Consider the following 144179-nt stretch of genomic DNA (forward strand, 5'->3'; position numbering starts at 1 on the left):
AAAAATCAGTCCTTCATCATATTTGCCTCACTTGAGGTGCTCAGTAGCCACATGTAACTACTGTATGGGACAATGCAGATAGGTAACATTTACATTATTACAGAAAGTTCATTGGATTATTTGAGTATTCTGTTCTAGAATACTCATCCCCCATTTTTCCCAGTCCTCCAGGCCTTTGTCAAACAGAGCCTCACCTCACAGCTTTCCTTGATCCCTCTCCTCCCACTGCCACCATATAATCTTAATCACATCTTCCAATGTTCCCTTGGAACTTGGTATTACCTCTTGGTACTCTTGATACTACCTTTATTTTAACATTTACTGTATTGTGTCTTGACTATGTATTTGCACATGTGACCCGATGATGAGGCACCCCCAAAAGAATAAATTTTTCTTGCTCATCATCACATTTCTAGCAGCAGAATCAGTCATGTGGCAAATGCTTAACAAATTCTAAATCCAGAGATGAATGAATGCTTGAACTTCATGTAAATAATCAAACACATGGGTTAAGAACTCAGGATGTCAAAAAAAAAAAAGGGGGGTGCCTGGGTGGCTCAGTCGGTTAAGCGTCCAACTTCGGCTCAGGTCATGATCTCTCAGTCCGTGAGTTCGAGCCCCGCATCGGGCTCTGTGCTGACAGCTCAGAGCCTGGAGCCTGTTTCAGATTCTGTGTCTCCCTCTCTCTCTCTCTCACCCTCCCCTGTTCATGCTCTGTCTCTCTCTGTCTCAAAAATAAATTAAAAAAAAAAAAAAAAAAAGAACTCAGGATGTCATGCACAACCTTCTCCCTGGGGTTCTGAAAGATGCATCACACACACATGGAAGTAGAAAAAAAAAACAGGCAATTAATACAGAGTACAGTTTTATCAATCTGGGCACATATCTGGTAGCCCCAAAGCAGAGCTATGGTAAAAGATACTTCGTGAACTCAGTAGGGCCTCCTTCTTTATATATATTCTTTCCCCCTATATATTACTATTTCACCCCCAAGCTCTTGGTGGATCTTACCACTAGACTATGAAATCAAGCAAACCAACAAGCCAAAAGTACTATCCTAAATTCCAGAGATAAAGGATTCGACAAATAGCAATAAGAAGTATGTGTGTCCCAATATACAGTGACCCACTCATCTAAGATGCTTGCCCCTAAGATGGCACCAGCTGCTGGGTCAACAGCCATCGTTATGGTTTCTCTCATACAAAGATTCTCCCCAAAGTGTCCTGGGTCTCCACCAAGAAAGAAAACATTTTTTTTTCTTGACAGATCACCCCTAATCCATGGTAGATGGAGAGATCTCTAGGTCCTCTTCTACAATTTTATATTTTTATATTATAAAATAAGTGCTGGGGCGCCTGGGTGGCTCGGTCGGTTAAGCATCCGACTTCAGCTCAGGTCATGATCTCGCCATCCGTGAGTTTGGGCCCCACTTCGGGCTCTGTGCTGACAGCTAAGAGCCTGGAGCCTGTTTTGGATTCTGAGTCTCCCTCTCTCTCTGCCCCTCCCCCACTCATGCTCTGTCTCTCTGTCTCTGAAAAATGAATAAACCTTTAAAAAAAATTAAAAAAATAAGTGCTTTTTCTAGATGAAATAATGTTTATTACAATATCAACTCACTTGCACAGACATACAACTAATAACTTAGAAGTCAACATGTTAGTAAAACCTAATACAGCAATCCCTTTAAAGCCACTGGGCCCATAACTCCCAGGATACAATATGCCCATCTCTTGTGAAGCCTGGGCTGCTCTATCACCCTGACTATCTCGCTACAATCAACAACACGTCTGTGACTAGCTGGATGACAGGATGTAGAAAGCCTCACTTTCCCCCCTGTTATTTCTAGACTAGACTCTAGGAGGTGCCTGCAACAGAAACAGTTAATTCCTGAAACCATAACTTCAGCCCACTGAAGCTCCATACACTAAATGATCTCCAAGTTGCATGTAACACATTATTCCTGTAGTAGTGTCTCCCCTTTGAATTCACATAACATCATAATAGCTTTCAGAGATATTCATAATAAAATACCTACAGTTTGGGGAGGAGCATCTTATTTAGGTGTTGGCCATGACTCTCTCTTCATACAATTCAGTTCAAGGAGAGGAAGGAATGAAGGGAGGGTGAAAGGGAGGAGGGGAAGGAGGGAGGGAGGGAGGGAGGGAGGGAGGAAGGAAGGAAGGAAGGAAGGAAGGAAGGAAGGAAGGAAGGAGGGAGGAAGGAAAGAAGGAAGGGATGGAGGAAGAGAGAAGGGATGGGGAGGAGAGGGGAGGGGAAGGGAATGGAAAGGAATAATAGAGAGAGAGGAAGAATGGAAGGGAGGAAGAAAGGAAAGAAAGAAGAGAGGAAGGGAGGGAAGAAGCAAAGAAGGAAGGGAGGGAGAAAGGAAGAAAAAAGAAGGAAATAGAGAGAGGAAAGAGGGAGAGAAGTATTCTTTACCCTATCTTTTTATGAGGAAGCTACAGTCCTCTGTGTCCTCATTAATAATGGCAAATGGCAGCTCACCAGGCAAAACCTCCAGACTTACCAAATTTGAGGTCCCATTCTAGGCTTACAAAATGCATTCATTATTTTATTCATTTATTGACACATTTATTGACACATTTATTCATGTATCCACTCCTTCATTATCATTTTTTATCTTTACCATATGCTGTGGCAAAAATAAATGAGATACAGCTCCCTCCCTCACGGATCTCCCATTGTAGCTGAGCTAGTTGACCTACATGAAAAGCATATGTTGAGGTATATTCCTTTAAAAGAAGAATGCAAAGTACTGTGACAGTATTTTAGAGGGAAAGTTTATTTCTACTGGGGAAAGGAAAATGGAAGGAATGTAAATTATTGAAGTTTCATTGAAGAAAGACTAGAGTAAGTTTTGAATAATGAGAATGTAGGTTTGAAGGACATTCAGGACTGAAGGAAAAACATGAGGAACGACAAGGAAGTTTGAAAATGTCTGATGTCATTGGAGACTACCAGCAAATTTGCTGAATATCTTGTCCAAAGCTTGTGGATGAGTCAACATGGGTTACCTCTGAAGGTCACTTGCTTCTCCAAAACTATCCTACTTGGTCTCTTAGGATCTTCTGGCTCTAAATTGTTATATTTCCTTAAGGTAAAACTGAGCAGATAGCAGACATTTAAACATATACCATTTCCAGTTCCTTTCTTCCCCACACACCAAGGTTATCACATTTGGAAAAACAAAATGAGCAGAAGCTATAAGGGACCCACCATGATGTTTGTTCGTTCTGAGCCAATCTTCCCTAAGGCAAGGCACTACTGGAAGCATGTAACATTCCTTGATAGATGTTCCTTTAAGATTCTCTTTATTGTTGCTGAGTGAGAGATTCTATTTTGTTTGAAAAATGTAGTTTAACTAATTTTCTCTTGAAATTCATTTAGACAAATTAATAAAAAGGAATCTGCAAATGTCCTGCAATCCATTTCATCAAATGCCTTCAAGAAAAATGTGCAGGAGTTTTCCAAAACCCTAAACAAGCAAGGTTTTCCCTTCCTGCTATTAATAGAGAAATATCTTATTACAGTTCTATAAACAGAGCCAAATTGAAAAAATTGCATTTAAATGATGTTAGGGTTTCCAAAGAAAACCACAAAACAAACTCCAAGTTAAGGCGATAATGCATCCCTGTTGTACCTTGGCACAGGAGCAAGCATTTTGCAGTGACCATCTGGGATATGTAACATCATAATAAGGGCAAGGGCACCAACTCATAGAGAAGCCAAGAGGCAACACTTTTTTTCCTGCCAACTGTGATATATTCTAGTATGAAGGTTTTTCCAGGAAACCAACATTTCAACTTTTACAAGACATTTGAAGACACCAAAAGTTTTTTCACTGCTATACCCCAAATATTTAATGCCAAGCAAATAGAAGATGCTCAATAAATATTTATTGATTAAATAAAAATTGAGAGTGCAAAACTTTTTCTATGATAATAAAAATTTCATGATGCTTTGGGATCCTTTAACCTTACCCTTAAGACCCTGAAGGATGTAGGGGTTCCTGGGTGGCTCAGTCGGCTAAGCATTAAGACTTTTGGTTTCGGCTGAGGTCATGATTTCATGGTTTGTGAGTTTAAGCCCCACATCAAGCTCTGTGCTGACAGTGTGGAGCCTGCTTTGGATAATCTCTCTCTCTCCCTCTCTCTGAATAAGTAAGTTTTTAAAAAAGACACTGAAGGATATATCATTATCTACCTAAGAACATTCCAGGTGTGTTGGGAGGAGGTGTAATTTAGCAAATACTATTAAATTTCTAAACCCAAAAATCACTTTAAAATGCTACTACTACTATTTCTACTAACAATGTGAAAAGGAAAATTTTAAAAGTTCATTAAAATGTTTTGGCCCTCACACTAAAAGCACAAGCAACAAAAGAAATAAATAGGTAAATTGGATCTCTTCAAAATTAAAACCTTTTGCAATGCAAAGGACATCATATGTAAAGCTAAAAGACAAAAAGACAGCCCATGGAATGGGAGAAAAATATTTGTAAATCATAGATCTGATGACTCTAAAATCTAGAATATATGAAGAACTCCTATACCTCAACAGTTAAAAGACAACCCAATTAAAAAGGAGTAAAGGATCTAAATAGGCATTTCTCTAAAGAAGATACACAAATGGCCAATAAAGCACAGGAAAAGATATTCAGCATCATCAGTCATCAGGGAAATGCAAGTCAAAACCACAATGAGATACTACTTCACACCCAGATGGTTATAATCAAAAAGACTGATAATAACAACTGTTAGTAAGGATATGGAGAAATTGGAACCCACACACATTGCTCGTAAGAATGTAAAATGGTGCAACCACTTTGGAAAACAATCTGGAAGTTCTATGAAACATTACAGCAGGACCCAGCAATTTCATTCTTAGGCATATACCCAAAAGAAAGGAAAACATATGCCCACATAAACACTTGCACACAAATGTTTTAGCAGCATTATTCCTAACAGCCAAAAAATGGAAACAAGCCAATGTCCATCAGATGAATGATAAATATAATGTGAAAAATACCTACAATGAAATACCGTTTAGCAATTTAAGATATTTAAATATTAATCCATGCTACAACACAAATGAACTTTGCAAACATTGTAAGTGAAACAAGTCTGTCACAAAGAACCATATATTGTATGTGGTCCATCCATTCACATTAGATGTCCAGAACAAGCAAATCTATAGATAGAAAAATAGCTTAGTGGTTGCCTAGGACTTTGGGGTAAAGAAGGGGTAGAGGGAAAGGTGGGGTGATTGTTAATTGGCACAGAGATTTTCGCAGGGTGATGAAAATGTTCTAAAATTGATTGTGGCAATGGTTGCACAACTCTGAATATACTAAAAACCACTGAATTTCTCACTTTAAATAAGTGAATTGTATGGCTTGTGAATTGTGGCTCAACAAAGCTGTTATTCAGAAAAATATTTCGCCCTTATTAAGTTATTCTAGGACCTGATCACTATAATGTAAAATGTGGACACAGGATGTGTATGAAGATCCAGCCTTGTATAAATTCAATGAATTAGAGAATAATCAACTGTTTTATATTATTGTATGTGAGTCTCAGCATGAATCAAACCCTTCAAAAAGACACATTCAAGTGTTTTCTGGATGATGATTTAAATTTATTTTGAATGTACTTGAAATGATCTCTAGATATTTTACTACTTATTCCAAATTGAAATAATTTTATGCCATTCAATAAGAGCATCATGAAAAAGAAATTTTATTAACATCTTTTTCTGTTCACTGTAAAGTAGCAAATACCTTAAGTTCAGATTCTTCCAAATACTAAAACATTAAAGTATGCCCTACATATTATAACTAACAAAGGATAGTTCCATTTAAAAGGTAAATTCTAAGTAATCCAATAAATTTAAAGTAATCCTGCCAGGGGCGCCTGGATGGCTGAGCGTCCGACTTCGACTCAGGTCATGATCTCGCGGTCTGTTGAGTTCAAGCCCCACGTCAGGCTCTGTGCTGACAGCTCAGAGCCTGGAACCTGTTTTGAATTCTGTGTCTCCCTCTCTCTCTGACCCTCGCCCGTTCATGCTCTGTCTCTCTGTCTCAAAAATAAATAAACGTTAAAAAATAAATAAAATAAATAAAATAAAATAAAATAATCCTGGTTATGGTATGTTCTTTGTAAAAATAGATATACACAAATATGTATTTTTTCCAAAAGACCTATATAAAGATATATTTTTATAAAACTATTATCCTATTATACAGCTGAATGTTTTCTATAAACTGTCATATGAATTTAAAACTGAAAGGAACAGTAAAGTTCCTCATTTCGGCTACCCCTCACACACAAAAAAAAACTGAGATCTGAGGTGATGAAGTTTTTGTTCAAAATCATGATTGGGAAGTCCATGGTTTGAAACCAAGCTCCCTAATTCCCAAGGAATGATGTTCTCACCATATCAAAATTCTAAAAAAAAAGAAAATTTATTATTTGAAAGTCTATCAGCATGTAGAAGGACACTATGTTTATATATGTCTTGGATGTTTTTATGCTTGAATATCTATTATTTGCTCATTTCCATCACTAATGTTTTTAAGCTTTGAGCTCTTAGAAGGTTGCATTCATGTATGTCTACCTAACTGTTCACATAGTCAACCTTACTCTCAACTCAGCATGTATTTTTTAAGTTTATTTTGAGAAAGAGAGAGAGAGAGAGAGAGAGAGCACACAGGGGAGGGGCAGAGAGAGAGGGAGAGAATCCCAAGTAGGCTCCGTGCTGTCAGCACAGAGCCCAATGTGGGGCTCTAACTCACAAACCATGAGATCATGACCTGAGCTGAAGTCGGACACTTAACCAACTGAGCCACCCAGGCATCCCTCAGCACGTATTTTACAGAATGACTGACAATCAAGGATACTAAAACATAATGTGGTAATAACTTAATAAAATTATTTAATTTCCAATGGAAAGCTTTAGAAAACCTTCATGTAAATGAGTCAATAAACTCCCCATGAGGAAACCCAGCATGGTTGCACTTTGAAAGGATTCTTTACAAACCTGTCTAATTAGAGACAGCATCAGCATAGCATCCACCAGCTCTGCCATGACTCCTGAAAGAAGCTCATGAAATGATTATTTTTAATGGCTTTACACCAAGTTTGGTTAGAGAGCCTTCTCCTTGCACCTTCCTCTTCCCTTCCAAATCTTTCCAGAATTGCCCTACTCCAAAAATTGCTCTTTTCTTCTAATCAAACTTCTGGCTACCTCCAAAGCTTATGTTTATCTAATTCATAGTGAGGTGCAAGTTGCTGATTTAGGTTTAAATCTGGGGAGTGATGTCTCAAGAAGAATTCACATTTTTTTTAAATGTTTATTTATTTTTGAGAGAGAGAGAAAGAGAGCGGGGGAGGGACAGAGAGAGAAGGAGACATAGAATCTGAAGCAGGCTTCAGGCTTTGAGCTGTCAGCACAGAGACCAATGCAGGGCTGGAGCTCAAACTGCAAGATCATGACCTGAACCGAAGTCGGGTGCTCAACCGACTGAGCCACCCAGGCACCCCGAGAGGAATTCACATTTTAAAGTGAGGTTTCTTTTGCTCAAAATTCCATTAATTAATGTGAAGAGTGAGGGTGATCCTTTGCTAGATCAGCAACCTTGTGCTCCAATCTCTTCTGGGGACTGTGGAAGTCTCCTGACCCCCTACATTCCAGAAATCAGGGGTCAGCAAGTGGGTGCCCTGCTTGTGAAAAGCTGTTGACCTCTGGGAAGGAGCTTGTATAGAAGCAAGTGTTAATTTTCAAAATGTGACTGGCTGTGATAGCAGCAGCATCACCTCATCACAATGTCCCTTGGAATGTTTTCCAGTCAAGGGGTCTAGAAGTGATCTGTCATCACTGGTCAGTGGTAAAAGCGCCTCATTCTTGTATGCTTGCCCTTCTCCCCTAGACCAGAAACAAAACATACCACCATGTCCTTCTCTTCTTACATTTGAATTTTCATGTGTTCAACATTTGTCAGGGCTTCACCTTCAATGACATGGTCAGGGCACCAAGAAATTATATTTAACATATGAAAAATGAATGCCAGACCCATTTTGCCATGCCTTGTAATCGAAAGCTACAAAATTTGTGTTTGGGGTGTTCATATGTGTGCTTGTTCTTGGAACAACATTTATAGACACTTTAAATGATTACCCTCCAAAGTCGTAAAAGGGTTTAGTAACACACTTTAATATATAATTTCTTAAGCACTTTTTTAATAAAATACAGATATATAATTATAATTATCAATGCATGTATGTCATTTAATATAATGATAAAAGGCTAGTCTTTGAAGTGACATGGTGATTAATATTTACAGTAAAGCCTAAAGGAAACAGCAATTTGTACAATATTGCTAAATCAAAAAAAATTAATAAAAAATTCTACTCGTATTGTGGTATCATTTCATATCACCAACAGCAAAAAGGAAAATGCTCTCCCTATTAGTATATATGGGGATGGATCATTAATTAATTTCCATGTCTTCTTAAGATAGAAAACTCTTGTTCTTGAACTGTACTAAGCATTAAGGCTGGGATGTACTCATGAGGACTTTTCCTAAATCTCTGTCAAGCAATCAACACCACACACAAACATCTTATACAGATCTACAGATCTTATACAGATCTGGAAATAGTTTGTGTCCCTTTGTGCTAATCTTCAATTTAAAAATCAATACTAATTTGATGAATTGTTACAGAATCCATGGGGAAATTTATCAACATCCATAAACAGAGTCATATCCTGTGCAACTACTTTTCAAATAGTTATCAGCCTAAATATTTAACAGCCATGTTGTGTTAAAGTAAAGAAGCAAATCAGGAACTACACCCTTTCCCCATCTAAACTAGGGAAGAGTTAAAGCAATTCTGTTTACAAATGAAAGGAAATCACACTGCTTTAGCTTGACAAATATATGAAAGGTCGTTAATGAGTCAAGGAACAGACGTATTACTTTAGTTTCTCAACAGACAGATGGTAATGCTCCTCACCATGCATTCTTAGCCTTTCTGATTCATCTCATAATGTGCTATCGAAGTTACTTGTTTTGAAATCTTCAACCATGTATACATTATTTTAGGGATTTTTCAAAAACTAATTCTGTTTTCATTTTTCCAGTTTTGAGGTCGAAAATGCTGCTGAGGTTAAAAGTTTTATAGATCCTTTATCATAATTAGTATCTTCCTCCTTCATCCTGTAAGAGGGTCTTTATAGTAACGGGCTTTGGCCTTTGCACTACAACCCCCAAAAGACAGATTGCTGGAGATAACCCCCTGAAATTCCTCACAGTGTTATTTAATACCATAAAAGCCTAGAATCTGTTTCAGGAAAGACTCAGAGAAACAAAGTTAAGGAGGAAGGGAGGTTCCAATTTGTAGGAGTTACGAGACGTAAATAAGTAGCATAAATGCCTTTTTCCTTACAGACCATGGATCAGGAATCTCAAAGCAAAATGGAAAAAATATCCTGAATGAAAAACCACACTATAAAAATCTAAGGGACAGCTGACAACATTATTCCTCTTGATTTAAAAAGAGACACTTCTCATTGGAATCAAAGAATTTGAGGTGGATTTATTTTCTTTTTACCATTCCACTCATATCATGTGTTCCTTCCCTGGCAAAAACTGGAATTTAAAAATGTTTACTAGAACATTCTTTAACGGTCTACTTAAACGAAATAAAATGAGCAAAAAACCCAAAATACTAGAAATTTATTCTCTGCAGATGAGTAAGGACCTCTTATATACCCAATGGAAAGTGAAAAGAAAGTACAAGCCTCTCTTCCACTTTACTTAAGTGAAAAATTATCATAGGTCATGGATTTTTACAGAACCAAGGTCATCTACTATCTGTGACAAACAAGAGCAAGCAAGAACACAAAAGCTAATCCTTCATGATTACAAATACCTCAGAACTAATACCAAGACCTCAACTGGCTTTTGCATTTTAGGTTCTCACATTGTGCCCAAGAATAACAGAAATCACAAGACTCCATGTGCTGGTTACTGTTAGTTATCAACACTCAAGTATGAAACTGTGTAGAGCATTTTTCTGATAAATTAAGTTATAAGTCTTGGTCTGGTTAGTATCACTGCCAAGTTTTAAGTTTGCTGTTTGGTTTTTAAAAGAGTCTGAGAATTTTGGTTAAACATTATTACTTATGCCAATACTCTGTGCAACTAGACGAAATGGGTGGGGAGGGGGGAGGATGTGGTTTTGTAGGCTGCAAAACTCCACATGCTATATACGGTATATGTATATACCATAGATAATTACAATCTCACCATGAGAAAGTCAAAACACTCAGTGAGCCTTCACTTCCTATTATATGTAAATCTTACAAGCTACTGATAGTTTCTTTTCATATCGCTTTCAAAAAAAAAAGAAAAAGAAAAAGAAAACAAGAAAAGAAAATACATTAGACCAATCGGAATATGGTTTAAACTTCAAGGATTCATCAGACCATATGTGCAGACACTTGAGATGATGACAGAGTTAAGCTTCCTAGGGTCCTAGAGTCAAAGAAACTCTGCTGACCCCCACTGCTAAGCAGGTGCACTCCTTCCACAGGGGGCAACATCTGCCGATCGGTCATGGTCCCACTCGGTGAGGACCCCAAGAAACTTCCTTGGGAAGAAACAATTTTCTCAGGACTGGCAGCCAGCTTGGGGGATGTAGAGAAATTATATCCATACAAGGCACAGGGGCTGTGTAACCTGAAAGTGTTATAGGAACCCTGATGGGTCTGGTTAGCAGCAAAGGCGTTGCTGGAAGGTGAAGGCATGATGTACTGGAGCTGGGGGGACATCCCCGAAATCTGCATGGACAAGCTGGTCTGTGGGCAGCTGAAAGTGTCCCCATCAGCGCCGCCCATGGACATGTTCACAGAGGTGCTGCTGCTCACGCCCACATAGGAAGGAGTCCTGGGCGTGGCGAAGCTCTCGCCGGTCTGGTTGGTGAGCCTGTTGTAAGTCTCGGCCAAGGATGTGCTGTATCGGTTGAGGGTGAGGCCAGAGCGGGCACAGGCAGAGTAGTCAGCTGGGGCCAGGCTACACAGCTGGCTGGTGTTGGGCCCCAGATGGAAGGCAGGAGAGGAGCAAGGGGAGCCAGACAAAAGATGAGGGTGGGTGGCAGGGACACCACTCCCAGAGCCTTGGAGCAATGTGGAGGAACTCGTACTTCCTACAAAAGAAGTTGAAATGTAAAGAGCAACGACTCTACAGCCATGTCTGCCTTTCGATTTTGTGAGCATGAGCGAGACACAGCTTGTCACAAGGAAGCCTACACTGAACAACGAAAAGGAGATGCTTTTGTCTCTCAAGGAATTATAACTTTACTGAATTCCGACAGCAACATGTTAGACACAGATCCTCTCAACATTCCCAAGGCAAATGATCTCCCCAGGCAATAATTTTTTTTTTACTGCAGAGGATATTAGGACACTGCCACATAGAATTTTCACATTTTCTCCCTCCATCAGCTTTCCCAAAGGCTTCGGATTTTTCTCTAATAAATGTTACGAATACTGACTTTTCTGGCAACTTTATAAATTTCATCTCACTCTGTATCGTCTTCAGAAAGTATAGTCATCATCTGTCTTCTTTCCTTATTTTACTTTTTCAGCAGACCTTGCTCTGGGTCGATATGTTTTCTTGCAAGAAAATAGAAGTAACTTAAAGGAAAGAGCCAAACTGGTCAAAGACACATCCTGCCTCAAACACATCTGCAGCTTCCCACCAAAAGCTTGTGTGCATCAATGGCTGTACCCCAGAGGGCTATTGCAAGAAGACAATAGTCTAGAACTTCAAAAATCTTATTTCCAACCAGAAAACAGGTTGGTGACTCACATGCTAACATGAGAGCAAAGGCCCACCATAGAAACAGTCCTTTGAAACAGAGAGGGTGGTTAACCCTGGGTCCAATCAATAATGGTGGTGGTGACCCTCTTCCCCTCTCTGGATTCACTGGCAGATTGATGTTTGCAAACTTGACAGAAGTTAGGGGGAGAGAATTCAAACAGGCTGGACAGGTTGTAAAGCCTTCATTGCTCCAGCAACAGTCTTTTATATAGCTTCTCAAAATAATCTAAAAGCCCAAGCCGGTCAATGATAATTATCTAAAACCCAGCATGTTAATTGTCACGGGGTTGCTGGGCAGGATCAGGCATAAAAAGCCTGAGTGCAGGAGTGGGCTGAGAGTCCTACCTACCGAGCAGAGAAGAAGCATCATTCCTTGGCATGCAGCTCTCCATGAGGAAACACTAGCCTGAGCTTGGGGGAAATACTCAGAGGTGAGCCAGAGGAAATCTGCCTGAGTGTGCCTGACCTTCTCAGCATAAATCCAACAGGAGAACTGTGTCTACAGGCAATGCTGCTGAAGGAAGTGAAGAAAGAAGCTGGCAAGAAAGGGTGAACTGGGACCACCACTGGCGACTCCCTGCGCCGTGCGCCTGGCACAGGAGCTCACAGTCCGATGCTAATTTTAACAAGACGTTTAAGGGTGACATAAAGGTCGTGAAATATATAAACAGCCTAAAACATCCAAGACTTCACCTATGACCATTTTTCTGGTCCCCATCCTCATTCCACACAGAAGAGATGGATCCTGTCACAAGAGGATGTTGGTAATAGGTCACCATTGTAGATGCAAATGACTCATTCATTTTTCAGTGCCCGAGCTTCCAGTCAAGAACTGGCTGTATCTATGACCCAGGAGACTTTGTTTTACCTTGCTTGGGAATTCCAGGGATATCTTCAAAGGTGAGAGTCCGCAGTGAAGGTCTCCAGAATGCGTATGACTCCACAAGGGCTTCCAAACCCATTCTAAATGGAAGGATCGGGATGGAGGCGGACAAAAGAAGCCTAGTTAGGAGCAGTTGGAGCTTTCGGCAGTAATAAGCAGCTCAGAAAACATCACCGGTGTTGATGGTGGCCCCCCCACATTGGTAGGGTAGGAGTTTGGCACAGGCATGAAGAAATGCTTCAGAGATGGGCTACATTCTGTCGCCAGGTGCACAAGATGATGGAAACCACCCAAGATGTCCTGTTAACATTCTCAGAAAACTAAGCCGACCTCGGAGAATAAAAAGCTGTCCCTCTGTGCTAAGGAACTGAGGCGAAGAGGTCCATCCTAGCTGATGTGAGTCCAAGGCCCTGCTGGGATCTGGAATCCACCCTCTTTCCCTGTAACATTACTTCTCCTTCTGATGAGCAAGGCTTTGCGACAAAAGCATGACCCTGTAAAGCCAATTTTGCTGAAGAGGCACTTCTGCCCATCATTCAGTGCCTCGGTAGCCAACTTTAGAAGAGCACTCATCCAAAGAAAACTGACTACTCTCTGGGGGGCGCAATCTCCACCACACCCAGTAGAGCCAGGATGGGCTCCCCTCCAGCAACAGGGAGTCCAGGAAGGTAGGAGGCAGCACTGACCTCTCAGCCCAACATGCAGAAGGAACACAGGAAGGTGATCTCACAGGCTGGTGTAGTATCTGGGGCTAGTATCAGCATCATTCTTTTCAGGCCTTTACATACACTTAATGAATGGATACTTAAAGACACAGGACAGGTTGGTTGTAAACCATTTACATGAAATATGTATATTTGAAAACAAAGGTAACTACTCTAAATACATACATAAAGGTATGTATGTATCTCCTACCATAAGTGATTCAGAATCTTCTTCTCCTTATATCAGATAACTAAGTCCTCTATGTTCTGGAAATGAGGCACTTCACTCACCCATTCTCAAGACCTCAGTCTTCCCTCAACTACCACAGCCCTAAGCGATTTGTAGGAAATGCCTGCTTTCTGAGTGTCCAGCAATACTCAGACATCTCTTGTGATTGTCAAACACACTTTTATTTAACACAGATAATCTATATTTAATGCAAATGTTAAAGATCAGGTCTTTCTCTAATAGCTTGTGCTCGACTTGCTACTTCCTCTGGACACCTTGCATCCCCAAATAAGAACTATGAACAAAGACTACAGGACCCCCCTCATCCTGGAGTCATATCACCTACACGACATGGGGAAAACTCTAAACACTCATAGTGAGTGCTATATGCAGATAAAACCATCTTATACAACTTGCCCTACTGTTCTAAGGTTTTACACACTGAATTTACTTCCTTAGAGTGTTCAGAGTATAGAATCTATTAATTTGTTGACATCTATCATGACTCCACGGAGCATCACTACCACATCTTAGTGACAGAAGGGACAGCGATATGTGTGTGGATGGGTGGTGTGAGTACCCATCACCGGTTGTGTGTATGAGCCATCCTCACATGAGCCCAAGCATGGACCTGACTCATCTCTCAAGTCATAAGTTCAGGGGGTGCTGCTCTTAAAGCACTTCAAAGAGCCATCACCAGCCCCACACAGGTGCTAGTACTGGGCTGCCAAAGGGGAACAGAGTGGACCCTGCACATGCCTTACACCTGGGCTGCACTGACAGTGAAGGGCAGAATCTGGCTTTGGATATAATCAGTGTTGCACAGAGAGAGGATTATTTCATGGTAAGAACACTGGATTGGGGGTCAGGAGAATTGGGCTGTGGCTGCAATTCATTAAAATTCATTGTGTGACCCTAAGTAAATGTTTTAACCTCCCTGGACTTCAGTTTCCCACAAAGTGAGGATTCTTTACAAAAGCTCTGCCTCATTTCCTAGCACTAAAATTGTTTGCTACTAAGTGATTTTTCCAAAACCAGACATCATATCTGTGGCTGACTACAAGCCAAATGCAAGATCACTCTACTCAGTAATATTTTACACACATGAGAGTATTGATTTGGGGGCAGTTTGGCAGCTTGGTCAGTCCCAAAACCCATGTAGCCTGCAGGCTGCATTTAATACTCAACTAATGAATACTGGGGACTACTTATCTGATTCATCTATATTTAGCTTGTACTCAGTTTTTATGACTTTCTAGAAACAAGCTTTTTTTTAATCCTAAAGAATGTTAGGATGCAGTTTTGTACAAAACTGCTTTTTCATTACCACATGGATGAGTTCTAGTAATCACAGTTCTAAGTACTAAGGATACCAAAGTGGTCATGGAGTGGTCTCAAGGGGAGTTTGCTAAGAGGTAATTAATAAGCATCCACTGGACTTAGACATGTATTAACTGCAGAGATGTGCATTATTGCATTATCTGTTTTAGCCGTGTAAACTTTACTATGCTTCAAATACAAATCCATAGACCAAATTCTTGGGGAGATGTTATTGATCATCACAAACATATAATCCCAAGCTTTAAAGGGATGCTCTGAAGGTGATATATCGACAAGTCAGCTGACTTGGAGCTATCGATATTTTTCTCGAGGCTGCTGTTTCACACTGCAAGTTCCAGAAAGGATTTCAGATACTGTGCAGGAAACAGTTATAAAATATTTATTAGCTGAATCTGGACTTTTTAAAAAAGGCCTTCATTTTCTCCAGTAATGGAGACTTTTCCCATCTAGTTAAAGAAAAGATAAAAGCACCTCCTGCAGGAGTGTAGCCAAGGCGATAATTTATACAAGATGCCTTTGAACAATTTCCACATTTTATCACCACCCTAATTTATGCTATCAAATGGCCAAGTTTATTTAGTAAAATGGTTATGTTTTTCCTGAAGTATTTAAAGCAGAGAAATTTCTGTACCTTCCTGAGTAAAAAATTTTATAGGGTCAAACCCAAGGCCTAACTGAAGAATGAAACTATTCTCAGCACATAAATTCCCTTTCACGTAGCAAATGTCTTGCAGGAGAGCTTTTAAGGGTTGAAGCTACTGATTCCTATAAAATAGGCTGTGGAGCCATAAATAACCAGGAAAGGATAATTTTTAATTAAAGCAAATTGTTTTATAAAGTTTAAAAAATCACAAGTCCATGTTTATTTCTTGTCCTGCTTAATTTGTTTATTTCATGTGTGGGGGAAAAATAAAAACAGAATTTATGTTAAAAAGTAGTATCAACAAAACAACACAACCAGGGGTATTAAAGAAATATAATTAACTTTTTCTCTTGGGCTTTCTTCTCTATTTCTGTGAAAAAAATATCACTCCTTCCCCAAGCCCTCAACACCAAGGCACTCTCCAAGTCTTACATATAACTTACTCTTTTTTAAATGAAAATAATAGGTAAGTTAGAAATCTTCAAAGCTGACCAAATCTGCTCCTCTATACATGTGTTTTTGCATTTATCAATAGAAAATGTTAAAATTAAATTTTTAAAAAGAGGATATTGATTTATAAATATTTAGCATTCCAAAATAAGGACTGAAGAGCTATCTATCATAAGCAGGAAAACTAACTTTAATAAGCTAAAAATTAAAATTATTTACTTCACTAACAAAAAGCTATAGATAGGCTCAACATGTTTTTCTTGTACTGCGACACTGCTTAAATAATTGACACAAACAAAAAAAATTTAACAAAGTGTTAAAGCTTAAAATTTAGTAAGTGTTAAAACATAATTCATTATGTTCTGTATGTCCATTAAAAACTAAAAATTTTAGGGGCGCCTGGGTGGCGCAGTCGGTTAAGCGTCCGACTTCAGCCAGGTCACGATCTCGCGGTCCGTGAGTTCGAGCCCCGCGTCAGGCTCTGGGCGGATGGCTCGGAGCCTGGAGCCTGTTTCCGATTCTGTGTCTCCCTCTCTCTCTGCCCCTCCCCCGTTCATGCTCTGTCTCTCTCTGTCCAAAAATAAATAAAAAAAAAAAAAAAAAAAAAAAAAAAAAAAAAAAAAAACTAAAAATTTTAGGGGCACCTGGGTGGCTCAGTTGGCTGGGCATCCTACTTCGGCTCAGGTTATGATCTCGCGTCGCGTCGGTGAGTTCAATCCCTGCCTCAGGCTCTGTGCTGACAGTTCAGAGCCTGGAGCCTGCTTCGGATTCTTTGTCTCCCTCTCTTTCTGCACCCCCCACCCCACACTCTGTTTCCCTCTCTCTCAAAAACAAATAACATAAACTTAAAAAAACTTTTTTAAAAACTAAAAAATTAAGAGTCAGTAAAGAAATAGGAACAAGCACTATGGATGCGACAACTCTATACTTGTAAAACAAAGGGAAGGAAAAAACTCATATCAAACCTAGTATTTTGACTTCATAATACCAAACAAAGACTTAGTTTATTTTCACCAAACCCACAGATTTTTTTTCACTGACCAAATTTTAAAAACCCAATGTTTTTCATTATGCTGATGTTTCTAGAATTCTTTGTGAAAACTTGTCATATGCACCTTATCATCTCACTTCTATTTGTAGGCTCATTCACTATTGTTATCTATCCAAAATACACCTTTAAAAATATTTTTAAATGTATTGCTTCAAAAGTGAACCGACAGTATACAAGCAGTGTGATTCTCCCAGTGTTGACAGCAGTGATGTGTTTGGTAGGTTAGTCCTATAGGAGAAGCTGGACACAGTTCCTGGCTATATATTCTTTACGCCTCAATGCTGCCTTCCTGGAGTTTTGGTGAGTTTTAATAAATGTATTCTCTGCTTTAAAAAAATAATGAATTGGAAGTAATGTAAGACTCTTAAATGGATAAATACTACACTGCTATAACCAAAACCACAAGAAGATTCCATTAAGTGCTTGTCAAGGTAGAAAAGAAGTCACCCCAAAGGCTCCCTTCAGTCCCTTACCAGTGACCACCTCGGTTACTAAATTATTCAGCTTTTAAAAACTCCTCTGAACAGCAAAGTTAACTAAGAGCTAATGTAACAGCAAAAGCCAAGCAAAGTTTTCTCCACACTGAAACAAACATCTAAAAAAAGACAGAATAATTTCAATATATCAGACAACAGGTATTATAGGAATACCTGCAAATCTTCCTACAGAATGAAGAATTTCAGAGGGAATTATTGGCCAGTCCTGTTATTCGTCAGTCTTGTTGATCTACCTGCACTAAGTTAAAGGCTACTCCACTCTCAGTGCATTTCAGCTGCATTTTAGTCCTCCCATTGCACGGTGTTTTAACAATGCCATTGCATATGAAGATGAAACCAAACCTCTTCAAGCACTTGAGTGTATTCTGAGAAAAAAAATCTCTGTCTGCACCAACCTTGCCTGATTAATCAACTGGAAGAATGAAATATCTGGACTACTACCTGATTGTTTCCTCTCAACAATTTTAAATCAAACAGTCCCTAAAACAAGATAATTGGGATTTTGACTTCCTATAGACACAGCCTATGAATACCAAGTTTTCAAGAAGTGTTAGAATAATTTCTGGAGTAAAATTATAAAACTTTATCAAATATTTCTTTCTAAAAGCAAAATGCTTTTAAAAACATTTAAGGCAAAGCCTTACCCTGAAAAGGCCTCTGGAGAACGTTAGTCTATTATTACTATTACTATCAATACTTATCTTAGAAAATGTTGCACCAAACTGTATTGGAATAGAGTCATATCAATAAATTCAAAAACCCTTGGCACACAGACTAGGGTGATCTGCTTTTTGATAAAAGTAATAGAGTGGAATTCATTATTGTAGCTCTCCCACTTAGTACAAACACCATAAAACACGCCACAGAAAAAATAAACAAGTGTGTGGCTGTCAGCGGAGCCAAGACAAATTTGGAAACTAAAGAACATCAGCTCTCTTGGCAAAGGGGAGTAGTTTCATATTCTAGTTGGAAATCTGAGGGAAAGAGAAACCCCACCATGTTCGAAAGACAGAATCAATAGATTGTCGTGATATCACTAAGCAAATTCTAAACCGTGAGCAGATGCACAGAGGCTACTGACTTAGAATACTGAAGCCCCAGGGCCTGAAAGGCAGGCTATTGATTTGAGATACTGAAGCCCCTGTGCCTAAAGGGCAGGTCTCCTCAAGCCCCCTTCAGAGGTGGCCTGCACTGTGCACCCTGAGAACTTCCATTTTTCAGCCAGCATCACCCATCAGAGTTCACCTTAGGAATGGGCAGACCCCAGCACTAGACCCAAAAATAAGTTACCTCCAAGGCCCAGTGTTAGCGACAAATTTTAATCCTCATCAGAAAATGATTTCAAAATCATGTCAGTAAATTTAACTCTTTACCTTGTAATGGAAAATTCACAATAAAAAGTCAAATATATTTATCAGAGCCAAAATGCTCTTCACTAAGACTTACCGGTTACGCCCAGAGTCTCGAAAGCCTTTGGCAAATGGATTCCTATCTATCTTCAGGCGAGTAATCTGCAGAGCAGGAAAAAAGTCATAACAAATATTAGAAATGTCAAGGAAGGTTATTAAAGACAGAAATGGTAGAAGAACTACAAGCAATTCCAAAATTGACTGTGTTCCTCTCCCCTATTTCTCAGGTATTTTATTATTTTAGCTGCAAATCAAAAGAAAATTTCAGAAATCACCTAGACATTCATCTGCTAAGAAAAAGACAATCCCCATCCATACTCAAACTCTGTAAATAAAATTTGTTTTGCTTTTAATATCACTAGAGAAGGAAATTCTGAATCTTCTCTTGATAACTTGTCCTTTGTTTTCAATCCCTCTGAACTAAAGCACTTCCCTTCAACTCTGTGGTAATGGATAACAGCTAATATCCAACTTCTATTTATTCAAGTTATTTATATGCTTGAATGCTATTAAGCTTCAACATATTCCTCTCTTCTTCTGAAGGTAATATACACTTCTTTAACTTTTCTGCCTTTGTATTTTTGTCTCTCTTTGAATCATCTTTATGGCTCTCATCTTAAAGTTTTATTCTTTCCTGTTTTTTTTCTGTTGAATCCTGACCTGGTCAGAGCAATATAGTGAATGTCTAACCAGAGGTAACCACTACTGGAAGACTCTAATGAGATTAAATCCTATTCATGTAGTAGAAATAAATGATGCTTTAATTTTAACTAAAATTTGGGGGTAGAATTTTTACAAATGGCCTAATCATTTCCATTAAACATATTTTTTAGTTATACCATCTTGTAATTGACACTAATAAACAACATCTCATCTATTTCTTAACAGATCTGCACCTTGCCCAAAGGAATTTACAGCCTGTTTTCAAAGAAGCACATCATGCTTTGTTTTTTATGCTCTTTGGTTTAGTGGAATCTACCAAGTTAATGAACATACTTCCGATGGTACCATTTTGGCTAAGGACAAATGAAAACTATTGGATAACACTAAGACCAAAAAAAAAAAAAGGGAGGCATCTTTGAAAAGTCTTCTGCAGTCCCCTATATTCTCCTCTGTGTGCTCTGTGCAGTACCTGAGATACATGTGCTCCACATGATACTGTCTTAGTATGTGGATAAAACTACCTTATAAAGGATATAATGTAAGGTTTGCTAATTAATTCAGCATGACTGCCATTCTGTCATTGATGGAGTTCTTTATAATTCATTATGGCTTAATTCTTTGTTCATTTAAATAATGTTTAAATAACATTAAATAACTTAAATGTTCATTTAAAGTAGTATTTCAAAAAAGAGTACAGTTTTATATAATGGTGCCTTGTCTGAATAGAGATATACTACTATTATCATTATTTTTATTCCTGAGTCCATACTATGTATGCTGTAGTGAGAATTTTATACACATATTTCATTTAATTCTCATGGCAACTTATACGTAGTTATTATCCCAATTTTATGTTTTTTTTTTTTAAACTGAGGCTTAAGTTTCCTATGGTTCCATAAGGTTACTTGGCAATAGAATTAGGCTGGGACTCTAGGCTTCAGAACCCATGCTAACCACCAGGCTAAGCTGCCTACCAATTTTCCATGAGTTCTTAAAAATAGTAGCCAAGAAGATAAAAAATGATCATTGCATTTTGTCATTATCAATTTCCTTTCTAAGTTTCTTACCCTATTAATTGATTGATTTGTCAATGTTTATAAACTGGTGTTAGTCACCAACATGTACCAAAAGCTTATTGTATCTTGTTTATTGTACCACAGAGGCTGGGAGAATACACACATTTGACATGGCTAATTTGTTTGTGCTTGAGACAGAGAAAAAGGGAGAGAGAGAGAAAGAAGATAACTGGGGTTCCTTAAAAGGTAGTGAATATCTCAGCTCTTTTTCTCCTTATGCATTTTTCCTAAAACAAAAAAAAAAATTCATTCTCTGCACCTAACATATTTTAAGAATATCTTCCTAATAATCTCCAGTCCTTCTAAAGGTTAATTTCATGCTTGTTTCTAAAAGTCTATATAAAAGCATGACAACGTGAATGAGAGAACGGGACATCTTCAGCTGTGGGGCTGGCGTCTCCCCATGGATGAGAGGGGATGAGCCTCCCAGCCCTAAAGTAAGATGCAGAGGACAGGATCCAAACCTCCTCATAAGCTTTAAAACAACAGAAACCACAACAGAGTTTAACATCTAACTGAGATGTAAATAAACGTAATAAGTGGAGAGCTAAAATAATTCTGTTGATCACTAAAACTAAAGAAGAAAAAATCTACCACATACCATATCAGCCTCAACTACATCACGATTTTTTATGAAAACTCGCCGTAACTGCATGGACTAAAAAAATTGCCTCAAATCAATTTTCCACTTACTTGACACAGCCTTAAAGAAATACATACACTTACCAATATCAAAAAGAAATACTTCACCTCTGAAATTATTACTAATTTTATGAAAAGATTACTCCACAATTGATCTCTCAGCTTATAAGCCTATGTATCACCCTCTGTCACAATAAAGCCTATCTTGAAAGAAACAGCCCTTTTTGTATATGTACCAAAATGACTATATAAGATAAATGCCTCTGAAATATTTCCTATAATACATGGATTATAGTTTTAAAATAATGTGTTATCTTTCAAATTCTACTTGTTTATTTCATAGGCAATCTTTCATATTCTTCTTGTCTATTTCCACATGCTTTTTAATTTTAATTATTACTTTATGATTCAATATCTCAAAATGGAAAGTAAACCTACATTGCCAGTCATGAGACACATTCTTGTCTAAAGAAATTCTCGCGAGAGTAGCCTTACTTGGAGAATCACGGAAAAAGAATTATTTTTATACACACACACACACACACACACACACACACACACACACACACCCTGGATGTCTTATATGGCAAATGCTTTATGACGGCTGGTAACAGTGAGATACAGTGAAAAGGATAGCTAGCGTTCAATTTACCCCTGAAACGAAAAGTCTAGAAAGATACAAATTCTGAGAACAATACCTGCTGATTCTGATAGGCAGTGACAGTCGTGAAGACAGTTTCTGGGAAGGAGAATGCCTTTACTCCCTCCCCAGATGGAACAGGCTTGATGGGAGAAAGATCATCCCCGCAGTCTTTACGGATGACATGGACTCGTGGTTGGTATTTGTGCATAGAATGAAGAATAATCTGTATCAAGGAAAGAAGGCCAAAAATATCAAGAACTTCTACCCAGTCTTATCACCATGACTAAATATTTAATGTGTAAGAAAAATTGGCAGAAGTGCCAGTTTAATAAAGTATATCAAAAAAGTAAATAAAATATATCAAAATTGTAGAAGAAGGGCTAAGAAGTTATTTGTAAAATATGCATAAAACTACAAAAGGAAAAAGAAAGTCATAATTTTGGTGGAACCCTGTGAATAATCATGAACTTAACATCTAATTTTCTGTTTCTGAAAACACAAGAATAAATTCATCAACTTTTTTTTTTTAATTTTTTTAAATGTTTATTTATGTTTGAGAGACTGAGAGAGACAGAGTGTGAGTGGGTGAGGGGCAGAGAAAGAGAGAATCTGAAGCAGGCTCCAGGCTCCAAGCTGTCAGCACAGAGCCCAACGCGGGGCTCAAACTCACGGACTATGAGATCATGACCTGAGTGAAGTTGGACGCTTAACCAACTGAGCCACCCAGGTGCCCCAACATTTTATTTATAATGAGCCAAATGGAACACAAAACCCAAATCAGTAAAACTAAAAATGAGATTTAAATAATTATTTAAATTCAACCACAGTCATCCCCTAAAAATAAGTAATTGCACACCAAGGTTTTTCTTAAGAGAGCATTTTTCATCTATTGGTGATGACAACATGCCTATTCAAGGGCAAAAGGAATTTTAAGAACACCCAAGGGTCTGCCTTGTGTGTGGCTTGCAATATCCCTGGTTTGCCCAGAGAACCCAGTGTCTACACCTTCATGACAATGAAACTTTCAAAACCCAGGCACCTGGGGATGGAAAAGCTAACACACTCAGACTCTACTAGGGAAATCTGATAATATGGTTCAGCTACCTTCTACCCAATGATTTCACTTCTGAGAATTTATCCTAAGGAAATATTTCAAATCCAAAAAAGCACTTCATGTAGAATAGGCAGTGCGCCATTTATAACGGTGGAAAAACAATACGCCACATGAGCAGATTGGTTAGGTCAATGAAAGTCTATACAATGGGATAGGTGTTATTCAGCCATTACTAAAGCCTGTTTAGGACATTTTTAACCACAAAATAAAATGCTTCAGTTTAAACGTTAAATGTTCCAAGTTTATAAACTTATCACAATTATATGAAAATAGACAATAAAAAGAACCCACCGAAAGCTATGAACAGTGGTCATGTTTAGATGATGGGATTGTGGGTGAATTTTTTTCTCCTTCTGTATACGTTTTATGCTTTCAAGGCATAGGAGGTAGAGTAAATAAATATCCTTGTCCAGTGAAATTTTTTATTTGCTGCTGAGAGTCCAGTCAGGTATTCATTAATTAGTTCAGTTAACAAAGCTATATCTTTCCTGAGTTACACAATTTGAATTCAGACTTGGGGGTTTGGGAGTTAAGAAAAGAAATACTTAAACAAAGTCTTGGAAAAACACGGTGATTGACCTGCCTCATGTTTTTCAAGACACAGACAGTTTAATGAAGCCAAATTCAGAATATTCAGTCAGCCCTAAAACAAACAGCTCTATACCTGGAAAGCATGTTTGCTACCATAAGAGGATGTCTCTACTCCCAGGCAGTAACGAGCACAGTGGTCAATTTTGTTTTGTTTTTCACCCTAAAATTTCCTCTCAGGAGAGGAAACGCCTGGGTGGCGGATCTAATGATTTTGCCTACCAGACCCATTTGATGGGGAGGCGATTAGGAATATAAGGAAAGGGTAAGGGAATACAATAGCTCTCATGGTCACGTGTAGACACACACATGAATCTGCAGCCTCTGGAAAAGTCTCTTTCCAGATCTAAAAAAAGGACAGAACTTCAATAACCCATTAGTGGCTCACAAAAAATCAATTTAAAAGGTCTCAACAAGAAATTTTTTAAATAAATAAAATTATAAAGTAGAAACATCGAGTGTGCTCCTTATAGTAAGGATAAGTACTGTTTTGCAAAACATTGTTCACTTTGTGTGTGTTTACTTACACTAGGTCATAATGTAACATGTGCGTGTGGTTGTGTGAGCCAGGTAAAACACAAATGCAAGATTTATTCTAATGATTCTAATGATCAGTAAATTCCAGAGAAGAAAAAATGGAGAAAGCTACCTCACATCAAACAAACAAAAATAAATACATAGCTAATTTTGGAAGACTAGAATAAACTAACTTGGAATAAAGGAAACTAAAACTGATTTGGGTTTCTGTTTACTAGTCAATGAACGTAGGTTCTGATTTTATGAAGTCTTTGTTCTCTCAAGCAGATTTCTCCATATTGCTATATATACTTAAGTTTTATTTCCTTCTTTATATCCTTACAGCATTTCCAAGATGACCTAAGGTGGGGTATACTGGAGTAAGGTATAGAAGTAGCTGATGTATGCCTATGTTTGCACATTAAATGGCAACTGCCTATAGTAAATTGGAGATCGATCATTCAAGCAAAATAACATGTTTTCAATATTATCTATATGGATTTAGTATATTCCTGGACGTTTTCAGGTAATGCTAAACAAGCCTAGCTCTTCTGAATAAAATAGCATTATTTGCTTTTTAATGATCTATCAAACTTACAATGATGAGTGGTCAATAACATTTTGCTTATTTAATAGAACAAATAAAAACAGGAGAACTATTGGCCGTATAAACAAGGAGCCCACCATGATAATGCTGAAACTTAAATAATTATATCGGATCTGCATGTACCATGCTCTCTGTTCTGTTTAAATGGAGGATTTTTTTGTTTTCTTTTTGGCATTACCCAGTAACATAGTTACATGGACTAATGTTCATAAACACAGTTTTCTTTGATACACATTTTTTCCACTTTAAAGACACTAGTTCTGAGTCAAAAGAAGCATGATATTACTTATCTCTAATATGAAGGGCCTAAAGTGCCTGAAGTTTGACAGACAGGCCAGCTGTGCCTTATAAAACAGCTCAATAAGGAAACATTACCTGCTGACTCTGGAAATTTTCTAGATGACCTAAATGCCAGTGTTGGAACAAGTCAAGCAAAGGGCCAAGGAAGAGCAGATACTTAGCTCCCTGCATTATTTGTGATCACTGGTACTGACTCATTTTAAAGGTAGGGGTCAAGACAGTAACATCAGATCACAAGCTCCATGGCAAGATGGCCTTGGTTTTGTCTCAGATGTGATGCTGAATATACAACACTCCTTACAAATGTGTACTTTCAAGTTCATCAGCTCATCTGATTCACTCAAAATCCTCTGGTTCCACTAAAACACATGAGAAAAACAAGCCTCAGAGCGCCAAAGTGACATGCTCATGAACATGAACATGTTGGATCTCCAAGCTGTTGCAAGTTTTTCTCAAGGAGATCTTGGCAATCTCCCTTGTAATACCTTGCTTCCCTACCTGAATCTCAAGCAGAAATGAAAGAGGGTGAGGACAAACTTAGAGCTAGGGTGACTATGTCACCAACCCTTTGGCAGCTGAGAAAGAGACCCTTCACAGGTCTCCTGACTATGGCAGGCTGGCCATGCTTCCTTCCAAAGCACCCCAGCACTGTGGGTAGGAGTCCTGCCAATGTTTATTTTATCTATTTATTTTTTTTAACGTTTATTTATTTTTGAGATAGAGAGAGACAGAGCATGAACAGGGGAGGGGCAGAGAGAGAGGGAGACACAGAATCTGAAACAGTCTCCAGGCTCTGAGCTGTCAGCACAGAGCCCGACGCGGGGCTCGAACTCACAGATCGTGAGATCATGACCTGAGCCGAAGTCGAACACTTAACCGACTGAGCCACCCAGGCGCCCCCTAAAGACACCATTACCTGTTAAACGTCTTCTAATTTTTCAGAGATGTTCGTGTAAAATGTTTCCCTCCAGACAACAAACTCCAGATGAACAGGGAACCATGCACATGATGAGAAGGAAATACCTTACCCAAGCATGCTAACCATCTACACATGGGTAGCCCAAGGACTGGTCTTGGCTGTATACAATCCAATGTAAAGCTGGCTACAGATTTGCCATGAAGTAGAGATTATAAAGTCTTTACAACATTCAAGGATTAGTTGTGGAGGGGTAGGACATTCCAGTCTAGATTCTCTTCAATATTCCTCTCTAGATAATCCCTGGTATTTGGAAAGATGAAGTCACATTGAGGAAAACCTAGTAGCACATAACCTCATGTCTCATGCAGTTCTAGGTTCAGTCACAGCCCTGTGAAGATTTGAGTCCTATGTTAAACACACTGTGTTTAATAAAAGTCCCAAGTCTACATGCAGTTCTCAGGTCACTATGTTGAATGCTTATATACTTTTAGAAGAGTAAAACTGGGAGGTGAGAGGCCAAAAAAGGTAAGAAAGCAAAATTCACCTCTAATTTGTGTCTACAGCTTGATTAATTAGAAATTAGTATCACTTCCTTCAGAATTTGCAGTTAGGGGGACTCTCACCATCTGATGACAGAGGGGTGAGTTCCTAAGAGGTCTCTGAGTCAAGAAAAGGGCTACTGAATTAGAAAGTTCCACCATAATGGTACTACTATCTTCTTAGATGCTGAATCACATCAACAATAGAGTAAGAGGGGCACCTGTGTGGCTCAGTTGGTTAAGCATCTGACTCTTGATCTCAGGATCCTGAGTTCAAGCCCTGCATGGGGCTCTGCACTAGGCGTGAAGCCTACTTAAAAATAAACAAATAAACAATAGAAGGAGGAACAATTTCCTAATCTCCAATCTAACCTCACTTGGGGTCATCAAACTGAGTAAAAAAATACAATAGACACCTTCTTCATGAAGCCTTCCCAATCTCTCCTGGCTGAAATAATGTGGCATCTGTATTTCTCTGGGCAGACAGCATGATCATCCGTGTGCATGTCTTCTCTCCCCATCTAGGTTAAATCACTGACGGCAGAGACTATGGCTTTCTACATTATAATACATTTTACAAAGTCTTAAAAAATATTTTTTTAAGGGGCACCTGGGTGGCTCAGTAGGTTAAGCATCTGACTTCAGGTCAGGTCATGATCTCATGGTTCGTGGGTTCCAGCCCTGCATCGGGCTCAGTGCTGACAGCTCAGAGCTTGGGGCCTGCTTCAGATTCTGTTTCTCCCTCTGCCCCTCCCCCACCCATTCCATGTGTGTCTCTCTCTCTCTCTCTAAAATAAACTTGAAAAAAATTAATAAAAATAAATTTAAAAAGATATAATTTTTTAAAGATAAATAATGGAAAAGAGCATCTTCCCTCCTACATTCTCCTCTAGTATCAACTGATTCATACATTTTTACCATGTACAAAGGCAATTTTCTTGCTTCCAAAATAGGTACATATCTTTATCTCCCTGTTTCCCACACTCATTAATTACCTACCCTGTATTAAAATATTACATCCTGCCATAACCTTAAAAGAAAAATTTCATTGATAGATGACACATTTCTCTAGATTTTTACTGTTTTCTATGTTTTTGTTTTTCATAAAAGTGAAATATTATAATTATTTAGGTATAAGCAATTGAATTTCAATTGCAATGTATTCTTTTGTGTTTAAACAAATGCTATGTGATGATTAATTTTATGTGTCAACTTGGCTAGTCCATGTTCCCTAGATATTTGGGCAAACACAGTCTGGATGTTGCTATGAAGGAATTTGTAAATTTTTTTAAGTTTATTTATTTATTTTTGAGAGAGAGAGCATTAGGGCAAGTAGGGGAGAGGCAGAGAGACAGGGAGACAGAGAATCCCAAGCAGGCTCCATGCTGTCAGTGCAGAGCCCAATGCGGGAGTCAAACTCAAACTCACAAACCATGACAAGACCTAAGCCAAAATCGAGAGTCAAACATTCAACTGACTGAGCCACCCAGGTGTCCCAGTGAAGTTATTTTTTAGACAAGGTTAATATTTAAGTCAGTAGACTTTGAGTAAAGCAGATTACCCTCCATAATGTGGGTGAGCTTTATTCAATCAGTTGAAGGCCTTAAAAGAAACAGACTGAGGTCCCCTGAGGAAAAAGGAATCCTGCTTTGAGACTGCCTTCATGCTTGAGATGCAGGATCAACTCTTCCCTGGGTCTCCAGCCTGCTGCTGTAGTTCTGGGACCTACCAGCCCCCACAATTATGTGAGCCAATTCCTTAAATAAATCTCTCTCTATGTATATATTTATACACATTCTACTGGTTCTGTTCCTCTGGAGAATACTGTTTGACAGAAAGTCTAATGAGATTACAAACTTTAAATTATATAGATAAATTACCATATCTACATCAAATATTGCAGATACATTAAGTATTAGATATAAAGCCAGTTACCTGATGTGAAAAATTTAGAATTAGAAAGTGATTTAAATTACTGAAAGAAGTATGTACCTTATATATGACAGTGTATAGTTTTTAGACCCAATTATCTCTTTAAAAGATATATTCTTAAACTGTAGGACTCTGAAAAGTAGAAGATACTTAAGCTTTTGAAAACAAGTCACACTTAACAGTATTATTTTTAAATTAAAAAAAAATTGTTTAACGTTTATTTATTATTGAGAGACAGAGAGAGACAGAGCATGAGCACGGGAGGGGCAGAGAGAGGAGACCCAGAATCCGAAGCAGGCTCCAAGCTCTGAGTTGTCAGCACAGAGCCTGACGCGGGCTTGAACTCACAGTGAGATCATTACCTGAGCTGAAGTCCGACACTCAAGCAACTGAACCACCCAGGCGCCCCTATTTTTAAATTTTCTATTCCAAAAACAAAAGACCCCTCAATGAACAGGCTGGCTGGCAATATTTCAGTCCGCTCCCTCAATGAGACAGAAGAAACTAGTGTTCCTTCCCTGAAGTCAAGTGAAAACTGTTACAACTTGACTGTGTAAATAAAGAATAAAAACAGAAATAACTACTGCACTAAAATACAGAGCATGAAGTTGGAATCAGAAATGAAATCTACTATGTTGCTTTTCTGATTTTTTTTTTTTTTTAAGTAGGCTTCACACCCACCACTGTGGGGCCTGAACTCAGAACACTGAGATCAAGACCTTAGCTGAGATCAAGAGTCAGACCAATGAAGCCCTCTGATTTTGTTTTCAATCATAAAAGGCAACAAACAAACAAAAGCAATGTAAAATAGATGTGTCTTAAAAATCTAGATACTGAATTTGTACCACAATGAAATTTATACTTGAATGTTTTTAAGGTCATTGCTTAAGATACTATCTAGCAGTTTACAAATCATACCCCGTCATAAGTGTATTACTAGGTTATGACAGTTTGCATTTTTTTTTTTTTTATTTTTTATTTTTGGGACAGAGAGAGAGCATGAACGGGGGAGGGGCAGAGAGAGAGGGAGACACAGAATCGGAAACAGGCTCCAGGCTCCGAGCCATCAGCCCAGAGCCCGACGCGGGGCTCGAACTCACGGACCGCGAGATCGTGACCTGGCTGAAGTCGGACGCTTAACCGACTGCGCCACCCAGGCGCCCCGACAGTTTGCATTTTTATTTGAAAAGATTTGCTTATAAATATGCTATCTTTATGTTACACTTTGAGAAATGAACTAGTTGATATTCGATATTCCTTTTATGTATGATGTGTTCTTCAAAAGATATTTCAATCCTGCCTCAATCAAAACCCTCTCAAATAACAAAAACCTAATAGAAATGCTAGCTTTTGATGGAAATCAGCATGTATCCAGAGTTACTTATTTATTAAAATAATAAGGTGGAAATATTGCCTACGAATAATATTGCATAACAATAAGGCGTTAAAAATCACTACATTATTGGAATGACTGACTTTGATTTACATATGTTTCAGCAATTTTAAGACTAAAAAGAATTGTTACTGTAACATTTTGACACATTAGATGAGATTATAAAAATAGGACACAAATAGTGTAAGCCTGGACCATTACTGAGAAGCAATAAGCTTCAAGAGGGAAAAGAGCTAGATGCAGGCAGGACACAATAAACCATTATCCCTGTTGACCCAACTCCTAAGTATTCATAGTCAGACCATAATAATTAGCACCTTATAGGGTTACAAACATATGTTTTGGCTAAAAAAGTCTGCCTGAGATTCTTTAATTTTAATACAAATGCAGTATCTAGTTTTAACCTATTAAATGTTTCATAGGATATGCTTCAGGCCACAGGCGTAGTCTCTGATGCAGATATAACCTTGATTTTGCACAGATTAAGCACATGCTGACCAACCAAGAGAGGAATATTATGATCTGAGAGAAGTTCATGCCATTCAGTCAGACACAGTACATATATGTCTACACCACCAATGGTGGCACCTTAGGGAAGCCATCTACTCACATGGCCTTGGTCATCCAGTTCATTGTTGGTGAGCTTCAGCTTGTCAAAGCTGATCACTTGTCTCATCCAAGTCTCCCCAGAGGCAGGCGAGTCCGGATGAATGTACACCCGTGGTGGCACAGGGGAGTCAGCATTACCCGCCACCATCCATTTAGAGCTGTGGTAAACATACCTAGAAGGCAATGACAAGGCTCAGTATATAGAATATTGCTTTCTTGGAATTTCCAAGTCAGTAGAATCAGACAAACTGAATATCTTATTTTTTTTAAGTCTAAAAAACAATTTGCTCTTTATATCCAATACACATAAAATAACATTTCAAGCACTTTTCAAAAAACTCTCGGAGGCAGCCGTGGTTTACAGACCTTTCAGAGCAAGTGATGTGTTAAGGGTTTATGCACACTATCACCACCATAAATTCAAGTATCTTCATTCTTATGATTCACACTTATTCACACTAGACATTCCATCTGCATACTGATATTTTCCATTTTTCATCTGGATATTCATTTGACATGAAGAAACTATTAAGTTGTCAAGCTCACCTTTAAGTGAATCTCAAAACACCTTGAGAGCTATACCTTTAAAGTGCCCCACTTCCTTTAAGACCACTTCCCATTTTAGGAATGTACAGGCTGATGAGGTCAATGGTAGAAAGGCAAGGGGAAACTGTCAAAAGTTCCATACTTTCATTTTCTTAGAAAAAAAGTTTAGCTATTATCATTTAGAACATTTTTCTAATTCAATTAAGCTAAAAATTGCAGATAATGTATTAAGTTTAACTTAAAAATTTTGTATGATGAAAAAATGTAGGTCTTTATAGCCTATATTTCTCTTTCTCAACCCTTATAAGAAAATTCTTCAGTTTTCAAATTCCACTAATAAAAATACACATCAAACTTTGAAAATAAGGGCATATCTAATTAATATTACTTTTCAAATTAAGAGACCAAACATACTCTTCTGTTCATTTAAGTGTTTCAAATATATTGACTCCATAAGAACAATACATTTAAATAATAATGTTTTAGGTAATAAATAAGATCATAATATTCAATCCTATATTCAGATTATCATTTATTAATGTTAATATAAAATTCGCTAATTCAAAAACTAGAACTAGTATATGATTCACTTAGAAAAGGGCATAAAATGAAATTACATACTTAGGTGTTTTCCTTCCATTTGTATTTTAAAATATGACATACAATTTAAAGCAATAATTTGTGAATAGTCTCAGAATTCTACCGGTGTTTTATGCAAATTTCTTTTAGAAATAGCATGACAGATTTTCATAACATCTCTGGTAAGGCTCTCTGTTTCAACTAATGTCATATATTTTACTCTCTTTTGAGCTCAATATGCCTTCTATTCTTTAATTCCTTTCCTTGGGGGAAAAATATATAATCACAAAATTAAAAATAATTTTTAAAAATTTCCCTGAATTGGTATAATGAATTAGGCTTTTGTGAATATTAATTTTACATTACAATAAATCACAAGTATTTTTAACAATCAAATATCACTCTTTGATAGCAGAAAATAACCAAAACATTTTTTCTACTACTCCTAAAAAAGTTAGAAAATAAAATGCAAATCTTAGAAATTCAAGAAAAAAACTGCACTACAGTTATTCCAAAAAAATCCACACCCACCAAGAGAATACACATTACATGTTACATATTCTTTGTGAAACATTCTTAATACAACTGCTAAAACCAAACTTCTTGGTAAGCATTGTAAGTGAAAACAAATTAATGATTTACAATTTGATCTTTCAAAATTTGACATCTTAATACTATACTTGCAAATACTATACTAGCAAATTTTCTTGCTTTATGTGAGAATAATAAGAATCAATTAAGTCAAAGAAACCACCCAAAATACATGAAAGATATTTGGAGAAATAGGAGAGAAGTTTGGAAGAGAAAGGAATAATTTCTAAGCTCATTAAGAATTACATTATCTTTCTCAACACAAAAGCCAAATTAGAATATGGATTTTTAAACCAAGTATATTTAAAGACTAAATGCCTTCTAGCTTCTACCACGTAGTAGATAATTTTAGCAAACTCTTTAATGAGTTGTTTAATTAAAATCAGTAACAATACAAAACACAAATAATAAAACTGTCTTTTTTATTACCCATTCTTTTAGCATTCCATGTGTGCCTGTACTAATTGAATCTACATACTTTTGACATGATAAGCCTGTTTCAAAAAAGTACTCCCTAAATTTTAAAAATGATGAAAACCAAATCTGACTTCATTAAAAAACTTACTAAATGCTCTAGCTGTTTATAAAAATTAAAAAATACATAGAAACAAAGAAGAACAAAATTTAAAGCAGCATCTTCTGATCTTCTACTCGAAATTTCCTTTTTTAAATGTTAGCATTTTTAACTCCTCAGGAAAGTAAAAAGCATTGTCATTGAAAACTGCTGATTGGCTTATTTGCAGAAGAAAAAGAGCAGAGGTAGGTTTGAAACTGAAGAATGTGTATCTTTTCCAACTTTACCTGATATCCAAATAAATATATAGTCTTTCAAAATCTAAATATTACAACATTCTTTTTAAATCTACTGTGTTAACTACTAACCAAAAAACAACAGTTAACAAATTCATTACCAGTTTAAAGATGTCCTAATATCGTAATGAATTAGGAGATTCTATTTCCTAAATTATAAAAATCCTCAATAATTTTCTAATATTAAAGGAAAAAAGCCTACCAACAATTATGATTTTGAACATAACAAGGTAAAGGGAATTTCTTTAAAGATCAAAACAATCACAAAGAAAATGAAACATTTCGTTGAATATTATGTATACCTACAAATTTAACATTTCCTCTCAAAATCCTAATTGAAAAGTGAATCATTATAAAAGACACAGTTTAGCAACACTAAACTAGCCTTTATTTAAATTTATCAATACTTAAAAAACACTTCTTCTATATCTGTTAAAAGCAAAACAAAATTTAAGTTTCCACATTTACTGTAAGAGAAGGCACCATCTGGGGTACTGGAACTGTCAGGAGTTGGGTTATAGATCTAGAAATTCTACAGGCTTCTGGAAACAAACATAGTTATCACAGATGAAACAGGCATAGCCTGTAAACTCCTAGCATTTTCTTATCCTCTTGTATCCATCTGATCACTGTACCTGTATCTTTTGTTGTCCACTGGCACAATGTCCATGGCAATGTAATATTGCTGGTGAGGATCTAGTCCTGAGATCTTCACTCTCATTGCTGGAAACATGCGCCTATGCATACGGAGGGGAGGAAAGAGGTTATGCGTTTTGTTTTTGTTTGTGATTAGGCATGGACAATGAATAAGCCATGAAACCTAGGGAAACCTCTCTGTTTTCATACGGAAAAATTTGTAGCATTCACTTTGGTAATGTAATTCAAAGAATCAGAATACAGGACACATCAAAACTGAGGCTTTTAAATACAATTTGTTGTACACTGTCATGCACTGTGTTTACTGAAATGTCAGTACAGCTTAAAAGGAAAAGAACTGTACACTGAAGGAGTAACAGCACTAAAAAAAAAAAGCAGCTTATGTCTTAAACAAAAATCAATAAGCATATTTACTTTAATAATACGAATAATAAAACGTTCCAAATGGTAGAAATAGAAAATCTGAATTTGTACAAGTGATAAAATATATTATAATGTGAAATTTTAAAAGGGTTATAAAAAACCACAAGGAGCCAATGTGCCATGCTATAACCAAACAATATGTTCTTTATTGAGACAGGACTTCCTGTCTGCAGCATGGTAAAGGTGAAGTGCAAAAGTTGCTCTAAATTTGAAAGGTATAGTAAAACTTCTTTATTGAAAGCAGAAACTAAACACAATGTATATTTACCAAATCATTCCTTCCCCCACTATACCCTGGAAATACTTTCCTATTTAGCTGCACTTACTCAAACTTTGCTAATTAAAACAAATGAAAATCTGCATTTCTCTAGGCTTCCCAGAGATGCATATCAGAGATGCATATCAGAGATGCTAAAGTACACTCAGCTATCCTTTAAAAAGGATACAGTAGCATGAGTATAACAGTAAATTATTGTATATTAAAAAACAAATAGAGCAGTTCTCTTTTTTAAACTTTCATCTAGAGATTTATGCCTAAGACCCTGCCAGTTAATCTAATTTTTGCTAATTTAACCTTGTAACACAAATTTTAGTACTGTTATTTACTAAAAACTTTTTCTATAACACTAATGCCATTTAAGACCACTTCCAGAGTAAAGAAAGTCCATTATTCCTAACTAGGCATGAGAACAGTTTAATATGCTGCTGTTTTAGTGTTATTTCAGTGCACCTGTAAGATAAAGAGTAAAGGTCTTTAACTACATCCTTTATAAGACAACTGTTGCTTTGTGTTGTTGAAGACTGAATTTGGATCATTAATAAAAGCTCTGTGAAAATGTAGAAGGTAGCATATGGATTCAATAAAATATGTTTTTGTAATTTCTAATAAGTTTGGATACTTTTATGCTATCCAGGTTTTTGCCATGTGTAGTCCCTGAAAGAGTTGCTGTACTTTTTAAAGTTCTTTTTTAAGAAGATATTATTCATAGATTTCACTGCACTAATGAACTGAAAACTTTAACATGCAAAGACGTCTGTGCTTCCCTCAAATTAATGGTATCTGCCCAACAAAACTATTTATTTTACTAATGAGTGTGCAAATTTCACATTTTCAAAAAACAGATACAACTTCTTACATTTTTGCGTGTGTGGTATCCTTCAACAAATTTAGGCGAATGTGTTAGATTTCATTTAGAAAAAAAATGGAACCATGTAACTGGATCCACCAACAGAATGGTTTTTAAAAACCGGGTAATTATTTTTGCAGCGACTGTACATGTATTACTGATAATTCCAGTAACTTTTCACTCTAATGTAATATCAAAATAGCACAAGACGTTCTTACATTGCTAGGAAATCTTTTGATAAAGAACCAACTTGGAAGTCCGGAATCTTTTTTAAAAAAGAAGCAAATTATAGTTTTCTAAAGAGTAAACTGCGCTTTTTAAAAAAGGACGGGTTAAGGAGAGTCGTCTGTTCCGTAGTTTCGGAATCGATAACCAGAGCCTAAATAAATGCATGGACAGACGTAAACAGAACCACGAATTTGGAACTACCCAGCACACGGAGTATCAACCGCAACAGCCACCGCTTCGGCGGGGACAGTGATTTTCTCCCTAACATCCAAGAAGGCGGCGGGGCTGTGCCCCTCACCGATTGCACTGCGGTGTGGGCAGGCAAAGCCAGTCTCAAAAGTGAACCACAACCCGGGCCTTGTCTTGTCCGTACAAAAGTGCTAACCAGAGACTCCACAGCTCTGCAGGCCCTCCTATTTCCTAACCCATCGTGGGGTGAGGCCAGGGCCGGGGCGTTCGCGACAGATCGCCCTTTACCTGCCCGCCTTGGTGATGATCATCTCCGTGCCGATCTCGTGAAAGCGCTTCCAGAGCTCTGCTCCCTGCAGATCCACCCGCGGGGCCTGCGGCGAGGGCAGCGGGGTCCCCGGCCGTGCCAGGGCGGGCGCGGGGGACCCCTTCGGGGATCCTCCGGGGGACGCCAGCGGGGAAGCGCCCTGCAGGAAGCCGTCCTCACAGCCGCCTGGGCAGCAAAGGGCAAAGAGGGGTAACTAGTGAGGGCTTTGAGAGGGGAAGTCGAAAGGGGAGACTGACTCCTGGAGGGCGGCTGGGGAGACCAAAAGGACCAGGAAAAAAGGGGGAGCTTTCGTGCCTTCGGATTCTTCTAACAAACTGGTCCACGAGTAGACAACCGCTCTGCCTACCAAAGGGACTCGACGTGCAAGCGGAACCCCAGAGTCCCAAGGCACGAGGGCCGCGTCCACTCCTCCCTCCGGGCCTCCGCCTGGTCAAGGCCCCAAAGTAAGTTTCGCGCCGCTGCCAGGGTCTAGATAAGTGCCCAAAAGAGTCTGAAATGGGTTCCGGAGTCCAGACCCCCAGTGCAAACCCCGGCAAACCCGAAACGCACGATGCAAAACCGCCTGGCGTCTGGATCCCTGGTCCGGAGTGCCTGGGCCTCCCTTCCCGTTAGGCTTCCGAGGCGGCTCGCTTTGGGCCCGGCCGGAGGCATCTTCTAGAAAGCTCTTCAGACTCCACTCCCGCCAAACTCCCCGACCGCCCTGAACTCCTTAGCCAAGCAGCGAAGGGATGAGAAGGGAGCTAAAAGCCAGCCCACGGTGGCCGTCGGCCTTGGTGTCGGGAATCCAGAGGGGAAGGGAAGGGTTCGGCTACCCCTCGGGAAACCACGTTTGCAAATACACCGCCCTCTTCCTGGTTTGCCTAAACTGTTTAGGGCATTCGTTCCGGTTTCGGGGGGGGGTTATGCCGTCGCTCCCCCCACCCCCTTGTTTTTAAAAGTTAGGAAAGAAAAAAGAGCACCCATTGGCTGGAACCCCAAGGGAGGCAGATGCGGAAGGCAAAGCCCTACGCCGCCAAGAGCCGAAAAGAGCAGCGGCTGAGGGCGCGGGTCGCCAAGTGGGCTGTGGCAGCCTGAAATGCTAGGCTAGGAGCGGCATTTTAACCTTCTGGAGGGCGACCAGAGTTGAATGGCGAGAGCGGCCAGGGCGGCTGTGAGCTTCGCGCCGGGACACCCAAAGCCAACGCGCTGGTGGCAGAATTGCCTCAGGCACGGACGGGTACCGCGCGCGCGCACTCCTACTACTCGCCGAAGTTCAGATTCCCCGCGGGACCGGGAGGGACGCGCGGGGAAGAAGTTAGGCGGGAAAGGGCCGACTCACCCACGGCTCCCCGGGAGCCGCAGCTCCGTTCCAGGTCTGCGCAGCTCCGGGCGGGCCCGGATACCGCCCCGGCCGGTGGCGGGAGTGCAGCGTTTTCGTCTCCCTCAGAGGATCCCTTTTCACCGGCGCCACTGCCGCGGCTACAGCCTCGGTCATCTACGGCCCCCGCAGCCTCTTCCGCGCCCAGCTTTCGTCGCTTCTTCTGAAGCTGTTGCTGCTTCTCGGCGCCTATCAGCGCCTCCACCGAGAAGGCGTGCGCCTTCAAGCTTAGCATGCTGCACGGCGAGCCCCTCCGCTTCTCGGCCATCCCCGCCGCCTGGCGCCCGCCCGCCCCTCGCGCATATACACTCAAGCGGGCACACGCACACACTCGCTCTACTCCCCCACCAAAATTTGAACGGCTCTCGGGGCCTCCCGCAGGCCGATCTGGCCCCTTCCCCGCCGCGGGCAAAAACAAATTTGGCGTTTCCTCTTTCTCGCTTGGGTTGGGATCCGAGGAACCAGCGACGCGCCCGCCAAGTTTCCTTCCCTCGATCTCTCGCGCGCGCTCTCTCACTGATGCACTCCTTCGCTCCCACCCCCTCCACCTCCTCCTGCTGCTCCAAGATCTGCTTCGACTGATGCGCCAGAGAGGACTACCATGGGTAAAAAACACTCTGCGGACACAAATTAGGGATTGTAATTGAAATTTGTTGCCTTGATCTGTCAGCACTTCCAAGCAGGAGAGCGGTGGGAAGAACTTGCTCATTAGTGTCAATAAAGCGGCAGGGGTGGAGTCTGAGGCCATGTCAATCATCTGGCAGCCCAGCCAATCAGGAGGTGCCGACTCCGCGCAGCCCGCGCCCACTTCCTTACAAGGTTGCAGGAGGAAAAAAAAAAAAAAAAGAGTGAAAAGCGCCGCCGTCTGGCTTGGAAGTGCCAGCCGCGGGCGCTGAACCCAGTCTTTCTGGCTGCCTTAACCCATTCCAGCCCCTGAGTCTCTAGTTTTCCTCACCTAGACTTGGAAAGTGTGAGGCTCCTGGCTTTAAACCGAGTTGGTCACCAAAGTTAGAATATCAAGACTCTTCCAAAAAACCTTAAACTCCAGTCCGACTCCCTTATCACTTAATTTTGCTACAACTCGCAACATTTTCGGGTGGAGACAATTAATTCACAGCCACGAAGCCCGCCTTTTCTCATTTAACATTCCTCATTTAAACATTCCTGCCTTTAGTAGCGCCCATTCTGTGCCACGAATGGCACTAGGGTTGCTTATTTATGTTTGTTTCTTTACTTGTGTTTTACTTAGCGGATTTTTTTGGGGGAACGTGTGGGAATTCAAGATATATTTAAGTCCTTTATATTTAAGAGAGCGAACTTTTTTTACATTATCGCTTAGTCTCTCATATTTACTAGTCTGTAAAAGCACGCCCTTTCTGAAGCCTCCCTTTCCTCTCAAAGTATGATAATTAATTTCAAAACGTAAGTCTTAGGATTTTAATTCTGTGTGGCTTCAATGATAAGGACTTAGCTTCAAAACCCCAAAACTTCGCACGATGAAATCAGTTTTAAGGCACGATAAAATTTCCATTGCGGCTTTTTAAAAAAGTTTCTGTAATTTAACCTAACTCCATATTTGTCCTGCTTTAGAAAATTTGCCACTTCTTTTCTCAGTTTTTTAAAGAGTCAACTTGTTTCTTCAAGACAAATTAAAAAAAAAAAACGCTTTTTAATTGAATAACACCAAACATGCATCTGTACTGTTTGTACTTTCAACTCGATTTTTTTGTCAAACCCCAAATGCGTTTGGTGTAAAGAGAGCAAATTTCGTGTAGAATAAAATTCCTAATACATATTACTCTTAAATCTTTGGTATAAAAGACACAACAAAGGGCTGTTGTTTGCTCGCTCGCTCAATTCAACTTCTACAACTGCTGGGTTCTTCATTATCTCCGACTTCTCTCTAAACTTTCAGTAGAGTAATACAGGGAGTAGCTTTCGCCACTGAAATCTTTGTACCGTAGCTCCCGGGAATACGCGGTTCCTCTGAGGTAACCTTCTAGAAGAGAAGGAACCTGAGCAGGCGGTGCCCTCGGTTATCCACGAACTCGCCGCCCTGCGGGGCCACAGCAACCTGAGTCAAAAACGACTCGGCAACACCCTCGCGGAAGAGGGCTTTTTTAAATGCTTAAGAAACAGATTCAAGTGGAAGGAGATGTTTTGCATTTGTAAAAGAAGTCTTTGCACAGTCTGGAGCAGTGCAGACCCCGGAGGGCGCCCCAGGCGGGTAATACAGCCTAAAATGTAAGCGCTAACCCGATTTCTGAAGCCTGGCGGAAGGGGAAGCGGGCCTGGGAGAGCACAGGGTTCACCTGGAGGGCTTGGGCTGGGAGTGAGGGCGGAAGGGGGGTGCGCAAATGCGGCTGGAGGCTGCTCCGGGAGCTCCGCGCACTGGGCGTCTGAAGCCGGCATTGGCAGCGTGCGAGGTACGAGCGCCCAGCTCCAGGCCCAGGATCTTGATGACGCGAAGGAGCGACCCACGGCTCCTTTGAGCAGCCCTTGAGACCTCGGAGGAGTGTTTGAGGCCCATGGGTGGAGTCGCCGGGGCTCTCAGGCCTACTCCGGCCCAGTGGCCCGAGAGAGTGGCTCATCCTGAGAAACCTGAGGCCGCAGGAGGAACGCAATTTTCAGACGCGAAGCTTGCTTTGTAGACGGGTTCTTGTCCATTTATATGCTCCGAAGCTCAAACTCATGTAGGAGGGACTAGAGCGCTTGCAAGGGCGCTCTCCGGATCACGCAGCTCCAAGGCCTCCACTATCTCTCTGTCCCTTCTTTCACCTTTACCTGGGGCAGAAAGGGACACAGACCCCGGAACCCACAGACATGGGAGAACTTGCGTCCACATAGACGACCAGCTGGAAAGATGGACCTCACAGACACCCAGGATGTCAGATAGAGATAATCCAGGTGTGCGCTGGGCGCCGAGGGCAGGAGGAAGCGTTGGTCCCTTTAGTCTAGGTCCAGACTGGGCTTTGGGAACCATAGCGGTAGAGTCCGCACTGCCGCTCGCAGCCTGGGAGTCGCGCTGAAAGTGGATCAGGCTTCCGGAACTAGCAGGACCAGCTGTACTCGACCCCGCAAAGCAGCAAGTCGCAGACGCCGAACCTCTCCCAGACGGGAGGAGGAAAGCAGGCCAGAGTCCACGCAGGGAGGGGGGGGGGGGGGTGTGCATTCGCGGCCTTCCGAGGGATGGCGAAGCCAATGCCCTTACAAGGCGTTTTCTCAAAAGCGTGGCTGGCGCGTGCCAGGGCCGAGCCAGGGCCTTGCACGTCGCGAGTCTAGGGAGCAAAAGAAACGGGGACAGGATGCGAATCCTCAGAAAAAAAGCTCGGTGGAATAGGTGTGCGCGTGTGCACATGTCTGTATGTGCTTGTGTGCACGTGAGTACGCCCGTGTGCACTTGTCTATACGTGCCTGTATGCGGATGCGCGTGTGTGCACCTGCGCGCGTGTAAACGTGGGTGAGAGCCTATGTACAGGGAGCGTGCGCCTCCTGTCACTTTAAGAGAGAAAATGCCTGTTCCCAGGTCGTGCTATATTAAGGAAATGATTAAAACTTAATTAAACCGTCAGGCCTCTGGCAAGACTAGCCAGGCTCTATTTGTAATAAAAGTCATCCAGGGAAGAACATTATCAGCGTGGGTCTGTCTCTGAGACTCCGCGAGAGGGGAAAGTACATAAGAGCCTTGAATGTCCAGGTTTGGAAGAATGGTACCTAGTGGAATCTGTATCCAGCCAGAGAGCAAAACTAAGGCAGGAGTAGGCTAAAAAGCATATCTGGTTCGTCCCGTTTCTTTCTTTCTCTTCCTTTTCTTTCCTTCCTTCCTTCCTTCCTTCCTTCCTTCCTTCCTTCCTTCCTTCCTCTCTTCCTTCCTCTCTTCCTTCCTTCCTTCCTTTTTTTTCTTTCACAGTTTAAAATTGGATCCTTAAGAAAGATTTTTTTTTTTTAGCTCACTCTTTCTGTAGGCTTCTGCTGTGATTTTAGCCAAGACTTGCACTGTATATCTATCTCTATACCTGTCTATGTTTGGAGATAGCTTGCTGCTGCTTCTCACCTAAGCTACTATTGTTTATATTTTTGCATTTCGTTCTGTATTTTATATTTTTGTACTTTATTTATAAACAACTATTTTTAATTCCAAATTTTAAAACCCTATGAGCCAGGATTTCATTCTCTAAATAGACTTTTTTTGTTTTTGTTTTTGTCTTTCTTTTACACTTGACAATCGATGTAAGAGTTTCTAACCTCATGTTTGATTTCCCAGACTCAAGATCTGACACAGAGAGATTTACCCTGGCATACAGGAGAGTCTGTTTTTTGCCCTGAACTCGAGGCGCAGCACGTTGTCTCCGAATTTCCAAACAGGCAGGATCTGGACTTCCTTCCCATGCATTGAAAGACATTTATTATTCGCTAAAAGACTAGCCTAGCAAGAAATAGAGTAATAGAGGGGAGAGTCGGCGTGAGGGAAGGCCCAATCCAATTACCAAGAGGGATTCTTATTTGGCTGCCTTACTTTTTGTAACTTGATCTGGGAAGGAGCCCTATCCTAATTGGGGGCCACGGATGCCAGAAGCCACCCAGCATCACGGGACTGTGCCACACACTTGGGCAAGGGCTCCCTCTCTCCTCCATTCCTTCCCCTACTTTCCCCACTCTCTTCTTTCTCCTTGTACATACTCTTCTTCTTGCCTCTCCCTCTTATTTGGGTTAATAAAAATAATAAGTTGCAATCTGCCAGCTTCCAAAGTCTACAAGAATAAATTCAGGTGGCCAGGGTCTGTCTGGCTGCTCCTTTGCCGGCTTCTCTGTGGAGTCTCTGGCTACTACTGCAAACCCAGGCCCCGCGGAGAGAGTGATCCAGAACCGCAGTTCCTCACTGCTCCCTCATGGCACACACAGACAGGCACCTCTCCGTGTGTTGAGGACTGTTAACCATTCTTCTCTTCCACAACGAGTCTCTTCCCAATTGTAATCATCTGAGACAGAATGCGTCTACAAAAGAACTCCAGCAGCCTATCCAAAGAGCCCTTCAGGGCTCCTCAGGGCCCAGAGAGATTGTCTTGCAGTGTTGGTTTTTAAGTCAAGGATCATTCTCGGTGGGGCTTAGAGGAGTACAGAGTTTTGGTAGACCCGAAGGAGAGTGTGTTCTGAGGTTTAGCTTCCTTCCTCCATCCCTCTCCATCTCCAAGCACTCCAGAATCCAGAAGGAGAAGGAAGGGAGAGAATGATGCCTCTGACCTACCAAGTGGAGGGGTTGGACCTGTGATGTGTCCATAACAAGACTCACTCTGCTAGGCTAATGAGCTTCCCCGTTCATGCCCAATTTCCAGCAGTATCTGCTCTCTATCCACAGAGGATACTACAATTATTTTTCATCCTGTGCTAGAAAAAAATCGCTGCCTTCACTTGGTCATTCATTGACTCACACTCCTCCCACAACCCTACAGTTAGGGGTTAGTAACAGAAATGTCCGAGAAAGGCCACACTTTCTCTATCACTAAGACCTGATTCAAATATAAGATGGCTTGAAGGAAGTAATGGTAACATCCAGATGTAAATGAATACCTAAAGATGGGTAGTTGGATGTTGCTGATACCAATATTGCAACAGGTCGATTTGGATATAAATCAAACTGAGACAATGAGTGGGGAAATTAAATAATATCCTCTAAGTAGTTAGTGGGCATTTTAGTAGCTTATGCTATATAATACTATGTTTAAATTGATTTTTAAAATACATACCTTCATATTCTTTCAATTAAATGTTTAATATTATTTCCCTATAATCCAAGATTATCTTGAATCTGCTGCTTACTAAAATGAATTGAAAATGTAATTAAGTATCCCTGTCTAGGCTCCATGTAAGAAATACTAGGTATGGTTTTTAGCTTTTTGTAAAAATTATTACATCCTCTAATTGGCTGTAAATTGGGGCCTGTTCTCATATTTCACAACTGCAGATACCAAAGTTCTTAAACAGTGGAAATTTTGTGCGCATTTATATAACCTGCTGAAAGTATAAATAATGAAGAATGTGACTGGAATTTATTCATATTTTTCTACTGACAGATGAGACATTTCAGTTTCAGCTGAATGAAAAGATTTTTACCAGAGTAATTTAAAGTTAGCACAGGAATTGCACAAAAAGAAGTAAACTATAGAAAAATATTAATAGCATTGGGAATGAAGCCTGAATTTGAACACGTGGGCAAAAAGTCTGACAACAAACTGACGTTTCTGCATGACTTTTGGTTTTGTTTTCTTTTCACTTCTAATTGTGTGAACTCTCTCATCCTTTAAGAAATGTACCATGAACAATCGAGATAAATGAAAAATGAAGAGGTTAGAGTTCTTTTTCCTTTAAAAATATAGGGGGAAATACAAAAATATTAAACTTTGCATTAAATAAAATAAGCTTACTGGAATACATTTCCAACCTGGGTTTTCAGGAAGAGCCAAATGAGAATCTTCAAACAAAAGCCTAAAGAATGGTAATAACAAGAGGAACTCTACCAAAACATTTCGATGTTTGGGAAATGCTGCTTGTAAAGAATCCTCAGAGTATACAATACTGCATTTCCAAATCCAGCCTCATGAAGAAAGAGGGAGGAAAAAAACCTATCTCAGGCCATTGGTAATAGGTGATGTAAATTTAGAATAACTAGCATTTCTAGAAAGACTTCTGCTTTTTTATGTTAACCTTTAGTCTTTGGTGCGGGTTCCTTCTCATATTACATAAAATGTACTTTAAGAAGCACTCACTACCTGCTACAGATGTCCAGGAAAAAACTGAATTATGGAAGTCGGAAACATATGGCAGTTGCCTATTGCACAAGGAAGGTACATATGAAAGTTATAAATTTCTTTCTTTAAGTCAGCATTGTAAACGCATTTTATAGGGTTCACAGTATGTATTACATCTGTAGATTTAATTTTTGAAATATACATTTTTGGAGATATTTGTGGTTTGGGATTCTATGAGAAAGAACTCATCTTGATGTGTTAGGAATAAAGGGGGAAAAACCCCAATAAATAAACATGTGGAGAAGCAAACATCCTTGTTTTAATTTCCCAGCTGGTTATACTGAAAAGGACATCAGACCATCTATTGGCAAAGGATGACTCACAACAGGGGTATTGCCCGGCAGCATAGCGGTCTGAATTTATTGAGAGAGATCCCTCTTCGAAGAAGCAGAGATGTCAAGTTGGGGAAAGCCAGCTTGGGGCCGATAGAAAAACCACCAGATTAAGAACTGGATCCCACAAATGTCAAAAACGCACCACCAATTCACTTTACTGTTGAGGGAAAAAAAAATGCCCACCAAATCGCTGATCTTTTTTCCATCAAAAGATTAGATTTAATTTTATTTCATTTAACACCTTTGAAACTACATATTTTGATTGCAATCATAATATTATATATTCAGTATTATCGATGGATACCAAGTACTAGCAACTACCAAGGTATCTTTACTTAAACCTTCAAAGTGATTTTAAAATAATCCCTCCAATTTTCTACCTGAAGCCCCCTGTTGTATCTTTAAGTTTAAATTTAATTTGTGGATTTTAAGAGTCACAGCTCTCTTGTTCAACTTTATTTGGAGAAATGTTAGAAGCAAGTTATGTGAAAGAACTTGGTCAAAAAGGAGTTTAAACAAATATATACTTGTTTAAACACCCTAAAAGCAGAGCGACTGCCTACAGGTAAGGTCGCTGTGGGTTCAAGTCAAGAAAACGGTCCTCAGATTTGCTCTGTGAAAGCCGGAGGCTGATCTCCCACTTTGGTGTGCTAGAATGAAATTTACCTGGGGTAGAAATAATGCAGAATGATAGCAGATGTGCCCTTTCTGGGCATAAGTTTTATTTGGTTGTGTTTTGAGTTTCCCTTTGTGATCAATTGTTGAGTGGTCACCTGCATGGATTTTCTCTCTTTCTCTCTCTCTCTTTTTTTTTCCAGTTCCTGCCTTACCGAAGGCTAGTCCTGGCCAGACTTTTAACCACTTGGTCTATGTGGGGCGGTAAGAAATTGAGCTTTCATTATTGGGGGCTTCCACTTAGGTGGAGACAGGAATCGCTGAGGCGCAGAAAACAATACCAAATTCTTTTCTATCTGTTCACAGAACTTTGTGAACAAGGCGAGTGCCAGGGCAATTTCTGATTTCCTTCTTTTCCAAGTTTTAGGTCACTTTCGAGCTCCCATCCTTTCCTTCCCAAACCATTCTGCACCCTCTCCTTAACATTTATAATTAGAGCTCTTCAAGGAGAGCTCCCCCAAAGCATTTCTCATTCAATAACAAAAACAGCAGTAACAATAAGAAATGAAACAATCAGTTCAGTTTCCGGGGAGCACCCTAGGAATTTCTGGGATGGATCTGGCTGGTAAAACATTTAGGAATTAACATTCCCGATGAGGTTCCACGTCTAAAATTAAAATCCAGTCTGGATTTCTGAAGTTCATTTTTCCTTTGGTCAATATGTGCGTTTTCTTTCATTTTATTTGTGTTCCCTTCTGGATTTGGTGCCTCCCCCCCCCCCCCCATTGCCGAAGACAATCTGATTTACAGTTTGACTGAGAGTTGCATTTCTGTTTAGAAGGTGAAACGTCCAAGTCAGTTAGCCAAATTATTCCCCGACGGCTCCAATATTGCGCCAGAGTCCCAGAGTCAGTTATTTTTATGTCTAACTGTATTTCAAATGTGCAGGGTGATAAATAAGACCCGCCTCAAGCTGCAAACTATCTCAGTGTGATGAAGAACAATTGACAAAAATTAACCCAGCCAAAGCGTTGGGGTTTTCGCTAGCCGCTGGAGCATAAATCAGCGTCGCGGGCGGCTTCGGGAAGCAGCGCGCTCCGAGCCGCGCGCCCGCAGCAAGCAGCAGCGACTTTCAGCAGCCGCTGGGCTCGCCTGGCCCAAGTGAATGGGGCTTAGTCGCGGGGATCCGAGCGACCCGCTGACTCGGTCCCGAGTTCAGAGTTATCCTAGAAAGGAGCACAACACGTTGGGGGAGAACGGCATGGCTACGCCTTAGCGACCCCCCCCCCCCCTCCAATTCACCATCGAGAATTCTCCAGTGGGGTGTGTGTGTGTGTGTAAAATCAAAGAGGACTAAGGGAAGCAAACTTGACGCGGGGGTGGGGGGGGGGCGGTGATGAACATGGAGTAACAACCTCCACAGCGTCTGGATCCCGGAGAAGGTCCTCTGCTCAAGTCACTTGAAAGGGATATTCGTCTTAGCTATTCACAGTTAACTCTTCTTACGGGAAATCAAGGGTGGCTCCCGGGGAAGTTCTCTGCGGCGGCGCCGTAGTTGTTGGCTGTCCGGCGCCCGCCTGCGCATTCGCTTCTCAGTGCACACGCCCCATTCCGGAACCCCGGCTCCCGCCAAGCCCTCGCGTTCTTCCCGGGAGCGAGGCGGCTGGCCACGGCGCCCCGGGACCTGTAGGTTGGATAGGGCAAGGGGCGCCCCGACCGGCTGCCGCCGGCCCTCGCCACCTGTTGGAATGGTGAAGCCCAAGACCTTGCGCTGCCTGTGGCGGCGGCGACGCGCGGCTACAGGCGGACTCGCGCTTCAGCGGCCAAAGGGAATCCCAGCCGCGGGTTTCCGTTGATAAGTGTAAAGAACCGTCTCGGTGCTAAGTGCACAGTAAGTGCGAACAATAAATAGATCATTTCCCGGGGCATCTGTCTTGAAAAGGCCCCTGCTGTTCAGAGCCCGTAGGGGGTTATTGATTAGTGTGGGCGCCCGCGCCCTTCCCCCACGCCCCCTCTCGCCTGTGAGAGGGTACGAAGCCTCTGTCACCGCCTGGCGCGGCGTCTGGCTCTTGCTAGGGGACTGACAATAAGGACCATCAAGCCTCTCAGAAACCTCCCCACACCCTTAAGGCCACACCACCCTGCCGGTGGAAGCCTTGGAATCCATGAAGACCCCAGGCTTAAAGAGTGCGTGCGTGAGAGTGCGCGCGTGTGAGGCTTGATCTGCCTATCTCGGTTACCACAGTAGAGCCGAGGAGGGAAACCAGTGGGGAAGAGAAGACGGTTCGTGTCTTGTATCCATTTGAATTTAGAATTTCCTTTAAAAACTAGGTTACAGAACAAAGTGAGTGAAAACTTAAGACCCCCTCCCCCCCCTCTCGCGGGGAGCTCTAGTTCCGGAATTGCACGGGCCTCACTTTTCTGCGGGCAGCGCGCACACCGCGCTCGCAGCTGAGGTCCCGCAGCCGCGGCCGGGGGAGCCGGGGCCTCCTTGTGGCTCCGAGGCTCGGCGACGCACGCCCCCTCTCGTGCTCCGCCCCGCGCGCTGTCTCGGGCCCTAGCCGTCCTCGGCAGCCGCGCCTCCCACCGCTTCCTCACCCCGGGGCGTAATCTCTAATCCACCCTGACCTCAGGCCTCGGCCTGCGCCCAGGCCAGTGGTCCGCCCTTCCAGAGCACTCCGGGACGGGGCGGGGTGGAGGTGGCAGAACAGACTGCGCTTGCGACGCGATTCCGCACGGGTTTGTTTCCTGACCTTGATCACGTCCCCGCCTTAACCTCCTCAAAGTTACAACTGGGATAATCTTTGCCGGACTCGCCCGCCGGGTGGTGGGGTAATAGATTGAGGCGGGGAGGCAGAGAGACTGTCAACTATCCCGCTGTGTGCCTGTTCACAGCCCGCCCCAGATATTTGGAGGTGGAGGTTGAGGTATTAAGGCCCTGGCCTGCGGCCTCCGGGAGGAACTGGGCTCGTGGACGTTTAGGCTCCTTGGGGCCCGCAGCGCTTCCGGAAGGCGGGCGGGCGCGGCCGGAGCGCCGGGTTGGGGCACAGGGCGCCCTTGGCAACGTTGGCCGCATTGCCCCATCCCGGCCCGAAGCAGAGCTGCCGGGCCCGGCACGTCCCGCAGACTCAGGTTTGGCCCCGCGCCCCGTACTCGGCTCCGGGCTGACCCCTCCACCTCGTCGCGGCGGTGGGCAGCAGCCATGGGACTCCGCAACCCGCGGCAGGAGCCGAGCGTCGGCCTCCGCAACCTGGGCTGAAAAGGAAGCCGTGTGCGTTGTCCTGAAGCGCAGACGCGATGGAGACCACCCAGAGCTGCGCAGGAGATCCAGCCTCAGAGAAGGCATTGGTTTCTGACTTTGCCAAACCCAGGCGGAGAGTCTCTCCAGGAAAAAATCAACTTTTTCTCCCAGAAGTCTCCCAACCTTTCACAAAAATATAAAACCATCTGGAAAATGAAGCATCTACCTGGACGGAGGGACACAGTTGAAAATAAAAGGTAATTAGAAGGAGGAACCTGAAAGGATTAGTAATACACGTTTTCTTTGCTCTTGAATACAGGCAAACCCCAGAGTTTTAATGCTGTAATGCAACCAACCCTGAAACAGAAGACTTAAGTCTCCCCAAGCCCTGGGCCAACCGGCGGCCGGTTTTTTCTCAGCTTCCCACACGACCTGTTACCATTATCATTGCCCCAGATATGGGTTAGGAATAAACTTCTCCCCCATTGCCATTGCCATGTAAAATCCCAGGGCGCACCACCTAATAACTTCCTTGATTTCTCTCATTAGTGAGGCTCTCTTTTTTGTTTGTTTTATTATTGTTGTTTAGAAAGACACATTTCACAAGTTCTTTAAGATCAGCTGTTTCAAACTGCCCCACCTTACTTCATAGCAGACCAAACAATGAGTGCAGCAAAACCTGTGTATGGAGTAGTGATCTAACATGGTCATGAGCTCTCAGATGCATAGTTATTTCTAAGAAGACTTCATTTTTTAAAAAAATGAAAAACATTTTGGGGCAGTTACAGTTACATTAGTACATATTGTGGAAATAAGCTTGCAGTTAGAGAAAAATTATTAGAAACAGCTGTGATGTTAATGTTTAAAAACCCAGAGTACTCAGTATGCTCAGTATCTACTTTTCATCATAAGTTTTTCTTGTGCATCCACATAATGCACTACTCTCTGTGTATAATATAAGACACTTGTTTAATAAAGCAAGTGATTGTCTGTGTCAGGGAGATTTGGTCCTCTCTGCCTCTCTCAGTCCATGTGCAGAGCAGATCAAAGACCTGAATTACCTCTGCCTTTCCAAAGACAGCCAGATGGTGTCTTGATTTTTTTTTCTTTTTTCAGATTTGTTAGCAATAGAATTCAAAGGATGAAAGAATCTGTGTGATGCTACAGATGAAAGCTCTACCCAGGTAAGTTAAGTTATTTTTTAATTAATATCATGCATACCTTATCTTATTTCACAGAAGTTTTGAGGACTCTCACGAGAGTCCACCTAATAAACATGAAAATGATGAGTAAATGAGTAGAACAAGGTAAAATAGAAATCACATGCTGGGGCCAAGGTAAGAAGAAAATAAGAACCCTGATATGTATGTGGAATATTAGACAGTTATTAAAGAAGAACTTTAAATTTGTCTCTGAGCCTCCTAGCAGGAAGAGTGAAAAGTGAAACATGATCCTCAATGAGCAGAAGGAGAAATCATATCAGTTTCTTACAGTAAGCAGCGTTATTCCTTGTGGTGGTGGTGGTGGTGGTAATGCTAACCATGACATTCCAGGCACCATAGCATGTTTTACATGCTGCTCTATTTGTGAGACCAACTGCTCCCCTCCCCCACCGCTTCCATTGTGATACTCTTTTTGGGATATTTTTACTTTGTTATGGTTGATATAAACCTGTTTTTCAAGCCACTTGGGTGGCTCCGTTAGTTAAGTGGGTTGGTTAAGTGTCTGACTTTTGATCTCAGTGCAGGTGTTGATACCAGGGTCATAAGTTCAAGCCTCTGAGTTGGACTCCAAACTGGATGTGGATAAATAAATAAGTAAATAAGTAAGTAAGTAAATAAATAAATAAATAAAGTTGTTTCTCTACATAGAGGCAGTTTGATGTCTGGAAAGAACTTTGGAATTAGAGAGACCTAAATTCAATGCTGGCTTCTGCACTTAGGGTTCTGCTGTAACCCCTGGCAAGGCTCTTAATCTCTCTCTGAGACCCAGTTTTCTTTGTAAAATGGAAACAATCTATCCCATAGGTTTATAGAGAGGGTATTCCAGAGTCAGGCACTAAGAGACTTTTTTTTTTTTTTTATAAATGTTAGGTTATTACTGCTGTTTTTTATTGTCATTAACATAATACAAACGTTAGGTTCCTTTCTATTTTTCCACAGCAATGTAATATTCAAGAGTACTTGTACTTTTGGGTTTCAGAGCAAATGAGAATACCAAAGTTTGGACGTGAAGATCTTTTAGTACAGTTAAGTGAACAAGGTTTCTGAGTTCCCTTACCCTCCTTTCTTGCCCATAGTGGTTAAACCTCTGGAGACACAAGAGGGTGTTGGTAAGATAGGCCTTGCGCTGAACCAGCAAGGGTAGGACTGGGTCCAGAGGCTGCAGGTCCTCTGGTGTGTTCCATACAGTAGCTCCACTCCTAGTCACCAGTGGATGGCAGCTGTTTGGATCACCTTGATATTGGTCACTGCATGAATGAGTTCCAAGAGGAGGCTGATAGACCTCTGAGTATTATGTTGGATGGGGGTGGAAGCACTAAGGTTTTACAGGTCACTACAGAAAGTCAGTATTCTATTAAATAATGGGGATTTGGGGCAGGAACAAAATACAAGGTGATAGACCCCTTTCCCCCACTCATCTGTCTCTTACTGTGTAGAGCTTTTAAACTGAGTACTTGCCGAGGACCCAGCAGTGGTTCTAGATTTTACGGAGACCAATTCTCTGTCCTGGACACACCACCTTTCTTGCACTATCCGGGCAAATGGCCTCTGAGATTTTCTCTTTCTGTCCCTCTTCCTTTTTCTCTCTTTCACCTGCTCAGTACCCACTAACCTCTCACCCTTCTCCTCCTGCTAAATCTTGCAGGTTGATAATGGGTTAAATATATCAATCTAGTCCCTATATTTGCTGAGGTTGGTTGTATCTTTAAAAAGTATGGAAACTTATATGTATGTGTTTGACCTGTTTTGCTAGATTGTGAGCTTCCCAAAGTCATGAACTTCATGCTGTTTATGCACTGATTGGCTGAATCTAGATCAGCAGGTAATTTGTTCCAGGCAGCCCCATGACTAAGCTGCTAAGAAGCAGCGTGGCATAGCAGGGTGGGCAAAAAGTTGGATTCAGAAGAAAGGGGCTCAAGGCTTCGTTGTCTCTATCACTGGCTCCATGATCTTGTGTAATCATCTAACATCCTTAGCTTCTACCTAAAGTATTTACATGGGGTGAACTCAGTGATGCCACATAGCACCAATACTTTATGATAGTGAATCCAGCTGAGAGTAATCTCCTCTTTCTCTGAATTAGCTCTCGTGGCATTTTATTTCTCCATCATTTAGGCACATAACACATCCTTCCTTACATTAAAATTATTGCAAACTATTTCTTATCTCTATCATGCCATAAACCCCAGGAGTGCAGAAACAGTCTGCATCACTGTTTCCAAAACAGCTAGTCCAGTGTTTTGTACCACTGTACTCAATAAATATTTTTGAGTGAATAAAATCTTACCCTTTATTCATAACATCCACTAATTTGGTGTAAAAAGAGGGAAGGCTAAACTTTGGGAGGGCTGGCACACCTAGGCCTCATTCTGTGCCGAGTCCTGCTGTCTTATATCCATGTCAGCCAGGGTGCACAATCAGGCTTGTGTTTGTTGTTTTGGGGTACAGGCCAAATGATCTAGAACAAATATCCAGCTCCTTTCTTTAGCAAATGCACAGAATGTGATAGAAGGAAAATAGGCCTTATGATGGCAGAAGAGAGAGGCACATGAGGAACAAGTTTTTTATTCTCATGAGTGTAGATAGTGGGTATTGAACAATGTGGTATGCAGCCAGCAATGGGGTCCATCCATCTCATGAAGGGAGTTCAGCGAGGCCTGTTACTGTGGCATGATTTTCTTGGCCATGTTTGCCAACTCCCTGAAGCTCTTGCAGGGAAAGGGAGGTGGAAAGGAAGAGTGAGAAGACAGCCATACTCTGTTAACGGGTGTGCATCTGGATTCCTCTCCTGTCTTCAATAGATTCTGGAATATGGCTGTAGGCAGAACCAGTAAACTCTTTTCTAGACCAGTCCTGGTAGGAGAAGGATCTAGTACATTCTCACAAAAAGGCACTTCCTTGCTACTTCCACCACTGGGGTCACTGCGCCTGCAACCCTGCCCCTTCCTCAGTCCTCGGTGCTCACCTTAAACTGAAGCCCCTCCAAGCAGCCCTTCATGCTGTGGCCCTCCCAGAGCCTCAACCTGCCCCAGCTGGCTCGACAGTCTTACACTTCCACTTTGAAGACTGGTGCTTCTGGAGCCTCTGCTGCTGTTGTTCACTGCCCTCAAGATACTGATATGATCTCCATAGTCATCCCAGCTTCTCATTGCCAGGCCTGGGCTCACTGTTGGGACTTGCATGTTGGAAGCCCTGCTGACATGTTTGTTGCCTTCTTACCTGTATCGAGTTGGGCTGCGGTGGTCCAGATTACTTGCCTTTTCCTCCTGCTGATTCTCCATTCTCCCTTTCCCAGCCCCACCCCCAGACAGCAGTGAAGGTCCCTGTTAGTGAGTTAGTGCACTCAGCTATTCCTTGAAAAGGTCCGATTGGCAGGTCCCAAGGGTGTGGAATAGTACTTCCTGTGTACCTCTCCTCTTATGCACCTTTGTAGTGCAAGAAGTTGCCACGTACCCACATATGAAGGCTGGAGTCTGTTCTCCTTTGGGCCAGTTAGGTTTCCTTGAGGTCAACTGGCTGCATATTCATCCCCATCCATTTATGGTGCATTTATTATGTAAGTCTCAGACTTGCCTATTTTAGACAATTTCAACATTCCAGAAGTTATTTTTTTTTCCTTTCTTTAGCATGTGAGAGAGAGAAGGGGAGGGGCAGAGAGAGAGAGAGGGAAATAGAGAATCCTAAGCAGGCTCCATGCTGTCAGCACAGAGCCCTATGTGGGACTCAAACTCATGAACCATGAGATCAGGACCTGAGTTGAAACCAAGAGTCAGAAACTTAACCACTTAACCAACTGAGGCACCCAGGTACCCCTAGAAGTTATTTATTAGCCATGGAAATTAATACTAAGTGCAGTCTCAGACAATCTCTGAATAACAGTGGAATAACCCAATACTAGTTTGCTTCTCATTTACTTAAGATCCCCATGTGGGTCAGGTGGCATCTTTTCTCCAATTGTTGACTCAGGGACCTAGGCTGACCTCTTCTTATAGTTATGCCATTCAGAACTTGACTTCCAAGTTTGATGTGGAAAGGGAAGAGAGAATGTGTGGGGAAAGCATGCCCATTCTTAATTACCTCAGCCTGGAAATGACACGTGTGACTTCTGGTCACATTCTGTTAGCCAGCAATCATTCCCAAAGCACCATGTGCCTACAGAAGAATATGGGAAATGTGGTATTTCCTTTTTCACAGGAAAATGGAAGTAAAACAATTTGATGTCTGAGTAGCTTTTTCTCTGTCACAAATTTTGAGGAGAAACTCTTCTCTTTTCTGGACAAGGGACCTCCAAGCTAGTATGACCCATACTGAAAGGACAAGGAAAATAGAAAACACTGTTTAATCAGGTACAAAAGCTAAGATGATTACTATAGGCCAGTAGTTGGGTTTTGCTCTGTGGAGCTAGTTCAAGGACAAAGTTCTCTTTGAGGTCAGGGGGAATTACATTCTGTGAAATTGAAACCAGGTATCTGGAGGAAGATGAAGATGTGAGGAGCCAAAGGATATCCCCTTATTGTAGAAACAACCATATCAGTGTGAAAAGCCCTAAATCCATCTAGTCCAGATTTCCATAGTCTTTTTATTACCAGAGTCATTTCCAGTGTCTTGAAACTTGGGAAGGTTTAGCCAACAAGCTCTAGTGATATTCCAAAGTCCAGGAATTAATCACATCTTTTCTGGCCTTTTACTTTTAGTCCTAATACATACTATCAGCACTCTGCCTTCCTTCTCGGTCTTGGTTAACATTTTATTTGTATCTTTAATGATTTAACAGATGTCAAATTTTGTTATGGATTTGACAAGGGCTGACATTGCTCAAACGTCTTTGCCCAGGTCTGGTCCATTTATGAGGGGCTAACAGACCACTGATGTCATTTTCATGTGCTTTGATGGAAGTTTTAGTGTCCCAACTCCCCTGTGGAAGGAGTTTTACACTTCTAAAGTGGTTGCAGCCTTCTTGTTAAGTTCTTTACCCAACACGCTTTTGCATTTTACCTTCTTACTGAACAGTTTTTGTAATAGCATTTTAGGATATTTGGTTCAACACTAGTCAGCTCAAATTTTCCAGATGAGATGGATCGTTAATAGAAGAAAACTTGAAATCTTCAGTTTCTGGGAGAGAAGATGGGCATTGTACATTGATCTGTATTTCTAGTCTTCAAAGAGACTAGAAAAAAAAAAACCCTTTGTGTTGTCTGCCCTTAGAACAGTTGCATTTATTGTTTAAAATAGCCTGACATATTATTCTCATTCCTGAACTTATATGTGAGTAGGTCTTAGAAGTCCTGCCAGAACCTTAGAAACTGCTTGATTGGTTAGTATCCACTGGCCATTAAAGTACCCAAAGAAGCTCTGGCCAAAGAGAGAAACTAAATGGAGATCCATTGAATGCCAGAGACATATGTTGTGAACAGTGCTAACCATGGAGAAGATCTGGCCTTCACCTTCAAGAGTTTATAGCCACATGAACTGTGTGAAAAATAAAAAAAATAAATTAACTGTATTAATAGAGCAGGAATAGCATGGTCAGAGACAGACCAATCATACCTGAAGGAAATATAGGTAAAAGTATTTGGCTGATATCCTTTTAGGTGGAAGTATAAAAACTGTTCACGTAGGAATCAGGACCAAATGAAGGAGTAAGAGTTGAGAGTTTTATTTCTGGTGCAGAGCCCTTCCCTTATTGCCTGTGTGACTGTGGGGGGAGTTCTTTAACCTTTATAAGCCTCCTTTTCCTCCACTGAAAAATAGAGCAGTGTGGATCCTGGCAAACACATTAACTGATTGTGTGGATCAGATGAAACAGTATATCTGAAAGTGCTTTAAAATGGTGAAGTGCTACATCAAGGTAAAGGCAAAGAGAGGCCTTAATTCTGTACTCTCTCCTCTCCTTCATCTGCCCCCACCCTTCATCCACACACAAACTGCTGGGACTCTTTATTGCAGTGCAAGAAACACTTCTGGGTGGAGGTGGTGTGAATGTGAACGTTTTTTGGTATGTTATTTGGCACCACAAGTATATGTAAAAACAGTGATTTTGGTGAAGATCTTTTTCTTCCCTAAAAGTTTGCTTCCAGCTGCTGAAATCATTTACTCTGTGAATGGAAACACAGTTTAACTCCAGTAGGATGTGGCACTTGGTGGTGACACTAGACCAGTTCTCTGAAAATCGGTTTGCCAAATTACCAATGGCAGGAACCCAGCAAGCATATATCTTTTACCAGGTGGAGGAGAGTTTGTAAAGAACCTTTTTCACCCGCAGAGGTAGAGACGAGCAGAGCATACACCTGCAGAAATAGAAAATCTGTAAAGTGTGTTTTAAGGAAAGCTCATCCATTCACATCTCCATGTTGAGTCCTGGAGAATTGCTTCAGCAACTGAAATGTGACCTGATAACTGAGCTACTCTGTCAAATCATCTATGAAAACTACTGGTGTGAACAATCACCAAAACTAAACTTTGACAAAAATTCAGCAGCAACTCAGTGAATTCAACAACTTGGTCAGACTAGTAGAGAGTGACAATTGATTTAAAAGAAAATGGGTTGGGTCTACATTGCTTTTGCCACTGTGTGTGTGCGTGTGTGTGTGCGTGTGTGTGTGCGTGTGCGTGTGTGTGTGTGTGTGTGTGTGTGTGTGTGTGTGTGTTTGTGTGTTGAGGAAGAGTGCTGTAGTGGTGGGTTTTAGGTAATGGGGGTTTTCAAAACTGGGTGAAAGTTAGGATCATAGTTTTCTGTAGTTTATGCACTTTGGAGCAGAATCTAAAATGGTGTTGAGGATAGGAGGGGAATGGAGGCAAATGCTCAGTGTGAAATGTCCAGCAGAACCCAAGTGTACAGGGCCTGTCCCATGAATACTGGAATCCAGACACAGAAAAGTCAATCAGGTTTCAGAAGCATCCATACCAGGTTTACAGCTCTGGTTAGAAATGGCTCTGGGGCTCCCCAGGTGGTCAGAAATGTGGGTTGGATGGCATCAGTGCTAGCATCTGAGAGCAGTGAAGGACCAGGGTGGTTCATGCTGGATCAGAAGCCAGGAACTCCATATTCTGGCCCCATTGTTTCCCTTAAACTGATGTATACCAGTGCTTCTCAAATTCTCTATGAAGGACTTTATTTTTAAATTTCTAATCCATTTAGGACCAACACATGGTCCCGGTATCCGTGACATACACTCAATTTGTGCCGCATGTGACTTACCGAATAAATTAGATGATACTTGAACTAGTCTACACTGAATTCAGTGAGATGACTATATTGATCATGGTGCATGTATCTGAAATGTCAAATTATTGGGTGTTTTAAAGTGTTCTCAATTTTTGATCTTCTCTCTTTCTGAGCTAATAACAGTTTGTGGACTGTCACTGGAAAAGGTGTTTTCTTTTTTCTTTTTTGTTAATGTTTATTTTGGGGAGAGAGTGCATGTGAGTGGGGGAAGGGCAGAGAGAGAGGGAGACAGAGGATTGATTCCAAGCAGGCTCTGCACTGACAGTTCGAACTCCCGAACCGCGAGATCATGACCTAAGCCAAAGTCAGACGCTTAATCAACTGAGCCACACAGGCACCCCTAAAATGAAACTTTTAATGATAATATTAAACTTACCATTGGAAACTACATTTATTGGTTTATTTTTAAGCTCTAAAATGCTGTAAATGCATATTTTGCTACCTCTAATTATTATTTTTTTAAATATGAAATTTATTGTCAAATTGGTTTCCGTACAGCACCCAGTGCTCATCCCAACAGGTGCCCTCCTCAATGCCCATCACCCACTTTCTCCTCCCTCCCACCCCCATCAACCCTCAGTTTATTCTCAGTTTTTAAGAGTCTCTTATGCTTTGGCTCACTCCCTCTCTAACTTTCTTTTTTTTTTTTTACCTTCCCCTCTCCCATGGTTTCTGTTAAGTGTCTTAGGATCCACATAAGAGTGAAAACATATGGTATCTGTCTCTCTCTGTATGACTTATTTCACTTAGCATAATACTCTCCAGTTCCATCCATGCTGCTACAAAGGGCCATATTTCATTCTTTCTCATTGCCAAGTAGTATTCCATTGTATATATAAACCACAATTTCTTTATCCATTTATCAGTTGGTGGACATTTAGGCTCTTTCCATAATTTGGCTATTGTTGAAAGTGCTGCTATAAACATTGGGGTACAAGTGCCCCTATGCATCAACACTCCTATATCCCTTGGGTAAATTTCTAGCAGTGCTATTGCTGGGTCATAGGGTAGATCTATTTTTAATTTTTTGAGGAACCTCCACACTGTTTTCCAGAGTGGCTGCACCAGTTTGCATTCCCACCAACAGTGCAAGAGGGTTCCCATTTCTCCACATCTTCTCCAGCATCTATAGTCTCCTGATTTGTTCATTTTAGCCACTCTCACTGGCATGAGGTGATATCTCAGTGTGGTTTTGATTTGTATTTCCCTGATGAGGAGTGATGTTGAGCATCTTTTCATGTGCCTATTGGCCATCTGGAATAGGTGTTCTCAAAGTTGGTTTCTACTTGGCAGTTTGCTAATGCAGATGTGGGAGGTTGACTCATCTTTCAAATACTGTGATGCTTCCTCTATAGGTCACTGTCAGAGGATGAGATTTTGAAACTGCACATTAAGGAGTGCTTCAGAAAATAGAGGCTTAAAATGCTGGTTTAAGAAGATATTGGTTGTCTTGTAGCCTCCATTTTCCCTCCTCCTTTAGTATTAGAACCACGATCTCTAGATATGGAATAGAAACTGCATTTCCCAGCCTCCTTGCAACTGGGAATGGTCATTTGCTAAGTTCTGGGCAAGAGAATGTAAGCAGAAGTGGTATGACACCTTCTGGTAAGGCTAAAAGGGAAAGAACTGGAATGTGGACATAACTGCTGGGGCTCTACCTTTGATATGTTTAGCTGCCGTGAGAGTGGAAGCCCTGAAAAGCAGAGCAACAAGACAGATAGAACCTCCGTCCCTTTTACCATGGACTCAATGTGCCACACTAGGCTGAAATATCAGAATGGCATGAGGGAAAGAAATAAGATTCTGTATTTTTAAAGACCGTGCTATTTTGGTATTTCACTTATTTGCTAGATGCAATCCTAAGCAATATAAGTACAATTTTAAAATCCTGATATTTTTAGTAAAGGATGTCTTTAACAAAACATCCTTACTTTCCCAATCCTTAAACAGAGAATTTAAAATATGATTTAATCTTTTTATGATTAACAAGAATCACCACTAAGAGCTATGGTTATATGTGCCAACGTCTAGGAGTCCATGACCACCTGCTTGTGCAGACTGGGTTTTAAGATTGCTTACCTTGTCAGCTCTACCTCTTTCTACTTTTAGTGGTCTGCATCTAGAAAGTAGAACAATCTTTTTAAAAAAAGGTTTCTGCTTCTAGATGGCTGCAATATGGAAATCAAACATATTAAAACTGGGTAGATCAATCCTGCCTCTGTTTATTAAACACTTACTAATGTGCCAAGCCCTGAGCCAGATGCCAGGCATACATAGATGAATCAGTATAATTCTTGCTCTCAGGTTGTTAAAAGTCCAATGGGACAGTGTTAGTGACATCAACAAAATATTCTAGGAGTATGAAAGAGGGAGCTATTATTTTGTCTGGTTCTGGAGTAAGGTTGTTAGAAGAGGCTTCACAGAAAAGGTGACATCACTGGAACTGGGTCCTGATGTGGGATACTACCACAGAAAGAAGTGCCGATCAAGTCACTTGTAGGGACACAGTTCAGGAGAGTTATGGCAGTAGTGCAGTAGCACAGGGAGGCTGGGACATGTGGCTGGACAGGAAAGTTGAAGCCACATTTAGAGGGACTTTAAATGTTTTATTTAAGATTTTGGTCTTTGTGGGAAGTTGGGAGCATTGAAGTGTGTTGTTTGTTTTATCTGTGTGATTCTAAGCAGGACATAGATATGACACAATCTCTGAGCTTAGGGAAATAAGTCAGACAACACAGTGAAAGATGTATCGAATGGGGAAAAATGATAGGAATCTACTGCAGTAGAGTATATACTGTGATCTACTACAGTATGGATGAGAACAGGACTCAAAACGTTGGCCATGAGGGAGAGAGATGCTTGTGAGATATGTTTGTAAAGAAGCAAGAAGATTTGGGGGGTTGGTTGTATATGTGGGTTGAAGGAAAGGGAGGAGTCAGTTTCAATGTGGGTTATGATACTGATATCAGACTCAAAAGGAAAATAAATTTTATGCAGAAGGTTGGTTTTAGTACAACAGGGTATGTTAGGATAATGCCTAAAGAACATCACATTTTAATGTTTTCTCCTCTGCTGTCCTCAACAAATGATGCTCAGTGGTGCCTGCTGCACAGTAACAAATATATGTTGAATTAACGATGAAATAATTCAACTAATAGGAAGATCTAAGGAGGAGATAGGGATGTGGAAGTCAGCAGCATCTGTGTGATGCTTGAAGCTGTGGAAGTTGATGAAATGAACCATCAAAAGCATGAACAGAGGTGAAAAGAGAATTTAGGAACCTTAGGAAATCTTATTAAGGAACAAAGAGGAGAGCTAGTGAGGACATCTCAGAAGGGGTGATCAGATAAAAATGTGTCCTTGAAAACAAATAGGACCATTTTAAGACTGAGATGGTGGTGAGTTCTACTAAATGCTACCAAGGAGGTAAGTTTCATGAGGACTAAAGTCAATAGATTTGGAATTAAAAGTGACAGTGATCGTTTAGATCAACTTCAATAGAGCTGTCTCTGTAAATCAGCTTCTCTTGAGTGATCACTCTTAAACTTCGGTGTTCATCAGAATCATCTGGAGGGCTTGTTATACACAGAGTTCTGGGCCACATACATCCGCCCTCATTTCTGATTCAGTAGTTTGGGGATATTTGCATTTTTAGCAAGTTCACAGGTAATACTCCTGCTGCCAGTCCAGGACCATACTTGGAGAACCACAGCTATAGAACGTCACAGAGAGAAAACAACTGGATTATTTGAAGATGAAAGAGAAATACTTTCCTAAACTCAAAGTTTCCAGAAAGATGAAAAAAGAGGGGAAGGAGGTACACTCTACTCACCAATTAAGACTTCGTCACCTTCTGGTGGAGAAGCAACAGAATAGATTCTTAAATATTTGAAGCTGAAGAATTTTTGTCAAGACATGACAAACTTTTGTTTTCTGTTCTGTATAAAATAAAAGTAATAATAAAACCAACCTCTGTGCATTGTTCTTGGGAATAAATGAAATAATATGGTAGTGATATGATAGCATTCATCTCACTGTTTGGTGCTCAAGTAAACAATTGTTGAATCAGAGCATAGACATTATTTATTCAAAAGCAAAATAGCCTATACATAAATTAATGTTTCTGGTGATAATAAAAATTGCCTATGCAAATTTCCAGCAGCCCTCCAAAATACGTTTTTATAATTGGTACTCCATTGCTATCTATAAATTATAAATTGAGCAAACATAAAAGGTTTGGTGACTGTTTTCAGGGACAGTGGAATTTAATACTACATACCTCAAAACTTTTTCCTTCTTTCTCTTTGAATATGTGGTCTGCCAAAATTTCTGTCTCCTGAAATATTTTCATCTGGTCACTTTTTAAAATAAATATTTAAGTTAATCACTTAATATTTATTTCACTAATGTGACGAGTGAATGTAAATCACTAAAATGAGTTTGAGGAAAGACTATGAAAATTCACTCAAATAAAAAAAAATGTGAATGTTTGCCGAAGAATTTAATAGGAAGCCAGAACAAACACTGTCAATATTATTTATTTAAAAAATGGAGTATTCATTTAAGTCATACTGTGATTAAGTAATGAATCCACAAGACTAGGTAAACAAACCAGGTTTTGGAGAAATAAAATTTAAATATCTTACAAATATTCTAATCCAGTAATTATATTTAGGTAGACAGTAGTTATTGATTGTGCCTGTTATAATTATATAACAATGATACTTTAAAATTGTGTCTGCATATTACGAGAAGGAAAATATCTATAATAATATCAACTTCATATAATTCTCCTGAAGGTTAAATAATGTATATAAATGTTTACATTACTTGGAACAAAGAAACATGATGATAATAACAATAATAAACACAATAGCTATTACTAATTTTGTCTGAAATTATGGTTAAGTCATTCTTACTACATTAACCTAATTTAATCACTATCACTTCACCATATAGTAAGTGGATATTATGCTTAGCCCTACTTTACAGATAAGGGAAATTAAGACTTAGTGAGGTGAAGTAACATCCTAAGTAACACAACTAGTAAGTAGTGGAACCAGTATTAGAACCCAGACCATCTAGCTCCAGGGCTATCCCCTCCCACCCACTGCCAATACAATGTAAGATGTCCATGTGTTGGTGTGTATAGTATGCATGGATCTAATAGAAATGTTAATAAGAGAAAGCATAATACTAAATATGTATCCAATGCATTTAATTTGAAGTACTTAATTACAAAGCATGCTTGAGGTTAACTTGAATACAGAAAATGTGTCTAGAAGTAGATGATAATCATGTAGATAGTTATCAAAACATGCCAAATAAAATGCTACACACACTTTGCAAGTCATATATCTCAAGGTCTTATATCAAGAGTAGATAAAGAACTCTAACAACCCAGTAATAAAAAAAATGGGCAAAGAATCTGAATAGACATTTTTCCAAATAAGATATATAAATGGCCAATAAGCACAAGAAAAGATGCTTGATATCATCAGCCATCAGGGAAATGTAAATCAAAAGCACAATGAGATACCATTTCACACATACTAGACTAGGATGGTTAGAATCAAAATGTCAGAAAATAACAAGGGATAGTGAGAAAAAATTGGAACTCATACACTGCCGGTGAGAATGTAAAAAAGTACATAGCCACTTTGGAAAACAATCTGGCAGTTCCTTAAGTGATTACACACAGGTTAACATATGTCCCAGCAAATCCACTCTTAGATATGTACCAAAGAGAAATGAAAACCATAGTTCACCCAGAAACTTATATAGGAATATTTATAGAAGCATTATTTTTAATAGCCAAAAGATGGAAATGACCCAAATATACATCAACTGATGAATGAGTAAAAAGGGTAGATCTACACCATGGAATGTTATTTGGCCATAAAAAGGAATGAAATACTGATATATGCCATAACATAGATTAAACTTGAAAACATTATGCTAAATGAAAGAAAATCACACAAAAATCTGTTTCTGTGCACTCACAATGAGCTATCTGAAAGAGAAATAAAGAAAATAATTCCATTTACAATAACATCAAGAACAATAAAATACTTAGGAATTTAACCAAGGAGGTGAAAAAAATAAGGGAATTTAACCAAAGAATTTTCTGTATGTTGAAATCTATAAGACATTGATAAAAGAAATTGAAGAAGGCATCAATAAATGGAAATATATCCCATTTTCATGGATTAGAAGAATTAATATTGTTAAAATGTCTATACTACCCAAAGCCATGATAGGTTCAATGCAATCCCTATAAAAATTCCAGTGGCATTCCATATATATAATCGAATATTATTCAGCCATAAAAGAAGAAAATGCTGCCAATTTCGACAACATGAATGTAACCGGAGGGCATTATGCTAAGTGACATAAGTTAGACCCAGAAAGAAAAGTACTGAGTAATCTCACTTGTATATGGAATCTAAAAAAGCTTAAAAAAGGAACAAAGAATTGATTGGTGGTTTCCAGAGGCTCTTGGGGTGGGAGAAGTGGGGAAATGTTGGTCAAAGGGCACAAACTTCCAGGTATAGGATGAATACATACTGGAGATTTAATGTATAGAATTGTGACTATACATAACAATTTTTTATACTTGAAAGTTGAATGGAGAATATGTTCACACCCCTGCCACACACACACAAATGTAACCATAGGAGGTGATGGATGTAACTAACCTTATTGTGGAAATCATTTCACAGTATTTACATAAATTATCATGTTGTACACCTTGAACTTATACAATGTTATATGTCAATTATATCTCAATGAAGCTGGAAAAAAAAGAAAAGAAACCCAGTCACAAAAGACCACATATTACATGCTTCTGTTCATACGAAAAGTCCATAAAGGGAATATATATAGTGACAGAAATCGGATCAGTAGTTACCTAGGATTGGGGAGGTTGAGGAGTGGTGGTAAGTGGGTAGGGGGATGACAGCTAAAGAGTATGGGGTTTCTTTTTGGGGTGATTAAAATGTTCTAAAATTGACTAATGATGTTTGCACATATTTGTGAATATGCTAAAAAATCATTGAATTTGTACACTTTATGTAGGTGAATTGTATAGTACGTGAACTATATCTCAGTAAAGCTGTTAAAAATATATGAAGCACTTTTTGTGCAGGTGTACGTATGTGTGTATTTATTTATTTATTTATTTATTGAGAGAGAGAGAAAGAGAGATACCAGGGGAAGGGCAGAGAGAGAGAGTCTAAAGCAGGCATTGCACTGACAGCGTGGAGCCCAGTGCAGGACTTGAATTCACAAACGCCAAGATCATGACATGAGCCAAAATCAAGAGTCTGATACTTAACTGACTGAGCCACCCATGTGTCCCTGTGTGTGTATATTTAAAAAATGATTGGTGTAGGTGGACAGGACCAGAGAGTGCCAAGGATTTTATCACAACATTATTAAAACACTAAATACTGCCAAAATAATTTTTATACTAATAAGATACAATAGAAATCCAGAACCTGATATTTTTACATGTAAAACTTAACACATGATGAAACCTTACAAAATAATGGGTCTTGAGATATTTCATAAACCTAGTATTACATTAATTAAGATTTAAAAGAATTCAGAGCCACACTCAAACAAAATAAACTTCAGATTCAAAGCAACACTATAAGCAGAAAAATAAGCAGTAAATAGCATTGAATATTTCCCAGATTTTTAGAAAAATAACTTACTAAACTGAAAGCAATAGAATTTCAGTGAATTTAAAAGCAATAGAATAAATAAATAAAATTTAATACAATAAATTTGATCCTATAAAATGAAACACTTCCTTAAATAAAATTCATTCTTTTTTATGGCTGAATAATAGTCCATTATATTTTTATACCACATCTTCTGTATCCATTCTTAAATTGATGGACACTTTGGCTGCTTCCCTATCTGGGCTATTGTAAATAATGCTGCTATAAACACAGGGGCGCGTGTATTCCTTTGAATTAGTGTTCTTGTATTCTTTGGGTAAATACCCAGTAGTGCAATTGCTGGATCATAAGGTAGTTCTATTTTTACCTTTTGGAGGAATCTCCATACTGTTTTCCACAGTGGTTGTACCAGTCTTCATTCCCACCAACAGTGCACAAGGGTTCCTTTTTCTCCACATCCTCACCAACACCTGTTGTTTCTTGTTGATTTTAGCCATTCTGACAGGTGTGAGGTTATGAGCTCTAGTATAATGCTAAGCAAAATAATCCAGAGAAAGACAAATATCATATGATTTCACTCATGGAACTTGAGAAACAAAACAAGCAAAGGAAAAAAATGAAAAAGAGAGAGAAACAAATCAAGAAACAGACTCTTTGTTAAAGAGAGCAAACTGGGGCACCTGGGTGGCTCAGTCGGTTGAGGGTCAGACATCAGCTCAGGTCATGATTTTCACGGTTCATGAGTTTGAGCCCTGTGTCAGGCTCTGTGCTGACGGCTCAGAGTCTGGATCCTGCTTTGCAGTCTGTGTGTCCCTCTCTCTGTGCCCCTCCCCTGCTCACACCCTGTCTCTCTCTGTCTCTCAAAAATGAATAAACATTAAAAAAAATTTAAAGAGAGCAAACTGATGGTTATGGTTAAATAGATGATGGGAGTAAGGAGGACACTTGTCATGATGAGCACAGGGTGATGTATGGAAGTGTTGAATCACTATATTATGGACTTGAAACTAATATAACACTGTATGTTAACTAACTGGAATTAAAATAAACACTTAAAAAACATTTCTCAAGCCAATTTTGGTAAATATTATATATTACAAGTAAACTATTATAATTTGAAATATTACATATTGAAAATTATAATTTGAAAACATATGCATTTTATCAATAAAGACTTTTAGTTGTCAATGAAAAAATAAAATAAATTCCCTAAAATAAAAAAGTGAAGCAACCAACAGAACAATAATTTTAAACAAATATGACAAAATATTAATATTTAATCATATAGAGTATATAACATTGTACCTCAATAAATAGATGTGCAAAAGACCATTTATATAATATAAAATGCCATTAACAAATAACTGCAATAAAAAGAATTTGGCTCAATAGCAATAAAACACAAATTCACTAATGATTTAAATGTTTACATCTATTAAATAAATGCATTAAAATGGATGATAATGCTGATAAGATTTTAGTAAAGCCAGCTCACTAATTTTGCTTTGGTGACATTGTAAATCATTATATTTTTGGTAAAAAAAATTGTCAGTCAATACAAAAACCATATCCATATTTACATGCTGTGATTTGATAATATTACTTATGTAAATTTACTTTAATAACCCAAAGGAAAAAATACAGTTATATATATGTTAATGTTTATTATTGAAATTTCTGGAAAAAAACTAAATATTCAACAAGTATTTATTAAATTAAGGTCTGTGAACTTCATGGAATAGTATGCAGTCATTAAATCAGAAGTATAATGACTAGCAACATGAACAGATGATTGTGATAGTATGTTAAGCAAAACAAATAAGCAAAGCCTCAAAAAAAAAAAAACCCACCAGAATACAAACTGATATCAACTACCTAAAACTATTATATGCATATGGACAAGAGTTAGGAGGAAGCATAGGAAAAAAAACATTTGATTTGTTAGAAGAGAAGAGCTGTACATAAATATTTTAAATTTTATCTCAATTTTCATTAATATTATAGGCAGAAAGTGAGAAATATGCAGTATAGCTGAGATGATGTGCTGTCAGTTACACTTAGCAAAGCTGGTTGCTATAGCAATAGGTGAAGTAAAACAGGAGTTGAGGATATAAGCGGCAAAAAATTAGAGATGTCCAATACGGTTTATGAAAATGTTAAAATAAACAAACATTTTGCAAAATATGTTTAAGGTATTTTAGGAAAGTTTTACCTTAATATTCAACTCCTTACTCCATGTCTGGGAAATAAATTGCTATAGGAACCCAGTGGTGGAATGAGGAGCTCTTGTGTGAGGTCAGAGATGGTACATAAAAACTGAAGAAGTAGATTAACTCATGCTGAGCCCAGCAAGCCTCAAGATGGGACCAGAGGGCTGTAAAACCAAAGATGCTGAAGTGCAAGAAAGGCAGAAGCAAACATCTTGCTTTATAATCATCTGGAATGCTTTTTTTAAAGTGTTTTTTTGTGTTTTTAGAGAGAGGGAGAGAGCAGGGGAGGGGCAGAGAGAGAGGGAGAGAGACAGAGAATCCCAAGCAGGCTCTGCATTGCCAGCACAGAGCTTGACACAGGACTTGAACTCACGAATTGTGAGACATTGACCTGACCCGAATTCAAGAGTCCGATGCTTGACCAGCTGAGCCATCCAGGCGCCCCCATCTGGAATGATTTTTAAAATCATCATGCTACTTAGTTTGCAGAACAATGGAAAAAGCTTCACTCTCAACCTACAACAACCATACGCACACACACACACACCCCAGATAACATGGAAAATCACAGTATTTATGAAGCCATCAGAAATTGAGATCATAGGGTAACCAATTAATCCAAACTCTAAGTAAGCACAAGTACCTCTAAGGAGAGACAGCACAGGAGCAGGGCTTACCTAGTGCAGGTCTTACCGGACACTGCACAAGCTGGTAAGAAAAAGTTTGCTAAAATCTTCAACAAGTTGCTCAAGGCCAAGGGTGGGATAGCATGAGAATACAGAATGCCTGAACACAGTAGAAAACAGGGGAAATAGCACCACTTTCAGGTTCTTCTCCATAGACCTCAAAAAGTGCCTACCAAAACAGCAAAGTGAGAGTCCTAAAAAAGCCATCCTAGGGTCTGCAGGAGGGGAAAAGCAGCCACAGTAGGAAGGTGATAAAGACTTGCCTGGTTCCTTCTTTTCTATTTTTTTACCCCCTAAGGAACAAAAGTCTTAAGCTGCTGGGAGGAGTGCAGCAACATTTGTTGCACTTTATGGTACTGGTGAAGACTCATTACAGTTGGTGGAAGGAAAGAGAAAAATCTCTCTGAGGGAGGTGCAGGAACATTTCCAGTCCTTGACCATTAGAGGTCTTCTACAGCTGGAAGTTAGGTCTTTTTCATCACCAAGAAGACCTCACCCTTGCACCCCAGAGACACAGTTCATGCCTAAAACTGAGGCTTAAGCAGCCCTAAAACACAGACTGAGAATCAACAGCTAATAGCAGTCCACTGCCTGTAGAGGGGCACAATTGTGCAGAAAGACCTGTCTGAGGCACAGGAACAAAGGAAAGACCTAAACATGAGGGTGGGACAGACAAGGAGGAAAAGCCTCTGGCAAACCAGCCACCATGCTAAATACAAAGTACTTCTTTTTTTTTTTTTTTTTTTTAAATTTTTTTTTTCAACGTTTTTTATTTATTTTTGGGACAGAGAGAGACAGAGCATGAACGGGGGAGGGGCAGAGAGAGAGGGAGACACAGAATCGGAAACAGGCTCCAGGCTCCGAGCCATCAGCCCAGAGCCTGACGCGGGGCTCGAACTCACGGACCGCGAGATCGTGACCTGGCTGAAGTCGGACGCTTAACCGACTGCGCCACCCAGGCACCCCAATACAAAGTACTTCTATGGGAATTTGAAACACATGGTGCACTGAGTGTAACCTTAGCAACAACATCCTCCACACCCATTTAAATTTCTGATTAAATTGACTCAGCCCCCCATACTAAAGTCCTAGCAGAGGAAAAGTTATGCCCATTTCCATGTATAAAATGTATTTCCTTTGCTCGCTATTGTACTGCACAATACATCTAGGTTTCAACAAAAACTACAAGGCATACAAAGAAGGAAGAGAAAAATACAACACAATTTCAAGAGACAAAGCAATTGACAGACTAGACCAATATATAACAGATGTTGGAACTAGTGGACAGGGAATTTTAAATGATTAATATGACAAATGATCCAGTGGAAAAGGTATATAATATGTATTATTAGATCGGTAATATCAGGAGAGAGATAGAAGCTATAAGAAATAATTAAATGGAAATGCTAGGAAAAAATCACTTTAGATGAAGATTGCCCCCAGTGCCTGCTTGAGTCATCAGTAAAATCAATACAGCCATGGGAAGAATCAGTGTACTTGAAAACAGACTGATGAAAATCACCCAAACTGAACAAGGAGGAGAAAGAAGAGAGGGGGAAACAGAACAGGGAACTCAAGATCTATGGGACAATAACAAAAGCCTAACACATGTATAATTGGGATTCCAGAAGAGAAGAAAGTAATAGGACACATGAAATATTTGTTCTTAAGAAGAAATAATGGCCCCAAATTTTCCAAAATGAATAAAAGATTCCAACCAATAGATCCAAGAAGCTCAGAGGATATCAAACAGGATAAAAATAAACACACAGAATACCCAAATATAAACACATTGTATTCAAATTATGGGAAACCATGGACAAAGAGAAAATCTTGTAGGAAAACAGAGAAATGAAAGACAAATTACCTACAGAAGAACAAATCTAAGAATAACAGCAGATTTTTTTTATCACAAACTGCTAATCATAAGATAAGAGTCATATCTTTAAAATGCTGAAGGAAAAAAAAACCTGTCAAAAGTCTATACAAACAAAAATATGTTTCAAATGTGAAAAATTAATGACTTTTCCAGAAAACCAAAAATGAGAAAATGTGTTGCCAGAAGGTCCGTGCTGAAATAAATCCTAAGGAATGCTGTTCAGGCAGAAGGAATGTGATGCCAGACAGAAATTTGGATATACATATAGAAGAGTGCTGGAAATGAAATAAATGATGAAAAATATGATTCACTTTTCTTAATTCCTTTAAAAGATAAATGGTCTAAAGCAAGAACGGTGACAATGTACTATGTTATATATTATGTAAAAGTATTATATAAAATTAAAATGTATGACAGAAGAACACCACATATGGAAGCACATGTAAAGCTAAACAATACAGAGTGGACTCTGATTAGCTAACTATCTAAATTTTAAACCCTAAGGGAGGTGCTGGGTGGCTCAGTCAGTTAAGCATCTGATTTCAGCTCATATCGTGATCTCTTGGTTTGTGAGTTCCAGCCCCACATCAGGCTCTGTGCTAACAACTCAGAGCCCAGAGCCTGCTTCAGATTCTGTGTTTTCCTCTCTCTCCACTCCTCCTCCACTCAAGCTCTGTTTCTCTCTCTCTCTCTCTCTGTCTCAAAAATAAATAAACATTAAAAAAAATTAAACCTGGGGCACCTGGGTGGCTCAGTCAATTAAGTGTCCAACTTTGGCTCAGGTCATGATTGCACAGTCTATGAGTTTGAACCCTGTGTAGGGCTCTGTGCTGATAGCTCAGAGCCTGGAGCCTGCTTCAGATTCTCTGTGTGTGTGTGTGTGTGTGTGTCTCTCTCTCTCTCTGCCCCTCCCCCACTTGCACTCTGTCTCTGTCTCTCAAAAATAAACATTAAAATTTTTTTTTTCTTAAAAATTAAAACCCTATGGAAACCATTAAATCATTTTATACAGAGGTATAAAGAATAAGTCAATAGTGGAAATAAAAAGGGAATCACCAAAAAATGCTCAGTTAATGTAAAGGAACAGAGAAAAAAAGAAAATAAAAAACAAATGGAACAAATAAAAATCAGCTAGTAAGATGGCAGACTTTAATCCAACCATAGCAAAGATTGTATTAAATATAAGTCATCTAATCGTACCAATTAAAAGATAGGATTCTCAGGGGTGCCTCAGTTGGTTAAACGTCAGACTCTTGATTTCAGCTCAGGTCATGATCTCAAGGTAGTGGGATAGAACCCTGTGTTGAGCTTCACTCTGATCATGGAGACTCCTTGGGATTCTCTCTCTCCCTCTCTCTCTCTGCACCTCCCCTGCTCACGCACATGCTCTCTCGCTCTTTCTCAAAATAACTAAATAATATTTTAAAAAATACAGGATTTTCAGATTGAAATCAAAGCAAGACTCAATTCTATGCAGCCTATAAGAAACCTACTTTAAACAGAAAACAGATTGAGAGTGAAAGAATGAGAAAAGATACATTGCACAAACTCTAATTGAAAGAAAGTAAGGGCACCTGGCTGGCTTAGTTGGTAAAGTATGCAATTCTTGATTTCTGGGTCATGAGTTTGAGCCCCACATTGGGGGTAGAGTTTATCTGGAGTAGCTATGTGTGTGTGTGTGTGTGTGTGTGTGTGTGTGTGTGTGTGTGTGTGTGTATGTATATATACATATATATATATAAAATAATCTCTACCCCCAACATGGGGCTTGAAACCACAAACCTGTAAATTTAAATATAGTTAGCATATAGTGTAATAATGATTTCAGGAGTAGAATACAGTGATTCATCCCCTACATATAACACCCAGTGCTCCTCCTTAATGCCTCTTGCCCATTTAGCCCATCCCTCCACCCACAACCCCTTCAGCAACCCTCAGTTTGTTTTCTATATTTAAGAGTCTCTTATATTTTTTCCCTCTCCCTGTTTTTATATTATTTCTGCTTCCTTTCCCTTCTGTTCATTTGTTTTGTATCTTAAATTCCATATATTGGTGAAGTCATATGATATTGGTCTTTCTCTGACTGGCTAATTTCGCTTAGCATAATACATGCTAGTTCCATCCATGTTGTTGCAAATGGCAAGATTTCATTGTTTTTGATTGCCAAGTAATACTCTATTGTGTATATATACCACATCTTCTTTATCCATTCATCTGTCAATGGACATTTGGGCTGTTTCCATACTTTGGGTATTGTCGAAAGTGCTGCTATAAACATTGGGATGCATGTGCCCCTTCAAAACAGCACACCTGTATCCTTTGGATAAATGCCTACTAGTGCACTTGTTGGATCATAGGGTAGTTCTATTTTTAATTTTTTGAGGAAACTTCATACTGTTTTCCAGAGTGACTATACCAGTTTGCATTCCCACCAGCAATGCAAAATGGTTCCTCTTTCTCCACATCTTCACCAGCATCTGCTGTATGCCTGAGTTGTTAATTTTAGCCATTCTGACTGGTGTGAGGTGGTAGCTCATTGTGGTTTTAATTTGTATTTCTCTGATGATGAGTGATGTTGAGCATTTTTTCATGTGTATGTTAGCCATCTGGATGTTTTCTTTGGAGAAATGTCTATTCATGTCTTTTGCCCATTTCTTCACTGAATTATTTGGTTTTTGGGTGTTGACTTTGATAAATTCTTTATAGATTTTGGATACTAGCCCTTTATCTGATATGTCATGTGCAAATATCTTCTTCCATTCTGTAGGTTGCCTTTTAGTTTTGCTGACTGTTTCCTTTGCTGTGCAGAAGCTTTTTATCTTGATGAGGTCTCAATAGTTCATTTTTGCTTTTGTTTCCCTTGCCTCTGGAGACATGCCAAGTCAGAAGTTGATGTGGCTGAGGTCAAAGAGGTTGCTGCCTGCTTTCTCCTTTAGGATTTTGATGGCGTCCTGTCTTACATTTAGGTCTTTCATCCATTTTGAGTTTACTTTTGTGTATGGTGTAAGAAAGTGGTCCAGGTTCATTTTTCTGCAGGTCGCTGTCCCGTTTTCCCAGCACCATTTGCTCAAGAGACTCTATTCCATTGGCTATTCTTTCCTGCTTTGTCAAAGATTAGCTGCCCATATGTTTTTGGTACATTTCTGAGTTCACTATTCTGTTCCATTGATCTGAGTGTCTGTTTTTGTGCCAGTAACATACTGTCTTGATGATTACAGCTTTGTAATACATCTTGAAGTCTGGAATTGTGATACCTCCAGCTTTGGTTTTCTTTTTCAGGATTGACTATTTTGTGGTTCATTACAAATTTTAGGATTGTTTGTTCTAGCTCTGTGAAGAATACTGGTATTAATTTGATAGGGATTGGATTGCATATGTAGATTGTTTTAGGTAGTATTGATATTTTAACAATATTTGTTCTTCCAATCCATGAGCATGGAATATTTTTCCTTTTTTTTTTTTTTGTATGTGTCTTCTTCAGTTTCTTTCATAAGCTTTTTATAGTTTTCAGTGTATAGGTTTTTCACCTCTTTGCTTAGGTTTATTCCTAGGTATTTTACGGTTGTTGGTGCAATTGTAAATGGGATCAATTCCTTGATTTCCCTTTCTGCAGCTTCATTGTTAGTGTATAGAGATGCAACCGATTTCTGTGCATTGATTTTATATCCTGCGACTTTGCTGAATTCACGAATCAGTTCTAGCAGTATTTTGGTGGAATCTTTTGGGTTTTCCATATAGAGTATCGTGTCGTCTGTGAAGAGTGAAAGTTTGGCTTTCTCCTTGCTGATTTGGTTGCTTTTTATTTCTTTTTGTTGTCTGATTGCTGAGGTGAGGACTTCCAATGCTATGTTGAATAACAGTGGTGACAGTGGACATCCCTGTCATGTTCCTGACCGTAGGGGGAAAGCTCTCAGTTTTTCCTCATTGAAGATGATAGTGGTGGGTCTTTCATATATGGCTTTTATGATCTTGAGGTATGATCCTTCTATCCCTACTTTCTTGAGGGTTTTTATTAAGAAAGGATGCTATATTTTGTCAAATGTTTTCTCTGAATCTATTGAGGGGATCATGTGGTTCTTGACCTTTCTTTTATTAATGTGATGTATCACATTGATTGATTTGCAGATATTGAACCAGCCCTGCATCCCAGGTATAGATCCCACTTAATCATGGTGAATAATTCTTTTATTGCATTGTTGGATCCAGTTGGCTAGTATCTTGTTGAGAATTTTTGCATCCATGCTCACGAGGGAAATTGGTCTATAGTTCTTTTTAGTGGGGTCTTTGTCTGGTTTTGGGATCAAGGTAATGCTGGCCTTGTAGAATGAATTTTGGTTTCTTTCCATTTCTACTTTTTGGAACAGCTTCAAAAGAATAGGAGTTAACTCTTCTCTAAATGTTTGGTAGAATTCCCCTGGAAGGCCATCTGGCCCTGTTCTCTTGTGTTTGGAAGGTTTTTGATTACCAATTCAAGTTCTTTACTGGTTATCTGTCTGTTTAAATTCTATATTTCTTCCTGTTTCAGTTTTGGTGGTTTGTATGTCTCTATGAATTTGTCCATTTCTTCCAGATTGCCCAATTTATTGGCATATAATTGCTCATAATGTTCTCTTATTATTGTTTTTATTTCTGCTGTGTTGGTTGTGATCTCTCCTCTTTAATTTTTTATTTTATTTATTTGGGTCCTTTCCTTTTGATCAAACTGGCTAGGGGGTTATCAATTTTTTTTAACTCTTTCAAAGAACCATCTTGTCTTTTCATTGATCTGTTCTACTGGGGGTTTTTTGGTTTTGTTTTGTTTTTTAATTTTGATAGCATTAATTTCCACTCTGATCTTTATTATTTCCCCTCTTCTGCTAGTTTTGCCTTTTATTTGCTGTTCTTTTTTCAGCTTTTTAAGGTGTAAGGTTAGGTTGTGTATCTGAGAACTTTCTTCCTTCTTAAGGAAGGCCTGTATTGCTGTACACTTCCCTCTTATGACTGCCTTTGTGGCGTCCCAAAGGTTTTGGGCTGTCGTGTTATCACTTTCACTGGCGACCATGTACTTTTTAATTTTCTCTTTAATTTCTTGGTTAGCCCATTCATTCTTTAGTAGGATGTTCTTTAATCTCCAAGTATTCGTTGTCTTTACAAAAAACTTTTTTTGTGGTTGATTTCAAGTTTCATAGTATTGTGGTCTGAAAATATGCAAGGTATCAACTCGATCTTTTTGAACTTGTTGAGGGCTGATTTGTGACCCAGTATGTGATCTATTCTGGAGAATGTTCCATGTGCACTCGAGAAGAATGTGTATTCTGCTGCTTTAGGATGAAATGTTCTGAATAATCTGTTAAGTCCATCCAGTCTAGTGTGTCATTCAAAGCCATTGTTTCCTTTTTGATATTCTGTTTAGATGATCTGTCCACTGTTGTAAGTGGGGTGTTGAAGTCTCCTACTATTATGGTATTGTTATCAATGAGTGTCTGTATGTTTGTGATTAATTGACTTATATATTTGGGTACTTCCATGTTGGGAGCTTAAATGTTTACAGTTATTAGATATTCTTGGTGGATAGACTCCTTAATTATGATATAATGCCCTTCTTCATCTCTTGTTATAGTCTTAGTTTTAAAATCTAGATTGTCTGATATAAGCATGGTTACTCTGGCTTTCTTTTGGCGATCATTCACATGATAGATGGTTTTCCATCCCCTTCTTTCAATCTGGAGGTGTCTTTAGGTCTAAAATGGGTCTCTTGTAAACCACATATAGTCATATCTTGTTTTCTTATCCCTTCTGTTACCCTGTGTATTTCGATTGGAGGGTTTAGACCATTGACATTGAAAGTGAGTACTGAAAGATATGAATTTATTGCCATTGTGTTGCCTGTAGAGTTGGAGTTTCTGGTGGTGTTCTCTGGTCATTTCTAGTCTTTTTTTGCTTTTGGTCTTTTTGATTTTATTTCATCTTTTCTCCTCTCAGAGAGTCCCCCTTAGAATTTCTTGTGGGGCTGGTTTAGTGGTCACAAACTCCTTCAATTTTTGTTTGCCTGGAAAACTATTTCTCCTTCTATTTTGAATGAATAGCATGTTGAATATATCCTGACACTCCTTTCTGGCCTGCCACGTTTCTGTGGATAGGTTTGCTGCCAAGCTGATCTGTCTTCCCTTATAGGTTAAGGACTTTTTTCCCCCTTGCTGTGTTTATAATTCTTTCCTTCTCTGTGTATTTTGTGAATTTGACTATTATGTGTCTTGTTGATGGCCAGTTTTTGTTGAATCTAATGGGAGTTCTCTGTGCTTCTTGGATTTTGATGTCTGTGTCTTTCCCCAGGTTAGGAAAGTTTTCTGCTATGATTTGCTCACATAAAACATCTCCCCCTCTTTCTCTGTCTTCATCTTCTGGGGCTCCTGTGATTCAGATGTTATTCCTTTTTAGTGAGTCACTGAGTTCTTTAATTCTTACATCATGCTCTTTTGCCTTAGTTTCCCTCTTTTTTTTCTGCTTCATTATTCTCCATAATTTTGTCTTCTGTATCGCTGATTTGCTGCTCTGCTCCGTCCATCCTTGCCTCTGCGGCATCATTTCAAGATTGCATCTCAGTCGTAGCGTTTTTAATTTCGTCCTGACTAGATTTTACTTCTTTTATCTTCACAGAAAAGGATTCTGTGGGGATTTTCAACCCCAGCTAGTATTCTTATTATCATGATTGTAAATTCTAATTCAGACATCTTGCTTATATCTGTGTCGATTAAGTCCCTGCCTGTCATTTCTTCCTGTTCTTTCTTTTGGGGTAAATTCCTTCATTTTGTCATTTTGGAGGAAGAAAAAGAATTAATAAAATTAAAAAAGAAAATTAAAAATATTCAAAACAACAAAAAGGAATCAAATTAAGGAAGCTAGATCCTGGATACGTTTTGGTCTGGTTGTTAAAAGTAGCTTGATGAATAGAGAAAAAAGGGAAAGAAAAGAAAAAGAAAGTAAGAAAGCATTTAAAATTAAGAAAATGTATACAATAAAATAGAATAAAATGAATTGGATAAGGTAAAATAGAATAAAAAAATAAATTTCCCAAAAATATATAATACAAATTAAAAAAAATTTATATACAAACGGAAAATAAAAAATATTTGTTTCTCTTTCTGTATCCAAGAATAAGGAAAGAAAAAAAAGAAGAAAAGAAAAAACAAAGCCAACAACAACAAAAAAACCCCGAATAGATGAATCAGTGAACAGAATCCTTATGAAATTACATCCAGTTTTCCCTAGAAGTCAAAGTATGAAGCACTTTATAGTCCATACACTAATCAGGCAGAGAGACTTGTGGTCGTCTTCTAGGGCTTGGTTGGTGCAGTTGGATGGGGTTTGGTGCAATGGCTCCATTCTCCACTAGGTGGCGCTCCTTAGCTTAATGGGGCAGATGGGTGTGGCACGTGTGCACATGTGTGTGCATGCGCCAGAGAGGTGAAAATGGCATCACCCAGCTTCCCAGTCTCTAGCATCAGAACTCTGTGCTCTACCCAACTGGCAATCAAGGACCCCTCCTTTGTCTCTGGCTTCCTTCCACTCCTTGCTTCTACACTGTCTGCATCCAAGCTGTCAGCCTGCCAGGCAGCACCCCTTTCCATTTATCTTGGATGGGGCTGTGTTTCCAAAGCCGTCACTTCTGAGGGCCCTGTGGCTTGGACCTGCTTTGACCCTCTTGGGGAGCATCTTGCTGAACAATGGCCAGTGCCGGGAACAGTCCTGCAATCACACTGCTCAGAGTGAGAGAGACTCAGAGGTTGTGACTGGATGCTGGCTTGCCCCAGAATAAGTAGCAGCAGAGTTTCAGGGATTATGGTAAATCACAACACACAACCGTGTCAGGTTTCACTGCACCCTGGCGTTTTTGTTCCAGTACCAGCAATCATATTCTCCAGTGTCCTTTGCCTGTGTCCCTCTGGTTCAGGCAAGTGTGGGTGCTTCTGCTCTTTCTGTTTCTCTCCAGGTACTTTCAGGGGGAATGCTCTTCTGTACTCTCCCCACTTTCTCTGTCCTCTCTGAAAATATCGTTCCCTACTCTCTGAGTCTTCTCTCTTCCTCATTTCACCTCTCTGCACTGCATACCTGCCATGTTTTGTGGCTCAAGTTGTGCAGATTGTTGTGTTAATTCTCAGATCAATTTTCTAGGTGTGAAAAATGGTTTGATGCTAATCTAGCTGCAATTCAGGGATGAGAGAAGCAGAGAACTTCCATGCTGTTCTGCCATCTTGGCCCCTCCCCGGAGTAGCTATATTAATAGCAAAGTAGATTTCAGATCAAGTAATATTATCAGGGATAAAGAAGAAACATTTCTTGGTGATAAATTACAGGTCAGTTCATTAAGAGGACATAATAATGATAAATTTTTATATACTTAATAACAAAGCTTCAAAATCCATAGAGCAAAAACTGATAAAACTGAAAGAAGAAATAAACAGATTTACAATAATAACTAAAGACTTAACACTTTTCTTTCAGTAAGTAACGAAACAAGTAGATAGAAAATCAGTAAGGATATAGAAGATCTGAACAACAGTGAAGACTAATTTGTCTCAATTGATTTTTAGAAAAACACTCCATCAACATCAGCCAAAAAGTCAAGTATACTTAGAATATTTACCAAAATTGACTATATTTTGAACCACAAATCAAGTTTAAGCAAATTTAACAAAATTGGCATGAGACAAAGTATGTATTCAGACCATACAGAATTAAACTAAAAATCAATAACAGAATTAGATTCTTTTTAATTATAGAAAATTCTAACCTTTGCTTTGCTTGTTAGAATTTTGTTATCTGACCTCATTACTACTTCTTTTATATTTTAAAAACTATTGGTTGAATAAGGTAGAGTCATACCCTTTATAACAAGGGGGTCTACAACAGTTGGTTGAAGGATTCCTGGTATGGATGGAACAGTAAGAACCAGTCAGTGATCAAGGATAGCCAATTACATTTGGTCAGACAGAGCAGCAGTTCAGATATCCAGGCAGAGGAGGAAAGGATTAACAAGCATTCAGCAGCTATAGTTCAGAACTAGAAAGTCAGGACTTAAAATGCTAAGACCAATGTCCTAGGTTTTTCAAGGTTAAAAAGCTAGGTAAATCAGATCAAACTAAGGCTTAGAAATTGGGTTCTGAGGCATAGATGTACTATGTCTCCCATCTTTTCTTGGGCAACACAAACTGGTCTCAGGGTGTGGTTTGACTGCCATGTAACAGCTAATACAATTGGATATACCTTGTGTCTTTTTTTTTTTTGTCATTTTCTAAAATTCTTTTTGTTTGATTGCTGGACCTCCTAAATTGACCTTTTAACTTTTTAAAATTTTTTTCTCACCTATTTTACTTTACTTAGTCCTTATGCTCTACTTTTTTGGAAACTTTCTCAATTTTATTCTCCATCTCTTCTATATGGTTTTTTATTTCTCCTATCATATTTTAATTACCAAAAGTTTTTTTTTTCATGAAATGTTTCTTTTAAAAGTCCTTTTGTTTTGGTTTATGAATGCACCATCTTCTGTTTCTTATCTTATTGTAAAGTAATAGCTATCTTCTCTGTGACTATTTTCCCAAGTTTTCATCTCACTGTACTGTTTCCTCTAAGATGCTTTTTCCTCCGGGCTTACATCTGATGTGCACTGAATTATGTCCCCTAAAACTGATAGGTTGAAGCCTTAACCCCCAATGTGGAGATATTTGGAGATAGAGCTTTTAGGTATAATTAAGGTTATCTGAGGTCATAAGGGTGGGGCCCTAATCCAATAGGATTGATGTTTTTATAAGAGACATCAGAGAGTTTACTTTCTTTCTTTGCCATGTGAGAACACAGCTGGACGTTGGCTAGATCAATAGAACAGAATAGAAAACCCAGACACATGACAAGATGTCCAACATCAATCATCTTTCTTTCATTCATCATTCTTTCCTGCTTTGTCAAAGATTAGTTGACCATATACTTGTGGGTCCCTTTCTGGGTTTTCATGTGTCTGTTAGCCATCTGTATGTCTTCTTTGGAAATGTCACTTGAAAAAGAAGTCAAGAAATTGATCCCATTTACAATTGCATTTTTGTGCCAGTACCATGCTGTTTTGATCACTACTGCTTTGTAATATAACTTGAAGTCCAGAATTGTGATGCCTTCATCTTTGATTTTCTTTTTCAAGGCTGCTTTGGCTATTTGGGACCCTTTGTGGCTCTAGACAAGTTTTAGGATTGTTTGTTCTAGCTCTATGAAAAATGCTGGTGGTGTTTTGGTAGGGATAACATTAAATGTGTAGATTGCTTTGGGTAGTATAGACATTTTAATAATGTTTGATCTTCTAATCCATGAGCATGGAATATTTTTCCATTTCCTTTTGTCCTCTTCAATTTGTTTCATAACTGTTCTATAGTTTTCAGAGTGCAGACTTTTTATCTCTTTGGTTAGGTTTATTCCTGGGTATCTTATTGTTTTTGGTGAATATTGTTTTTGGATCAATTCCTTGATTTCTTTTTCAAATGACATATCTGATAAAGGGTTAGTATCCAAAATCTATAAGCAACTTGTCAAACTCAACACCCAGAAAGTAAATAATCCAGTGAAGAAATGGGTAGAAGACATGAATACACACTTTTCCAAAGAAGACATACAGATGGCTAACAGACACATGAAAAGATGCTCAACATCACTTATCATCAGGGAAATACAAACCAAATCACAATGAGATACCACCTCACACCTGTCAGGATGGCTAAAATTAACAACACAGGTAACAATAGATGTTGGCAAGAACATGGAGAAAGGAGAACCCTCTTACACTGTTGGTTGGAATGCATCACAGAGTGGTTCAGTCACTCTGAATGTATGGAGGTTTCTCAGAAAGCTAAAATTAGAACTACCCTACAACCCAGCAATTTCACTATTAGGTATTTACCCAAAGGATACAAAAATACAATTTGAGGGGCACCTGGGTGACTCAGTCAGTTAAATTTCAGCTCAGGTTATGATCATTATCATGAGTTTGAGCCCCACATTGGACTGTCTGCCATCAGCACACACAGTCTGCTTCAGATCCTCTGCCTCCCTCTCTCTCTCTTGCCCCTCTCCTGCGTGCACATACACTCTGTCTCAAAATAAATAAACCTTTAAAAGTTCATATTCCAAGGAGCACATGCACCCCAATGTTTATAGTGGCATTATCAACAATAGCTAATCTATGGAAAGAACCCAAATATCCAACAGCTGATGAATGGATAAAGAAGATGTGGTATTTGTATATATGTAATATACAATGGAGTATCACTCATTCATCAAAAAGAATGCAGTCTTGCCATTTGCAACAATGTGGATGGAGCTAGAGTGTATTATTGTAAGTGAAATAAGTCAGACAAAGACAAATACCATATGATTTCACTCATATGTGGAATTTAGGAAACAAAACAAATGAACATAGGGGAAGGAAAAAAAAGAGAGAGGGAAGCAAACCATAAGTGACTCTTAACTATAAAGAACAAACTGAGGGGCGCCTGGGTGGCTCAGTTGGTTAAGCGTCCGACTTCAGCTCAGGTCACGATCTCGCGGTCCGTGAGTTCGAGCCCCGCGTCGGGCTCTGGGCTGATGGCTCGGAGCCTGGAGCCTGCTTCCAATTCTGTGTCTCCCTCCCTCTCTGCCCCTCCCCTGTTCATGCTCTGTCTCTCTGTCTCAAAAATAAATAAACATTAAAAAAATTAAAAAAAAAAGAACAAACTGAGGGTTGATGGAGAGAGTTGGGTGGGGGATGGGTGATGGGTGATGGGTATTAAGGAGGGCACTTGTGATGAGCCCTGGGTGTTATATGTATAAGTGATGAATCACTAAATTCTACACCTGAATCCAATTTTATCATATATGTTAACCAACTAGAATTTAAATAAAAACTTGGAAGAAAAAAAAAAAAAGAAGAAATGAACCAGCAAATAAATTGCTCACTTTTCACCCTCCTTCCTCTCAACAGCAGACTGTTCCAAGTTGTTATGGTTCCATGCAGAAATACCATGTGACCAATTATGCAGCCTGTGCTTTCTTGAGAAGTTGTGATGAACTGGCAATGCACCTTCTTGCATTTGCTTTCTTTTTTCTCTGCCTGTTTCCTTCTCCCCTTTCTGTTTTTTCATTGCGATTATACTCTCCAAAAATGTGGCAGCATATTAGCTTTGCTTCAGGATCTGCTTTTGTTTAGAGCAAAGGTCCTCACATGTTAGTGTTCATAATAATTACCTGGGGAATTCAATAAAATGCATATTCTGATTCAATATTCTTGGGTTGGGACCTCAGATTTTGGATTTTTTACAAGCTCCCAAGTGATACCAATGCTGCTGGTCCATGGACCAGATTTTGGGTCACAAAGCTATAGAAAGCGCAGGATAAAGCACCTGGTATGAGAAATGTTGTGGTAACAACCTCTGGTATGTTGTGGCATTACAATCATTAAAGCTCTCACTTCTTGTTAATTGGGTTGAGGTGCAGGTGGATGACATAGCATTAGAACATTGTGTCTACTGTACTTTAATATTATGAAAACAATGATAATTATAAGGATTGTGGTGTCGGGTGGCTGCTTTTGACATCACCAGAAGCCTTGCAAAAAGAAAAATTATATGTTAAAGACAACTTTTAACCTGTGTCATGCTGTGATAGTCAGAGGACCTTGTGGCAGCTTTGGAGAAACTTTCATCTCCTGCAGCCGCAGGAGTGACTAGACTAAAATGTGGGCCTTTGATTTGAGTATAAAGATGCCAAGTCTGCAAAGAAAATTAAATGTGCAGCCTCAATAGTTCTTGAGGTCTGATAGGGAAAGAGTTGGGATCCTGATAACTGGGAGGAGAACATTTGTGTGAATGAGCCTGAGGACCATTAACTCCTAATTTTTCTGAATTCCCTGGCCATCCGAAGCAAGTCCTTATTTCTCTCCAGAGGCCAGGAGTCTCCTCTTCCCTGGGCAGTATTCAATGACCTTACCTTAAGGATAATCCCTCAGAAGATGATGCTGGTTGTCATTAAGGTCTGTCCCCTACCATATTTCATTGCCTTCAGATAAAAACCTGGATCAGGTCTCAGCACAGCCTGAGTAGGGAAGTACAAGGCTGCTTCAGGAAGAAACAGTTACATGGCAAAAGCACTATAGAACCAGGGTATATACACGTATCAGCAGGAGCATGAGAAGACATGGAGGATTTCAGAGGGCCAACTAGGAGAAGGTGCAGTATGTGAGTGGATAAGAGAGAGTTCATTATCATGGGGATCTCACATATGATTTCAGGATCCAGTCATGTCTGTATGGCAAGTATGTCTGTACCTGGTCTTAATTTGCTGAGCTGGGCATGGAAGCAGCTTATAGTAAATGAGGAATTGATGCTAGAACAGAGATCGTGTCTTAAATCAGGGTTCAGCCATCTTATTCTGTGAAAGGGCCAGAGAATAAATATTTTGTAGGCTATAAGGTCTGGGTTGCAACTGCTCAACTTTGAGGCTCTCGCAAGAAAGCAGTCACAGATAATAAGTAAAGGAATGGACATGACTATGTTCTAATCAAACTTTATTTACAAACAGGCTTTAGGCTAGATTTTGAACCCAGGCCTTAGTTTGTTGAACCCTGTATTAAATTAAATTAAAAGCAGCATCATGTGATAGAAAGAGCTAGAGTTTTACAGAAAGACAGATCTGGATTTGATTCCTGGTTCTACTTACTAGTGTGTATCGTGCAATTCACTTTATTTCTCGAGCCTCAATGTTCTCATTTGTTACAGTGGGCCTTATAATCTTTCATGTTTTTGTAATAATTAAATGAGATGATGAGATAATTTTTGCAAAATATTTGACATAAATATATACAAAGTCCCCATAAATTGAAGCAATTGTTTTCTTTCTTTCTTTCTTTCTTTCTTTCTTTCTTTCTTTCTTTCTTTCTTTCTTTCTTTCTTTCTTTCTTTCTTTCTTTCTTTCTTTCTCTTTCCTTCTTTCTTTCTTTCTTTCTTTCTTTCTTTCTTTCTTTCTTTCTTTCTTTCTTTCTTTCTTTCTTTCTTTCTTTCTTTCTTTCTTTCTCTTTCCTTCCTTCCTTCTGAACAGCACCAGGTATATAACCCAGAATATTTCAGGTTTTCAATAAGTGCTGCTTACAAAAAAAGAGAAAAATCAGCAAATTGCTGTCTGCTCATGATGGGCTTCCCCAACATCTTTCCTTTTCTTCGTATGAATGCACTAATCACCTGTGCATAAGGTGTATACAGTACTTCTAACAGTAATTGTAAATCATTAAATTGGGACATTGCCACAGATAAGTCTCATGACTTTCAGTCATGTGAATGAGTTTTCCAAAAGTCTGGTCATGAAAGAAGTTGTTTGATGACTGATGTTCTGCTTGGAGCTCTGCTGCTCAAATGTATTTGGCTGCCTGAGGATCTTTCTTCTCCTCTCAGTCTTCTCTAAGTTTGAGAGAGCCTGGGCGATTTTTGAGACTTGCAGTATATTAAACAATAAAGAAATGCCAAACAGAGTAAAAATAATGTGATGTGATGTATTTTAAACATTTATATGGAATAAAATAAAACTTTTGACTCTCAAAATAAAATGTATTATATTCCCTTTTTAGTATAGACTGTCATGGGTCTGAATATGAGGCCTATCAAGAGTGTAAGACTAGGGCATATAGACTTCAGGGTTCCACTCCCCTGAGCTTGACCCTGCTCAACCCATAAGACTTCTAACTTGTTGGCACTTTAAAACATTTTTCAACAACTGTTTTATGCTTCTGAGAAATAGTTCTACACTTCCATAAAGTGCACCTGGAAATATTGGTGCATTTTGGATAATAGCTTTCATATTTCAAAATTAGATCTGATAACTTACTCTATGGTGGAATGAGAAAAACAGAAACTCAGCCAGAAGAAATACTATAAAATACACTTTAGGTTGATGTACCTAAAACTATGCATAGATAATGAGTTGTATCATCCCACTTGGGGGAATATGTTTTAGAACAAATGCTCTTTTTTTTTTTATGAAGTTTGAACAAATGATATATACATAGGTAGCATTAAAAGAAAATAATGACATATCTTTTTAATGTGGGTTGGTATAAATTATCTTTGGAGTCTTCTGGAGCTAAAATGCTTTGCAGTAATCTTTATGAGTGTCTTCACAAAATTGAGTAATAAAGACTATGGGGACCCAGGCACAGAATCTTTTTGTAGACAAGGGGTTCAAGAGATGACAAGGGAATGTGTCTCCCTTATGATTACATACACTTGGACATCATTCTGGCTATCAGAATTCTAACTCTATCAACAACTATTTTTAGAGGAATATATTATGTCAGGTACCCTTAAATGTTCATTTAAGTCTCCTTTAGAATGGTTACTGTTTCTTATCATTGCAGCCATACAGCTGAGGACACAAGCGAGAACTTGGTAATTATTTGTGGAATGTTTTTAAATGAATATGCTATTATATTTGATCCTTACACTGACCCTGTATGAGACATGTATTATAAACCCAATTTTATAGACTAGAAGCTGACGTAGCTAGTAAGTAGTAAAGATTCAATTTGACACCAACTCTGCCCAAAAGTCCGGAGGGCAGAGTACTGTGACACAGGCATATGGAATTGGCTTGATGAGGCTTTATTTGCATATAAAAAAGTACATCACTAACAAGGAGGAGCCTGCCCCATGTGAACACTCACCCAGGGCCAGAAGGGTAAGTGCGTAGTTTTGATCCAACTGAACTTAAATGGTCATGATATTCCATAGGATCTATTCTGTATCAGACCCTGGGATAGACATTGGCTTATACTGTTTCTAATTCTTATACCTGTGATGTTTTCGTGGAAACCTGGGCCGAGATTTCAGTGAGCAACTGGGAAGTGTTAAGATTGTATTTTAATTATTTGGTTTTTCTGTCTTATTTTTCCTTTTAGAGCCATATATTCAAGGGCAAAGATCATGTTTTATAATGAGAAGCAGCATGATATGATGGAAGGAGGTGAAGTTTTGCAGTTAAACAGATTGTCCCATCTTATGGACAGTGAAACTGAGAATCAGATGAAGTAACTTGTCCAGTCATACTGCTGTTAAGTGATGGAGTCTGGATGAGAATCCAGGTTAGTGTGATTCAAAAGAGAATTACTATGAGAGTACTATGAAGTACTCTCCCTTCCTTCATATTCCCGAATGACAAAGGATCAAGTTATGTGATGGTGATGTTGTTTGGTCCTAATGTATAGTTGGATCCTTTCTGCACTGGTCACAACATACATCTAGGTTTATTGATGTCTCATATTTTTACACTTCAAATCTGGGAAGATAAATCAGACAGTGGAAACAGGTTCAAAAGAATAACGAACATATTAGTTGCTGTGTACAAATGTTTGAAGGTTCATTCACTCATGTTAATTATATTGTAATACCTGACTTTCTGTAAGTGGTGTACTCAAATCCCAGTTGTAGCTTTGATTGAAGAGGTCCTTCTTCCAGATGGTAAAATCAGGCTTGTGTGGCTTGAGAAGTAATGCAAAATCTGACCTGTGATAGCTTTTAGTTAGGTTGAGGTACAAGTGACCACACTGCTATGTGAGAGCTTCCTTTTCTCAGGCACATGGCAGTCCTAGTTCTGTGGAACTTGGTAAAGTGATGCTTTAAGCTGAGAATGAAGAGCCACGTCACCTAAAGAGAACTTTGGCAGACTAGGCATTTCTGTGCAAGTGAGCCAGGTGTGGGGCTCCCTGCTGCTGATAACTTTTCTGACCTTCTGTGGAGATGATGTGTGCAAGAATTCTACTCAGAGTAGACTGAAGGCTAATGTTTCAATCTTGTTGCAGAGCACTGACCACAGCGACTGGTCCTTGCTGGGTGGTCTCGAACAGTATTGTTCCAGTTCAAAAGAATAAATTGGAAACTCGCCTGCATACACATTCATGAAACAAGTCTCATGTGTTCTCGCAGAAATCAGCCATAAAGTGCTGCATTCTGAAAAACTGGTACAAAATCCAAACATCAACATGGCATATTTAAATGTATTTAATCATTTATTCTTTCATTAAGCAAGTATTTATGGGATGCCAACCATGTGCCAACCAGACACTCTTCTAAACCACTGAGGCTCAAAGATGAATGATATACAGTCCCTGCCCTCCAGTAGCTCACAGTCCAGTGAGGGGACAGATGTATATTACCAGGCAGTTATAAAACAAGGTGGGATATTATTGGCAAGTATAAAACTGCAAAGGATATTATTGGAGCACCAAGAAAGGACCTCTAAACCAGCCTGGTGTGCAGATGGGATTTCAGGGAGACTTCTTGGTAAAGGTGGTTCTTGTGTTGTCTTAAAATTCATGCTGTAGTATACCTGGCAAAATATAGAAAGATTAATAGTCCCTGTAGAGAAGCTTGGAGCAGTAAAGCACCAAGTAGCAATGTGCCTTTTTTGAAAATGTCATGGAGATCATTGTTGATGGAGCCCAGTTAGGATGACTATAATAAGTCCAGAAGGCATATTATCTTCTTTGTTTAAATTCATAGCCGTAACGCTCCCTCTTAAGTTCTAATTTGGTATGATCTACAGATATCCATAACTTGAGTAATAAATCAGAGTTCACATGATGAAATTTGAGTGTCCGATAATTGTTGCCACAAAATAACTGTGTTCTGTTTCTGGATAAAGATGCCTAAGGCTTGGTAGGCCTCATCTGGTTTCTGCAGGGACCAGACTGCTGAATTAAAGAGAGATATAATTGAGACCCCCATCCCTGCATCTTTTAGGTTTTGGTGATGATACTAATCTCCACCATCCCTCCATGGTTTTTGATTTACTATCTTGGTCCATGAAACAAGAGCGATTTTAAAGGTTTCCATTTGGGGGTGCCTGGGTGGCGCAGTCGGTTAAGCGTCCGACTTCAGCTCAGGTCACGATCTCACGGTCCATGAGTTCAAGCCCCGCGTCGGGCTCTGGGCTGATGGCTCAGAGCCTGGAGCCTGTTTCCGATTCTGTGTCTCCCTTTCTCTCTGCCCCTCCCCCGTTCATGCTCTGTCTCTCTCTGTCTCAAAAATAAATAAACGTTAAAAAAAAAAATTTTTTTTTTAAATAAAAAATAAATAAAGGTTTCCATTTGGTTTTACCCACTATGATAGCTCTTACTCCACAAGCCAACGATCCAATGTGGGGGTTACTCAAACTCCCTAACATGTCAATTCCAACTATATGGTAGGGAACTGTGGAAATGGCCACTAGGTGGGTCCATAGAACTTGGAAGTCAGACTTTAGCATTTATTACCTGGCATTTGTAAGTCTAACAGGGGGACCATGATGCTTTGGGTCTCTGGGATTCAACATCATTTGAGACTCTGAATCCAGTAGCCTTAATAAGTTGGTATTTTCCTTCCCCCAGTGTACCCAGTCACCCAAGTATATGACCCTAGATCCCACTGGGGAAGGACTGGGGGAAATCATTACAATTTGTACTTTTTACAATGTTACAGTGTTCTTCCTTCTAGAGACCCTTTCAAGTCAAGGAACTCTGGATCTGAAAAGTGGCTAAGGGTTTGTAACTTTTCTCTGATTATAGAAGTTAGGCATCATTCTTGTTGGCTACTGGTCCATTTTGTCCCTACAGGTGCCATTAACCATCTCCATAACTCGTTATAGATCAAGACCCCTTGGCTACTCCTTTGGTCTTGCATGTCATTATCATTATGGTAACTTTTTTTTCACTTTTTTTTTCTTTTGCGAAGTGTAGTTGACATGTAATGTTACATTAGTTTCAGCGGTATGACGTAGTGATTGCACAACTCTATATGTTATGCTATGCTCACCACAAGTGTAGCTACCAATCTGTCACCACACAATGATATTACAATACCACTGACTATATTCCCTATGCTGTACCTTTTATCTCATGACTTATTCATTTCATAACTGGAAGCCTATATCTCCCACTACCCTTCACCCAATCTGCTCATCCCCCCCCCCCACCACACCTCCTCCCCTCTGGAATCATCAGTTTGTTCTCTTTATTTATGGGTCTGTCTCTTTTTATTTGTTCATTTTTTTTGTTTTGTTTGTTTTTTTTTTAGATTCCACATATAAGTGAAATCATACAGTATTGGTCTTTGTCTATCTGTCCTATTTCACTTAGCAAAGTACCCTCAAGGTCCATCCATGTTGTTGCAATGGTAAGATCACATTCTTTTTAATGGTTGAGTAATATTCCATTATATATATATATTCATATACCATATCTTCTTTATCCATTAATCTGTCAGTAAACACTTGGGTTGCTTCCATATCTTGGCTATTGTAAATAATGCTTCAGTAAACATTAGGGTGCATATTTCTTTTCAAATTAGTGTTTTTGTTTCTTTGGGTAAAGACCCAGGAGTAGAATTACTATAGTATAGTAATTTTTTTTTTCTATTTTTAATTTTTTGAGGAATCTCCATAATGTTTTCCACAGTAGCTGTACCAATTTACATTCCCGCCAATGGTGCATAAGGGTTCCTTTTCCTCCTTGTTCTTGCCAATACTATTTATTTCTTGTCTTTCTGATTCTAACCATTCTGATAGATGTAAGATGATATCTCATTGTGGTTTTGATTTGTGTTTTCCTGAGGGTTAGTGTCATTGAATATCAGTGTCTATTGGCTATCTATATGTCTTCCTTGGAGAAAGTTTTAATTCTATTAACTTGGGGTTTTTTGGTGTTGAATTGTAGAAGTTCATTGTGTATTTTGGATATTAATCTCTTATCAGATATATCATTTGGAAATATCTTCTCCAATTCAGTAGGTTGCCTTTTTGTTTTGATGGTTTCCTTCACTATGCAAACGCTTTTTATTTTGATGTAGTCCCAATAGTTTATTTTTGCTTTTGCTTCCCTGGCCTTAAGAGACCTATTTGGAAAAATTTGCTAAGGCTGATGTCAAAGAGGTTACTGTCTTCTAGGATTACTTTTCTTCTAGATATTTTATGGCTTCAGGTCTCTCATTTATTTCATGGATTTAATGATTCCATTTTGAGATTATTTTTGTATATGGTATAAAAAAGTGGTACAGTTTCATTCTTCTGCGTGTAGCTTTCCAGTTTCCCAGCATCATTTATTAAAGGGACTGTCTTTTCTCCATTGTATATTCTTGCCTTTTTTGTCATAATGGATTGGTTTATTTCTGGGCTCTCTATTTTGTTCTCTTGATCTAGGTGTCTGTTTTTGTGTCCGTATCACACTGTTTTGATTACTACACGTTTGTAGTGTATCTTGAAATCTGGGATTGTGATACCTCCAGCTTTGCTCTTTCTCAAGATTGCTTTGGCTATTGGGTTCTTTATTATGGTAATTGTAACATCTTGGTTTCTGGTGGTTATATACCTAGCCTCTAGTACTTTACAGCCCCATCATCTCCTATAAATATTAATGAGCTTAGTTCCATGATTGCCTTTTCTTCAGTCAGCCCCAGCCTACAGAGGAGAGCTACCATGAATTCCTCCTAGTGATGCTCATGCCTCTTCTACCACTGCATTTTTAGTGGCCTTAGTAAATTATATGTTCTGTAGGCTTTACTATGGAATGTAATCTTATTCCAGCATGCCCACTTCCCTTTGCCTCTTTATTTCTTCCTGTACCATCAGCCTAGGCAAGCCACACATTTCCATTCCTCTCAGCATTGGCCACAACTTTTTCTAAGCATCTAGGAGCTACTCTAGTAGTGAGTTTGCTGCATCATCTGGGGTCCTTATCAAGGACTTAAATATAAATATGTTAGCTTGGAGACAGTACCCCCAAGCCAACAAATTTTTGCTCATTTAATTTTATATTCTTGATACCTGGGTATACATTCTGGATACCTTGTATCAGTCTGAGTCTAATCAGGAAACAGAAACTACAATGTAATATGAACAGGGACAGTTTAATATAAAGAATTATTAAACTATATAGAGGAGTAACTATAAGGATATAGAAAGGACTCTACATTTTTTTTTAAGTTTATTCATTTTGAGAAAGAGGGAGAGAGGCAGGGGGGAAGGGCAGGGAGAATCCCAAGCAGGCTCTGCACTGTCAGCACAGAGCTTGAAGTGGGGCTTAATCCCACAAACTGTGAGATCATGACCTGAGCCAAAACCAAGAGTCAGATGCTTAACTGACTGACTGACCCACCCAGGCATAGAAAGGACTCCAAAGAGAACCCTTGGCCTGAGGAAGCATCCCCATGGAAAGAACAGCTTGGAAGGAGAGTCCTTCTGCATGGCTAGGCTTCAGACATCACTGGAGTAGATGTGGTTGCCAATACTGGTTGGGATGTTTACTGGGTTTTTTGGGTCAGAGTGGTCTGTCATTGTCAGGCAGCAGGAGTTTAGGCGAGCTGAGGCTGGTGGGCAGGCACAGAGGAAAAGTTGGGGTGCCACTTCCAGGGCAAGTCCTGAAGCATACCAGTGTTAACAGGAAGACTGCAATGGGGTGGTCACCAACAGAAGCTGTTCAGCTCTAGATACACTCTTACACATAAGACCTCCCATGTCTCAATAGTACCACTCCCTATTTCTTGCTCACTAGTGAAGAAATTCTGACCCCTCCACAAAATGAGAAGACACATAGTTCCAACAGTCTCAAGGGAGCTCTGCAGAGCCAGTATCCATCCTCAGTGGTACCCATGCAGATGGCTCTATCCCATATTTGAGGGTCTCAGTTTTTCCCAAGAGGGTCCTTAGCATAAGGACCTGCCTTTGGTGAGCATTCAACCCATCTCTGGAACTCTGATATGCAACTCTCTGAGCTGCAGTATGCTGCCCAGCTGTCTCTGCTCTTCCACTCCAGGAAGTAAGGGCCTCTTTGTAAGCTACCGGAGAGATGCTCTAGCTCTCATACTTATCTTTTAACTGTCTGTTGATGGATCAGTTTCTCATCATCCCTCTTAGGGCATCAAAACAACCTCGCAGTGGCCACCTTCACTATTCTTGTGGTCATTGCTACCTCAGATCTTTCAAATGCCTGGATTGTTTCATCTGCAAGGCGTTTACTTCCACTCATTTTCCCAGATCACCACTAATGAAATCGTTAGCAGTTGAGCTGCTAACTTGTTCCAGGACTGTCTATGCCTCACTTACCATTCAAGATGGCATTGTCTTTGCCCTCAGGTGATGAGTAAGCCAGCCTCATGTTCTCATCTTACCATCTGTTTTTTCAGACCCCCCTTAGTACCTCTTGCATTACTTCATGCCTATTGAAAGCAGATGCCAGGATGGAATTAGACATGTAAGAGATTTATTGGGAGAAGCTGGAAAAGGTGGAGAGAGCCTTTAGACTACATGTAGGTCTGACATCTATGGAATGAAAGAAAGAAGAGAGAAGGAAATTGGATTGGAAAGGAGGAGTCTTGAACTAATGAGGCTAATGAGGAGGCCTCAAGCAACATCAGCTCTGGAAAATTCCCACCTCTTGCAGGATGGGGCCTGTCTGAATGCCCCTACAGGGCTCAGTCATTGTCTGGGAGGAGCCCGTGGGAAGTGTGCTCTTGGTGTAAATTAGCTTAATTTGCAGCCCAAAGAGGCAGCAGTGAGAGGAGGAGCATTAGCCAGTTCTGTTCCCAACAGTAGTAGATTTGAACAGCACATTCTTGTTACTGCCTCTGGGAGTCTGTAACACAAAGCAAACTTTCCAGCAGTCATAAAGGGGGTGGTTGATGAATCAGAGCATAAGAGTTTGAAGAGATATCAGCTGTTCAGGTTGAAGTAGCGTAAGTGGGAGGAATGATAGAGAAGGGACGAGGCTTGGCAGGGTCACAGGACTAATGGTGTCCTGATTTATCCCAACAGAGTTGGAGTCAGGTCATGAGCTGTAGCAATTAGTGGTGGTTGATGACCCATCAAAGGTGGGCCTGAGGGCCTAGTTCCATCTAGTCTGCCCACATTTGCATTTTGCCTTCATCCAATGAGGAGTAGTTGTATGTTCTGAGTAGTTCCCGTGCTGCATAAACACTATTTGCCCCTCCAAATCTGTTCTCCACTTCACCCTGCTCTGTATCCTGAAAGCTGGCCTCTAGGGACTACATCACTAAGTCCTCTTGCCCTCTGGTTTCTATTTGAGTCAGCCAAAGGAAAATGCTTTAGGAGATCAGAGAGAGGGAGGAGAGAGGTCAGGGTATTTATTCTCCCAGCCACCTGCCTGCCAGGTCACAGTTTGACAGTGGCTGTGTCTTTCTATCAAAGGTTTTGGCTTCTGCTAGCTGGCAGTGCAGTATTTCACCTGGGGATAGTAAAAACTTCCTGATAGGGTTAGGCTCTCACCATTGCTTGTTGGTTTCCCCTAACTTTGTCCACAACTTTGTAAATAGTCTCTTCATTAAACTCTATTCGCCCCTTTTGAGGGTGCCATCTTTCCCTGCTGGGATGGATCTCTATTGGTACCATCCTTTTTTTTTAATCTCTAAATCTGCTTCCTCATTTATGAAACAGTGGTAAGAATAGCACCTATATCATAGAAGTTAAGAGAGGTAATGTAAGTAAAATTTTTAGTATAGTTCCTAAAACATAGGCATTAAGTGTTCAATGAATGTTAACTGTCATTGTCATTACTATTATCATTGTGATTATCATTTTTATTCAGGAGCCAGTCACACTGGGACCAAGATAAGAATGTTGAGGGTTCGACTTTCCCACCAAAACCTCCACTCAACTCAGGATACTTGGCAAAACATACGTGCAACCAAAGGTTGGGTCCCATTAGACCCATTACATGATAAATTCACCTTTGCCAATTCTTGTGATTGATAAAACTCCCAGCAGGATAGTTCTGATCATTATTTCTGAGTGTATTTGTAAGGCCAAAGGTTAATGCTATTCCCATTTATTAATCCCTTGCTGCAAATTAAGCTAATTTTAGAGAAGGAATTCTTAATCAGTAGCATGAGGTAGAGGAAAAAAACTCTTTAAGGATTTAAAAAGGCACTACTACAACTTATAGAAGCATGGCTTATTTCATTCTCAATACGTCATAATTCCCAAATATATAATATATTATAGTGGAAAGAAAGCAATGCTTAAAAGAAATGCTGCAATTTGTCCACATTATCTGTATAATGATTCTCATGGCCCCATTATGGCTTAATAGTTAATTTATTTGGTCATTTAGGAGATAATAGTCTTCATGAGGCTGAGTTACAGGTTTTATCTCCACATAGGCCTCATAGCACAAAGAGATATTCTTCTGCATGATTGAAATCTGTACTCATAGCCTGATATTCCAACTTGCAAATGAATGATGATGATCACAAGAACAATGAACAGAAAGTGGGGGGAATATTTTGTACCAATCAATTCTCATGAGTATAAGAAAATCCAAGTGCATGTTTTTCTCTGAGTAGGTAAATAGTATTATTTTCCTGTGCAAAAGGCTATTTTTTAAAAATGTGAGTGGAATAAATTGTCATGTGAAGAAAGAACAATGTAACATACAAGTTCTAGTAATACACACTTAGTGTTTGTATTAGTTTCTTGGGGCTACCATAACAAATTATCACAGGCTGGGTAGCTTGAAACAACACAATTTTATTATCTCACAGTTTTGGAGGCTAGAAGTCCAAAATCAAGGTGTTAGCAAGGCTATGCTCTCCCTGAAGGCTCTAGGGGAGGATCCTTCTTTGCCTCTTCTTAGCTTCTGGGGGTTGCCAGCAATCTTTGTCTTTCCTTGGCTTGTGTCAGCCTAAATCCAATCTCTGCCTCTGTCATCTCATGGTCATCTTCCCTGTGTGTCTGTGTCCAAATTTCCTTCTTTTTATAAGGACACCAGTCATACTGGATATAGGCCGTGACCTCATCTTACCTTGATCATATCCACAAAGACCCTATTTCCAAATAAGGTCATGTTCACAAAGTTCTGAGTGGACATGCATTTTATGGGGACACTATTCAATCCATTATCATGTCTGTCACCCTAACTACTCAAGGGTTGGTTCATCTCTTAGGGGTTCTTTTAAGCTATTTTTTTTCTTTTCTTCTTTAATATTTTATTTCTCTTTTTAGCCTCTTTTCTTTTCCTTATTTGATTTGCTCATCTGGGGAGAAAGATTTAAGTTACACTGTTTTGGCGATTACACTGCAGACAGGCTTTGTCTGTGGGACAAGTGGTTTGTCACCCCCACCTCCACCCCATGTGGTATAGACTTACATTTTCACTATCTCTTTGCTCTGTGGAAGATATGGGTTGCTGGAGAAAGAAGATTTCAGTGAATGATGAGCCGCTAGCAGCCTTCTCCACATGGTGTGTTATAGTCCAGAGACCTTGATGAGATACCCAGCCAGGTAATTCCCAGCTCTCTGTTGCCCACCCCACAACTTCCTCCTTCCTCGTGTTCTTTTCCTTGAAGCTACTCCTCAGAGGATATCCTTGGCAAACAGACTTCCTTTTAGCCCCACCTAATATATCTCTTTTAAAAAGTCTCACAATTCTTGCCCATTTCCCAGCATATGTATATTAACAGTATTAAACATGTAGAGTCGACGGTTTGTTGGAAAGGAGAGGAGCCATGGAAGCAGAGAGAGAGAATCTTATATTTCCAGTGCCTCTCTGTTTAGCCTCTTCCCCACCCTTCCCCAAGTAAGGAAGGGTTGTCAAGCCAATTGTTCAGTTGGGGATGATTGATTTGTGGTCTGATGATCAGAGTTATTGTGTTCATGTTCACGCATTCATGGGCTCTTTTCCATGGTCCTCCATTGGGCTACTATGCAATGAGATGCCCAAATGTGGTCTGGTTTCTCCATCAAAGCATCCCTCTACTTGTCAGTCATCATTTTGATTTCTGTACCGTATGACTGGTCAGAAGATGGTAACAGCCTAATATAGATTAGGGGTTAGGGATAAGAAGAGGTTCCACTTAGCTGTTTAGACTATGCTGCATGCACAATCCAACCTACTTTAACCTTCACTTCACAGTGGACGTGATTGGGCAGGGCTAAGCCAATAAAAGAGAAACAAAACTCCTAGTGCTTTGCACTTTGCTTCCCTTTTACGTGTGTGTGTGTGTGCTAGCACTTGTGTCTCAGCAGGAGCCTCTGAGGAAGGGTGATTATGGGTGAAGAATATGCATATTTTGGATCCTTTAGCCAAATATCCTGAACAACCCAGCAATACTTCTCTAACAAGTATGTTATAAACAATGTCTAGAATAAGAGAGCTGCTTTGTGGACTTAACGTATCTAGGCCATTTATTCGTTCAAATAACTGGGAATTTTGGCAGCCCGTGTTTGATCCCAGGCAGGCCATTTCAAAGGTGAAACTGTTACATTGTTACTGGAGATATGCAGCATGTACTTTGAAAGCAGCTTTACACATATTTATTGCATTGATGCACAACAAAAGAGAATATCATTTTTGGTGGCTCTGACTAATATGTTACTAGCTGGTCATTAGACCCTAATGCTTATGTCTGTATAATACTTCATTTTTACAGGACACAACACTCTTTTAATAATGGTTTTTTTTAATTTTTTAATTTTTTTATTTATTTTTGGGACAGAGAGAGACAGAGCATGAACGGGGGAGGGGCAGAGAGAGAGGGAGACACAGAATCGGAAACAGGCTCCAGGCTCCTAGCCATCAGCCCAGAGCCCGACGGCGGGGCTCGAACTCACGGACCGCGAGATCGTGACCTGGTTGAAGTCGGACGCTTAACTGACTGCGCCACCCAGGCGCCCCAATAATGGTTTTAATTAAACATTTTTTATTGAACATATTCAGTGACAAGCTTGGAAATTGTGGCAATATTTTACATCCTGTCATTAATTGAATGTATATTGGAATCTAGTTCTTTGTATTATCAAAACAAAGGTTATTATAATTGTGAAGAGTTTTATTTTTGAAAGATCTGTTATAGGATCATTGGTTAAATTGGAACTTAGAAATGCAGATCATTTCAAGTTATACTAAAATATATATTAAACCATTAAAGTCATTAAAACCAGCAGGATTTTTAACTATCTTAAATGGGTTGGGTGAACAAATGCTAAGTTTAAAAATCTCAATATATATAAAACTTTTACATAACAAAATAAGTGCTCTATTTCATAAAAATAAGAGGATGATATTTTTAAGGAATTGAAATTTTATTTATATCCAAGTTTAGTCATTTGGTTACTCATTTAACAAAAAAATCCAGACTGATATAAAGATTATTAGAAATATATATAAACAAAACTATTAGAAATATTTTGTTACAGGTAGCATACAATTATTACCTGTAAATTAGTATAGCCATGGCTGACAGATCTGATATAGAGAAAAATTTTCCATAAATTGGGAAGAAAGTGAGAAACATGATTTTGTGGGGCCTTTGTTTGAGAAGTTAAGTGTACTATTTGATGGGACAAACTGCTACTTGCTTTAACCCACAAGAACATGAAAAATTTGCTGCTCTAATATCATTAGTAAAAGTGCATTGATAATTGCTTGTCTGTAAGGTTATCTTTGCTGAAACTGGTGACAAAGTTCTTATGTAAATTTTATTTACAAATATACATGTATGTCCCACGATGTATCAAAGGCAGCATCTCTTTGGGCACCTGGGTGGCTCAATTGGTTGAGCATCTGACTCTTGATTTCAGCTCAGGTCATGCATGATCTTGTGGTTAGTGAGATCAAGCCCTGCATCAGGCTCTGTGCTGATAGCATGGCCTGCTTGGGATTCTCTGTCTCCTTCTCTGCCCCTCCCCCATTCATGCTTGCTTTCTCTCTCAAAATAAGTAAATAAACTTAAAAAAAAAAAAACAAAGGCAGCATCTCTTACATATATTTTACCTCATTATGACTTTGTCAATGAACTTGCAGGAAATGGCTAGGTAGCTTCATTTTGAGCCTAAGGAAGGAATGCCTATAACCAGAGTCCAAGGAGAGCTCACTGGGGGGGAAACTAAAGCCCACAAAAATTAAATACTTATCCATGGTGACCCAGAAAATCATTAAGCCCAAATCCTTTGACTCCTGAGACAAGTTCTTTTTTCACTCTCATTTATGATGTTATATGCCTCCCTGTGGCACCTTCTGAACATACCTCTCAGTGTGTGCTTTGGCATAGTTAAATTTATTGAGGCTGTTAACTGGACCTTGAAATGGTGCGTTCCACTTTGTGGTGTTAGGCAGATTCAGATGTAAAATCTGAACTGGGTCCTTATGACCACATAGTGACTTCAGTTCTTTTGGATAACTTCAACTTAATATCACTGGAAATTCCTTGCATGGATCATGAGCAACATGTGACCCCCAAACTCTTCTCAGTTCATTATAATCTTTCATTTCTTCCAAGGCATCTGAACTGGATTTTTCCCGCATTTATGCTGTCTCATCCCTTAATTGTTTAAAGACATATTTAACTGTATGAAAATGAATATTGAAACTGAATTGAATGAAGATGAAAATATTCGAAAAGTGTTTGCGTTGCTTGCTTTTTTTTTTTTTTTTTTTGGTTTAATTGTTCAAGGCTAGATAACTGCAATGTTACCAATTCACTGCTAATGAGAATGAAAACTGCCAACTATCCCATTCTTTGTTCAAGATCCTGTGCTACTGGGGTTCTTCTCATGGCATAGGCATTGTTCTTCCTTGTATCCATGGCTGTGTCTGTTAAGACCTTTTATACAATAGCCTCAGAACTCTGGTTGCAATTAGAGTTTTGATTAGCTGTCAGTGATGTCATAGCCATGGTTATTTTAAATCCACTGTGCTAAGTGTTTTCCTTTTCTTAATGTACTGTAGAAATTCCATTTCTTGACAGCAATAAGACACTTCAGGCAGTGTGTTTCAGGGCCAATATTGCACTTCTCATGGAGTTAAGACACTTGGCCTTCAGCCTCATGACTTATAACACAATCTGAGTTATGCTATAATCACCCAGATATATACATGGCCTGTTGTGTTTTATTGCTTAAATGGAACCTGTCCCAGCGCCTCATCATCTGACAAGGTGGGAATATAGCCCCGAATGACTGTTCAGATTCCCACTGGGAGTTGCATTTGGTCAGATCTCCTTTAGCTGTTCAGGGGTTGCACTAAAACCCTGGAGGCTTTTGGTATATTTACCACACAACAGAAATCAAAACTTCCAGCATCTCAGTTCTCACTGCCAGACTGCCCAACTTAGGTTGCCAAATATCTCCCTCTCAACACATTTATTGAACTTTAAAATGGCAGAACAGCATTGAATGAAGTCCAGTAATTTTTATAGGATATATTTTAGTCACTAGACTTTGAAGACTATTCCAACATTAATTATAAAGTTTCTGTGTCTGGATAACATATTGTTAACAGTTATTTTGCAAGTGCTAATGGCAAGATGGAAGAGTTCCAATAATTTTATTGAGGAAGTAGCAATTAAAATGTTGAGCACTACAGGGTACATACAAAATAAAAATAATTTTGCAAACATGGCACTGTACTTCATGACAAAAATGGAGATATACTCTTGATTTTCAAATAGATATGATGATTTTACATTTCCACCTGTTTTTATTCAGGGAAGATCAAGAGGTCTCTTTTTTGTTTGTTTGTTAATATTTAAAGGCGGTGTAAAATGCCAGCGCTCCAGGCTAGTTTGATATTATTTACCACAACATCATGAAATGATTTTAAGACAAGTTGTTATCCATATTTCTTTCAATAGCAAATATCACTAAAATGAGATCATTGGCTTTGTGTGACAATTTATGACTCTGGAAATGCATGAGCTGTCTTTTCTAAAAACTTTCAAAGACCTCATCTTAGTATAGTTTCCCTCCAGAGCTCTCTTGTGTGACCACCCATCTTCCAGACTCACCCTACCACAGTCAGCCAGCATCTTCGGGTCACGAGCCTGTCAGAACCCTGAGAGCAGAGTGATGGACAGTTGGAGGCAGCAGGCAGGATGCAGAGCCCTCCAATACATACTGTTTCAGGGCAAGACCCAGAGGGTTAAAAGGATTTGCCCAAGGTCACACGGCTGAGGGATAATCAACGGTGCATGTGGACTCGGTCCAGAAGTGTGTCACCTTTACCACATTGCTTGTGATCATTTTACATTCGGAGTGCAAATTATTAATTGTAGAATTGAGACAGCTCGAATCAAAACAAACTGATAATCTGTCAATTTGGTGACATTACATTTTGAAAGGGATTTTAGACCAAGAGTGCAGCTGCTTTCCAACTCTATTTGATCACCACTTTCTTTTTTAGCCATATTCTGATTACTATGTAACTCAGGCCTAGGCTTCTCTCATTCGTTTGGTGAAATAATTCTTTTACATAAAGAGTAATCTGTATTTTTAATTTTAGTTTATATCCATAGTTGGAATACTCATCAGCACTGGCTGATGATATCAACACTATGCTATACTATCACTAAATAAAGTTTCCTGCTAAAATATTTTATTAAGGTTCTGCTTTGGGGGAATTGATGTGCATTCTCCCGTGGTTTTCCTTTGTGGATCATTTCTTAAAAGCACCTTTTCTCTGGGGCACCTAGGTGATTCAGTCAGTTGAGCATCCAACTTTGGCTCAGGTCATGATCTCTTGGTTCATGAGTTCAAGCCCCGTGTCAGGCTCTGTGCTGACACCTTGGAGCCTGGAGCCTGCTTCAGATTCTGTCTCCCTCTCTCTCTGACCCTACCCTGCTCACACTCTGTCTCTCGTTCTCACTCTCTCTCTCTCTCTCTCAAAAATAAACATTTAAAAGACAAATAAACAAACAAACAAACAAAACACCTTTTCTCTGAAGGATTATCCAATCAGGAACCAACTTTTTTTTCCTCACTCAAGAAAAATAAGCATACAGAAACTGAAGTTATCAGGAGTTTTTCATCTACTTTTGCTAAATCAAAGGGATTTTTAGAAACATTTTTATAGGGCAATTCTAAGAAAGAAAATAATTCTCATTAATGGCGTTTCTTCTTTTTTAACTTACTTATTTATGGAATTAATTATTATATTCTTCTATTACTTTATTTACTCAGTCTTATGGATTCTAAATATTAAAGCAGATTACTAGATTTCTCCTTAGCTTGCTTAACTGTTTTGTTTAATAACACATCAAGGGCTTATGAATATCAGTTAAATAATTCCTCTAGAGATTCATAATCTAACCTAAAAGCAAATACTTCTCTAAGCTGCCTTCCTGTAAGAGGACTGATCATTTGTTGACTTACTGCTTCTTATGAGAGGATTTATTTTTATTTTTTAAAAAAACATTTTATTTTTTATATATTTATTTTTTTTCTCTTTTAGAGAAAGAGAGCATATGAGTAGGGGAGAAGGGCAGGGGGGAGAGAGAGAGAGAGAGAGAGAGAGAGAGAGAGAGAGAAGAATCTTAAGCAGGCTCCACATTCAGCATGGAGCCCAACTCAGGGCTTGATCCTACAACCCTGGGATCATGATCTGAGCCAAAATCAAGAATCACTCAACTGACTCAGCCACCCAGGTGCCTATATTATTTATTATTTTTTACTTAGTATGTATTCTTGGTTTATATTGAGTGAATCTATTACTACTCCACCTTTGCCTTATAAGGAACAAAGTACGTCTTTTCTTCCTCTTATGCTCAATGTGTTATGATGTATTCACTTAATAGATGCTCAAAAAACTTCTCATAATCAGATGGAAAGCTGAAGATATGTATTTAATTCATCATGTGTTTTTTTCTTCAGCAAAATTAATCTCAATTCTTGAACCACAGAAACCTGTGTTTAGAAAGAAATAATTATTGATTATATGTAAATGACATTGAAAATTTTTCTGATTTTCTAAGTGATTTTTAAAACTGATAAATTAACACAGCAGAACATGGAAGAGGGAGAGGCTTCTTGCAAGAACCAATATAAGGGATAGATAGTAAGCTTTCCATGAATTTCAGCATAAAAATGTCAGCCTTCTGTTTTGCTAACATACCTCGAAGAACAGGTACAAAATTGATTTTGAAGTACAAGTTTTTAAAGCTAGAAATAAAACTTGTATAAATAGAATTTGGTTACAAAGGTGACGGTGGAAAATAAAGTAATCTTCCTGTTGGTGGTTAGGCCCCCCGTGGGGCCAATTAGTGACTTTGTCAAAATTGTATGCCAGGTTCTGAAATAGTTAACCTCCAAAAGGTGTACAGTTTATCCCCAGGATGGACATAAGTGATTGGACAAGTGTCATTAAAAAGAACTTGAAATAATAATAGAGGAGTCACAGGAAATAACTGACACTGAAAGTTTTTATGATTAATACTTCAGAAATCTTTCCTCTTGATTTTGTTTCATGTCCTCATGATGCTGTGGCTGTTCTACCAGATATTAAGAACCAGAGTTTGGACTAGACACAGTGTAGCCAATGAGAGGCAAAATCCTCTAGAGTTTAATGGTTTGGGCTTTGAAGACTGACAGATATGGGTTTGGTTATAGTTTCTGCTTTCCTGTCTATGTGAAGTTGGAAAATCCAGGTGTATATGACTTCCTTTTACTATATTGCTTCTAAACAGAATGGTAAGACAATTACAGGGAATGAAAGGGCAGACAGCCTTTCAGAATGTATTCAAAATACGAGTTAAAAAAATTTTTTTTTAATATTTACTTTTGAGAGAGAGAGCGAAAGAGAGAGAGAGAGCACGAGTGAGGGAGGGGCAGAGAGAGAGAGAGGGAGACACAGAATCAGAAGCAGGCTCCAGGCTGTCAGCACAAAGCCCGTCATGGGGCTTGAATTCACGAACTGTGAGATCATGACCTGAGCCAAAGTCGGACGCTTAACCGACTGAGCCACCCAGGCGCCTTGAAAATATAAGTTTTTTTTTAATGGAAGGGACTTTTTATATTTAAAAAAAAAAAAAACACGTGTTTCATGATCTTGTCAAATTATCTATGAAGACAATTTTTTTGAAATTTAAATTCAAGTTAGCATACAGGGTAGTCGTGGCTTCAGGAGTAGTGAAAACAAGTTTTGAAGATGCTCTTACTGAAAGTATGCTCTTATTCAAAGGCTTCTAGATGATTAACACAAGCTTTTCTTCCTTTTCCAGGGCATATAGCCAGATGACTATATACCAGAGTGTCTTATACCAAGGTGCAGCCAGATGACTGAGTTCTCATCAATGGAAGGAAAAGTGGTGATATGTAGCGTTTCTGAGCTTGGTGCATAAAAAATCTCCCATGATAGGCTATGCTCTTTTCCTTCACATGAATTGATGCAGAGGGATATGGCAACATTAGAAATTGTATGTTGAAGCTGGTGGAGCCACAATATGGAAGGAGCCTAGGACCCTGAATCAGTGCCCAGAGGCGAGCCCCAGTTAATCAGGAACACTCATTTTGACGGTAATGAGTGAGAAATAAGTGTTGGAGCCATTATAAGCTTTGCTGTTTTTTTTAAATAGTAGAAAACAATACTTTAATATTCTAATTAGTATCTAATATAGAATTTATTTTCTTTCATAATTTATTATATATTAACATTAGAAGTGCTGCTTGTCAGCTTTCAATGATGTCATTGCAAATGCATGCAATAGTGCACAGTGAATAAATGTTTATCTGTTTGACCACATCATCGCTACACTGATTTTTACTGTTCTATGTCATCCCTGAATTTACAAAAATACACAAGAAGCTAGTCCAACTTCAATTTTTCTTTCACAGAGCCCACATATCCCCCCATCTCCACCTTGACACTGGAATTCTGATTAAAATGAAACAGCAATAGAACAGAGGTCAAGAACTTGGAAGGATTCATATGGAGGAAACCAGGTACAGCTTGATTTAATATCAATATTTCATGTGTTCAGAGAGTGGAGTTTCAGGCTACAAGATAACAGCCCATCATTTTTATGCCCTTCCATCTGTGAAAAGCTGTTCCTCAAAGCAGTGTGTGAACAACCTAGCAGCTTTTCATTTAAGCACCATATTCTGAAAAAGAGAGCGAGAGAGATCTTTTGATGTATAACCAGACTCTAGGAATAATTAAAATCTATGGAGTTTAGGGCCAGACTCATAAAGAAGGAACATATTGCTAAGGAAAAGTACAGAGCACAAATCTTTAACATAATGAAAATGTTGCCTGCTGCATATACAAAACAAAGTTTACACCATATACTATCTGTCACTGAAGAAACAAGGGTGTGGATTTAGGAGATAGTAGAATAGGAGGAGCCACAGGAATAAAATAAAATGTTTAAAGTGAGGGTTTGGCAGGGGGTGGAGGGAGGGATGAATAGATAGAACATAGGATTTTTAAGGCAGTGAAAATACGCTGTATGATATTACAATGATGGAATACATGCCATTATACATTTGTCACACTCATAGAATGTACAATACCAAGACTGAATCCTAATGTGGACCTTTGGTGATTATGATGTGTCAATATAGGCTTCACCCCTTCTAACAAATGTACCAGTCTGGTGGGGAGATTGATAATGGGGGAAGCTGCCCATGTGTAGGGGCAGGGAGTAGATGGGAAATCTCTGTGTCTTCTCTTAACTGAACCTAAAATTGCTCTTTAAAAAAGTCTTTAAAAATTTTAAAGAAAAATCCAAGATGTAATGCATTAAAATTTACAGGGTGAGGTTTTGTTTAAAAAGTATGAATATAATAATAATAATTATTATTATATTTTATTATATAAATTATTATTATATTATATAAATTATTATATATTATTTATATTATATTATGATGATGATGATGATGATGATGATGCAGATAAGCCCCATTAAACCAAGTCCCATTGTAAAACAGCAAAGCATAAAATAAAAGGGATCCATATCCTCATATTTCTAACAGAACTCCTGGAATAATGCAAGGCGATAGAAGAATCAGGGGTTTCTTTCCCTGTCTGTCTTCCTATCACTCATGTGGCATTGTGGGAAGCATTGGTACAAATCTTGGACCAGGGTCCTTAGATCCCATCCCAGGTTAGGGACTCATTAGGCAGGTACCTGGCTTCCCATTTAGGTATCCAACAGTACCCACAAGCTTTTTTTTTTTTTTTTTTTTTTTTAAATTTTTTTTTTTTTAACGTTTATTTATTTTTGAGACAGAGAGAGACAGAGCATGAACAGGGGAGGGGCAGAGAGAGAGGGAGACACAGAATCTGAAACAGGCTCCAGGCTCTGAGCTGTCAGCACAGAGCCCGACGCGGGGCTTGAACTCACGGACCGTGAGATCATGACCTGAGCCGAAGTCGGACGCTTTAACCGACCAAGCCACCCAGGCGCCCCTTTTTTTTTTTTTTTTTTAATTTTTTTTTTAACGTTTATTTATTTTTGAGACAGAGAGAGACAGAGCATGAACAGGGGAGGGGCAGAGAGAGAGGGAGACACAGAATCTGAAACAGGCTAGTACCCACAAGCTTTAAAACACCAGGGGACATTGTGGTAACAAAAAGACAAATTAGTCTGAGGATGACCCAAAGATGGGATTATTGCCCCATTTAGTATACTTTTGCAATCAGATTTTTCCATGGAAAGGCCTTTCTCTGTGAAGTCTATTGGAGTCATAGGAGCAACTTTTCAGAAAAGTAGCACTTTTGCTGAGTCATACCTAAATCATAACAACATGAAAATTCCAACAAGTATACATTTTGTAAATGAACCATCTTTCTTCCAAAAATGATTCTATCAAATCTCTTCTGTCACATCTCTCAATTTAGGAATTGTAAGCTACTTCGGGATGTTATTCAGGTGAATCATGGAAGTACTTTAAAAAAAAAAAAAACTTCTTATACATAAGGAGATGTAACTCTGAGGCGTTTTTTGAGTCCCCATTCATTTATTTATTCCACTTTAACTAAACACCTGCTATGTTCTAGGCCTTAGCTACTAGAAAAACTCAAGGAATAAATAAACAACAACCAACAAACAAATAAGCAAAGCATTTAACAGTTATAGATGTTATGATATGATGTGAAGTGTTGACTGTCCATCATTTTGCTTCATCCTCATGATAACCTTATAAAGGAGGTACTGGTAGGATCCTTTTTTTCCAGATGAGCAAATAGGTTTAGAGTGGTTAAGTAGCCCACCCAAGATGGTAAAGGGCAAGAGCCCAAGTTTATTCTACCCTAGAGTGTCTGCTCTTAATCTCCAAACAATCATGTCTCCCATGGTTTCTACTCTGGGATACTATTGTGTACTCTATTGATGGGGATAAGTGTGCAAGCAAGTAATTTTAATACATCAAGAATACACAATGTGATACTGGAGCACAGGACAGAAGAAAGAATAAATGTGCAAGGTAGAGGTGGGAAAAAGAAATGCTATTACATGGGGGTTGCCGGATGGAGAATCAGGGACAGACATTGCAAGCAGAGAGGCATTGTGTTCAAACCCAAAAAGGCATGAATGAGATGGTGCAGCAGTGATTAGATTCTCAGTATGGAAGTTAGGCTGAGCAGGTAGAGGCCAGATTATGAAGAATTTTAATTGCATGATGAGCACTAGGTGATGTATGGAATTATTGAATCTTTATATTATGCTTCTGAGACTATTCTGGAATTGAAATTAAAACAAAAAAAAAAGAATTCTAAATGCATAGCATGTTGAAAACGTCCTTAAGCAGAGATATTAGGTGGATATCCTCCCTGCCCCACACACCAAAACTTTTTGTACTGCAAGGAATAGACAGAAGGGCACAGCGCTGATAGGTAGGCAGAATGATGTCCTTTGTATTTTCATTTTTTGTTTCACTTCTGAAGATTTTATTGTAGATGATAGAATAAGATTTATGTCTTGTAGAAGGAGCCATATATAAATCAGGCATAATGACATCTTCCATGTATTGAAGACTTACTATGAGCTAGTTGCTATATTGGAAACTTTGCATGTTATTTCGTTAATCTTAAAAAATATTTTTGCAAAGATGCTGCATTTGTGTTTCCCTAGCAGATATCTGTGGGACAAATCTCCATTTCACTGATGAGGAAATGGAAGCTCTGAGAGTCTAAAATACTTGCCCAAGATAATACAACTGTTAAGTAGGAAAAAAAAAAAAAAAAAAAAAGGAGCTCCAGTTACATTCTGAACAAGCAAAGTAGAGTTAGATGATATTTGCAGCCTTCCATGGCTGTTTTTTAGAAAGTCTCAATACTTTTGTAATCACACTTAATATTTGGAAAATGTTGGTCAGGATAGATTTTCAATCTTCTCATTACAAAAATAATTTTGCAGTTAGAGTATGAACTCTAAGGGAAAATACACTGATAAACACAGAACAACTCTCTTGTATTAGCAGCAATTTACATAGCAAATCTAAGGAGATTGTGCACTATCAGATAAACACTTTTTTTATATTGATGTCTGGAACTATACACTGACTGCTTGCCATTCTCTGCAGTGGGAGTTCAGGCAGCATGCAGCCAAACTAAAATAGATTTTATAACATCAAATTGATTTTTTTTTTGGTATTTGCCCTCGGTGTAGCACCATTTCTCATATACTTAAAGCTGACCTAAGTTTGGGAAATTTGCCAATCAATTGTTCAGACTTCTTTCTTTATTTTATAACCCATAGGATACTATTGACCAACACAGGAAAACATCTGTTATAAAGAAAGCCAAAAGCTACTAAGAACTTAATAATAGATGGTCACCTTGTCCTTTTGTAGGCACTCCAGAGTTGGATATTAAATTCAACCAACTGAGTTATCTTTAATTAATTACATTCTTCTAGAGGCTGATGCCTCACTTTGTCCAACTTTTTACAAGGTAAATAGGATAATTTGCCTAATGATTCCAGCATTTAGAGTAGAGCTGGGGAGAGAAGTTAGAAGATACAGCACCATTCTTTTTCACTCCTTAGCAGAGGGGTGAAGTTCAGCCAGAGGTCTTGTATAATAGGAGTTTTTAGAGGATATTTAGTGAGGTCCCTATTGGAACATTATCTGTATCGCGAACAACCGTATATCATTTGATAATCATGGGCAAGTTTCAGCTTAGGAAAGACTTCATGTTGATGAGCTTTAAGATGGGGAGGTCCCAATTTTGAGGATGCCAACATACTTCTATCCTATCAAATCCCTCATGTCAGGCAGGATTATCTAGCAGAGGAGTAGCGGTATGGGAAAAGGAAAGAAGCTCACAAGCCATCCTGGACACCAGGAGGTTTTCACACACCCTTCTTGGCCAGAATATAAAATGAGGGTTCCGTGGCTTTCAAAGTCTTTTAAAGCTTTAACACACTCTGCTCCTAAGTTCTGTCATTTGCTCTCAGTTGAAAGCAGGGCTTTCCCTGTCGAACCTGTACAGCCAGGGAGAAAGAGTTCCCAACACAGCTACCTGCTGCTGTTTTCAGGAATTCTCCATGCTCCTTATGTTCGGATGCAGCTAGTACTGCTCCTGTGCAGCCAGTGGGAGCTCAGGCGCCAGCTCACGTGGCTTTACTAGCTGGAACACATGTAGAAATGGCCTGGCCATCCAAACCCGGCTGTAGTTCTCCATTCTTGTTGTTTTAGTTCTTGTAATAAATCTTCCTTGGCCTGCTAATTCATTGGTTTTCAAAATTTTGGGGACGCAACCCCGTAGTAAAAAACAAAATACATTTGATACATACCTGTACACAAATATACAATTAAAAATATTTTTAATGTTTGTTTATTTTTGAGAGAGAGAGAAAGAGAGACAGAGAATCTGAAGCAGGCTCCACGCTGTCAGCGCAGAGCCTGAAGTGGGGCTCTAACTCATGAACCATGAGATCATGATCTGAGCTGAAATCAAGAGTCAGATGCTTAATGGGCTGAGCCACCCAGGCACCCAACAAACATACAATTTATACAAAAATTTCATTAATAAAAGTCAGGTAGGAATACAGACAAGAGTCTTGCCACAATTTTATTGTAAATCTGCATGCCATTAGCAGAGGAATGAACATTAAATGTACATTGACAGGTAGCTTTGACCAATGAGAATCCATAAATATTGAAAAGAAAGGGATTTGGAGAGAAAATCATTGAGGTACACACAAGAAAGCTGGATCCCAGTTCAACTCAGATTCTAATGACATCAACTGGGGAGAAGCAAATGCTCAGAAACAATATATTTCTGAAGGAGTTGCTTCAAGGGCTCAACTATTAAAACAAACTTCATTTTACCAATTGCTCTTGAGGCAATTGAAAGGACAGATAAAGGCTTTCTGGGATTTCATGCAAGTTACCATCTGACCTCTCTGGTGCTATCAAGATTGACAATGGGAAGAGAGAGAGACACCGAAAACATTTGCATAGATGCTGCTGAAGTATGCTGACCCAACTAGGAGACTGATTCACTGGGAGCTCAAATAGCCAACCTAGACGGTGTGCTGAAACAAGTCTCTGCGGGGAAATGGAACTTGACAATCCCATGCATTTACAGTGTACGATTCTGTCTCTTTGTTGGAAGAAATTCATAAAACTCAATTACAAGCTCAGAAACAGGGATCTGCTTTAGCTTAAATCTTAAACAATATCAGTAACATGGAGAGTTATTAAAGAATGTTTACTTTCCAAAGAAAATAAATGGGTCACTCAAAACTAAATTCAAATGACTGAAACAATATGAAAAAGATTCAAATTTTAAAGTAATAAAAATTTTAATTTCTAGTAACAGCTAGCAGCTATTCTTTAGCTTAATAGGATTATTATTATTATCATGAATGGCCAATTTGAGTGGCGATTCAGGGACATGGGTATTAATGCTTATCTTGCTGATTTATGGATAAGCTGATGACTTATATCTAAATAAAAACGTTTATTCCTATTCTTCTAGCATTTCTGCTTCTATGAATGTATTTAATCCAAGCATATCACCACAGATGTACTCAAGCATTGATCTATAAGGATGTCTCTTGAAGCCTCGCTTATAATAGAAATAGTACCAAAAAAAACTCTGTAAGCTTCAATTTTCTTGCCTATGAAAACAAGAATAACAGTAGTACCTACCTCACAGAAGCATTCTGATAATTAGATAAGATAATCTACCTAAAGCACTCAGCCCAGGGCCTAGCAGATAATAAGTACTTGTTCTGGTTATTCTCTGTTTGCCCCCCATGTCCTTTCTTAGTACTGCTCTGTCCTGTGCCTGCAGATGGCATCTCCCAATGCCTCTTGCTCGCTGGCCCCCAGTTGAATTTGCCCAGTAGCCCCACAGGAGGTACTGGCCAGAGACTTCCAGGGAGGGAGGAAAGAGAGGGCTTGGGGTATTTCTTTTCCTCTCCCTCCTTATTTTAGAACTGCCTTCTCATCAGCAGCTGGGTCTCTCTCTATCCATGGCTCCCATGGCCCCAGCTTTTTCTCAGTGAGCTCCAGCAACACTATTTCCTTCCGTTGACCTTTAGGATTTCCCATTGTTGCTGGTCTCTGGATGCCTCCACATCCTTTGATTATTTCCGACATCTAGACAAAAAGTATCATCACTAAAGTGTCTTTATTTTTTTATTAAAAAAAAATTTTAATGTTTATTTATTTCAGAGAGAGACAGAGCATGAGTAGGGGAAGGGCAGAGAGAGAGGGAGACACAGAATCCGAAGCAGGCTCCAAGCTCTGAGCTATCAGCACAGAGCCTGATGCAGGGCTTGAACCCACGAACCACAAGATCATGACCCGAGCTAAAGTCAGACATTTAACCAACTGAGCCACTCAGGTGCCCCTTCACTAAAATGTCTTTAGTTGAACCTTATGGTGAATCTCAGCTGACACCCTGACTAAAACACTCCTTTTGGTTAGGGACAAAGAGGATAATGTTAACAATGGTGATTACTGTGTCATTGTTATAATTATCAACTACTTCTAAACTTTTTTTCAAATCTTGGTCTTTGAATTTCTATTTTTCAGTGTACTATCCATTGTCCTGCTTCTGTGTCTTTCCAATATAATTCTGTCAGCTAATACTGTGACCTTTGGTACTTGGTTACTGAGGCTAGCAGAAACCTTGAGAGGTTGGCCAATTTATTCTCTTGCTTCAAGGTATAAAATATGTTTCAAGGACAGACAGGAATCTACACTGCTATGCCCTTCATCCTCTTCATGTAGGGAGAATTAAAATACAGTAACATAAGCCCAAAGGTCAACAGTATGAAAATCACTCAGCACATAGAGTAATGAATCCAATCTTGTGTCACTCTTCTTCCAAGTGGTGGACAGGAAAGGGTAATGGACAAAGAGAGAGGAGCAAAAGTATTGTAATTCAAGGCTTTCTAGAGCTAGAAGTTCCCGACCAGGTATTTAGAGAAGTAGTCACTGGTAAATGGTGGACAACCAGTCTATGGATTGGGCCCTGGTATAGAGACTCTGAACTAGGATTGTCCAGTAGGCTTCTCCCTGATACCTTCCTGAGGCTGAAACTGGCATATTATCGTGGCTCCTTGGGGCTATTTATATTTGACTCTTCTTAATCAGCTCCAAACATTTGAATTGAGTGTATTGCCATTGTATTACTTCCATTTTTCAAAATAAGCCTAAGAGAAACTATATTTTCAACACTGCATTTAAATAAGATTATAGGACAGAGCTGAATTTGACTTTCACTTCAAATAACACTGTTGACTATATCTGCAAACTAGCCAAGAGGTTTTAAGAAAATAGTTGTATTTTATCATTTATAAAATGAAACTTTAAGAGATCGTACACACATATACACACACACGTATTTACTTTGCCAGCTGTGTTTTTTTGGGAAGGATTGTCCTTTAATCTGAAATCGTTTCTACTTTTTTGGTGTTAAAATAATCTTCCTTTTTAAAAAATTTTTGTTAATTTTTGAGAGAGAGAGAGAGAGCAAGGGAGGGGCAGAGAGAGAGGGGGGGACAGAGGATCCATAGCAGGCTCTGTGATGACAGCAGAGAACCTGACTGTGGGGCTCAAACTCATGGACTGACCTGTCAGATCATGACCTGAGCTGAAGTCAGACACTTAACTGACTGAGCCACCCAGACACCCCCCCCCAAATAATCTTTTTTTTATGAAATTATAATAATAAGCATAACAATAGGTGCCAGGCCCTGTATTAAGTGCTTTGGCTGCATGTAGCAGAGAATTCATCTGTAATTTTTAGGAGAGGACTATGAGGGGAGTACAGCTATCATCCCCATTCTGAAGAGACTAAGCTGAGGCATAGCCTAGTTAAGCATCTTCTCCCAGGTGCCACAACTGTTAAGTGTCTAATTTGGATACAACCTAGATAGTGTGACTATAAAGGCTAAATGGTACTGTTTTCTGTTATTAGATTGCAGTTGCTTTTTGTTTATGCATTTATTTGGGAAAACTTGTCTTGAAATCCCAAAGTACAGGAACTAATAGACTCTCTTCTCCATTCACTGTATCTGCTCCTGTATTGCACATAGCCCTGATAGCAGGAGATAGTGTGGGTGGGCTTGAGATGCCTTGTCTGGACCACTGCCTTTCCTGAGGGGTCAGCACAGTGAAGGATTGTAACGGTAGGTGAGATTCTGATAGCACTACAGAGCCTTCCACAAAGTCACTGACCACAACACCAAAAGAACCAAAGAGGGAGGCTTTGTAGCTTTCATGACACCATGGTGGGGTGTTGTTACCTTGGTGCTATCACCACCCCCCATTGCAAAGAACACCACCATTACCATAAGAAAGCAAACTTTACTGAAGCAGCACATGCTGAGAAAATATGGCCAGGGTCCAGGAAGCTGTTTGTAGAAACCACACCCAGCTGAGAGCCCTCACCCCAGCTGGAGAGTCTGGTTATTGTTTGGATCAGCTTGTAAGGTCCCTGTGGGACTCCTTTGCTCTGTGTGATGGTAGCCGTAGAGTACAGACTCTGGGAAGTAGGGTCTCTCATGCTGCTACATCCCTCACCTAATATAGGGGCAATGTATGCTTGCCAGGTGTGATGTAGTATGAAAGGTTAAGTTGTCTCAATTAGTCTGTGCATGTTCCAGAAGTGTACTCTAATAAAGTAAAAGTATTCTAAATGAAGCTTTTCCTAGAGTTGGGGCTTGAGGGGAATTTGGAAGCCACCTACTCCATCCTGCCAGTACAGAGAACATCTATACTAAACCACAAATAAATGAACTAAAACCCAGGCAGAACGTTGGTTCTCTAGTTACATAGAAACATGAATCATCAACCAAACAGTATAATACATAGTGTAGAAAATTCTGCTATTCAGTCATCATCCATATGGGTCATAAAAAGGGCAAATACTACATACATGAGCAAATGTGTATATCGTATGTATTTGTGCTTTCACCTGGAAATCTACATCTCTTTATTCAAATCTAGCCATGCTCTTTTTATTGCCAATAACACACTGCTCAGAGCTGTTCTTTAGTGTTTGCTTTTATTCCACACCAATAATGCAATGTTTGAAGTTGTCCTTTAATATGCCTTTATTATTAATAATAGCTGCCATTGACGAAGCCCCTACTTTGGGTCAGCACCATTCTGAGCAATTTATACTTACTATCACCTTTATTTATTATAGCAACTCCAAAATGCAGGAACTATATTCACATCTTAAAAATTAAAAAATAAAGTTGAAAAGTTATAATTTCCCTAAGGGCAGGATGTCAGGACCACAGTTGGTATTTAAACTAAGCAAGTCTTTCTGACTCTAAGATCCACTCTCTTTCCACCACCCCAAGGCTCTCTCTTTTCAAACAATTATTCTCCAATGTGTAAAATCGTTGCACTTCTGCTGCTAAGACAGCAGTTATAGAAGTATCCTGACCCTTCCTAGCCCCACAAGGCCTGTCCAGCTTAGGGGCTGAGCCACAGGACCAAGCCTGGACCCTTGCTGCTCCCAGGTATTGGATAAGATTACAGATCTAAGGTCTTAGAGATCCGGTTGTGCCAGTTAGTGACAAGTAGGTGTTGACAAAATTAGTCTTATGATTGCTTAAAGAGATAAGTTTACTCATTTTATAACCATACAGAAAAAGTTAGTTGATAGAACTCTGGTTTGTGGCCAACTTTGTCACGTGGAAAGTATCTTGATTTTGGTGCTTTAGTTTTATGTAAGTTCCCTATTGGGAAGTCTGATCTTATGATAGTAGAGTTGGGTGCCAGATCTGTAAAACCAAAGAGAAACTTGAATATGTGGTGGGTTTCAGTGAGTTAGGGTGATCTTGGTATTCTTCCACAGCACAGATTTGTTTTTCTGAAATGGTCCATGCCTTTGGTCATATGGCAAATAATCTAGATAATAGAATTGAGAATTTTTGATGATGCTTCTGTCATGCTTAAACAGAAAATTTTACTTTAATTTGGAAATATAGCCTAAAAAGCAGATTTCAGGCTACAGTCAAGATGTCAGCCAGGGCTGGGTTCTCATCTGGAGGTTTGACTGTGGAAGGTTCTGCTTTCAAGCTCCCTCTGGTTGTTGACAGAATTCATTTTCTTGCAGCTGTAGGATTCATTTAGCTGTCTTCTTCAAAGCCAGCCATGGAGAAAGAAAAAGAGGGAGTGAGAAAGATAGAGACAGACAGTCAAACTCTAGAGCAAGTCTGTTAGTAGTACAGAGTCTTATACAGCATTACATGATCATGGGAGCGACATCCCATTACCTTGCCAAAATGCATTGGTCAGGAGCACATCCCAGGCCCTGCCTACACTTGAGAGAGGAGATTACACAAAGGTGTGAATCCCAGGAAGCTGGGGAGCATGGAAGCTACCTTACAGTGTGTCACCACAGTTAAGAAAAACCAATTAGGAGGCTCTGCCAATGATCCAGGCAAAAAAGGTAGGAATTAGGCTAGAATAATTAAAGGAATCATTATATAATCTTTCTTGATTCTCCTGTGCTGATGATGACTTGGACTGGACGTGACTAACATGGATGTGAGATAAGGTTTAATGAGATACTTCAGCGGTGTTGACAATGAAATGAAGAGTCCTTTTCCATTTTCCCCCCATGTGTCTTCTGAATTCATCTTTTTTTTAAATGTTTATTTATTTATATTGAGAGAAAGAGAGAGAGCACACACCAGCGAGGGAGGGACAGAGAGAGAGAGGGAGAAAGAGAATCCCAAGCAGGTTCTGCATTGTCAGCTCAGAGCCCAACACGGGGCTCCATCTCAACAACCAAATGATCATGACCTGAGCTGAAATCAAGAGATGGACGTTCGACCAACTGAGCCACCCAGGAGTGCCTTCGGAACTCATCTTTATGCAAAGTCACACCATTCTTCCACACTTGGATCTAAAGTTCCATTGTAAATCTGAGAGTGCTCATTTGATTAGGTCACTCAATGGTGCAACACAATAGCTTTGGGCCCAATATTGCCTGTAGACCTGTGAAATAACTGGAATATCTCTATCCTTGCCTCAATCAGGGCCAGAATTGTTATGAAGTCACCTGGCCTTTTTTCTCTGTAGCTTCTTGCCTTTCCACATAAAAAAAAGTGGTGATTTTAGTGTTTCTGGAATTTTGTGATATTTCTACAGTGTTCTCTTTCTTGAGAAAATATGCATGACTCTATTCATTAGCACTGGTCAAGAAATTTCAGTTAGTCTGCCAGCAGGTCTGTCAGATCAGTTTGCCCTCTCTCCTCTTCTATCTGTCTTCTCAAATTCTTCACACCTTTAAAATTTCTTAGAAATATTTTTTGATTCACCTCACCTGCAGACCTAATTGCTTCATGCCCACACAGCCAGCCTAGAATCTCTACATAGAGACTGCTTTCTCTCATAAAAACTTCCCACAGCCTATAGCTCCTTATCTTTTGTAGTCAAGAAAATCTCTCTGACCCCACGCTTTTATGTCCCCCAGCTCTCAGTCTGTTATCCCCAATCACCAATCAAATGATTATTTAATATTTCCCATAAACATACAAGGCTCGGTGGAATACACTGTGCCAAAACCACTATGAAATCTGTGTCCTGAAGACTTCACATTCTGATGTCTCTCTGGTTGTTATAAACACATTAGGACAATAACCCTGTGTTGGTGCCACAGAAGAGTGCAGTCCAAGAGGGCAGCATTGCTTCCAGATTTTTTTGAAGGGGCCATTTTAGTCATGTAGCTCGTGTGAGTCAGAATTCAGGCGCTTCTTTGAACAGGCTGCACTAAGCAGACCTGCCTCTGACACACTGCAGCTCTCCTTTAAGCCAACAAGAGCCTCTGGGCTCTGTGAGTCATCCTTTCCCAGGTTATTAAGGCTTAGATAGAGATTTGATAAATGACAGTCTAAGTTGTTATAGCTAGTTCACTTAACCCTTCATCTGGAAGTCTATCACCCCACAGTTTTCTAGTTCTTGCCAGAAAGACATCTGAGCAAAGCATATGGATGCCCTGATGGATGTTTAACTAGGCATTCAAATAGTACTGGATGATAAAAGGGAAATTTGACAATGGATTCTTCAAGTAGCTTGAAGGAAAGAGTAAAAAAAGGGTGTGAGCTTTCTAGAGAGTCAGACTAACATTTAATCACAGCTTCCTATGGGCACGTTTCTCATTTTCTTGGAGTCTCAGTTTCTATTTATGTAAAATGGAGGTATTAATACACCACCTATGGTTCTTTTTTTTTTTTTTTTTATTTTAAAATTTTTTTTTTTTCAACGTTTTTTATTTATTTTTGGGACAGAGAGAGACAGAGCATGAACGGGGGAGGGGCAGAGAGAGAGGGAGACACAGAATCGGAAACAGGCTCCAGGCTCCGAGCCATCAGCCCAGAGCCTGACGCGGGGCTCGAACTCACGGACCGCGAGATCGTGACCTGGCTGAAGTCGGACGCCTAACCGACTGCGCCACCCAGGCGCCCCGACCACCTATGGTTCTTGATAGAATTAAATATGAAACACACCCTGCAGAAGTCTGGGGACCTCAAAGCATTTCCCACTTGTAAAGTAGGCGATGACACTTCCACAATCAGAACTCATCTGTGAGGCTGCTTAGTGAGCAGAGTCAACATGCTGGTGTCAATGGCCTTGCCCTTGGGAGTCATATAGATTCAAAATTTGTCCTGCTATCCTCTGCTTCCTCCAGTCTTGGCTAAAGGAATACGATAAAGCAATAATAACTTTAGATCAGTTTTAAGCCTGCTCATAAAATATGGAAACACTCAGGAACCAGAAGATTCTTAAATCTGCTGAGGACTAAGATGGAGGCATCAAAGAGATTCCAAAAAAAAAAAAAAAAAAAAGCAAGCATAGCTTAGCTTAGAAGCCAGCAATATGTTCAAAGTGACTCATTTGGTATTTATTTTTTTTAATTTTAGAGACAGAGTGCAAGTAGGGAGAAGGACAGAGAGAATCTTAAGTAGGCTCCATGCTAAGCGTGGAGCCCAATGTGGGGCTCAGTCCCAGGACCCTGAGATCATGACCTGAGCTGAAATCAGAGGTGGATGCTCAACTGACTGAGCCGCCCAGGTGCCCCTGACTTATTCATTCTTATGTGAGAAGAACCCTACAGAGGTCCAGGTAAGCAGGAGAGGATTTTGGAGCTGGACACTTCAGGTTTTTCAGGCCATGCCAGTCTTCTCAATTTCTCTCTCTACACCTTCATGTGTTGGGAAGCTGAATCTGTGGGTGTCCAGAAGGAGTGTGTGTGTGCGTGGGGGAAGGGGGAGGCTGATAGTGTATTTCATTTAAGAAAGAGTAAGATGGAAGATGGAATTAATCATTCATTGCTTTGTATCCTATTCAGTGCTTAAGCAGTCCATGTTTTCTACACTATTGTCCTGTTATCTTGGAATTACAGCCTAGAAAACTTAATTTGTGCCCTATGTACAATATCTTTAGGTTACTAAATATTGTATAGCTATGTGAGCGCTTTGGGAAATCACTGTTATCTGTTGATTTTTTTGAACCAAGAAGTAAACAAATAATCTTTAAAAAATAACCAGAACTGTGTCTGGATCTCACTTTGGTATATAAATATTTTTTAACAGGTTATTTAAGGGCTATCAACTGGGTGGTCTTTTTATTATATTTTCTTTTCCAAAGTTAGTTGACTATAATTCACTTTAAAAAATCTTGCTGTATATCTAGCCTTAGCATAGGGGAAAAAAAAGGAAAGAAACAACCTGCTATCTGACATTATGTCACATTATTAGGATTCATTACTAGTCAAACTCTACTCATATCTGAAACTTGTAAGTCCTGCTGTCATTTCTAAATAGTTGCATATGAATGTGCAAGATTAGAAACTTGGTATTAAAAAGAGAGAGCTTTCCAAAGAAGACATACAGGTGGCCAAGAGACACATGAAGAGATGTTCAACATCATTAATCCTCAGGGAAATTAAAATAAAAACCACAGTGAGGTATCACCTCACACCAGTCAGAATGGCTAGTATCAAAAAGACAAAAAATAACAAAGGTTGATGAGGATGTGGAGAAAAAGGTACTCTCATGCACTACTTGTGGGAATGTAAACTGGTGCAGCCACTGTGGAAAACAGTAGGGTGATTCCTCAAAAAAATTTAAAAAAATTTTAAAAAAAATTAAAAAATCACCTAAAAATTAGGTGATTCCTAAAAAAAATTTTTTAATTCCTTAAAAAATTACTATGGTATTAAAGAAATACCATATGATCCAGTAATTCCACACCTGGGTATTTATCCAAAGAAAATATAAACACTAATATGAAAAGACATATGCACCCCTATATTTATAGAAACATTATTTACAATAACCAAGATATGGAAGCAGTCCAAGTGTCCATCAATAGATGAATGTATAAAGAATATATATATATATATATATATATATATATATATATATATATATAATGGAATATTACTCAGCCATAAAAAAGAATGGAATCTTTCCATTTGCCATTTGTGACAGCACAGATGGACCTAGAGAGTATTATGCTAAGTGAAATAAGTCAGGCAGAGAAAGACAAATACCATATGATTTCACTTATATGTGAAATCTAAAAACAAAACAAACACAAACAAAAACAGACTCTTAAATACAGAGAACAAGCTGGTAGAGAACAAACTGCCAGAGAGGAGGCAGGTTGGGGGAGAATGAAAACACAAAGGGGATTAAAAGGTACAAACTTCCAGTTACAAAATAAAGAAATCATGGAGATGAAAAGTACAGCATAGGGGATATAGTCAATAATATTGTAACAATGTTGTATGCTGACAGTGACTACACTTATCTAGGCGAGCACTGAGTAATGTATACAATTGTTGAATAATAGGTTGTATTCCTGAAACTAATATTACATTATATGTTAATTATACTTCAATAAAAAAGAAAGAGCTTTAAATTGATCCTCTGTCTTATTGTTAAGCATCTAAATGGTATTTGAAATTTTAGAAAACTAGGAGGTATAAGACAAATGCCACAAAATTTGTCACAGCTTCAGAAATTAAATGATCTAACATTTTGGGTGTTTCTAACTGCTGATGTATATTTTTTAGTCAATAAGAAAAGTATTACTATTTCTATTTTAAGGAATATGGACCCAGTTAACAACTAAGAGCAGGCAGATTATCAGTCTATGCCCCCAGATTGGTTTTCTCCTTGTGACAATCTTGCAAAATCTAGTACAATCTGGTTTTCTGGTGTCAAAGGTCAGAAATGTTAGAACTGGGAGAAAACAAATCCAGCAGGTGAGGAACAAATTAGGAATCTCAAACCTAGAGCCCATGGTTTGGGGAGGGGAGAATTGTGATTTTAAAATAACAAACAAAATCTTAAAATTATTTTAGATATAAAATTTACAGTAGATGTGTGGCCATTCTAAGTTCGGTCTAAAAATTCATAGTTAAATAAAGGAATAAGAATAAGAGAAGATCTGATGATAATCTGGCTGTGACATCTGTCACTCTATTGAAGGGCAGGGTTGATTTAGCCGACCTGGGTGTCTCCTTCCTCCCTCATCACTCCATGTGCATCCCTCCCTAAGCTGTGTGCTCAGTGGAAGAGGATGTCCGTCTCTGATAGAGGAGGACCATTCTTCTGTCAAGGGTATATGACTAACTGTGCTCCCCTTCTAGAACCTCCAAACAAGCTCTCAAGGTTCACTTGTAGGAGAAGGTAGGGTAGTCAAGCTTTAAAGACTCCAGACACATCCAAATGAGATGCTGCATGTGGTAGTCTGCCTTTCTTAAGAAGAAGAAGAAGAAGAAGAAGAAGAAGAAGAAGAAGAAGAAGAAGAAGAAGAAAAACGAAAAAAAAATCAAAAAAGAATAAGAGAATCACAGAAAGTAGCCATGAAAAATTAATCTGAAATTCATCTCTAGGCTCACACCGGGGCAAATACCATAGACATTAAAATCGTCCTGGGTAGCAAATTACAAAGCAACTATTATTGCCGGAAACTTCTTCCTTATAGCTAACCTCCTTTCTCATGGTGCATGTTAAAAACCATTTTCTCTTGTGTAGTTTTCATTGGAAATAAAATTCCTACTTCCATGGGATAAGGAGAAAGTACTGAAGAGGAAACAAAGTTTAAATGATGTTGAGAGTATTTTTCCATAAGTGATGAGCTTATTCAAAACATTCTTGATAAGTGTCCTTTTTTATTTTTTTATTAAAAAATTTTTTTAATGTTCATTTATTTTTGAGAGAGAGAGAGAGAGCAAGCATGAGTGGGGGAGGGTCAGAGAGAGAGGGAGACACAGAATCCAAACTAAGTTGACCGCTCGAAGCCTGACACAGGGCTTGAACTTATGAACAGTGAGGTCATGACATGAGCTGAAGTCAGATGCTTAACCAACTGAGCCACCCAGGTGCCCCTTATAGTGTTCTTTTTAAAAAATTTTTTTTTATTTACATTCCAGTCAGTTACCATGCAGTGAATATTGGTTTCTGGAGTCGAATTCAGTGATTCATCACTTACATACAACACCCAGTGCTCATCATAACAAGTGCCTTCCTTAATACCCATCCCCCATCTAGCCCATCCCCCACCCACATCCCTCCATCAACCCTCAGTTTGTTCTCTATCATGGAGAGTCTCTTATGGTTTGTTTCCCTCTTTCTTTTCCCCCCTTCCCATTTGTTTTGTTTGTTAAATTCCAGATATGAGTGAAATCATATGGTATTTGTATTTCTCTATTTCACTTAGCATAATACACGCTAGCTCCATCCACATCATTGAAAATGGCAAGATTTCATACTTTTTGATGGATGAGTAATATTCCAGTGTGTGTGTGTGTGTGCGTGCGTGTGTGTGTCTGTGTGTGTGTCTGTGTGTATACATATATGTATACACACCACATCTTTATCCATTCATTAGTTGATGGACATTTGGGCTCTTTCCATAGTTTAGCTATTGTTGATAATGTTGCTATAAACATTGTGGTGCATGTGCCTCTTCAAATTTGTGTTTTTGTATTTTTTTGGGTAAATACCTAGTAGTGCAATTGCTGCATCATAGGGCAGTTCTATTTTTAAGTTTTTGAGGCCCCTCCATACAGTTTTCCAGAGTGGCTACACCTGTTTGGGTAGTGTCCTTCATCACTGATTCAGATCAAAGGTAATGGATTTGGACCACAGGATTTAGCCCTGTGTCTCAAGACATAAGTGGGTGTCTGACAATCACTCAGTGTATTTGTGTTTAAGCTGGCAAATTCAAAGGCTGTGTATTAAGTGATACCTTCATAGAAACAATCAGTGTGAACTTTTATTTATCTGATCCTACAACAAAATGAGAATGTCTAACTGGAAACAAGCAATTACTCTGATGTTCAACCTTAGTATTAAAAAATATGGAGTAGGCATGTGCTAATGAGGTGGGCTTGGGGTTCGTAAAAGTTCTGAACTATTCATTAACCGAGGGAGATATCATAAATCAAAGGGAAAAAAGAAAGTAGTTATGTGTGGCTTTGGGGTCCTGTGTTCTGGAATGGCCTTGTCTATATGCTAATATTATACATGGATAAATGCTTTACATCTGCTACTACCTCACTGTCATATTGAGAAGAGGAACAGTACTATCCATAAAGTGTTTCAGTTCCTGTAGAAAACACCACATAAATATATGGTAATGTATTATTATCATTATATAGAGCAGAGGCCAAAAACCTCTTGCCAAAGTGATCCTCTAAAATTTTACACCTATTTCATGCATTAAAAAAAGAAATGTGTAGCATATGCTTTCACTTATTTTACGATTAGCTCATCAAATTTGTGTTCTGTGAGGATAGAAAGCCAAAAAGCCTGTGTCTCTCAAGGCCCTTCATCCACCCCTATGCCTGCCTCCTCTTCCAGCGTTGTTTTTAAAAGATCTGGTCTCACAGGCCCTCAGAAGCAAAGTTAAATTCAAAGAAAATAATAATAACTTGCATTTGTGTTGCTCTTTAATGTTTACAAAGTGCTTTCATATAATCTCATTTGAGTCTCACAACTAGTCTCTGGGGTTTGCAGGGCAGGGAATAATACTCCCATTTTAAAATTGTGGAAACTGAGACAGAGAAGCAAGGCTCATGGCTTGCTTCAAATTATCCAGTTAATAACCAGCAGAGCTGGGTCTTAAACCCCAGTCATCTGGACAATTAATTTAATAATACTTTTTCTACTCTGGCCAGGCTGCTGTGGTAGACAGAACTCTGAAAGGACCCTTAATGGGGCATCTGGGTGGATCAGTTGGTTAAGTGTCTGACTCTTGGTTTCGACTCAGGTCATGATCTCACAGTTTGTGAGTACAAGCCCCACGTCGGGCTCTTCATTCATAGTGCAGAGCCTGCTTGGATTCTCTCTCTCTCTCTCTCTCTCTCTCTCTCTCTTTCCCCTCCCCTACTCATGCTCTCTCTCTCTCTCAAAATAAATAAACTTTAAAAAAATTATAAAAAATAAAATGACCCTTAATGCCCCTCACCTTTATATAATCTCCTCTCCCCGAGTGTCCCCAGAACCTGTAAATATAATAATATATCGCTCCTGTGATTATGTTACTATATATGCAAAAGAGATTTTGCAGTTGTAATTAAGATCTCAAATCAGTTGACGTTAAGATATAGAGATTGTCTGGGTAAGCCTGACTTAAACATAGCAGCCTTAAAGTGTGGGTCTAGGGGCGCCTGGGTGGCTCAGGTGGTTAAGCGTCTGATTTCGTCTCAGGTCATGATCTCATGGTTTATGGTTTTGAGCTCCACATCAAGTTCTGTGCTGACAGCTCAGAGCCTGGCGCCTGCTTTGGGTTCTGTGTCTCCCTCTCTGTCTCTCAAAAAAAATCAATAAACATAAAGAAAAAATACGGGTCTAGAGATAAGAGATGGAGGAAGCCAGAGAGATTTGAAGCACAAAAATGATTTGATGTGCAGGATATTCTCTGTTGCTGGCTTTGTAGAACCTTTCCTAATGACACGGAATTCCAGCAGTTTCTAGGAGCTAAGAGACCTTGCCTATAGCCAGCAAGAATATGGGGACCTCAGGTTTACAACTGGAAGGAACTGAATTCCATCAATAGCCTAAATGAACTTGAAAGTGAATTCTCCAGAGCCACTAGATGAGAAGCCAGTTTGGCCAACATCATGATTATAGCTTCACATGCTATGAACGGAGAACCTAGTCATACCATGCTGAACTTTGGGCCTACAGAACTGTGACATAATAAATGGGTGCTGTTTTAAGCTGCTAAATTTGTGCTAATTTGTTATACAGCAATAGAAAACTAATAAATCACCACTCATAAATATTTATTGAATGTTTATTACATGCAAGACAGTAACTTTTATTTCAGATAATTTTATTTTGTCTAGAGGGCCGGTTTAGACAAAAACAAAAACAACCTTCTCCCCCAAATCCCAGACTTACTGTGGTAATATTAATATTTCTCCTTACTTGTGGAAATGTAGAGAATTTCAATCCCTGTCCTCTTGAAGGTAAGCATGACTATGACCCTTATTCTGACCAAACAAAATGGAGGGGGACTGACATATGTCTCTTCCAGGACAATGGCTTCAAATTCCCCATGTTCTCATGTTCTGTGATGAGGAGCACCTATTGGCCTGGGTCTGGGGAACAGAACTTCCCACCATCTGCTTTGGGCATATAGCGTGGGCAAGACATAAACCTTTGTTCGTTTTAGCCTCTGAGATTGCTGAGTTGTTTGCTTCCACAACACAACCTACCCTATCCTGACTGACACATTTGCCTTGAAAATGCCGGACCAACATGTAATACTGAACCTCATAAACACTGACTGTCATCCTGCTACATTAGCAGTAAAACCAAGTTATCTGTTCTCAGGACCTTTTGCTGAATATATTTTGGGTAAAGAAAAAATAAAGCTTTATTTACCACAATTTTTACCTCCAAGTAGATGAGAGATCAGGAAAGAGATGGGAGGAGTGGGATAAGACCCAGGAAAAAAGGGAAAACGAAATAGAATGCAGCTTTCTGACTGAGCAACAGTTACTGACTGGCCACAATTAGACTCTGTGAGGTCCTCAAATTTTATTAGTAAAGACAGCCCACTTTCCATAAGGCGTTGAAACAAGTCAGTCATTAGTGTAACAATGAGTTAAAAGGAAGAAATCATGTACCTTAAATATTTTCAGGTGGCTCTATTCTCTAGGTTTGCTGGAACATGCTATCCTGACTGGGGGGAAGGAAATCAAGACTGTAAGCAAATTTTTATGAGGGTTTTCACATTTCACATTTATCAGTTTTATTTCTGTGGAAGACCTACAGTATAGGTCTATATAATAGCTAAGTTGAAGAAACAGTCTTTATATCCATATCAGAACATAGCCAGTAACAAATAAGTCTTAGAATTTTGCAATCATCCTTATAATCATTCATCAGCTATATTCTTGTTTGTTTTTTTAAGCTGCAGCATTAGATAAAATATTCCCTTCTTGTTAAGATAGTCATTAAGGTTTACAAATTTTAAGTGAGCTAACTTGAAAAAGTTAACCATACACAACAAACTTATTTTGAAAATAAACTTTTTGGGTGGGGGGGGTAAATTCCATATAACTGCTAACAAGTCGAGGTCAAAGTAAGCGTCTGTCGAAAACATTATTTCAAGAAGTTTTGATATGAAGCAGGAAAACTCTACATAATGTTTAAGCTCTTGGTTTCCAGGTTCATTCCATCGTCACTATTTTTCCACTTATTCACTAAGCAGATTAATCAACTAGTCATCTGTTTGTTAAGTTTTTCAAGTAGATTTTTCAAACTAAAAGTTACAAAATTTCTTCAGAAACTTGAGAAACTTTCTTTTAAAACTTTTATTTCTGAAAACAAAATCAAATGGGCTATTTTATTTTTCTTTTAGTTACTTTTCTTAAAGTAGAAAAAAGAGAAAGATAATCTCAAAAGTGTGATTGGACTTTCCTTACCTTTGTAAATCAATTTTTATATTTCAACATAATTCTGAGGAAATTAAAATTTAAATATCTGTCAAGTCTCTCTCTCTCTAATATTATAAAATCAGCATTTACAATGGAAGATATGACTTCCATGGTATAATAAATGGGTATACATTGTGAATTCTGAAGACACCTCCCTCCCCCCATAATTCTAACTGCAGTGGACATTTGGAGTAAGGAATAAGCCTTACCAAATCCAGTTTTTTGGCATGAGTAGGGGGAAGGGTACTTCAGAAGGATGAAGGAAAGCTAGCCTACATAAAGCTAGTATCTGGTACCTCACGAAGTTTCCCATACTTTCCCCATGGCCATGTCAAGTTCTTCATCAGCATGTTAATTTCAAACTAACAGGTGATTTTTCCTTAAATGATCAAACTTTCTCTTCAGAAAATACATGCAATAGCTAATTCTAATCTGGCCATGAAACTAGAGTGCCGTTGAAGTCATAAAAGGGCCAAGCTTTTAAGTGTGAGTTTTTTTCCTTTCCTCTACAAAAGAAACATACATTTAGTATTTCTTTATTTAAAGACATGCCCGCCCACAAACATCTGAGAAACATCTGTAGACAAAATGCCAAAATGCATAGTCGAATTTTGACTCACACCTCACCACCCACCAAGACCCCTGTCAACTCACAATAAACACCTTTCTAGCATCTGCCCCAGAGAAAGAAACGCCACATTACCCAAAGGTCAGAGCAAACAGATGTCACTTATTGCAGACCCTAATCATATCCATATCCAACCTTAGGAGGTCTGTAGTGAAAGCCGACTTCTGGAGTCAAGTTTTCTTCAGCTAGAGACACTCATCCCTGTGTCCTCTCTCCTTCTCACTGGAGTTAGGGGGCCTTAGAAGTGATTGTCTCTGGGGCTCTCCCTGTGCTCTGCTGACACATCTCATGATTGAGCACAGAGGTAAGAGAAACATCATGGTTGGCCAGCACCCTAGCAGTCTCCCTGCTTCTCATTTTGACATATCCAGAATACTCTTTCAAGAGCAGGTCCTGCATCAACTTCTCTGATTCCCTGTGGCAGTCTCAGGACTGCTCTTCCCTATTCTCATAGCCTTTTGTACACATCTTGGTACCTCCATTTAAAGACTTCATCCTATTGACTAGCATCAGTTTACATCTGTGACCCCCATGAGACTGAGTTTCCATTGGAGGAAGGAAGAAGGGAAGGAAGGTAGGTAGGATGAAAGGAAGAAGGGGAGGAAGGAAAGGGAGGGTAAGGGATTCATATGAAGAGGCTTCAGGAAGACACAATGTTGGCAGTGTAATTTAGTAGATTTTTTTTGTTTTGCCTTTATAAACCAATAAAGCATAAAGTTAAATTCAATAATATGTTCAGTATCTGTGAGAGATTTTTATTGTCATTTATTTCTTTATTTTTAAGTAGGTTCCATGCTATTGGTGGGGCTTGAACTCACAACCCTAAGATCCAGAGTCACACGTTTTATGCCCTGAGCCAGCTGAGCTCCCCCTGTAAGAGATTTTTAAAAGGAAGAGTATGGATTTTTTTTTTTTTACCTTTGCCCTCTGTTTTCTGGTTGGATTTGGCCAATAAGAGACAATGGGAGAAAGTTAGAGTTGAGAAGGCATGGGGGACATGAGGTCAGGGTATTTCTTTCTCTTCAGTTGCTTGTGAACCTCTACTAAAGGCCACAGTCTCAATCATATGACCCTTACTCTCTCCTTCCCTGTCTCTTTAGCCCTATGGGTGGTACCAGCTTCCCAACATTACTAGTCCCAGAGAACTGCAGTGTCCCTTATTGACTTTCCTGAGCCTTGCTCATATCTTTGTAAATAGTCCTTCATTTCATTTGACTCAATTGTTTTTCTGGAGAAGGCCATTTGTTTTCTTATGGGACACTGACTGAGGACAGTAAGACATTCTCTACCTTCAAAAGCTATTTGAGTAGGCAAATGAAATTAAATACACAAATAAAGATCGTTTAAGGAGAAATGCAATGAGGATCATAAATAATTTAGAAATTAGAAGGTACAGAGTTTCAAATTTCATAATACAGTGCTGTACTTGAAAGAATTGAAAAATTCTTTATTGGGGCAACTGGGTGGCTCAATCAGTTACAGGTCCAACTTCAACTCAGGTCATGATCTCATAGCTCATGAGTTCGAGCCCCACATTGGACTCTGTGATGACAGCTCAGAGTCTGGAGCCTATTTCAGATTCTGTGTCTCCCTCTCTCTCCCTGTTCCTCCCCAACTTGCACTCTCTCTCTCTCTCTAAAAAAAAAAGCAAAACATTAAAAAAAATTCTCATGATTGCAAATAAGAATTTGAAAATGGCTTATAGTTGAATATGATATAAAAATAAAGGAAAATAAAATTCAGAAATATGGCTTACTTTTCATAACAACTTTCAGTCCCTGCCTGCCTCAAACTCATGTAGATGCAGATATTATACAGCTATAACCTGAAGGATTATCTTTTGCCAGTTCTTGAGACAGTCCTGTCCACAGCTGTCCATAGACTAGGAGCTCCATTCCCAGTGGCTAAGGTCTAGAGCAATCATGCTGTCATAAACCTAGTACCTAGTGATCCTGGAGTGGCTTCACATTCTCCCTGAAATCTTCTCTCTATCCTTATGACTGAGCATCTGTTTTCTATGTGTTTCTGTACCAGTTTTTCCCTACTTGAACTAAAACCTTAGTCTGACCCTTAGACTGTAGATTGGAGCCTTCCAGACAAGCCTTGTCAACTTACCTCCCCTGGAGACAGAACAGTGCTCTAAGATTGGACTGTGCTTCAACAATGACAATAACCACTTCCCCTTATTATCTATAAAGTGATCCTTTTATATTATTTGTAAATCTCACCAAAACCATTCAAGATATGAGCATTGTCCCCTTTAGCAGATAAACCACAACTCAGAATTAGAGCTATCTAATGACTTAACCAAAGCTAAATAGCTAACAAGTAGAAAACGCAGGTGTCTTTCATTCTAGAATTTATGATCTTTCCACTCTATTTCTCTGCCTCCTCTCTGGAACTTTGACACAATTCACTGACGCTTAAGGGTCTTCTCTTCCAGAGATGCCAGCACATGGGATCCTCAGAGATCAATGCCAGACCAGAATGGGCCTGGATTTGGACAGCTGGGGAAGAAGCAGTCTTTGTTCCACTGTCCCAGCTCTACCTAGAACAACCTTATTCTCCTTGAAGACATTAAGACTTAGCTTTTAGATCATATAATATTTTTATGACAATTCTACAAAGCTCTGACATTATCCAAAAGACATTTTAAAATACATTTTTTTCTCTTATGAGAAAAGATAGATGCACAAAAATGTAAGCTTTAAGGGATGTTTCTTCATACAACCATAACTAACCTGAAACCTCATCACATTAATGTTGATTTTTAGAGAAGTCTCATTTCATTCCTGATCACCAGAATTTACAGAAGTGAAGTGTAATACCCCTAAGAGTTTGAAGATTTTAACTAATTATAAACAACTCCTGTTTGCTCTAAATTAAATGATTCCATTGAGGTATAATGGGGCTTCTTGCTTTCTTTTCCCCTGCCTTCTAAGTTTTTCAAATACAATCTATAAAATAAAAATAATTATTAAAGAGGGGTTGTTGAAAAAAAGAATTATTGAACATCTCTGTGTACATAGTACTGGTCTTCACACAGTATATACAATTTTAAAATATCCATTAGTTGATTTTATGACTCTAAACCAGGTTCTTGAGATGTTTGTTGATTACATACAAAAAATAAGAGATGTCTTTTCTGAAAGGAAGTTTCTTTAAAAGAGTTGATAAAGTGTCCCCTTGTTCCTTCACATCTTTTCTCTTCAGATCCCTATTTAAAAGTTATTTACAGGTTTGCCCTTTTGTATGGACTTCCGTAGGTCTTTTCAATATGAAGAAAGACCTGTTATTATAATAAACAGGTAAGCAATGCTAGTTGCTGTAACAAACAAAGCCCCAAATGTATAATGGTTCAAATACAATAGAAGTTTATTTATTATTTACAAAAATTCCAAAATACAAGTGTCTGATTGGCAGATGTCACTTTTCTCAAAGGGGAAATACAGGAACACAGGACCTTTTTTCCTGTGCCTCTGTCATATTCAACCTATCCAAGGTGTCCATGCATACTTGCCTCAAAGCAGTGGAATGGGAAATAGCATCAGGAAGGTTCTGCATGGAGGATTTTATAGGCCAGTCTTGAAATGGTAAACATTGCTTCCATTTACATTTCAGTGCCTGGAACTTAGTCATCTGGCCATATCTAACTACCAGGGAGGTTAAGAATGAAGTCTAGCTGTGGGTCCAGAAAGAAGAAATGGGTTTATTGAGTCTACAGTGTAGGTTCAGATTCAGACCTGGGTTCAAATTCTAGCTCTGCAAATAATTCTCACGTGAGTCTTCATGCCTCTATTACCTTACCTTTTAAGGGATAATAAAACCTATTTCAGCAATTGTTGCTAAGTTTAAATAGAATAACAAATATACAATGATTAACACATAGTATTTTTTTTTAATCTGAAAGGCCAAGATACATTTTTGTTTTATGGTTATACAGATTTGTATAATTATGGATTTTGTCTGGTCCCCAAAAGCTTTGTGATATCAAAATTCCCTCCTCAATATTTTGAATATTCAGCAGTATTTCACAAATACATCTATGTTACCTAACAACCTAATTGACCATTAAAGAAATACCAGAAATTACTGGTAGTGTATCTTTTGCTGATTATCCAGGTTTTAAGTTACTCCTACCAACATTTTACAAATTATAATGAAAAATTGGCTCTTTTTCTATTTCACCATAGTTGGTTTGGCGAATGCATACAATTTGGGGGAAATAAAAACAATGGCCACAATGTAATTGATCCATAATTATGGCTTTTAAATCCTGTGACTACAAGAAGGAGATTAAACTCTTAAAATTCACTTCAAAGGTGAAAAGGCTGCCAGTCTTAAGCATTAAACCTTCATGCATAATCTGGATTCAGAAAAGCATCTTGCCATTTCAAAATCAGAAGTCACCCAATAACCAAAGATTTACAATAATGAAAAGAATTATCAGGATTATTTTTTGATAGGCTGTGCAAATTATATATTTTCGCCTCCCTTTTGTTCCCCCAGATAAATTTTAGCCACAGTTTTTCTTTTTCTTTTTTTTTCTTTCTTTTCTTTTTTTTCCTTCTGCTGCTTCTTCTTTTCTTCTTCTTCTTCTTTTTTTTTTTTTTTTTTTGTTTGTTTTTTGTACCAGCAGCCATGGGATTTTTGCCAGAACTGAACTCAGCCACTTCCCTGGGAATGTTGTCCAGTTGCTAATTTCACTACCGGAACTGTGTTCCTTCGCATTCTGGCCTATTTCCATGCATGCCTCCACTGGAATAAAGGGTCTGACAGTTCTGTGGATAATGGTAAACATATGTAGCCAATGCTGTGCAGTTCTTTTAAAGCCAGAAAGCATTAGTAGGTATTTCAGTTGCTGGCAACAAGAAAAAACAATGTAAGGCACTTCATCAAACACCAGAACCCAAAGAAAACTACACATCAATGATTTTAATATATAGCAAGAGTTTCTTCTTTCATTCTTTCTTTTCTAAATCATTGGCTAATTAAAAATGAAAGTCAGACTATTATGACAACCTAATTCCAAACTTTAAAACTACAGGGGAAAAGGCTGGGTTGAGGAGGAAAGAGAATAATACAACTTGTTTATTTTGGATACTATTCCCATTTCAAGTTAGGCTTTTTGATTCTTTAAGTGTACAAGAGAACTTTGACTTTCCTGAGTGCACAAGGGAAAAATTACATGTTGTGATGTCATTGCCTTGAAGATTTCTCATACCACTGAGTACATTAGTCACACTGTCAATGTCAAGGAGATATAAAAGAAAAAGGGGGAAGGGGAAACTATTATCTTCCTATGAGAATCAGTAATGATTTTTCTGTGGATGCATTTCTTCAAAATTGATTCCTAAATTCCAGTGGAATTTAAGAGAGCTCTTTTAGAATATGTAATGACATCTGTAGCAGGTCATCTTGGGGTATTATATCACCAGCCTAATAAAGACATTACTATGGAATGGTAACTAAGAATAAAATGAAGACTACTTTGGGTGGTGTCTTATTTGCTACATAACTTTGACTCTTCTAATTATTTTATTATTCTCTATCATGTATTGGTGATTACAGGGAGACATTTTCTTCTGAATGTACTAGAAAGTGATAATCTTCTGAGGTTCTTGTCTGTGGTGTTAAAGTGATATGGGTGTCCCTAGCCTCTTGATTGTTTGCTTTTGCAGTACAGCTTAGCAGCTGCCTCCTTATTTGCCTAGAAAACCATCCGACACCCCTCGCTGTCTGCTTAGTTTCATGATTTTTGGCTCATTAGAGTCCCTTCCAGTGTAATGGAGGACCCTGCCTGACTGAATGTCTTTAAGACAGAGTGGAGCGATTCACCCCTAAACAGGAGCTTTTCTACCTAAACTCAGAATGAGTCACCCAGAATCAGACAAAAAGGTAAGGAACCAATTGGAGAGAGCCAATGGAAAGAAAACCAGAGGTATTTATTAGACCAAAAAGAATTCTACTTGACTGCAGTTGAATCCAATATTAAAATGTTCAGTTGGCTTAGTTTCCTGGAGACTGTCTGATAGACATATACCTATTCAAACCTCTTGATACAATGGTGTAAATGAGCCAAAGCAAGTAGGACCATTGAATTTCATTCTAATCACCAGTTACCTTGGATACATGAGTGGGATGGAGAATAAACTTCAAAAAAAATGGAGTCATTTCACAATTGCCCAATATTGACTTGGATGGGGGTTTCTCAGTCTTGGCCCTATTGATGATATTGGGGCCAGATCATTCTTTGTTGCCGGGGATGCAGAGCTGTCCTGGGCACTGTAGGATGTTTAGCAGCACCCTGGCCTTTACCCACTAGCTGACAGCAAGTAGTACCTCCACCCTAGTTGTGACAATCAGAAATATCTCCAGATATGGTCACATGTCCCTGAGAGAAGAACAAAATTGGCTGTGGTTGAGAAATACTGAATTGGGCATATCAGTGTCTGCAGTCTGAAATAAGAGGCCAGGGATTGATTGACCTTTCACTTAAGCAACAGTGTTTCAAAGTGTAGGAATGGTGGCCAGAATGCTTGACTGTTAGGAAAAGAGGGGCAGTGAACTATATAGAATGGGATCACTCACAAAATAAGCAAACTGTTTCACTTACACTTTGTGACTCCCCACCCCAATAAAATGAATGGTTTGTGCTCAAATAGGAACATTCTGGTAATAATAAGCCCATCTATCTCCTTATTGCACATTACATCTCTATAGAGATATAGGTATATAGATAAAGGTATAGGTAGGCAGATATAAATAGTTCCCAAAGCACTTTCCTCAACACAACCTCAAGCAATTCTCTCAACTACCTGTAAAGTAAGATGAGCAAGTGTTCTGGTTACTCTCTTTCACAGCTGAGGAAACTAAGTTTCAGAGAGTTTAGGTGATTTTTTTCTAGATTATACAGGAAGAGTTTGTTTCAAATCCAGGGTTTCTATTGTTCTGCCTCCTTTTAAAAATGAAGGTTAAATGGAAACAGGTGGCATATGTTTGTGCCATAAATCTATCTAGTTATGTATCCCATGAATAGAGGAAGAGAAGCATCTCCTTCCTTGTGATAGAGAAAGAAGTTTCAGTATGTGTTGGCTAAGATGACCCTTGGATTGGGACTCCATGGAGTTCACATCGAATATTTACCAGTTGGGCTATGACAGCACGTTCTCACCAGGAATAAATAAAATAATGTTTAATTCTCTCTCCCTTAACATCTAGAATTTGGATCTAATTTGAAGGAAAGGAATCATGTTCTCAACTGTGACAATGCTTTAAGCAACTTCTTGAATTCATTTAGCTGCCACCGCCACTGATCCTATTGTTTTGTTTTTTACATCATCAGATTTTGATCAAAGGGTTCACAAAAATTAGAAATACAAAGAGCAGAGCATGCTGTGCGTCAGCTGCTGGTAGAGAACAGATTAAACAAACGGCATGCTTCATCACAGCCTGGGACCCACCAAGCCGCAGTTTCAAATGTAACAAATTCGTAAATAATTTCAAATCCTTTTTTATTATCTTTTATAAAAATAAAGCTGGATGCACACTAGATTAATAAGCACTCTCTGAGATATAGAACACCCAGAAGAAGAACATGTTATCTTGTCAGGTCAAATGCTATTTTTTAAAATTAGGTGTGTAATAAATACAAGCAACAAAATAAAGAAAGAACTTTTTCATGAGTTCTGAAATGATTTTCTTTGTTTTTTTTTTTTTTTTTTTTTTTTAAATTTTTTTTTTCAACGTTTTTTATTTATTTTGGGGACAGAGAGAGACAGAGCATGAACGGGGGAGGGGCAGAGAGAGAGGGAGACACAGAATCGGAAACAGGCTCCAGGCTCCGGGCCATCAGCCCAGAGCCTGACGCGGGGCTCGAACTCACGGACCGCGAGATCGTGACCTGGCTGAAGTCGGACGCTTAACCGACTGCGCCACCCAGGCGCCCCTGAAATGATTTTCTTTGTGTCATAGTCCACCATGATAATCAAGTGTTGATTGATTATCAACTCATTTGTTGGTAACTCATTAACAAATGATGAGTTGTTGTCAACTCGTTTGTAGATGTTTTAAAAACATTTTTTATACAACTAATGCATGTTCTTTTTTTTTTTCTTTTGAAAACAGACCATATAGAGAAGAAACTAGAAACCAATAACCTTTGTCTCTAAGAATGTATATTGCTAATTTGGGGGTATTTTATTCTAGTATTTTTACAGTGTATTATCATATATATTTAATTTTAAAATCATGTAGTTACTATCTGACATATAAAAAACCCATAAGCCGTCAGGCATAATAATAAACTGGCATTGCTGAACCTACCACTCAAAGCAGGGACTAGAAAGTTATGATTAACTTGGCATTTTCCCCTGGGTTCCTCCCCTACTGTCTGCCTGCTTTGCTCCCTAGTCTGAAACTCAGAGATAACCTCTATCCAGGGATTCTCATTTGGGAGCAATTTTATCTCTCAAGAGACTTTCCACAATATTTGGACACATTTTGGCGGTCACAGCTGGGGTGGGGTTTACAACTGGCAACTAGTGGGAGGAGGCCAAGGATGCTGCTAACCATCCAGTAATGTAGAGGATGGTCTCAGACAACCAAGAGTTATTGGCTTCAAATGTTAAGAGGGCTAAAGTTGAACAACCCTGTTCTCTTCTGTGTGCTGGATTTATCACAACTGTGCTTAAAACAATAGTTTTGTCACACATGCGATCTTAAAAGTTTGACATTTAATTTTGCTGTTTTGGGGATCTTGTAAAAATAGTATCAAGTTGTATATAGTATTCTATTACTTGCTTTTTTCTTCTTAACTGTTTTTAGTTTTCATTTAAGATTTTGCCCATCTATTTTTACTGGTATATATTACTTCCTTATGTAAATGTGCCACAATGTATTTTTTATTCTATTGACAATGAATATTTTGTTTTGTTTATTGCTAATATGAACAATGCTTCTCAAAATTTTTGTACAAATTTATGGATGCACACATTTAATAATTTCTATGAAGTGTATATTGAGGATTGAAAATGCTAGGTTGTAGGGGATGTAAGCTTTAAATTTAAAGGATAATGAAAATTTCAATGTGACTGTACCAATTTATATTTGCACCAACAAAATATATGATTTTTCCTTGATCCACATTTCTCCAGCATTCAGTATGTTTTCCTAATTCTTGCCTATCTAGTGAATATTGAAAGGTAAATCAATGTGGCATCAATTTATGTCTCCTGAATTACTGGCAAGATGGAGCATCTTTTTATATTTTTATTTACCATTTCTGTTTTTTCTCTGAGGATGTTACTTTTCTCTGAAGTTTATTAATGTTTTCCATCTTATTTGTCAGATGAAAAAGACTTCCTCAATGGTTTGTGACATTCCCTCTCTTGTGGAATATGCTCTTCTATATACTTATGTCTGTTCTAAAGTTATCCATTTTGTTTCATTCATCTGTCACTTCTTTGCCAATATCATATGGTTTTAATCACCAGGACTCTATATTACATTTTATTATATGGTAGTGTGAGTATGCCTTCAATATTTCCTTTTTCAGGATTTTATAACCCATTCTCATATCTCTATTTTTATGACCTAGTTTAATATTAGACTCAGTTTTGATAAGCTAGAAATATTCATACATTTTGGTGAATAAATGATTTATCTTGAATATGTAGTCTCATTCGTAAACATGGCATGTCTTTCTCTTCTTTTGTATCTTTTGAATCTCTTCTGTGGTTTACTTCATAAAAGTCGCTCTTTTTGCTAGTTTTTATTATTTTTTTTCTAGCTATTTGATGTTGCAGGTTACTATTGTGAATAGAATTTTCTAACTGGTTATTGCTCACATAAAGAAAATTTACTTTGGATATTTATCTCCTACTTCACCCCTGTGCTGAATTGTCTTCCTTATTTTAAGAACTTTTAGTTGTGTTACTTTAGTTCTAAAGCTAAAAGAATTGACATGCACATGATAATTTTTCTCTTCTCTTTAGGCATGCCTTTTATTTCTCAGTATTATCTTACTGTGTTAGCCAGAAACTTAAACCCAAGTTTACCAATAGTAGCAGGGAGCAGGGTCTTGTTTGTTCTGGACATTCTTGGGCCCCCTGCCATTGCTTCACCATTAATTATGGTATTAGCTGTAGGTTTAATATACATACTTTTTATTGTGTTGTTATTTCTAGCCCATTCCTAGATTTCTAATTAGGAATGAGTGCAGAACATGTTCAGTTACCTTTTCTACATAAATGATACTGGTAAATTTCAGAGAACTAAATGTCTCAACAACTCTACAGTGAGTGAATCTCCTAAGAGAGAATATTTAAGATAACATATGGCAAAAGCAAATATGTGTATTTCCAATCAGTAGATTGGAAACTAGTTACAATGCTTGCATGCTCCACTTTCTAGCTTAGCTCTTAAGATGTCCTCATGACTTTCCAATATTGACCTTGGCTAGCCAACAGCCATTCCCTCTTCTTCCAATTCTACCTCTTGGTTACTTGACTGTATTTGCTGTTGTCTAGGACTACTCCTGCATATTCATAGTTTCAAAAATCCTCAGCCAGAAATAACATGATGCAATAGTCCAAAACAACTCAAAGAGAGATCAAAACCTGAGATTTAAAAATCATTTCTATAACGTTGTTTCAGTTTGAAGGGCTAAATCTATCTGGTTCAGTTAATTCACCATTTACCTCCATTAAAAAAATAAAATAAAATAAAATATAAAGGCAGGTTTTTCCATTATGTCCTATAGTACAGCATCTTATATATTATTAGAATGAATAAGTAAGAATGCTTGTTATATATAATACTCTGCTTGTACTTCTTAGTTAAGTCTCATTTCATGCAACAATCTTCTTATATCTATCATAAATTGAATTATAGGAAAGGATACTCACATTATGTTAGATAAATTAGTAAGTTGCTAATATTTATCTCATGATAATTCCTATTCATTTAAAGATTCATTATTTTTAGATAAGAAGTATGTTTTTTGTACCATTATTTCTGCATAAAATCTCATTTTCTGTGAATTGTGAGTCTAATTTGCTCCCTAAATGACAGAAGACATTTCCAGCCTGGAATTTACTGTATCAAATGGTAACTTTATTCAACTTTCTTTTCAGTTTTGAAAACTCAGCCTGTGTTTGGTCATCAGTTTTAAATTTCTGACATCCTGAGACCTTGAACAAGAGGCTTAAAAATGACATTTTCATTTTGCATGTCATAAGTGTCATTTAAAAAAAATTCCCCTTATTTACAATCTTCTCCTCCCCCTAAACAAAACTTCTTACCATCCATTCTCATTTCTTGTTCTCTTTCCCTCCCTTTCTCTCTTTCTCTTTCTCTCTCTGTCTCATCCACGCACACCCGCCTACACACAATTGCATGTGTACCTACTGAATAGTTCCAAATCTTGTTGACCAGTTTTGACTCCAAGTCACTTTAGACAGCAGCTAAGGAAACAGTGTATGAGTTGTGTTAGGAAGGCTTTGGGTCAGAGCACCTGATCGCAAATCCTAGTTCTTCCACCTTCCACCTAATCACTCTATGCTTCATTTTTGAAAAATACTTATAATGGAGCCTTGATTTTGTTGAATATTTATAATAATAGTCCTTTCAAATAATATTTGTGAACATCAAATATATTGAATTGTTAAATATTCAAAACATTGATCAGTATGAAAAATGCCTAGTAAGTGTAGTTTATTTGTATTATAACGTCATACTAAACAAATTGGCTTTGAAGGAAAGGAGGACAAGGATAATTTAATCCTTCAAATGTCTATAAGACAAGTGCATGGGACTGAAAAATGATCAAGCATTATTCTTAACTGTGCCAGAAATAAAGTACTAACAGAAACAATCTCTTGAAACCGTGATTGAAAATGGTTACGTTAATGCCTATGCCTGGGAAAACCAGCAACATGTATGGATGGAGATGTGATGTACAGCCATATCTCTGATATATTTTGTTGTTAGAAACACCATACCAAAAGTAGAAATAACATAGACATATTCTTTGTTCATCTGGGGGAAATTAACTGCTACCCATTAATGGTTCTTACCGTCTGGATGTAAGGTAAGTTAAGGATGACATTCAGCTGTATGTAACATAAACCCAGAATATAGTAACTTGTCCACTGGGGGATTTTTTTCTTTTCCTCACATAGCAAGAAGTATGGAGATACACCATCCTGGGCAGGTAGGGGCTCCAATGGTCAGCAGTGTCCTTGGCCTCTTATCTTTGCTCTCCCATTCTTATATAGCTTTCATCCTCATGGTTGCAATATGACGGCTTCACATCTAGACTCACACTGAAGTTCCAGACAAGAGGAGGGAGAACAGACAGGTACAAATAGCAGGAGAGCCACAACTTGCTCGAACACCCTGGCAGAATTCTGCTTATTGTGTTTTTCTTTTAAGTCAGAGCTGTGTCACATGACAGCCTTCATTGTGAGGGCATCTGGGAAGGTCCTTCATTAGGCATATCACCACTCTTTCTAAATACTTAAAAAATTTTTTTTAATGTTTATTTATTTTTGGGAGGGAGAGAGAGAGAGAGAGAGAGCGCAAGGAAGGGGCAGAGAAAGAGGGAGACACAGAATCTGAACAGGCTCCAGGCTCTGAGCTGTCAGCACAGAGCCTGGTGTAGGGCCTGAACTCATGAACCGCAAGATCATGACCTGAGCTGAAGTTGGAGGCTTAACCAACTGAGCCACTCAGGCACCCCAGGCATATCACCACTCTTAACAAACTAGGGTGTCTGTTAATGACCTAGCTGTATCTGCTACACATGTCTTACCTCTGGCATAGATATTAGCATCGTGAGATTACAGTTAAGAAAACAAAGGCTTTGAGGGCCATACAAATATAACACCCTAGGCATAGACTGGACTTTGGACCTGATGCTAAAAGTAATGCTCTGGAATAACTATATCATGCCATGCCTCAGCAATGAGATCACACAAGACTCAGGTCCAGTTGTACCTCCTCAATCCCGATTGTCTAAGCAGTTCTAGCCCAGGAGCTTGGGCCGTCCCAACTTGAACTAAGGACCTAGGAACTCTTTTAAGACTTAGGTGTCACTTTTTTCAATGTCACTTTTTTCAACTGTATTTTCTTCACCCTCCTCTTTCTTTAGTCAGTGGAAGGCAGCATGGTACCATAAAATAGTGTAAAGGCTCTAGAGTCATATTACTTGGCTTCAAATCCCAGCCCTACAACTGGCTCACTGCATAACTTTGGGTAAGTTTCTTACTTTATAGGCTTCAGTGTCTTCAACTGTAAAATTGATGTAATAATATCTCATTGAGATATCACAAAGACTGAATTAGTTTGTATGTATAAAGCTCTAAAAAGTGCCTTGAACAGGGGCGCCTGGGTGGCGCAGTCGGTTAAGCGTCCGACTTCAGCCAGGTCACGATCTCGCGGTCCGCGAGTTTGAGCCCCGCGTCGGGCTCTGGGCTGATGGCTCGGAGCCTAGAGCCTGTTTCCGATTCTATGTCTCCCTCTCTCTCTGCCCCTCCCCCGTTCACGCTCTGTCTCTCTCTGTCCCAAAAATAAATAAAAAACGTTGAAAAAAAAAAATTAAAAAAAAAAAAAGTGCCTTGAACATAAAATGTTGCTATTGTAAATCAGATTTATAAGTGCACATTTTTAAATATATTTTGCTATTTATGAATATTACAAAGTTATTATGTATACTTTACATTAAACAAAATGTACAGATTATGAGTATTCAGATTGGGGAGTTTGAACTCTTGTGTATACTTCCTCAAACAACATACAGAACATTTCCATCATCCCTGGAGGTTCCCTCATGTGCCTTTTCAGGCATTTCCTCACTTCTATCCCACTGTCTGACTCTATCACTGTAGAATGGCTTTCCTTATTCTTAGACTCCAGATGAAAAGAATCATATACACTGTACAAATCTTTTGTGTCTAGGATCTGTAGCTCAACACAATTTAAAAAAAATTTTTTTTAATTTATTAATCTTTGAGAGACAGAGAGAGAGAGTGTGTGAGTGGGGGAGGAGCAGAGAAAGAAGGAGACACAGAATCTGAAGCAGGCTTCAGGCTCTGAGCTGTCAGCACAGAGCCTGATGCGGGACCCGAACTCACTGACTGCGAGATGATGACCTGAACCTAAATCGGACACTTAACCAACTGAGCCACCCAGGCGCCCCTCAACACAATTTTTTGAGATTCATCCATGATGTTGAGTATACTAGCTTTTCACTCTTTTCCATTACTGAGTAGTATTCCACTATTTGGCCACTTGGCAGGGTTTTTTGTTTTGTTTTGCCTTCATTCCCCTGTTAATGGAAATTCAGGATGTTTCCAGCTTTTAGCAAATCTGCATAGGATAGTTATGAACATTGCTATGTAAATCATTTTGTAGACATGCACTTAGTTTTTCCTTGGATCAATACCTGGGAGTGGAATTGGTAGGTGATGGGATAGATGTAAATTTACCTTCCCACCCATTCCCCAAAGTGCTGATACTATTTTATACTTCCACCAGCAGCATATGAGAGTTCTGGTTGTTCAAGAACCTCACTTATATTTGGTTTTGCCAGTCTTTTATGTTTTAACCGTTTTCATGAGCATGAAATGGTGTGTATTAATTAAAAATTTGAAAACTCTGAATTCAGCTTCCTTAACTGGTTCACTCTATCAAACATGCAAGGAACTCTTAACTCTTCAGGAAAATAGAGGCTGTGAGAACTCTGGTGGGCACAACAGGGATCTGGCGATCTGAGGATCTGGGGATCTGTTTCTCAATAGAATTCACCCATTCCTCCCTCCCTTACTCCCCATCCAGAGATTCCTGGTGAATTCCAAGACTTTGGTCCATTCTGGGGTGCTTATTAGTTGTCATTAGGTTCCCCACTGTGAGCTTAGGATTTGGTTTTCTGGATGAGCCACTCAGTTCCTATTCATCCTTTGGCTTTCCAGTTTCCTAAATTTTGCTGGTGTCTTTTATCTCCCATTTCCCCTTCTCTTTCTGGATTTGTCTTTTAAAAAAAATCCCTTTATAGCTGTTTTATTGGGGTTGAGGGAGAAAGTGAAGGTAGATGGATGATTATTTGATTCTGCCTTTGCCCAAACATCTCTCCCTTTGTCTTCTGCGGCCTCTGCAACCCTACTCATGGTGAGATTCTGAACTCATTAAGAGCAAAGGGGCTTCAACACAGGCTCCAGAGGAAGACCAGGCTTCATTTTTCCCTGACCACCTATAAGGGGTGTGATTTGGGATGAGTGCCTTTTCTCCTGTCTGTCCCTTCATCTGTGAAATGGAGATAACAATAGTAGCTACAATTGGAGGAGTAATTGGCACGTTTATCACATGTAGAACAGTGTCTGCAACATAGTGGGTTCTTTATAGATATGAGACATCATGGCTGTTGTTACTCCAACTAGTGGTGTGAGAAGGTGAGTTGTTTCTTTTGGAGGGTAAATAGTGTCAATGGTGAATGTAACCCAAGTAGAGTTTTTAAAAACTCTTTGTAGGTCTGTGTATGAAAATATATATTGTAAGATTTATTTATTAATTCTCTTTGTGCTTATTTGATCCAAGTTTATCTTTGTACTATGTATAAGTAAAGATATAGCAAACAAAATTGCAAAGCTTGCTTACTAATTCCATTTGTGGTTATTTAATCCAAATTTAAGTTGATCCTTATACCTTTTATAAATAAATACTTAGCAAACAACATAACAGTGTAGGGAAAGATTTCAAAGGGCTTGTTTAGCTTTAAGAGAACTTAGTGCTACTGATTTGCTTTATGTTTTAGCACATCAATTGTATGGAAAATTTTATTTCCATAAATATAACATATGGAAATGAAGTTTTTATTCATTAAAATAGGTATAGTAATAAATATCTGTTAGCAGTTAATAGGAAGAAATTAAACATTTTTTCCAATAATATAAAACAGCTTTATGTTATGTGTTAATTAGTGAGATGGTAATTGTAGTCCCACAACTTATATAAAGATAGTATACTTGCATGCATACATAATATGATATTGAATGTAGATAGCTCCTAAATATCCTAAAGTAGGAAAAAATGCTAGCGTATTTTCTAATTAAACTTCTATGTAGTTAGTGTTTTGAACTAAACTCAGCCGCCTATTTTAGATAGCTATGGCAAATGGCACATTTAACTGTATGTGTGAGTGGAGTGTAAAGGGTAAGGTAAGCAAGGTAAGATGTAATATGGTATAGACTAAGGTCAGCAGCAAGGTGAGAGGGATGAGTGGCTGGAAGGAAACTGGGCAGTAATGCCCTTGAGGTCAGGTAGAGGAGGAAGAGCTCCAGTGTCAAGAACCACGTGTCAGCAGGGGAGTACCAGATTTAAGCAGGGAGTATACAAAAATCATCAAGGTGAAATCAAGGTCTAAAGGATCGGCAAAGAGAAAGACACTGGGAAGCAGAAGGGGCCAACTAGGACAAAGTTGTATGCAGCTTTGTCCAGAGGCTTTCTGAATTTAATGGCCTGGCTCTATAGTTGCTTGTGTCAATCGGAAAAGGTAGTATGGCACCTGGTAGCAGGAACCTGATGTAAACAGTATTGTCACGTGTAGTTCTGTGTTCTTGATGGTGGTCAGTTGGGTGTGGGCACAAGAGGAGACACAGGAGAGAGTCAGGGAAACAAAGCCTACTATACTCATGGGTCCTAAAGACAGGAGGCATGCCACACAGGACCACATGGGGAAGCATCAATGGTAGTCAGGAGGCAAGAGTGGCAGGGGAGAGAGGAGAATCTAAGCCACAGCCTTTGCTGGAGTTTCTGTGGGAAAGGCAAGGCAGGGAAGCATACAATAGCTTAGGATTGGCTAGTCTGAATAATTTTTGTGGGCTCTAAATTATAGGAGTGGTCCTTAGTTGCCTGGCACCTAGCTCTGGGGTGATTAAGGTGAAGGAATATTGCTGCCAGATAAAGGAGGTATGTATGGTTTTGGAGTGGTTTGTACATCAAACGCATGTTCCCAGCTGGCCTTATGCTATGTCTAAGAATTGGCTAACCTAAGAGGAGCAGTCTCTCCCCAGACAGGTTTTTCAAATGTCAGAACACCACAATATACAGAAAATTAAAAAAAAAAACATAAACAACACACATGTTAACTCCTTAGTTAAACAGAATCGTTTCTTTGCAAAGAATTACATGAATGAATGTGGTAATTGTTTTCCACTGTAAAAATTAACCCCTGTTCAATCAAGAGTTAGGGCATCTATATAATTATAAAAGGCACAGCTGGTTACAAACTTGCTTATATATCACCTCATTTTATCACTGTTTACGCATGTGTAAAATGAACTGATGACCATAAAATGTTATAAGATTACTTTCTTGGGAAATTTGGTCATTGCCATTTTTGTTAGCTTCAAACTGGTATTTCCTGCTTCATCTCTCTAGAGATTATGGGGTGTTTCACATGTTCCATCCTTTCCTTAAAAAATTTTTTTTCAAAACTCGAAATACTCTAGTCTTATGTACTTTTTTCCTAAAGGAAAATAAACAGTCTGGGAAACAAATTAGCTCTGCAATACATAGATTCTAAATCTATGAAGATTTGAGCCCCAAAGCTATGTCCTGCATTCTATCTATAAGACTTGGATTTTGATTTTTAGTAAAATTTACCAAAACTAAAAAAAAAAAAAACCAAAAAAAACCACATTCGAGTACTATCTCTGGGCAATGAGTCTGCAGTTGAAGCCCACACTGCAGATGGTGAAGGACTGCTTACGTCCAGTGTGATTAAAACGGTGTAGTGGCAACAAATTCAGTTTGTACCTCGTCAACTTTTGAAACTTTTTGGTTATATCCCTTTTAGCACAATATGCAAGAACCGTTTGGTATCTATGAAATGTCTTCTATTTTCAACATCTTGTGACCATTCACCAGCTCTTTTCTCCAAACTCAATATTTCAAAGAAAGTGGAAGAGGTAATATTCAAGTGATCAACCCACAGCACACCTTAGCACTCACTGAAACACTTTTAGTATAATCCAGTGTGGGACTCCCTCATTGTTCCACAGTCCTTATTCCCAGCTTCTAGCTCTGCCAGCCTTGGCCCAACTTCTGTGCAGGGAAAGATGACATTGTGGCTGATACTACTGAATGTAATTGCATTTACTAATAAAAAAAGAAAAGTACCATTTCTCAGGCACCCAAGCTGTGCCTGGAATTTTACTTTCATTATCTCTTCCTCAGCCAACAATCCTATTAGCAAGTAAATAATACAAGAATGTTAATGACATTCATTAACAAACATTGTACTGAAACATTTCAAAACATTCTTTCAGTCCATTTCATTTATTTTTTGTACTGAAACTTCTAAAAATATAATCCCAATATAGGCTCACAATAAGCACCAGTAATGTTGAAACTGAAGTTCAGGGAGGTTAAATAATTTTCCTGTGGTCACAACATGTGGTCTAGAAGAGCCAGGATTCAAATCCAGAGCTGTTGACTCAGGCCTCGGTGTTTTCCATAACACCATTCTGGGTTGTCTGGATCTGCCTACCCATGCATGAGGAGAGCCACAGACCAAAGTTTTCAGATAGATCCTAAACTTATTAAGGGTCATGACTCTATCATTCAACTTTGTATCCTCCACTGAGCCCAGTCCTGCACTTTATGAACAATAAATTCTGAGAGAGTTGCAAGATACAGGCCAAAGTACAGGGATTAAATATGGATACACTGTCTTTGAATCTTGGCTCCATCCCTTACCAGCTGAGTGCTCTTAGAGCTAAAGTTGCTAGAAGTTTTATCATAAAGAACTTGTCCATAAGGAGCAAAGCTATTTGGGAGTTTGTCTTATGTTGCAGAGCAAGCACAGAGGAGGCCCAGTGGGTGGTGACGTGAACATTCTTCTGAGCTACCCTCTGAAGCCATCTTGGCTATGGTTATGTTGCACAGCCTCCCTGAGCCTCAGTGTGTCAA

General features: G+C 39.1%; 1 protein-coding gene and 1 long non-coding RNA gene across 4 annotated transcripts; one reads left to right on the plus strand and one right to left on the minus strand.

The window, feature by feature from the left end:
- Positions 1–8676: 8676 nt before the first annotated feature.
- TBX18 (T-box transcription factor 18) lies at positions 8677–38197 on the minus strand. The gene is made up of 8 exons (XM_058734624.1): positions 37450–38197; positions 36092–36296; positions 33815–33916; positions 30655–30826; positions 22192–22359; positions 19150–19214; positions 12774–12868; positions 8677–11228 (listed from the first exon to the last, which is right to left on the minus strand). Exons 1-8 carry the CDS (start codon positions 38195–38197, stop codon positions 10504–10506), a joined length of 2280 nt encoding a protein of 759 aa, XP_058590607.1. The 3' UTR covers positions 8677–10503.
- A 9493-nt stretch (positions 38198–47690) lies between these two features.
- LOC131514510 (uncharacterized) lies at positions 47691–103128 on the plus strand. Of its 3 annotated transcripts, none has more exons than XR_009263103.1 (4): positions 47691–48742; positions 49602–49669; positions 85334–85516; positions 102408–102928. It is a non-coding gene; the product is annotated as an uncharacterized LOC131514510 (long non-coding RNA). The 3 variants fall into 3 exon arrangements; XR_009263102.1 differs by lacking the exon at positions 85334–85516 and adding an exon at positions 103021–103128 and having other exon boundaries at positions 47697–48742; positions 102408–102702; XR_009263101.1 differs by lacking the exon at positions 85334–85516 and having other exon boundaries at positions 47700–48742.
- The last annotated feature ends 41051 nt before the right edge of the window (positions 103129–144179 follow it).

Source organism: Neofelis nebulosa, chromosome 6 (genome assembly GCF_028018385.1).
Source record: "Neofelis nebulosa isolate mNeoNeb1 chromosome 6, mNeoNeb1.pri, whole genome shotgun sequence".
Classification (NCBI taxonomy): Eukaryota; Metazoa; Chordata; class Mammalia; order Carnivora; family Felidae; genus Neofelis; species Neofelis nebulosa.

What these genes read in the sequence shown, in the direction of transcription:
- TBX18 (XM_058734624.1), bottom strand. Translation starts at nt 38,197, where the DNA reads ATGAGCAAGTTCTTCCCACCGCTCTCCTGCTTGGAAGTGCTGACAGAT. An exon ending in CGGCTCCCGGGGAGCCGTGG is followed by an intron (nt 36,297 to 37,449) that starts GTGAGTCGGCCC and finishes TTTGCTGCCCAG; the next exon opens with GCGGCTGTGAGGACGGCTTC. An exon ending in CGAGACTCTGGGCGTAACCG is followed by an intron (nt 12,869 to 19,149) that starts GTAAGTCTTAGT and finishes CCTTCCATTTAG; the next exon opens with AATGGGTTTGGAAGCCCTTG.